Source organism: Aotus nancymaae, unplaced genomic scaffold, assembly GCF_030222135.1.
Source record: "Aotus nancymaae isolate 86718 unplaced genomic scaffold, 86718_ANA_hifiasm-v0.15.2.pri h1tg000057l, whole genome shotgun sequence".
Lineage (NCBI taxonomy): Eukaryota > Metazoa > Chordata > Mammalia > Primates > Aotidae > Aotus > Aotus nancymaae.
In genome coordinates, this window is record NW_026988471.1 from 27,969,283 (window position 1) to 28,111,246 (window position 141,964).

At 48.0% G+C, this 141,964-nt stretch overlaps 3 protein-coding genes across 6 annotated transcripts in view; 2 read left to right on the forward strand and 1 right to left on the reverse strand.

Moving 5' to 3' along the window:
- Nucleotides 1–1,073: 1,073 nt before the first annotated feature.
- Nucleotides 1,074–68,143, forward strand: TOGARAM2 (TOG array regulator of axonemal microtubules 2). The gene is made up of 20 exons (XM_012475469.2): nt 1,074–1,247; nt 15,690–15,816; nt 19,336–19,446; nt 20,385–20,672; nt 21,760–21,971; nt 22,692–22,873; nt 26,544–26,590; nt 29,468–29,634; nt 32,237–32,387; nt 33,182–33,346; nt 36,972–37,119; nt 37,850–37,955; nt 38,878–39,113; nt 41,885–42,043; nt 46,818–46,935; nt 47,353–47,447; nt 49,323–49,515; nt 50,425–50,641; nt 60,358–60,444; nt 67,408–68,143. The coding sequence occupies exons 2-20, from the start codon at nt 15,789–15,791 to the stop codon at nt 67,740–67,742; spliced, it is 3,045 nt and encodes a 1,014-aa protein (XP_012330892.2). The 5' UTR covers nt 1,074–1,247; nt 15,690–15,788; the 3' UTR covers nt 67,743–68,143.
- An 8,979-nt stretch (nt 68,144–77,122) lies between these two features.
- PCARE (photoreceptor cilium actin regulator) lies at nt 77,123–90,525 on the reverse strand. 2 transcript variants are annotated; one of them, XR_001111197.2, is made up of 3 exons: nt 86,561–90,525; nt 79,999–81,126; nt 77,123–77,735 (listed from the first exon to the last, which is right to left on the reverse strand). XR_001111197.2 is itself a non-coding variant. In XM_012475466.2 (2 exons), exons 1-2 carry the CDS (start codon nt 90,232–90,234, stop codon nt 80,925–80,927), a joined length of 3,876 nt encoding a protein of 1,291 aa, XP_012330889.2. In that variant the 5' UTR covers nt 90,235–90,525; the 3' UTR covers nt 77,123–80,924. The 2 variants fall into 2 exon arrangements, 1 of the variants encoding a protein (XP_012330889.2); XM_012475466.2 differs by having other exon boundaries at nt 77,123–81,126.
- Nucleotides 90,526–127,880: 37,355 nt separating this feature from the next.
- The window catches only part of CLIP4 (CAP-Gly domain containing linker protein family member 4), a 76,449-nt gene continuing 62,365 nt past the window's right edge, over nt 127,881–141,964 (forward strand). The window contains exons 1-2 of one of the 3 annotated variants that reach the window (XM_012475472.3): nt 127,881–128,033; nt 134,181–134,328. In XM_012475472.3, the coding sequence (XP_012330895.2) occupies nt 134,196–134,328 (133 nt within the window). In that variant the 5' untranslated portion in view covers nt 127,881–128,033; nt 134,181–134,195. Of the gene's footprint in view, nt 128,034–128,526; nt 128,550–133,161; nt 133,178–134,180; nt 134,329–141,964 lie in introns of those variants that run through there. The other 2 variants (XM_021674437.2, XM_064363963.1) reach the window with 2 other exon arrangements.

The following is a 141,964-nucleotide window of genomic DNA, read 5'->3' on the forward strand; positions in this document are numbered from 1 at the left end:
TTCCTTGCTCCCTACTGGCCATCTCAGAGAAGAGGAGAGAGTCCCAGGAAGGAGCTACCCGTGTGCAAACATTTCAGAGGGCCTCGTGGAGGTGTAGCTAGCCTCCCACCAGCCCTCCCTGCGTGTTCCACACACCTGCCGATTCCTCTATATGGAATATGGGGAGGAGCTGCCTGGGAAAATTCAGTGTCTTTGGGCGAGTGGCTGTTTGCAAGCCTGCATACAAATGGAGTCCTTGGCTCCTGCTCTGTGCCCCCCGGATGGTGAGGGCTAGAAGCGGGTAGCGTGAGAAGTGGGACTGGCTGTCATTCCAGGGAGAGGATGCCAGCCTGGGATTTCTGCCCAAGAGCCTGGGCTCAGTGAGGAAGCACACATGAGCTGCTAGGATCCCATTTTCCAAAAGTGAAGGTGGAGAAATCTGCTTGGGAGGAAGGCCACAGGCTTCCTGCTCTGCAAGGATTTCTGGGGAAGTGATGGAGAGCCTACCAAGTACTAGACAAAACTACAGCTGTTACATGCACCTTTGAAACCCTATCAAGTCAGTACTATTGTTGTACCCATTTTATAGATGAGGAAGCTGAGGTCAAGAAAGGTAAGTTCTGACCAGAGGGCACAGAGCTGGAAGTAGCAGGATCAGGATTCAAACCCAGCTCTGCCTGCTGCCAAGGCCTGGATGCTCCCTCTGCTCTTGTGCCTCAAGAAGAGCTAGTAAACAGAAGCAGATTGAGCCCAGAGGCCATAAGCAAAACCAGGGGTTCCACCGCCAACAACATGCCTGCGCCAAGCCTGCTATGCACTTCCTGGCTGCAGCCACCAGGCAGGGGGGCCCAGTGCGCTCTCTTTCTGTGGTGTCCATGACCCCAGAGGACAGATCGGCCACTTGGGAGTGCCTGTACCTGGATGAGCCACAGAGGCAATGAGACCAAGGGGAAAAGTCTCCTGGCTCTGTCTCTCCCCCACACAGGGAGCTGTGCGCTCCTTCAGAGAGTGGTTGCTATGCAGCCTTGTTTATTCAAGGAGAGCTTTGCTGAGAGCTGGAGCACGCCAGCAGCGGGGCTCACAGCCACCCAGCATCTGCCTGGACAGGAGGCTTCGGCCTAGGACTGCGTGGCTTGGGGGGACCAGGGTGGGCCAGTCCTGGGGCGGCCCCATCCTTGCCTCCCTGGGCCCATGAGCATCAACGTCTCTACAGAGACCAAGGACCCTGGATTCCTCCAGTGACAGGGGTTTGGCCTCTGGACAGAGAGGTGAGAGGTGATAGGTCCACCGAGCTGCCTGTTGTGGGGAGGCGAATGGGAGGGCGGGTCAAGACCCCTGAAGTCCTTAGAGGGAGGGACAAGGACCCGAACTGGAGCAAGCACAAAGGTACAGTGAAAGAAAAGGCATCCTGCCGTGACATGGAGGCTGTGTGACGATGGGGAGGTCCCTGACCCTCTCTGGGCCTTCATGTGGCGGCTCTAAGGGAGGTGGGACTCACTGCTCTCTGAGCACTGGGAGCCAAGGAAGGAGGGGCTGGCCTGGGCTGGCCCTTCCCTGAGTCATGGCCTCTGAGTGCAGAACCCTCACAGGGCAACGGCTCCCTGGGGTGCTGTGGGCGATGGTGCCAGAAGGGGTGGGGGCATGCTGTGGGGACGACACCGTGCTTGGGGGTGCTGGGGTACCCCACGAGAGCACAGGCCTTGGAGGGACTCTGCTCTGGGTTTGAATTCTAACACCCCTCTTTCTGGCTGTGTGGACTTGTGCTCTTTGCCTCTGTCAGCCTCAGGTCTCTTATCTGTGAGGAGGGGTTTAAGAAAAGCCTCTCTTGGTGCCGCATGCGAGCATGGGGACAGTCAGGAGGGCAGCAGCGCGTTAGCCCGTGTGCGGAAGGGAAGTTACTGCCATTGATGCTTTTGTCACGGTGGAGACTGGTGTGTTTCTTTCTGGAGCACATTTCAGTGTCCTGAAACTTAGGTTTACCAGTCACTTCTCCAGGGCAAGGGCCGGTGCTGGCAGAGGACCTCAGAGGCTGCCATGTCCTCAGGAGCGCAGGGAGGGTAGGGATGGGGACCCTGCTCTGTCGGAGCGTCACTGAGGCTGGCCGCAGGGCATCGATCCCTGGCCCCGGGAAGTGGTGTGAGGGGCCCATAATCGCCTCTATCCTGAACCGGGCAGTTCCTCACCCTTCGCAATAATGCCCTGCAGGAGACGGCCCTGCTCCCTTCTAGCCACAGGCTGGCTTGCTTCCAGGACTGGCTCAGTTTCAGCCCATGGAACCAGAGACTAGCAGATTTGAAGAAAGAGGGAACACAGTTGGGGGCAAGGGATGGGGAGAAGTTCACCTGAGCTCTGGAGAGATCTGCTCCGAGGGCAGCACCTCCTCCGCTGACCCCACAGCCCGCTCCGAGGCACCAGACTCTGCTCACCAGCACAGGACGCTGGAAGTTTATTATTGCAGACAGAAGAATGCAGAAAATGCATGCGCAGTGTGAGGGATAATTATAAGGTGAATGCCCACGTAGCTACTGCCCAGGCCAAGAAATAGTCACACTGGCTGCTTCCCAGAACCCACCCCCACGGGCCTGTCCTCATCACAGCTGCCTCCTTTCCCCTTAGGCTTAATCATGCTCCGAATTTTTCCTTGCTTTTCTATCAAGTTTTCCATCTACGTCTGCATTTCTATTTTAATTTAATTTCCCTTCATTTTTTGAGACAGGGTTTCACCCCGTCCCCCAGGTGGGAGTGTAGTGGCGTGATCTCAGCTCACTGCAACCTCTGCCTTCTAGGCTCAAGTGTTCCTCCTACCTCAGCTTCCCAGGTGGCTGGGCCTATAGGTGCACACCACCATGCCCAGCTAACCCTTATTTATTTATTTTTTTTAGACGGAGTCTCGCTCTCTTGCCCAGGCTGGAGTGCAGTGGTGTGATCTTGGCTGACTGCAACCTCTGCCTCCTGGGTTCAAGCAATTCTCTGCCCCAGCCTACCAAGTAGCAGGGATTACAGGTGCCCACCACCACTTCTGTCTAATTTTTGTATTTTTAGTAGAGATGGTGTTTCACCATCTTGGCCAGGCTGATCTTGAACTCCTGACCTCGTGATCTACCTGCCTTGACCTTCCAAAGTATTGGAATTACAGAAGACTACACAGAGTATGACCCTACTTCTATAAAGTTCAAAGGAAGACAAAATTACATTGAGTGTTTAGAAATGCATACATAGGCCAGGCATGGTGGCTCACACCTGTAATTCCAGCACTTTGGGAGGCCAAGGCAGGAGGATCCCCTGAGCCAGGAGTTCAAGACCTGGCTGAGCCTGGCCTGAAGTAGGGTCATACTCTGTGTAGTCTTTTGGGTCTCACTTCTTTCATTAAACATTACACTGTGGCATTGTCCATAGTGTTGAGTGGGGCAGTTGTTTGTTCCATTGCCCTGTAATATCCCATATTGTGGGTGCACCATGATTTATTCCTTCATTCTCCTGTTGGACATTTAGATATTTTCCTGATTTTGGTCATTATCCATGGAGCTGCTCTGGACACTCTTGAACTCCTTTCCTGGATCACCTGTGCAAGATTTTCTCAAGGGTGGGTTCCTGGGAGCGGAATTGCTGAACATTAGGTTTGTGCATCTTTAGCTTTATCAGGTGAAGCCAGACTGCTTTCTCAAGGGGTTGTGCCCATTTGCACCTCACCTGCCAGCTGTCACGAGTGCTCCCATTGCTCTGTGCTCTCACCAGTACTTGGCATTGACACTCATCTCAGTTTTTGCCCATCTTTGTGAGATAGTGGTAGCATTTCATTTGCATTTTCTTGATTACCAGGGGGGTGGGCATCTGCCCCAGATCTTCTTCCTCTCCCCTTTCCTTCCCTGTTGGGTGCCTCCCTTCCTCTGCTTTCTGTGATCTCAACCCCTCATGATGCTCAGGCTTTTGAGCTCCATTTTTCTCTCTGCCTTCCCTACCCCTCCATCTCTCTCCTCCATTCTTCTTCTTGGAGGACCAATCACTCTTCCACATACTTCTTGGTTTTGAATTACAGAGCCAGGCTCCAGAGCCACTGTCTGGAAGTCTGAGTTTCCCATTTTGTGTTTTAAAACCTCTGGTTCTTGGCCCAACTCACATTCCTTCCTGGGTCTTGGATTTTTCTTCAATAAAACAAAGACAGAAAAAAAAAAAAGTCCCTCCACAGAAGGCATTTACGTTTCCCAGGCAAAACCCAGTGTATGCCCTGGAGAGGCACGTGCAACACGCTAGCTCCTGTTCAAGGAAAGTCGACTTTCTCATGGGCTATTGGGAAGGGACAGGGCTTGGGTGTGAAGTCTTCTGAGCTTCTTGCAGGGAGGTCTTTGCCAAGAGTCATTTCCTGGGATGTGACAGACATTCAGAAGCTAGAGTCATGTCAATACATCTTTGCTGAGACTTTGGACAAGATGCTTTCTTGCTTCCTAGTCCCTTCTGACCCTCCAAGTACATGTGTGTATTCACAGTCTATAGTTTGAAGATTCAAGCTCCAGTTACTGGGCAGGAATCCTCAACTGATCAGCCAAACCCTGCAGAAGGCATTCCTGGGGCAGTGGACCAAGCCATTTTTCATTCGAGACTCCAGGACTATGATCAAGTGCTAGGATAACTCTTACGTCAATGGTGGAAATCTCAGGGTGGGCAGAAGACTTCCAAGCCCCAGCCAATGGCTGTGTGATTTCAGGCAGGATTGATGCAGTAGCATCCAACCCCTCCAAAAACCTTAGTCCTTGGAAACACATTGCACTTTCTCTGACCAGGCACAGCCATGGCAAGGTGACCATTTTGGGGAAGTCTTGATGGGAAGCTGGAGAAGGAAGCTTTCCTCCCAGTCCTGTTGAAGGCCTTGCCACCTGGCAGCCAGTGTGATGCCTACAGGGGTATGGACACTGGGATAGGCATTGGCTCCTGATGGCCTTATGTATGTGTTATAGACTGAATGCATGTGACCCCACAAATGCAAATGTTAAAGCCTAAACCCTCATGTGTTGGTATTAGGAGGTGGGGCCTTCGGGAGGTAATTAGATTTCGATGAGGTCATGAGGGTGGTGCTCTCATGATGGGATTAGTGCCCTTAGACGAAGGGACCAGAGAGTTTGCTCTCTCTCGCTGCCATGTGAGGCGTGTGAGGACAAAGGGAAGATAGCCACCTGCCATCCAGGAAGTGAGTCCTCACCAGGAACAGAATTGGCCAGCAAGTTGACTTCCCGGCCTTCAGAACTAAATTTCTGTTTTTGTTTTTGTTTTTGCGATGGAGTTTTGCTCTTATTGCCTAGGCTGGAGTGCAATGACATGATCTTGGTTCACTGAAACCTCTGCCTCCTGAGTTTAAGCGACTCTCCTTCTTCAGCCTCCCGAATAGCTGGGATTACAGGCACGCACCACCATGTCTGGCTAATTTTGTATTTTTAGTAGAGATAGTTTTCTCCATTTTGATCAGGCTGGTCTTGAACTCCTGACCTCAGGTGATCTGCCTGCCTCAGCCTCCCAAAGTGCTGGGATTATAGGCGTGAGCCACTGTGCCCCGCTAAATTTTTGTTGTTGAGGCTACCTATTCCATGGTATTTTGTTCTAGCAGCCTGAGCAGGCTAAGACAGTAAGCCACACGGCCTCTGTGGGCCTCAGATTAACCCCCTATTTACAAGGAAGGAGACTAGCTGACCTCCAAGGTCCCTTCCAGCTTAAAATGTAGCCACAAGAGAAAGGCACAGGAAAGTCTGTTAAATTGCTAGCCCAAGTTCTGATTCATCTCTAATTTATATTTGTACCAACACGATACACAAAGGTGGGGGCAGGTTCAGAAGATTTTGAATTTTGTAAATTTATGTATAAGTTACACATCCTTTACTAGGACTACAGTTCATTTATATGGTTCCTTTTGTGAATTAGAAAAAGATGTCTCTTTCTCAAGACACTTTTCTTCTATTCATCAGAAAGAGACTGTAATGAATGTATAAATATGTACAGTGATTGTCTAAAACAACATTGCCAGGACTTTGGAAAAGATGTAGTGTGAGGCTCATGCCTATAATCCCAGCACTTTGGGAGGCTGAGGTGGGTGGATCATTGAGGTCAGGAGTTCGAGACAAGCCTGGCCAACAAGGTGAAACCCCATTTCTACTAGTAATAAAAATAATAATAATTAGCTGGACATGGCAACACACGCCTGTAGTCCCAGCTACTTGGGAAGCTGAGGCAGGAGAATTGCTTGAACCTGGGAGGCGGTGGTTGTGGTGAGCCAAGATCATGCCACTGCACTGGAGCCTGGCTGACATAGTGAAACTGTGTCTCAAAAAAAAAAAAAAAAAAAAAAGATGTGGTGTGAGAGGTGTCTCCTTAATTAGGATGCCCTTGTGCAGTGCCCAACCTAGACAATTAAACATGGCAACCCTGCTTGTCACCTACCTGTTTTTCAAAAACAGCCTAAATAAAACTTTCTCTCACCCTAGGCTTTCCCATATCGTTTAGACCATTAATTGTCACATCAGAATTTCCTGGGGTTGGGAGGGGCTGTTTCAAATCCTGTGGCCCACCCACCCCAACCCAAGACACCCCACTGAGCTGCTATTACAGATGGATGGCCGCATTTCCTCAGCGGTATTGGGCACAAAAAGTTGGCGAGTGCTGCTTTGAGTTTCTCACCACTTCCTCTGCCCTGTCCTGGGAGGTCATTAGATGCAGGTGTGAACTGCCTCCTGAACAGACTGTTCCGTTAAGAAAGGTTCTTCCCAGCAAGGCGGTGCTTGACCCCTGTTCTGAGTGTCCTGCCCCAGCCTGCCCATTGCTTCCTGCTCACCCTTGACAGCTCAGGAAATGGAAGGACTGCCCACTGCACAAGGTGGCACTTCTGTGTTGCTGTCCGGCCTCAGCCAGGCCTCTGTAGCTTCTTGCTCCAAATACTTTTTTTTTATTTGGAATGAAGTTTCGGTCTTGTTGCCCAGGCTGGAGTGCAATGGCGAGATCTCAGCTCACTGCAACCTCCATCCGCGGGTTCAAGTGATTCTCCTGCCTCAGCCTCCTGAGTAGCTGAGATAACAAGCATGTATCACCATGCCCGGCTAATTTTGTATTTTTAGTAGAGACATTTCTCTATGTTGGTCAGGCTGGTCTTGAACTCCCAGCCTCAGGTGAGCTGCCCGCCTCAGCCTCCCAAAGTGCTGGGATTATAGCCGTGAGCCACTGCGCCGGCTCCAAAGACTTTCAAAATGGGTATTTCCCCTCTTCCTGAACATCTGAACACAGCAAAACAGTTACTAAACAGCCGATACTATTAATAGTCACTGTGGATTAAGCCCTTGGACCCAATCAGTCTATTAAATGTTTCTGATGTTTTGGAATATTCTCAATAACCTTGGAGATAGATATTATTTCTATTTGGAATTTAAATGGAGACGTTAAATGGAGACTCAGAGAACTTTAATCATGTGTCTGAGGTCATACACCTAGTAGGTGATGGAATTGAACCCAAGTCTGTTGACTCCTGAATGCATGCCCTGAAATACTACCTTCTACCACCTCCATGAGCAGAAACCACTAGCCTTGACTCTTCCACTTAGTAGCTCTGTGGCCTCAACCTAGTTACTTAACCTCTCTGAGCCTCAGTCATCTTATCTATAAAATGAGGATGAAAAGATGTACTTTCTTTCTCTGTTTCCAAAACTCAATGACATAATATTTGGAAGCATTGCCTGGGTACGTAGCAAAATGGAACTAAGAAATGTTTATTCCTTCACTGAGTTTCTTCTCAACAAGACTGTCTGGAAGATATGTTTTAGTTTTGAATTCGTTCATTCAGTCACACTGCAGCTACTGTGTTATTGCCATGAGCCTGGAGCTGTTTGTCCCTTTGTCTGTGTTCTGTAGAATCGCTGGCTGGCTGCACCTCATATTGTCTGAGAGCAGAGTGGTTGCAGGAGTATTAGGAATAGTAGAGGAGACGCCGTCTGCAGCAGTGGTGGTAGTCCCGGAGCTGGTGAAGGCGCCCAGCTGTGGTGGGGGGGTTCTCATCTGGGAACGGCCTTCCTGCTGGCCCCCACATGACAGTCACAGCTGGAGTCAGGGGCTTGAGTAGTAGGAGAAGGACCTTGGATGCCCGCACAGGGGGTCTGGTGGGTATGGACATCAGTCTCCCAGTTGGGGGTGAAGTGGCTCTTGGGACCACCAGCTCTAGGAGTGGCCGAGTTGAGGGTTGTTGTGGAATCCAGCCCTGCCCCAAGCTAATAAAGATGGACACGCAGGTGGAGCCATCCAAAGCTCCCCGCAGCTTGTCTGCGGCTCCAGAGAGGGAGGTCTGGGCTCCACTTGGAAGTTCCAGTGTCCTTTCTCTTTTCCTGACCTCTCCCTCTGGAGGACCCTTCGCTCTTCCTCCAGTACCCAAGGACTGGCGCTCCCATCTGGCCCAGCCTGTGCCCTTCTCCCTCGGCTGTGAACGCTGGGCTCCTGCTTCATCAGCTCCCCTCCCTCCCTCATGTCTTCAGCCTTTTCCTTCTGGCTCTTTCTCCTCCTCCTGTGAACATGCTCTAGAATCTCCTACCCTGAAAAATACAGAGAACAAACAAATAAACAGCACAACTTCATCCACCCTCATCGTCCTCCAGCGACTCCCCAGTCCCTGCTTTTCTCATCCCAGTTCTCCAGCGTTGTTTGGACCCACTGTCTCTATTTCACCTTCCACCCATGCCTCAGACCACAGCCATTTTCTGCGACACCCCCACAGTCCCACAGGCCAGACATTGCTCTCACTAAGCTCCTGACGATTCCCTAATGGTCACATCCAATTGGCTGAGCTGACACTTCTAAGCACTCTCTGCTCATCTGGCTCTCCTGGCACCAGCTCCCCTGGCCTCCCTGGCTGTCCTTGCTCAGACTCCTTTAGGCCTCTCCTTCTCTGCCCATCTCTGCTCAGTGCTGCTGTTCCTGGGCTGTTCCTTAGCTTTGGGCACTCCCTTGTGGCCAGGTATTTTTATTTATTTATTTTTTTGAGATGGAGTCTAGGTCTGTTGTCTGGGCTAGAGTGCAGTGGTGTAATCTCTTGGCTCACTGCAGCCTTCGCCTCCCAGGTTCAAGAGGTTCTCCTCCCTCAGCCTCCTGAGTAGCTAGGATTATAGACATGTGGCACCACGCCCAGCTAATTTTTGTATTTTTTGGTAGAGACGGGGTTTCACCATGTTGACCAGGCTGGTCTTGAACTCCTGACCTCAAGTGACTTGCCCACCTCGGCCTCTCAAAGTGCTGGGGTTATAGGCATGAACCACTGCGCTGGGCCTGCTTTTCATATTTTATTGAATGCAATATTGAAGTGAGATAGGCATTATCCTGTTTTGTTTTTTTTTTGATAGGGTCTCACTCTGTTGCCCAGACTGGAGTGCTGTGGCACAATCTCGGCTCACTGCAGCCTCGAACTCCTGTGCTCAAGTGATCCTCCTGCCTTAGCCCCACAAGTAACCTGGACTACAGACACATGCCACCACTCCCGACTAATTTTTGTATTTTTGTAGAGATGAGGTTTTACTATGTTGCCCAGGCTGGTCTCAAACTTAAGCAATCTGTCACCCTTAGTCTCCCAAAGTGCCGAGATTACAGCATGATTTCCATTTTGCAGTTAAAAGAGCTGGGGCTCAGAGAAGTTTAGCAATGTGCCTTCAGTCACACAGCTTGCAGATGCTGGATTTTAATCTTATTCCCCTTCATATCCTAGTACCTATGACGTGTTTGAATGAGTGAGTGAATCTCAGATTCTCAGTGATGGCCCGAACTCTGGAGGTAAGAGCCACATAAGTTGGTCACCTGACAACATCCAGAGTCCTCCCTGGAGGTCTACGGGATGGGCTGCCTCCCGTGGGGGAGCAAAGGTGGGCAGAGGGTGAGATGTGTGTGAGTGGTGGTGAGTGGAGGCCGGGTAGCTGTTCCTTATCCTCAGGGAGATAGCACGGGATACAGGAAGGCATGTTCCGTCCGATCTAAACCTCCACGTAATCAGTGTCAGATAATGGTTAAGTTACTAATTTCGGGTGCCTTGTGCAGAGGCTGGGCTAACATTGCTACGTTTCAGTCCTTTAATTCTGTCAGTGGCTCCCCTTCCTTAGGAAGTTCTTCTAAGGTTCCACTCCAGGGGTCTGTATGAAACTGCAGATCAGAGAATGCTGTTCCTCTCCTTGAACAGTCTTTGGAGTTCCCCTGGGTTGCTGAGCAGGCCCCGACTCTCTGACAGAGCATTCTGGGTCTCTCCCAATGGCCCTCACCCTGCTTACCAGGCCTGGGTCCTCTCTCCAGACCCCAGACTCACAGGCGCATTTCCTCCGTGTCCTTCCTCAGCCTGGAGCGCCTCTCCTACTCCTACCCATTTACACCCCATTTCCTACCCGTTTAGACCCTGCTCCCAGGCCCAGCACGGATGCTGCTTTTCCATGGAGCATCTCCGGGTGCCCTGGCCAGACAGTATGGAGCGTCTCCCTAAGTGGCCGTCTCTGCGGGAGGGTTACTTCATCCTGCCTGGCATGACCGTGACCGCCCACCCTCTCTGCCTGGCATGACGAAAAACATTTGCTTAGGAGTGTGGGCTCATGGGTGAGAGCTGGAGGTCAAAGGCAACATCTAGTTTGAGCCTCTTATTCTATAGGCACATCTGTTTCCTCTGCATGAGAGGCGTCTGTGTCACCTGGGTCTGTCTTATAGGAATGGCGGCCTGGCCTGTCATGACTTTAAAGACAGTGTGGGTGTATGGACATGCGAGTGTGTGTGTGTGTATGTGTGTGTGTGGGGCAGGGGCAGGGGTCTTGCTTTTCCCCAGGGAAGGAGAAGGAAGATTCACACCTGAGATTATAGAGCAATTACCATATGCCGGCAATAGGACTATTATTGCTAACATTACTTCATTTATTCCTAACGAAACCCCTTCTTAGTATGTTTTTTTCCGATTAAGAAACTGAAGCTCAGAGGAATTAAATCAGTTTCCCAAGTTTATGCAAGAGGGTCCGGGGCAGGATTCCAGCCCCGCTGTGTCTGAGCCCACAGCCAGCGTTCTAGGAGTTCTGAGTTGGGCACTTGGGTGCATACTGGCTCGTGGGGTGTGAGACGGGAGGGGGGCCTAGATCTGAGGCCTCTCTTCCGAGAGTGTGTCAGTGGAGACCATGATTTGGTTCCAGAATGAGGGTTTGGAAACACTGCCACCTTTCCCCTCAGCCTGGATCGCCCCTCCTTCCTTTCTCTGTCACCTTTGTGTGTTCCCACCAGCTCTGTCTGAGGAGATGAGAATTCTGGCTGGAGACCTCTCAGAGGTCCCTGAAAGCAGACAGGTGGTATCATGGCAGCAAGAGAAGCTGGGGGAGCGGCAGCCCCGGGGCTGTGGTGGGTGGGATGAGTCTCTCCTCAGCTCCTTGGGAGTAGGGTGGACACGGAGCTGGGCGCTCCCTGTGGACTGTGCGAGGCCCCAGGCGGTTGGGATTTTGTGCTTGGGGCTGACCTTCTTTACTGGGCCAGACTTAGTTAGCTTTTGTTCGCTTTCCACTTGAAACTTGAGTCCCCTCTGTCACCTTTCTTCATTCCTGTGGTGCGGTCACTATGGAACCTCTGTAGCCATAGCGGTAATGGAAGGAGGGGACAACGGTCACTTATCTTGGGCCACTCCATTCCCTGGGCCGGGAAATGGAGGCTGAGAGGGGAGGAGCCAGCCAGGTGGAGCAATTCAGAGCATCAGGAGGTGAGGACAAGATGTCACCAGAATCCACTGGCTCATTTAGCCCTTTGGGTCAGTCAGGCCTGGCTGCTCTAACAGAAGAGGAACGCCTTAGTGTCCAGAGCAGTGCCGGGTGCGATGGGGCCTCGGTGAATTGTGCCTTGGGGATCAGGTGCTCAGTGGTGTCTGTGCTCTGTCCACACTTGTGTTGGACTTCCTGGTTCTGACTTTTATAGTTTGGATATGGATCACTCAGTTCCCACAGGCCCCTGGGCCAAAGTGATTTCCTGGGGTCGTGCCTCTCACTGCACCCACATAAGTCAGGCTGTTTGTCCGTTAGCAGCTTTTGCCCCTCCTCTGGGGCAGGCACCTAGGAGATTATGCATTGTAGACTCTGAGATCTGAAGGGTGGAAGGTGTAGACCCTGAGAGGGTCTCAGAGGGACTCTGCTGGAGGGGATGCCTTGGCAAGCCGTGGACTGGCTCCAGGTTTCCTTGCCATGCTGCTGGTATCCTGGAACCGGGCGAAGCTGGGCTGCCTTGGCCCGTTGACCTCTGACCACTGAAGAGGCTACAGTGGGAGAACCGTCTTGTTCAGAAGGCCCATTGCAGTAGGGGTGGCTGTTGAAACTTAAGCATCCTGTACCCTCAGGCAGCTCAAGTCTTTAACCTCCAAGAGAGTGATCGCTTTGGGGAAACTGAGGCAGCAATGACCACTCTGACAGCCTAGGGTAAGAAATAGGGCCGAGATCTTATTATAAAGTGAATCTGAACTACAGGCCAGTGGTTTTCAATCCTGTTTGAACATCAAAATCAGAAGTTAAGGCCAGGCATGGTGGCTTAACACCTGTAATTCTGGCACTTTGGGAGGCTGAGGTGGGCAGATCACTTGAGGTCAGAAGTTTGAGACCAGCCTGGCCAACATGGTGAAACCCCGTCTCTGCAAAAAACACAAAAATTAGCTGGACATGGTGATACATGCCTGTAATCCCAGCTACTTGGGAGGCTGAGGCAGGAGAATGACTTAAACTTGGGAGACGGAGGTTGCAGTGAGCCAAGATAACATCACTGCACTCCAGCCTGGGCAACAGATTCCGTCAAAAAAAAAAAAAAAAAAAAAAAAAAATCAGAAGTTAAAGAAAAGAAAATCCCCTTGGCCTATTTCCTAGACTTAATTCAGTAGGGGCTGGAGTTGGGGACTGGAAATCTGTAATCTTAATTGATTGCCAGGCTATTCTAATCTGCAGCCAAGGAGAACAAAGGCTTTAGCTAAATACTGCTCTTGTGCATACAATTTTCATAGAAAGTGTATCCTCTGGTTAGGGGTGTGGGGAACAGGTAGGGCTTGCTGCTCTCACAGCCCCCAGATCCCAGGACCCCAGCTTGTTTGCTGTCATTCAGCCATGGAAAGTCTGTTCCAGTCTGGCACATTCCTTCTGGGCGTTGTCTGGAAACCAGTTGCCTGGTCTCTTGAGCCTTTTCCCTAGCTCAGAGGGTGAAGTTTGAGGTGTTGGTACCTGTGGAATAGAATCTTTCCTCACCTTGCCTGGGAGAGGTGCCATGTCTCACAGGGGTTCGTGACCACTTTTCATCACCGTGTGGCCAAATTCTCATCCCGGCAGATGTTAAACAGAGAGCTTTAGAGAGTTCCCCTCTCCCTGGTTGTGAGAAAAATTCTCCTCAGACAGGGAACTCGTGTCTTGAGGTTCTAAGAGTGAGACGAGGCTAGGGCCATGCTGGGCTGGGTGCTGGGCTGGGAGCTGGGCTGTGTGCTGGGCTGTGTGCTGGGCTGTGTGCTGGGCTGGGTGCTGGGGTGGGTGCTGGGGTGGGTGCTGGGGTGGATGCTGGGCTGTGTGCTGGGGTGGGTGCTGGGCTGTGTGCTGGGCTGTGTGCTGGGGTGGGTGCTGGGCTGTGTGCTGGGGTGGGTGCTGGGGTGGATGCTGGGCTGGGTGCTGGGGTGGGTGCTGGGGTGGGTGCTGGGGTGGATGCTGGGCTGTGTGCTGGGGTGGGTGCTGGGGTGGGCACTGGGCTATGTGCTGGGGTGGGCGCTGGGGTGGGTGCTGGGGTGGATGCTGGGCTGGGTGCTGGGCTGTGTGCTGGGGTGGGTGCTGGGGTGGGTGCTGGGCTGGGCGCTGGGCTGTGTGCTGGGCTGGGTGCTGGGGTGGGTGCTGGGCTGGGTGCTGGGGTGGATGCTGGGCTGTGTGCTGGGGTGGGTGCTGGGCTGTGTGCTGGGCTGTGTGCTGGGGTGGGTGCTGGGCTGTGTGCTGGGGTGGATGCTGGGCTGGGTGCTGGGGTGGGTGCTGGGGTGGGTGCTGGGGTGGATGCTGGGCTGTGTGCTGGGGTGGGTGCTGGGCTGTGTGCTGGGCTGTGTGCTGGGGTGGGTGCTGGGCTGTGTGCTGGGGTGGGTGCTGGGGTGGATGCTGGGCTGGGTGCTGGGGTGGGTGCTGGGGTGGGTGCTGGGGTGGATGCTGGGCTGTGTGCTGGGGTGGGTGCTGGGGTGGGCACTGGGCTATGTGCTGGGGTGGGCGCTGGGGTGGGTGCTGGGGTGGATGCTGGGCTGGGTGCTGGGGTGGGTGCTGGGCTGGGTACTGGGCTGTGTGCTGGGCTGTGTGCTGGGGTGGGTGCTGGGCTGGGCACTGGGCTGTGTGCTGGGGTGGGCGCTGGGCTGGGCGCTGGGCTGTGTGCTGGGGTGGGTGCTGGGGTGGGTGCTGGGGTGGATGCTGGGCTGGGTGCTGGGCTGTGTGCTGGGGTGGGTGCTGGGCTGTTTGCTGGGCTGGGTGCTGGGGTGTGTGCTGGGATGGGTGCTGGGCTGTGTGCTGGGGTGGGTGCTGGGCTGTTTGCTGGGCTGGGTGCTGGGGTGTGTGCTGGGATGGGTGCTGGGCTGTGTGCTGGTGTGGGTGCAGGGCTGTTTGCTGGGCTGGGTGCTGGGCTGGGCACTGGGGTGTGTGCTGGGCTGGGTGCTGGGCTGGGCGCTGGGCTGGGTGCTGGGGTGGGCGCTGGGCTGGGTGCTGGGCTGGGCGCTGGGGTGTGTGCTGGGCTGGGCGCTGGGCTGGGCTGCAGCCTGTGTTTGGGTCGAGAGTTGCTAGGAGCTGCTCTGCCTTCTGGGGCCTGGGTGGGATAGTGGCTGGCTGGCTTCCAGGTGGAAGGCAGGTTTCTCAGTTCCTGAGTTGGGATTTGTTGCTCAGAAAAGGGAGTTGGCACAGGTTCCTGCCCTGTCCCCAGATGCTTTGTGGTCGGGAGCTCCTCTCTGGGGTAGAAATTGGGAGCTGTGGGCTTCACCCCTGGTTTTACCACAGATCAGCTCTGGAGGCACCTCCGTTACCTAGCAGGGGAGATGGGTCACCATGATCTCAGCAAAGGATTCATAGAATTGTGTGAAGCCACAGAGTCACAGGGGAAGAAAAGAAAATGAAGTTAGGTCAAAGGCAAGAGCTGAGGGCTGACCCCAGAGGCTGAAGGGAGGGCTGGAGGGATCCAGGTGTGGGCAGCGCAGTGGCTGAGGGGGTCACAGGTGTGACTTGTTCAGTCAGCTGAGAATGAGTGCCAAGGACATCGTGGAGGTCATGGCCATGCATTCTGAGAGACACTGGAGAGCCAGTGTCCTGGAGGCCCCACCAACACCTGCGTGATGAGTGGGCACAGAGGCCAGCATCGCCGTGGGCTTTCAGGGCAGCTGGTAAAGCAAATAGGAACTATGGAGAACAAAGTGTCAGACATTACCTTGAAAAAAATCACCTTTCCCCGCCACCCAGGGATGTCCATGTCCCAGTGACAAGGGACGGCAGGTTGATGGGTTTCGTTGACACTCTACATAATCAACTCTTTCCAAAGCCACGCGGCCTTGCTCTTGGGAACTGAAGCGTCTGTGAATCCAATGTCAGAAAAACGGTATCCTTCTTCGGTTCAGCGGCCGATTTCTTCATGACAATAATGCTTTGGCTCCTGACGGGCTTTCTGGGAAGTAGTTTAAAAGTGTTAATTTGCTTTTACTGACTTCTCCCTTCTCCTCCCACCCTTAGTTCTGGATGGCGCTCTCTAGACCCCCAAGGACTATACTCAGTGCCCAGGAATAGCTGCTGCCTCTGGGCAACCTTGCAGGCACCATCTCCACCCAGGGCATGGGCACCCGTGATGATGCCCCCGAAGGTAAGGGGCACCACGGGAGGCCTGCTGCTGGTGTTTTCCGGGCTAGGGGATCTGCCTCAGACACTCCCAGGGGCCAGAAAAGGGGAGATGCGGGGACGAAGGGCTGCTGGGAGGTGCAGCCAGGTGGCCATGCCTTTCCAGCCCTGGTCAGCTCCCACGTGCTGTGCCCAGCTGGCTGTCTGGGTGGCTCCCTGGCCTAGGGAGGGGCTTGGAATGTTCTAGGACCTTGGCCTGAGCTTTGCCTCCACTCTTTGCATCAGGGTGGCTGTTTCCTTGAGGGGCCAGTTCTGTTCTGTGGTCAAGGGTATGTGGATGAGCAGCGGATGTGGGCTGGGGCTTTGGGGAGGGTGGATAGTGCCATTTCCTTAGCCAGCCGGGTTGGGGAGTGAGAGCAGTGTGTGGCCACTTAGCATCAGGAGATGGGCCTCAAAGCCTGGCTCTGCTTTTGCGAGCTGGCTGGTGAGCCCTGGTTTCCTCTGGAAAGTGAGGGGATTGGTCCAGTCGCAGATGAAATAGGGGCTGGCAAGGTGTGGAGCTGCTTCATCCTTCAGGGCTGGAGCAGGGGCCAGATGGCCATTGGAAGGAAGGCAGAGAAGCATGATGGTCGGAGCAGCCATTCAGGAGACAGCTCATGATGCACACGGCAGAACTCCCGGGGGCTTCGACATATGAATCGGAAAACACCTGCTCACTTTAGTGCTAAACCAGATCCCACCTGAATGTAGATTCCAGTGGGGAAGTGGGAGGTGCTGAAATCTTAGAAAGAAGAATCTCCATATCTAGAAATAGGATAAAGATGTTGTATGAACCTTTAGTGCTGTCAACTCCTTTGCTTTACTGATGTGGGAACCGAGACTCAGAGAAGTTCGCTTATTTCCTCAAGGTCACACAGGTGGCAAAAAGTGGGAACCCAGGCTCCCGAGTCCCAGACTAGGAGTCTTTCAGCCTCGGGTGGATGAGCTGGGTTTCCACCTGCGTGGGGGCTTCTCCAGGTGGTGGGTTAGGGCCCCATGGATGATTGTGAGGTGTGCTCTGGCGGGGCTGAGCCAGGAGGGTGTGGGACCCACGTTTGTTAAGTTCCTGCTTAGCGGCAGGTACAGTACGACAGAGATGAATAAGACACAGTGCCTGCCCCTAGGGAAGCCACAGGGCGGGACCAGAGAGGGGCATGGGGAAGAGAGAGTAACATGGAGGTGTGCGTGGGGCTGTGGGAACATAGGAGAGGGAGGGCTTCTCTCTCTTAAAAAAATTGACACATGATAGTTGTACATATTTTCTGGGTGCACACGTGATGTTTGCATACAGGCATTCAATGCGTAGTGATCAAGTTAAGGTAATTGGGATTCCCATCACCTCAACCACTGGCCATTTCTTTCTGTTGGGAACATTCCAATTCTAGCTATTTTGAATTATACATTATTGTGAGCTGTAGTCACCCTACCACACTATCAAACAATAGATCATATTCCTTCTACCTCACTGGATTTTTGTACCCATTAACCAACCTCTCTTCATCCCGTCCCCTTCTCTTCCCAGCCTCTAGTAACCACCATTCTCTTCTCTGCCTCCGTGAGATCGACTTTTCCCATATATGAGTGAAAACAAGTAGTAATTCTCTGTCTGTGCCTGGCTTACTTCACTTAAGATAATGACCACCAGGCTAGGCGTGGTGGCTCACATCTGTAATCCTAGTGCTTTGGGAGGCAGAGGAGGGCAGATTGCCTGAGCTCAGGAGTTCAAGACCATCCTGGGCAACATGGTACCCTGTCTCTACAAAAATACAAAAAATTAGCCGGGTGTGGTAGTCTATGCCTGTAATCCCAGTTGTGGGGAGCTGAGGCAGGAGACTTGCTTGAACCCAGGAGGTGGAGGTTGCAGTGAGCTGAGATCACTCCACTGTACTCCAGCCTGGATGACAGGGTGAGATTCCATCTCAAAAAAAAAAAAAAAAGATAATGACCTCTAGTTCCATCTATGTTGCTCCAAGTGACAGGATTTTATTCTTTTTTTATGGCCAATAGTGTCCCATTGTGTATATGTGCCACATTTTCTTTCTCCATTCATCTGCTGATGGACACTTAGGTTGATTCCATATCTTGGCTGTTGTGAATAATGCCGCAATAAACACGAGAGTGCAGGTAGCTCTTCAATGTACTGATCTTCTTTCTGTTGGATATTTACCCAGCAGTGACCTCAAACGCACAGGCAACAAAAGCAAAAATAGACAAATGGGATGTCATCAAGCTTAAAAGCTGTACGGCCAAGGGAACAGTCAATAGAGTGAAGAATGCGAGAAAATATTCACAAACTATCCATCTGACAAAGGATTAATAACCAAAATATATAAGGAACTCAAACAACTCAGCAATAAAAAATGGAGAATTTGCTTTAAAAACCGGCAAAAGATGGGAAGGCTTCTCTTTTTTTTTTTGAGACAGTCTTGTTCTGTCAGCTAGACTGGAGTGCAATGGTGCGATCTCAGCTCACTGCAACCTCTGACTCCCGGATTCAAGTGATTCTCCTGCCTCAGCCTCCCAAGTAGCTGGGACTACAGGCACGTGCCACCATGCCCGGCTAATTTTTTGTATTTTTAGTAGAGGTGGGGTTTCACCGTGTTAGCCAGGATGGTCTTGATTTCCTGAGGGAAGGCTTCTTAAAGGAATGCACACCTTAGCTGAGCTTACCCTCCTCTTTCCTGACTCCTGCTTCCTGTATGGTCTCAGCTCAGTGGTCCCTCCCTCTGGAAAGCTTTTTCTGTCCCCATCTCTGACCAGGGCTCCCTGGCCCTACTGTCATTGCTTGTTAATTATTGTCTTCATGGGAAGACGTGAAGTCTTCCCTGCCAGACTTCAAATCTCGCTGAGGACTGAGTCAGCCTTGCCCACTACTGTCTCCCTACACAAAGAGAGCATTCATAAATCCCTGTATTGGGGACAGAGGGTGCCTTTTGTTGAGTTGAGGGGGTTTAGGAGAGAGAAGAGGGAAGAGCACTGTAGGACATGCCGATGAGGTGCCTGGGGACTTCCAAGAGGGAGTTGGCAAGGTAATCAGATGCTCTGCTCTGCAATGGGTGGGATTGGTCAGCGTAGGAGCTATGGGGTTATCTGCAGGGGGTGGCAGTGAGGAAGTAGTCTTGGGGAGAGCAGCTAGTGGACAGAAGCAGGGTTGGGCACTCCAGGGGTCAGTGATGTTGGGTGATGGAAACAGGGAGCCCATGAAGGAGATGAAAAGGCACCGAGGGGGGGTTGGAGCAAAGCCAGGGTGCAAAGAGGGAGGAGGCAGCCAGGCTGAGAGGCTGGAGCAGGTGGGGTTGGAGGGATTTGGTGGCGATCACAGGCACCTTGCCTGGTCTGGTCAAGCTCTGGTGTTGGGCGTGGGGCCCCCACATGCCTTGGTATTTTGGGCAGGGACGCTGTGGGGATGGAGTGCCCAGGGGTATGGCCCGGGTGTTCTTGGTTTGCTCCCAGTCTTGGCCTTGGAGGACTCTTGGGTGGTGCTCTCCTGTGCTTCTGTCTCCAGCCAAGGTCCCGCCCGCTGTGGCTGTGTACTGTGGGAGCATCCCTCGGACCGGTGCTGGGCCCCGGGCGCTCCCGCCTGGAAGCATCAACTCCAGTCTGCCTCATGGAGAAGGTGAGATGGGAAGACCCGGCCTGGTCAGGGCCCCTGGCCACATCCTGGAGTGGGAATGAGTGTGGCAGATGCCGGCTGGGTTCTCAAACTACCAGCAGGTGTCATTTTTCCTGTGACTCCTGCTGAAAATGCCCATTGATTTTAGGCAGGTTCCTTCAACACCATGCTTCAGAGGTTGGAGGTATGTAGAGGGAGACCCGTAGGAATAGGGAGCAGGGCCCTTGCATGCACCTGGACGCTGGGAGTGCACTCAGTACTGAGGGTGGTAATGGGGAGGGGGCCCGTCTCAAGATGCCCACTCAGCGTCTCTGCCACTTGTCCAGCAGCTGCGGCCTGGATCTCCAGAGGGGCTGGGATGTGGCTGAGCTTCTGAGAGCCCGCCTGTCTGAATGCCTTCTCTACCCCTTTCTGCTCCAGGGCTCCCCCAGGGCCCAGGTGAAGAGCACTTCTTCCTGAAGGTCTTCTAGAGTCTCTTCCCTCCTCTAAATGTGCAGAGCGTTTTGTTTCTCTCCGGTCTGGTGTGTCTGCTGGGGGTGGGGGTGGTTTGCTCTGAGACGCCTGGGCTCCTCCTTGCGGGTTGTGCTTGGCATAGCTCCATGCTTGGGGATCTGATGACTTTGTTGGACCCTGGAGATTGGTGGGTGGTGGTCCCTGGGCGGATGACCTATTTATTCATGGCCTCTCATCTGCGCTGCGATAGGACTGCAGGCTGAATCCCCCTTTTGTCCTGAGCACCTCGTGGCATGGGGCTTGTGAAGGTTAGGTGCTTCAGAGACGCTGTCGAATGAATGACCCGCCCTCAGGTGTGACTGAAACACTGACTGAGTCTCACTGGGCAAGTGTCTGCCTGTTTAAAGGAAGCAATGGCAAGGAGCCTGCTGTGCCTGGTGCCACCCTGGGTACTGCGTGCGAGGCCATTCACACCTCTGTCCCCTCAGGTTCCCTCCAGCCTGAGCCCAGCACTCTGCTGAACAATGAGGAACCGTCACAGCTCCTGAGTGGACACGGAGAGCTGGGTGGCCTCAAGCTGGATGCCCCTTCCAAGGGCTGGCAGTCCAGGAATGGTCACCCCAGGAATGTCGGGGCCTTGTCTTTGGGGGCCCAGCCCCTGGTACTCCTCCCTTCTCTGGAGTCAGAGGCCAACAGCGTGGCCAGGGACACCACCCAGATTAAGGACAAGCTTAAGAAAAGGAGGCTCTCAGAGGGCTTGGCAGCATCTTCTCGAGGTAAGCACTGGCCCCTACCCACCCCTGACCCACCCACTTCTGGGTCAGGGGGCCCAGGCCACCAGGGCTGTGAGGGTCAGCAGGCATCCAGGTGGCATGCTGGGATCCACTGGGGGTGGTCAGTGGGAACCTGCCAGGTACCCTCTCTATGGCCTCAGTGACCTCCTTGGAGCACGGCCTCCCTCCCGGGCCCTGCAGTGCTTCCCAACTCGCCTCTTCATTCTTTCCTCGCTCCTTCTACTCTTGCTCCAGAAGGATCCTTTTAAACAAATGTTCTCATTTCCACCAAAACCAGCCAGTGGATTTTGGATGTGTTTGGACTAAGACCCCAAATGTTCCCTCCGGCCCTGGCCTCACCACTGACAGTGTCACTCTCTGCCTTTGGTCTCTGCCGTCCAGAGCTTGGGGCTTCTGGGCTCTTTCCTGCCTGAGGTTTAGAGCTGCTGCTCCTCCCCCATCCCTCCTCCATTTCCCACTCTGAAAATCCCCACCCAGCCTCCCTTCTTGGCTTCAAAGCTCTCCTCAGAGAGCCCTCCTTGACTCTCCAATGTGAATTTGCCCTTAGGATGCTCTCCAATAATGCCCTATCATTTTTTCCTTCAGTGCTTTTCATGGTTTACATTTATATCTTTACTTTTGTGACTATTTAAAACCTGAATCTTCTTTCAGCTGGGGCCAGAGATCCTGGCCTTCTAGAAGTGCTCTCATTGAATCACCCCATTTCACAGAAACGTCCATGGGGGTCAGAGAGACAGTGGCTGGCCCGAGGTCACACGGCTTCTCCCCATGGCCAGGACCTGCTGTGCTCCCTCCTCATCTAGCACTGCCTTTATTACCCTTCCTTCCCATGCTGCCTCTGAATTCTAAACACATAACTTGGATGGGTACTTTCTGGAATGGTACGGACACTCAGAAGCGGCTGCTTGCTCAGTCTACCAGGGGGCCTGGGGCTGGGGGCAGATCCGCCCTCTCTCCTTGCCATCCCAGGCCTTCCCAGTGCAGAAGGCCCTGTTGCTGGGGTCCGAATTCCCCCTCCGTCCCCTGTTCTTCTGGGACTAACTGACTTCCCATCTGCATCTCTGTACAGCCTCTCTGGATCCAGGGGGAGGCCCCCAAGGAGTTCTCCTGCGGAGCACCATCCCCCGAGCCACCTCGCAGAGGCTGCTGAGGTTACCTAGGCCGATGCCTCCCATCCAGAGCATCCCCACCACCCCTGAGGCCAGCAGAGCCAAAGAGAAGGGCCTGGACCCTCTGGGGAGCATTCAGGGTCCTTACGAGTTGCGACCCGGTGCTCAGGAGGTGAGGTGGTTCCACTGCTGTGAGTCTGTCCTCAGCTTCTTGCCCTACCTTGTGCTGCCTTTCTAGCCTCCACCAGCCCCTGACTCCATGCCCTGAGCAGCCCTAGAGGTATCTCGAGGTCTGCACTGAGGATAGGGGCAGCACTGAGAGAGGCTCAAGGCTCTCATTTCATCTTCTCCCACAGCATTGCAAACAGCCATAGCTGGCCTAGGGGGTCTGGGGGACGGTGGCCGAGGCTGCGTGACCTTTATCCTAGAATTGGTGGTCCCTTAGGCCTTCTGTGGTCTAAATGTTCCAGGATTCCTCCTGCTTTCTGGCCCTCTCCATTTTAAGCAAGAGTATGACAAAGAATGCTGGGCTAGGGATTCGGGCCTTGGTGTCTGCTCTGGTCCTCACTGGCTGTGTGACCCTGGGTAAGTCACACGCCTCTTTGGGCCCCAGTTTGCACATCTATGAAAATAGAGGTTTGAAGGTCCTTCTAGCTCTGATGTTCTAGGATTTTTCTGAAATGAGAACAGAAAAACAAATGATAACAGTCCCAAAAGGGCTTGCCAGTCTCCTCACCAGGAGTGGTAAGGAAGGAGTCAGCCTTCTGGGGGTCCCCGGGATGAATGGCTGAAAAGAGAGAGCAGGCACCACACTGTGTGAGGTGCGTGGGAGGTGAGCATTCAGCGTGGGATGTTTCCATAGCCCAGACCCCTGTCTCGCCTCTGCTCCCAGGTGCAGATCTCCGGGCAATACCTGCACTGCAATGATGAGAAGGTGCGGAAGTCCCTGGGAGGTGTCGTGATCCTACCCATCCTGAAGGCCAGGACGACCCCCTCCCATGTGCCTGGCTCCCTTCCCAGCCCATTGCCTCCAGGCCAGGGTGACCTTGCAGGCCGGAGGGCCCCACGCACGCGGTAGGAGCGCTAAGTCAAGCCTTCCTTGCTGACTTCTCTCCCTCTGTCCCCCTAAGATCCACTGGGGCTCCTCATGGCCAACCCCCCGTGCTGGGGCAGGGTTCTTGGGGCACCAGGCAGGGAAAGGGCCGAGTGTTCCACCCATAAGCCACAGACCTAGGGAGGCCACAGCATGGTTGCCAGGGCGTCTCTGCCTCTCAGCTCCAGCACACTGGGTCAATGGCATGACCAACAATATCTCCAGCCTCTGTCTTCTCCCAGTACCTTAGTGGATGCAGTTGCTGGAGTAATGAATAGAACACTAATTATTTTATTTTATGTATATGTTTTTTGAGACAGAGTCTTGCTCTGTTGCCCAGGCTGGAGTGCAGTGGCACAATCTCGGCTCACTGCAACCTCTGCCTCCCAGGTTCAAGCAATTCTTGGCCTCCCAAGTAGCTGGGATTACAGGCATGTGCCACCATGCCCAGCTAATTTTTGTATTCTTAGTAGAGACAGGGTTTCACCATGTTGGGCAGGCTGGTCTCAAACTCCTGATCTCAGGTGATCCACCCACCTCAGCCTCCCAAAGTGCTGGGATTACAGGCATGAGCCACCACACCTAGCCTATTTTTTTTTTTTTTTTGAGACAGAGTCTTACTCTGTTACCCAGGCTGGAGTGCAGTGGCGCGATCTCGGCTCACTTCAACCTCTGCAAGTGATTCTCCTGCCTCAGCCTCCTGAGTAGCTGGGACTACAGGCTCTCACCACCAGGCCCTGCTAATTTTTATATTTTTAGTAGAGATGGGTTTTCTTCATGTTGGCCAGGCTGGTGTCGAACTTCTGACCTCAGGTGATCTGTCCACCTCAGTCTCCCAAAGTGCTGGGATTACAGGTGTGAGCCACTGTGCCCAACCCAGCCTATTTTATTTAAACCTCATTCTGTTCTTTAACTTGGAGCACCACAGGGCAGGGGCCATACGTCAAAAACCTCTGTGGCTTCCATGGGGCCAGGCTTGGTACCTGGCATGGATTAGCTCCATAATAAATATCTGTCCTTTCCTGTCTGGTTGTGACATGGATTTCTCTTTGTTGACTCTGTGGGGTTCTCTAGCCAATGGAGGGGACAGAGGATCTATTACCATTTTACTCATCCACCCGTCCATGTACTCACCTACATAGTAGCTGTTAAGCACCTACTATGTGCCAGGCGCTATGAAGACAAAGACAAATAGGCCACCATCTGTGTGGTCCAGGAGCTCACGAGAGATACGTCCCAGGAAATCATCAAGGTGAAGTCCAAAGAGGTGGGTGCATAGGCTAAGGCCGCCTGTCAGGTGGTGACCCAGGAAAAAGAGATCTGAATCACACCAGTCAGACTTTTCAGAAAAGGGTGAGGGCACACTTGCAAGATGGAGATGGAGGTGGAAGAGGGAGAGACAGGAGGAGGAGCGAGCCCCTGCATTCATGTGGGACAGCCCACGGGGTGGGGGTGAAGGGCCTGTGTGCCAACTGAGAAGAGGGAACTTCATCCTGCTGTGAAGAGGTGGCACCAAAGGCTTTCGGGTGTGAAAGTGGCGTCTGCTCTGACTTAGAAAGGCCACGTTGGCAACCTCGGAATGGCATGGACCATGTAGATGGAGGTGGGGCTGCTGCAGAAATCAGGGGAGAAGGCAAAGGGTGCCTGATTGGGGGAGAGGCAAGGAGTGTGTGGGGTGAGAATGCAGAGGCAGGGGCGGGGCGGGATGACTGGCAGGGCTAAGCCACAGGCTGGATGTGGGCAGAAAATGGAGGAGCTGAGGCCACGCTGGAGTTCCTGGCTTCAGCCACTGAACAGATACCGGTACCCGTCCTGGAGACGGGTTGGGGATGGATGGGGAGAAGAGGCAGGTGCTGGGGACAGTGCTGAGGCCATTGGACATGCTTAGATGTTTGGCCTGGAGCAGGGAGGGGCTCTTGGTGGAAACAGGGGTTTGCTGCCTCTGCCCCGCCCACCTCCTTGAGGCCTGGGGAGGAGCCTGAGTGGTGGCGGGTTTTCTGTGAGGTTTGCAGAGGGCAGGGCTGGGCTGCCACGTCCAGGAAGGCAGAAGCTCTGATGGGCATGGCCTGTTTTGGCCTCAGCCCTTTCTGGTGAGGGGTCTCTAGAGAAGGGGAGGGCAAGAGGCGTCCTTCAGTTTCACAGCTCGAGAGAAGTGAGTCAAGTCCTCTGAGGCCAAATCCCTTGCTCAGAGCTGGGGTCGGGGGTGGGTTGAGGGGGTGGAGGTGGCAGGCTGCAGCTCAGAGCCCCAGGGGCAAAGCCTAGGCATGAGCAGGATGAGGCCGGGCCTGAGAAAGGGGTCGGCATCAGGGTTTTTGGCCTCAGGCAGCCTGGGACCTCCATGAGCTCATAGAAGCCAAGGGCAACCGTGGGGACTTTGACCCTCCGCTTCTCTTCCCCTCCTGCCACCAATCCTATTAGTGCCGTTGGACAGTGGTTGGGCAGTGGTGGGTTACACTGGCAAAGGCCTAGCAGGTGGGCTCCTCAGGTCAGGGGGGCCCTGGGGCATTCACTTACTATCTCCAGCCCATACAAGCCCTCCCTGTGGGTCCAGACCCAAGAGTCTGGGCCTGGCCCCAGAGACAATGCTGAGTCCTGGCTGATCTAGGCCCTGATAAAAGCTCTGCTCCTCCTGGGGACCCAGGGTCCCCTGATTGCCACAATCCCCTAGGATCAGGGTTCCCTTGGATCAAGGCAGGCACTGGGGTGGGCTATTCTCTCACCCCTCCTCTGGCCCTGCCTGGACTGTGATTCTCTCAGGCCAGAGCATGGGATGTTGCGTTCCTGTCCTGTTGCTGTAGCTTGTCACTCTGTCAGCCCCACAGTGGTCCTGATGTCAGCTGAGAAGGGAAAGACATGTGGGATGCTGCATGGCTGGTCTCCATGGGAACCTGAGCTCCTAGAGGTCAGGGAGTGTCATGTCTTATTGACGATTTATTCCCAGTGTCTAGAATGGTGCTTGACACATAGTAGGTTTTCAGAAAATATCTGTTGAATAAGTAAATGGTGCTTCTAACTTAAGAAATTACAAAACCAGTGCCAGGGATGCCACTGTCTTTCCTTCCTGTGGGTGTTTGGGATTGAGCTTCTGGTACAAAGCAGTGGTGACTTCCTGCCACAGCAAAGGGGGTCAAACCCCCAGGCCCTGGGGGATGAAAGATGGGGGAATACGAATTACAATCATGAGGAGGAGGACTATTTTGGGGTCACTAAGCTCTCAAGGGCTTGGGGCAGCTTGGAGAACTTGCGCTCAGTGCTGTCTGAGCTGAGGCCCTTCACCCTTGTCTGCTGCAGCTGCTCTCAGGTCCCACAGGCCAATGCAGCGCAGTGGGAGGGCGGGGGCTTCCTTTAAGACAGCAGCTTCCATGTGGGTGTCGGCCTCCTGGGGAATGAATGAGCTTGCTGGAAACAAGCTCATTGCCAGGAAATAGGGCTGAGCCTGGCCTGGCGGTCAGCCTGCCCTTGTGTTTGTGGAGGGAGCTGTATCTCCTGCAGCTTGAATCCTGGGCCAAAAGCCTCTGCAGGGACAACAGCACCCTCCCCTCTGTCCCCCATTTCGGCCGCTGCCCCATCCTGGAGCCACCCTGGGCTCCCCCAGCAGTGTCTCTGGCTGGCCGTTCCTCATGATGCTTTTCTTTCCCCCATTCTTTTAAGATTGGCTGGGGAGAATGGGCCTCGGGAGAAGACTCCTGCATCTCTGGGTACGTATTTTCCCTGCACGCCTCCCTTTGTTATTTGACTCTCTGCATTCTTGGACTGGGTCCTGGAAACAGAATGGGGCCAGAAGAGATCTGAGAGCTCTGGTGTCTGGGCCCCTCATTTCACAGCAGGAAGCTGAAGTCACCGGAGTCTAACCGGAGGGTGGCAGCGGGCCCTCCCGAGGTGTGGAAGAGAAGCGACATTTATTGGCATGACGTACCCCAGCTTGTGCAGCTCGACGTGGTCCCAATGAGAGAGACAGTGCTGGCCGTGCATGACAGACGAGCTGGCACACGGAGACTCCATGAGCAGGATGTTTTCTCTGGTTGCCAAGCCCCGTCAGGTTGGCAGTCAGGCTCCCATAGCTCCACAGCTGGGGTCCTGACACATCAAGCAGCTGCCCCTTGCGATGTGTTAAGCAAGTAGGGAGAGTATTCCTCACTGAGAGCATGAGAGGGTAAACCAGAGCCCGCAGACCTCAGCCAGCCGGCCCCGGAGCTCTAGCTGTCAGGGAATAGGCCAACACAGGACTGAGGCGAGGAGAGGGGACGGGGCAGAGTAGGAGGCCTTTAAAGAGGGAGGAGGGATCCTTCCTTGATTGAACTCTATGGGGAGGCAGGATGAGTGGATGGAGGCTGAGCCTCTGCTGCAGGGTTGGGGAGCAGAACACCCTGAACCCAGGCCACGGTAGGGAGGAGTTTGGAGGCAGCCACTCTGCTGCCTGGCAGGAGGGGTGGCCTCCCCAGGACCAGCTTCCTGGCAGGTCACTCTGCTAATCAGCTCAGCTGGTGGGACAGTTGGCGAAGTGGGGAGGCTGTTGCCCAAGAGACGCTGGGATCAAGACACAAAGCTGGACCTGGCACAGAAACCTCTGTGGCAGCTGCTTCGTCCCTGCTCCCGGGCCAGGCTGCAGCAGGGTGAACTCAGGCAGTCTGTGGCGAAATGCACTGGCACCCTGAGTGACCTTAAGAGCTAACCCAGAGAATGCTGGTGTGGGGGTTGGGCCAGGAGACCCCAGTCAGTAACCACTTCCTTCCCTGGCTCTCCAGCTTGCTGCTTGAAAACCAGGTCACTAGGGGCCTGTGGCAGGGGCAGGCTGCTCAGACAAGGCTTTCCAGGGCATCCCTTTGGGGTGCAGGTGAAGAAGTGACATGCAAAATAGCTAAGTCCTTAAAGGGCTCTCTGCTCTCCGGCTGGCAGCTGGGGCTGACACTGCCCTCTAGGAGGGATATGCTTAGCACATGGTAGAGGCTCACAGGGTCTTGTCTGAAGCTGGGAAGTTCCCCCTACGTCTGCGGCCTTCCTGCAGTCCTTGCCTTGGCCAGGTGGCACCTACCATCCGTGCCCTCTGCCCTGCCTCTTACCTCTGGGCAGACGAGGCTTCAAAGCCCCTCTTCCCGCTTGGCCCTTGATCCTTTTCCCTGCACCAAGCAGAGGAATCCTTTGCAGAAGACATGGGCTGGGCAGAGGACCGGGGTGACCTGGGAGCGCTGCAGGGGCCCGAGACGTAAGATGCCTTTTCCAGCCACAGGCAGCCTCAGGTGGTGGCCCCATCTCAGCAGACCCCTGACTTTCAGGTTCACCCAAGGATGGTGAGCTCCAAACCCTGTGAGTGGCAGAAAGTGAATGAATGGACCTATTTGGACCCTGCCTTCATAATGAGAAATGTACCTTTAAAATCTACTGATGGGGAAAATATGAATGACAAAGCAATACTGTGGATTTGATGCCACTGAGTAGAAGTGAATGGGTATTTTATCCATCCCAAGAGCATTCAAAGGTTCCTGGCTATATTAGGTTCTCCAGGGGGACAGAACTAGTAGGCTGTATGTCTCTACATAGGGAGTTTATTAGGGAGAATTGGCTCACACGATTGCAAGGTGAAGTCCCACGATAGGCCATCTGCAGGCTGGGGAAGAGAGAGGCTGGTAGTGGCTCAGTTCAAGTTCGAAAGCTTCAAACCAGGGAAGCCAACAGTGCAGGCTTCAGTCTGTGACCAAAGGTTCAAGAGCCCCTGGCAAGCCACTGGTGCAAGTCCCAGAGTCCAAAGGCCCAAGAACCTGGAGCCTGATGTTCAAGGGCAGGAGAAGTAGAAAGAAGCATCCAGCAGGGGAGAAAGCAGGCAGCCAGCAGACCGGCAGTAAGGTGATCCCACCTTCTTCCACCTGCTTTGTTCTAGCTGCGATGATAGCCAGCAGCTGACTGGACGGTACCCACCCACATTGAGGGTGGTTCCTCCTCTCCCAGTCCACTGACTCAAATGTCAGTCTCCTCGGGCAACACCTTCACAGACACACCCAGAAACAATACTTGACCAGCTCTGTAGGCAATCCAGTCCAGATGACATCTACTATTAAGCTTCACACCTGCTCTCAGCTTTCCTGACTGTGAAATGGGACTGGACTAGTGTTAGTTCTCTGGCCCTGGCAACTCTGCCCTTTCATGCTGCGCCGTGATTTCAGGCAAGCCCATGGTCATATGAAAGGGTCAATGGGCCCATTTTGTTTCTTCTTTTCCTGTAGTACATACCTCCCAGGACAGTTACACTTACATTCTCAGGAAATGTCTTGCATCTCCTGGATAACACAGCTGGCCCTGTTTCCTGCCCAACCTCCCCACCTCTGCACCTATCTTGGAATAAAGTGTGCAGTGAATGAATCAATGAATCAATGAATGAATGAAGAGTGACGCTGGTCCGCAGGCAGCCTGCTCTGTGCCTGCAAGTGCTGCCCTGTACAGTAAAACTAACCTGAGTCTTGCTCCATCGAGGAAGAATTGAGGGTGCGGGGCTTAGCAGTAGAGTTAAGCCAGCCACAGGGTCAGCAAACTCAGGAGGGGCCTGGGTGTCTTTAGCTCCACCCCTTTTCTCAACCCCTCAGAGCCAAAACCTTTGGCCTCACCCAGCAGAAACAGGCCTGCCGCTGCTGAGAAACTGGCCCTGCCTTTTTCTCAGTCTGCTCCCACGCTGACAGCCTTCTCCTTCGGCCATGCCAAAGAAGCCCAGCCTCCACTGAAAGAAGAGGACCAGAAGGAGATCAGCAGCAAGGTACGTGGGGAGCAGGAGGAGGAGGAAGTGGGGCTGGAGGGGACCACAGGCTGCCTGAAGGCAAGCAAGGGCCTGAAGTATTCAAGGGTGGGACCAGCTGCAGAGCAGAGCAAGGAGAGCCGGAGGCAGCCACCCAAGGACTAACGGCCAGAACCTGCAGACGGGGGTTGGGGTGAGCACTGAAGAAAGGAAGAGAAAGGATGGGGGTCAGAAGAGGGGTGGGGAACTAGGTGCAGGGAAGACTACAGAGGGTCACTGAGGGTGGGAGGCAGGCAGGAAGAAGGATGGGGAGGTTGCACAGGGCTCAGGAGGAAGCCAGATGTGGGGGAGAGAGCGGAAGGCCTTAGGTGAACCGCGCTGCGTGGTTTGAACTGACACCCAAGATAGCAACTGAGAGGCAGCTGATTCAAGGCTGGTCAGCCAAGGGCTGCGCTCCCCAGGCTGGCGAATACCCCGGACTTCTCAGGTGACCTTGGGAGGTGTGTCTCTTCCCTGGTCGGAATGAATTTAGTGAAGCTTGGGGTCACTGTAGTGAGGAACCTGTGCTCATTCTTTGAAACAGAGAACCTTCCAGGTCCATAAGCATATCCTGAGGGCCTCCTGGGGGCACAGTGTCTACTAGAGACTGGGATTCCATGGTGACTGTGTGAAGTCATCACCACAGCCCTCCCACTCTAGAGAGGGCCACAGAACATGAAACAAAACAATGATTCAGTTTAGCAAAACGAGCTTATCCTCCACCCCACTTGTATGTGCCACCTCCCACCCATGGCCACGTCACAGGCCTTGGCATTCTAAAGTGTGGCCCCCACGATGGTCTCCATTTCATGCATCCCCTTGGTCACCAGCATCTCCTGTCGTTCTGCCCAATCCATCCAATCCTTCAGCTCCAACACTGTTCCCTCTCTGGCATCAACAATATTCTTGAAGCGGGAGCATTGCTGTTAGCATACTAGCTCTCTGTGACCTCTTTCATTTTAAGAAAGCAAAACAAAGCCAAAATAAAATGATTGCTGTGTCTCTTCTCTCCTGAGTCCACTCCCGACAGGCATCAGTGCACAACCCCCACTGAAACTGCCCACATTGGGGTCACCAGTGACCTTCCCAAATGCAGCCACAGTTAGTCCTCTTCTACCTTGACCCCATCACAGCTTTGGACACGACTTGTGTCTCATCCTTGAATTCTCCAGCCAGGGATGGAGGTGAGGGGTGGCTCTTTCTTGGTCCTGCCTATGTGAAAGGCAGCTCCTTCCCAGCCCTTCTTTGCTGCCTCCTCCTCATCTCCCCAACTCTGGATGCTGACACTCCCCCAGCGCTCAGCCCTCTGGCCTCTCGGCTATTTATACTGACCCGCTAGGTCCTCGTTCAGTCCAGGAATTCAGTACTGTAATCTCTATGCGGAGGACTCCACATCTCCCTTGCAGCCTAGACCTTCCCCTGACCTCCAGACTCACATATTTAGCTGCTACTCGATATGTCTGCTTAAATGCCTAATTATACTTCCAGCTGACTGTGTCTAAAACTGAACCCTTGAACACTCTCCTCATAAAACCTCCTCTCTCCCCAGAGACCCACTCAACTCCAGCCTTCCAGTGGCTCAGGCCAACCATCTTGGGCGTCCTTGGCTCCTCTCTTCCTCTCTTGCCCTGCACTTCACATATCAGTGAAGAGAGTGAGCTGCACCTTAGAAGCATGTCCAGAATCTGCCCATCCCACCACCCCCATGGCCGTCCAGGCCTTGCCACCTCTTGCTTGGATGTTCAGCTGCCTCCTAACCACTCTTCCTGCTCCCAGTGTGAGCCAGCTCCAGACCCTTCCCCTGCAGCAGCCTGCATGAGCCTTAGAGAAACAGACATTAGAACATTCTGTGGATGTGGAAGATATTATCATTGGAGAAGGGTGAAGGGAACACAGGAAGTCTTGGTTCTATTTTGACAACTTACGAGTTGTTCTTGCGTCTTAAACTATTTCAAAATAAAAGTTTATAAAAAACAACACGTAGAGACAGCCGCTGCCAGCGGAAGTCAGATCATGTCATTCCTCTGCTCATTCCTCTGCTCAAAACCTTAAACGGCTTCCTGTGTCCTTCAGAGGAGAAGCCCAGTCCCTTTCATGGCCCGCGTGCTATGGATCCTGCCCCCTGCCCCATCTTGTGTCCTGTCACTTCTCTGACTCAGAGAGCTCAGCCAGTGTCCCCTACACTGTCCCCAACCAGCCAAGCACAACCCGGCCTCAGAGCTTCTGCATTCACTCCCTCTGCTTCCAACCCTTCTCTCTTGGAAATCTGTGGGGAAGACCTCCTCCCTTCATTTCTGTCTCCACTTAAGCTTCACCTCCTCGGGGAGTCCCTCAGGGCCTTCGAGGCTAAAAGCCGCTGTCATCTCTGTCTCCTTACTTTTCCTTCAGCACATACTGCCTGATATCAGCAATCGGGCTGTTTATTGTGTCTCCCCCACACCACAAAGCTCTTGGGGTACAGGGAGTTGTCTGTTTTGTTCACTTCCAGGACAGCTGTTGGCACACAGGAGACACATGTTCGATGATTGCATGTTGATGATTGAATGAATGGAGGTTAATAGAGTTTGCCTTGACCTTGTGCCAGATCCAAGTCACCATCTCTAAGTCTGCCCGGGAGAAGATGCGGCTGAAGCAGATGAAGGAGATGGAGCTGCTCCGGAGGCCGGAGGAGCCCAGGACGGAGCGGGAGCTCACTCCCCAGGGCGTGGGCTCCCGGAGAGCCTTCGTGAAGGAAGGTACTGGGTGCCTGGTGCAGGTTTTGCTCAGGCTGGGGGAGCTGAGGCCACTCTCTCATAGCCTGCTGAGGGACCCATTTTCTTTAAAAAAAAATTTTTTTTTTTGAGACAGAGTCTTGCTCTGTCACCAGGTGCCAGCCTGGAGTGCAGTGGCGCGATCTCGGCTCACTGCAACCTCCGCCTCCCAGGTTCAAGCAATTCTCCTGCCTCAGCCTCCCGAGTAGCTGGGACTACAGGCACATGCCACCACGCCCAGCTAATATTTATATTTTTTTAGTAGAGATGGGGTTTCACCATGTTGGCCAGGTTGGTCTCGATCTCTTGACCTCGTGATCTGCCCGCCTTGGCCTTCCAAAGTGCTGGGATTACAGGCATGAGCCACCTTGCCCAACCTTCTTTTTTAAATTTTTAATTCATTACTTATGTATTTATTTAGAGATGGGGCCTCGCTCTGTGGCCCAGGCTAAAGGGCAGTGACGTGCTCACCTCAGCCTCAAACTTTTGGGCTCAAGGGATCCTCCTGCCTCAGCCTCCCAATTAGTGGGAACTATAGATGTGTGCTACTGTGCCTGCCTAATTTCTTATAAATTTTCTGTAGGGATGGGGGTCTCGCTATGTTGCCCGGGCTTGTCTTGAACTCCTGGCTTCAAGCCATCCTCCTACCTTGGCCTCCCAACATGTTGGGGGTACTGGTATGAGCCAGCATGCCCAGACATGGGCCCACTTTCAAAGGAGGGCGTTGAGGCTGGGGGAAACAGGCCCGCTCAGTTCTCGGACTTCCTCTGTGTCCACAGGCCTCCTTCCCCTTCGGGGCAGCGGGACCCTGTCTATGCCCACTAGGCTGAGCAGCCCACGCAGAAACGATGTCGGCATCATCCTGAGGAAGCGGGCCAGCCGGGCCTCCCTGCCCAGCATCCCTGTCAGCAAGCAGGAGCCCCACTTTGCCCGCCATGCCTCAGGTGGGCAGGCCTGACCGGCAGGCGAATGCGTCCCTCTGCCCATGCTGCCTCGGGATGCCCTGAGGCCTGGCAAAGGTGACCTTGGTGGCTTCGCTTCTGCCCCTTGTCCATGTTAGACCAGGAGGCAGCCTGGGGTGGTGGTCGCCTTACCAGAGGGAGAAACAGTGTCGGGGACTCATGATTGTCTATGGGCTGGGCTGGGGGACCCAGGATCTCATACCTGGAGCTGTGACGTGCCCAGCCTGTGTGACATGTCCTGGAGGAGTGACCAGCGCAGCAGGGCCAAAGAAGTGAGGTAACAGCACGTAGGGAAGTAGCTGAGAACACCAGGAAGAGGACGAGAGGGTTGGGGAGGAACTCGGTTTCTTTCCTGTTGCTTTGTAAAATGTCAGGGCTGGGCAGCACTGGCTGCAGATGGGAATCAGAGGGTCCAGAGCTTCTACCAGGGCACCTCGGGCATCGTGCCCAGGACAAGGGGACACTCTGTCCCCATTCTACCAGAGGAGCTTCTGTTTTGCCTCACTCTATTATATACTGGGCATTCATGTGACATTTCATTTGGAAAGATTTTGCTACTGAAAAAAACTTAAAAACAGCTTGGTTCGGAGTTTCTTTACGTGTGGGATGTGATGGTAAATGATCGTAGACTAGAGCACAATTCCATTCTATAAATAACACCAGCTCATCTCCCTTTTCAATTCTCTTTCTGTCCTCAAGTAGAAAGTCTGAATTTGGTGCTAGTCTTTAGCACCTCTCTTCTTATTTTTAATTTTTTATAAAGAGAAGAGGTTTAATTTGTTCATGGTTCCACAGGCTGTACAGAAACCATAGTGGCTTCTGCTTCTGGGAGGCCTCAGGAAACTTACAATGACGGTAGCACCTCTCCTTTTAAACAAGGAGATCCTCTTTCAGGCTCAAAGATATCAGAGGCTGGCTGTAATTTTTTAGCTAGAGTTTTTAACATTGTTTTACTTTCGTTGTAAATATTTATCTTATTCTGTGACAAACAATGTTAGTTTATGGTAGTTAATTTTAAAGTTCCCTTTAAAATTAAATTATTTAGGATTTGAAAGTGGTGTGATATGAAGAAAAATACAATGTAAATAAAAGGATAGGCTATTGAGAGATATGGCAAAAAACCATGAAAGTGGTAATTGAATGATATGATTGATACGAACTATTGTTCTGTCTAACCCAACCCACTTTTTAAAAAAATTTTTTTTTTTTAAGACAGAGTCTCACTCTGTTGCCCAGGCTGGAGTGCAATGGTATGATCTCTGCTCACTGCAACCTCTGCCTCCTGGGTTCAAGCGATTCTCTTGCCTCAGCCTCCTGAGTAGCTGGGACTACAGGTGCATGCTACCACGGCCTGACTAATTTTTGCATTTTTAGTAGAGACAGGGTTTCACCATGTTGGCCAGGCTGGTCTCGAACTCCCAACCTCAAGTGGTTTGCCTACCTTGGCCTCCCAAAGTGCTGGGATTAGACCCAGTGACGCAAAGGCCACCCAAGGTCACTCAAGGTCGTGGTGCCCCATAGCGCCACCATCTAAAGATCACTAGACTGACACTTTGGTTAGTGACGCTTGACCCAGTCTGTTGTCCCTTTTTATTTGAACTGTTTTATGTTTGGTGGGTGAGTGGATGGGTAGAAACAAGATCTTCAAGTAGGTTAGGTTGTTGGAATTAGAAAAAAAAAAGCCGACATTCTCCTCTTACTAGCTCCCTGGAAGCTGCAGTTGAATCCTCCTCATCTTCCTCTCTCCTCACAGTGAATGAAGAATCCCTTAACTTGCTTTATAGTTTGGGTTTTTAGTCTGGCTGGAAATGATAGTATTTCAGGATTGTAAAGCTGCTGGTCCTCCTGATTCTCCTAATAAGTCCTGTGAAGGGCTGGCCTTTCTTGGGAGACTAGATTGGTTTAGGTGAGCTCAGTTCAGGATCTGTTCGATTTCTTCTGTTTTGTGTGTGAAAAGTAGAAATGACTGAACCAGAAGGTGCAAATATGAACAGGACCGGAAAGCTGTCAGCGGTAGGGCAAACCGGGAGGCCACACAAGCCCTCAGGACACTGGAGGCTGGAATCCCCCTGCCAGTGCCTTTTGTGGGTTTGTTTTTACATCCAGTGGATGCTAATGCCCCTGGAGGGTGCAGTAAAGGCAGGGAAGGGGGCAGGGGGGCAGGAGGATGGATTGCTTCCTCCAGAAAACCGAGCCTCTTTTAGAGAGCGTTGCAGACAGCATGTCATTCTCGTCTGTGCTGCCCAGGGAAGTATGGGGAGGTTGGATGTTACCTCCTGACTCTCAGAGAGTGACTGAAAGAATGGATGAAGAGACCATTCCACATGCCAAGGGCAGTGCCGAGAAGGAAGTCCAGGAGTGAGGGCTTTGTGTCTCCGCTTTTTTTTTTGAGACAGAGTCTTACTCTGTCGCCTAGGCTGAAGTGCAGTGGCACGATTTTGGCTTGCTGCAACCTCCACTTCCTGACTCCAAGCGATTCTCCTGCCTCAACCTCCCATGTAGCTGGGATTACAGGCATGCACCACCATGCCCAGCTAATTTTTGTATTTTTAGTAGAGACGGCGTTTCACCATGTTGGGCAGACTGGTCCTGAACTCCTGACCTCGGGTGGTCCACCCGCCTCGGCCTCCCAAAGTGCTGGGATTACAGGCGTGAGCCACCACGCCTGGCTGTGTCTCTGCTTTCCATAAAGGGCTTCCTCTCCACTCAGACTTGCCCGGGACCTTGGGATGTACTGTGGTGAAAATCATCCGGGTGGAGGTGAAGCTCAGGAGAAAACTCACAGGAAGGGAGATGTGGTAGTGAGCACTCTGGACTGGGATGGGGACCATCTTGTCCTGGCTTGCTGACGGAGGAGCTGAGGGGCTGTGGAGGGTTCCTCACACTTTCTGGGCCTCTGAGACCTCAACTGTGTGATCAAGGCATTTGGTTAGACAGAGGCCCTGTGAGATTCCTTCCTGTCCTAGAAGTTTCTAGCATCTGTCCCCAGGGAAGGAGAGCCAGAAAATACGACAGCCTGCTTGTTGTGGGTCCCTGCGTGCATGGCTGCGTCTGGACCATGTGGGTGCCAGTTAGCTACATTGCCTTCCTCCAGCCATCTGCTTTTGGACCACTTCCCTGCTCGTGGGCAACCCCACAAAAGGCTGGATAGCAGCAGGGAAGGGGGAGGCACTGCTCACACGGGCCTCTGGTTGGGAATGAGGTCAGACCACCACCAAAGTGAGTAGGGAGGTCATTCATTGATGGCTCAGGGGGCCCCACCTCACCACAGAGGAGGCAGGTTTGGAGGTGCCCCCCCGACTAGGGGTCTTTGTCCCATGACATCACTTGGCTTATCGCAAGTCTGTTTATAAGAATCTCGTTGGCAAGGGCAGGAAGGGAAAAAGTCAACCAAAGGTAGAGCTAGGAGGTCTTCATGGCTCCCGGGCAGGGAAGCCCAGGCGCTGGCTTCTCAGCCTCACCAGCCACCTCCCCCGGTACACCCTCCCTGTTAGGTGGGCTCAGGGCGGTGGCACAGCCTCCCGTGTGAGCGGTGGCAGGAGCAGCCACTCAGGGCTCTTACCTGTCCTGCTGTGTGAAGCCTGCTGTTTCTTTCTTGTGAATGCAGCTAACTCATTACCTGCGGTGCTCACATTGGGGTCTCCTGAATGGGAAGAGGAGGAGATGGATCTTAGAGGCTTTAAGGAGCTGAGGCCTTTCTCAAACCCGGAGCTGGGGCTGATGGATGCACTCCAGTGCCTCAACAGCAGTGACTGGTGAGGAGATGCCTGCCCCACGTGCTGTGGTCTGGCCAGAAGCGGGGCTGTTGCACTAGCTTCTGCCCCTCAGCTTTCCTCCTCTCCCACTCTGGGGTTCCAGCACCATGGAGGGAAGACTGTGTGTGTGTGCACGTGCATGTGTGCCTGAGCATGTGGTGGTCCTGGCTTTATGTGTGTGCCCTGAGACCTTCCATGCACCTATGCATGGCTCCGTGACGTGCCAAAGCCAGACATGGCAAGGATGCATTTGATTCCACACCATGGGGCCTGAGAAAGGCCGCAGCCCTTTATTTCTCTGATTGAAATTGAATCTGCTCCTCCCACTGTGGGGATGCAGGACCATGGTCATGAGCAAAGTGATGCCTCGGGCTCCAGAACATTTGTGAGACGCCCTCCTTGCCTTCAGTCCTCCCTGTTCAAGTGCCTTCTATTGAAGGTGTTGGCTTTGTGTCAAGGACGCAGGCAGGTCCTGGGGTGGGCTTCCATGCAGCAGTGTCAGAGCTGAGGGCCGGCCAGAGGCCACATAAAACTGGCTTTTACTGAGGGGTTAGGATTTCAGGCCAGGGTGTTACCCCAGGAAACCCTGGTCTGAGGCCATAGAGTGGCACCCTACTGTGCACTGTGAGGGTGGGCCACCATGGTGCGTGATGTGGGGCCCTTTGTCTGCAGAGGGGTGGGGCTCCTCCCTCCCCACCCACCTGCAACAGGGCCTGGCCTTGCTTCTCAGGCAGATGAAGGAGAAGGGCCTGGTGAGCATCCAGCGCCTGGCAGCCTGTCACTCAGAGGTCCTCACCGGGAGGCTGCACGACGTGTGCTTGGCGGTGACTGGGGAGGTGAGGCCCCCCAGCCTGTGTGCTGTGCATCTGGCCCTGCCGCGGCTGCTCGATGCAGTCCCCTAGCAGCTGTAGAGGGGCCGTGGCTCCAGGAACATGGGCATCCCTGCTTATTTCTCAGCCTTCAGCCACCGAGGTAGGAGATAGCCACCCATTTCTCAGATTGGAAAACTGAGGCCTAGGGTTTCCTTATTTGTAATCTTTGGGAACGGAAACAATGAGAATCCCACATGCCCATGTGTCGGCCTGCATGGTCCTCTGTACTGAAATGCCTAACGAGGGCCGGAGTGCTCTGGGCCAGATCCCCAGCTCCAGGGCAGTTGTAGTGCTTCCCAAGGCCTTTTGCTCATGGCTCTGGGGCTTGGTCTAGGCTGGGTCCAGAGAGGCAGGAGGCTGTATTTGGTCTCATGTGGAGGCTGTGTCCCACTCTTGGGAGTGGACTGCCCCAGTGGGGGTGGGTGGGGATGAATACTGAGGATGCTGTTTTGTTGACACGCAGGGGCCTGGGCGGTGTCAGGAGCATCCGCCTTCCTGCACATGGCCTGGGGTCTCTGTTTTCTTTGCAAAGTGAGGCATCCGGAAAAAATACAGTTAGTTTCTCCCAGGTTAATTAGAGCCAAGTCAGCACTACTGTGCTTCTCATGGCACCAACTGTCACGGTAGTGGCAAAGATCAAATCAGTGCTTTGAAGACAGTGTACACATTTCCGATGGCCATGATAATATAGATTAATAACAGATGATAACGAAATGGGACAGTTTTGCTCAGAGCAGCTGCAGGGTTTTCGTTTCCAGCATGGCAAGGCTTAGGTCAGGGGAAGGGTGGGGGTGGAGGAAGAGGGTGGAGCAGGGCCCATTCTCCATGCGTCCCAGAGCCCTTGGCAGGGTCCAGCACCCTGGAGGGCCCCTCTCCTCTCTCCAAGGTCACCAACCTGCGCTCCAAGGTGTCTCGCCTGGCCATCAGCACCTTGGGAGACCTCTTCCAGGCCTTGAAGAAGAATATGGACCAGGAGGCCAAGGAGATCGCCCGCTGCTTGCTGCAGAAGATGGGGAACACCAGCGAGTTCATCCAGAGAGCAGCCGGCCGGTCCCTGGGGGCCATGGTGGAGAACGTGACCCCTGCCCGCTCCCTGGTGGCCCTCACCTCAGCGGGCGTCTAGTACGTGGCTGCCTGTTGTCTGAGGGGTGGGGGAGGTCAGGGAGGGTAAGTCGAGGGGAGAGGCCCTGGGATGTGACAGGAGGAGGGAAGGGTGCAGGGAGGGAGGGAGGCAGGCAAGTGAAGCTGCAGGGGGTCCCTTGGGATGCTAGAGGCCAAGGTCAGAGGTTCAGAGTGAAGAAGGGGCCCACCTCAGACTTCACAGCAGGTGCCTCCCATTTAGCTGGGGGAGGAAGAAGACTCCTGCTTCCCTGTGCCAGGCACCGGGCTTCTCTCCCACCTTTCATCAGCCAGGCTGGGGTAATGCAGGGAGCTCTGGCTGGAAGAGGAGGGTGCTGTTGCATGCCGCGGCTGTGGGAGCACCCCGGGAGACAGGGCTGCAGAGGCAGCCTGAGTGTGGGCCCTGGAGCTCCTCCATCCCCAGGAGCTGTGTTGCTTTCTGATGAAATGTGGGCCAGTGAGAAGAGAAAGGTGCAGAATCAAATACTTCAGCTTGCCCCGCTGGCCCTGCTCCTGCGGGGGGAAGGTGTTGGGCTCCTATTGGAGCCTTTCTGCTGATTTGTTTTCCCCGTCATTAAAAACCCGCACGCACGAAAAGCAAAACCAAAAGCATTTCCCAAGCACCTTCTCCCACAGGCAAAACGCCTCTCCACCCAGAAGTGGACCATTACACTATGCATGAGGTTTCTCAGTAGCCCCGGGGGCCTGTTGGACCAGCCGGGAGACCTTTAGTAATTGCACCATAGCATACTGAGATCCTGCTGGGCGAGATCCTGCCCAGCCACATCGCCTGGGTTCACATCCTGCTTGTCACTTCACTTCTCGGCGTCTCAGCTGACTCATCCGTAAAATGGGAATAATAATGGTGTCCACCTCATGAAGTTGTTATGATAAGTAGTTGAATTGACTCATGAAAGCGCACTCAGAACGGTGCCTACCTGTACCTGACATTCACTGAGTGCCTACTGTGTATATAATTCACTTGGGAGAAATTAATTGTATTTTTCTCTGGATGCCTCCCTTTGGCTCAGCTTCCTCACCTGCAAAATGATGATACTAGTAGCTAACGGGGTGGATGTGAGATAATGGGTAACAGGTGCTGGCATGGAGGGACAGGCAACGGATCACTGTCAACAAGAACCGGGGTTGTGGCTTGTGCAGCCGAGTCCCCTGTGATCTTGCTGAGATGCAGATTCTGGTTCAGATGCCAGTGCTGCTGGTCCAGAGACCATGCTGAGTAGGGAGAGCTCCGATGTCCCCACTGTGTTTCTTCACTGGGGTAGGACTCTAGGGGACAGAAGGGTCAGTGCTGCCTGATGGAGTGGGGACACACAGGCTCTTTGAAAGAGGGGACTGGGTGTAGTGTCACACGCCTGTAATCCCAGCACTTTGGGAGGTTGAGGCGGGCGGATCACAAGGTCAAGAGATCGAGGGCATCCCGGCCAACATAGCGAAAGCCCGTCTCTACTAAAAATACAAAAATTAGCCAGACGTGGTGGCAGGCACCTGTAGTCCCAGCTACTCCAGAGGCTGAGGCAGGAGAATCACTTGAACCTGGGAGGTAGAAGTTGCAGACAGCCAAGATTGTGCCACTGCACTTTAGCCTGGTGACAGAGTAAGACTGCATCTCAAAAATAAATAAATAAATAAATAAATAAATAAAATAAAGAAAGAGGTGCCATTCTGACAGGTTTCTCTGATAGAGCTCGGGTTCTACTTGTTATGGTCATCATCTCACCCAGTAATCCCTCTTCTCCCTCCTGTCTCAGTTCAGTTCAGCAAATGTGCAGTAATTTCCTGCTAAGCGCCAGGGATGTGCCAGGCACCAGTGGGGCAGTGGGGTTGCAACAGAGGGGGAAACCAGGACTCCAACCAGGACACCAGTAGGGCAGGGCCAGGGGCCTGGGGGCAGAGAGGGCAACCAGCCAGCCCTGAGGGGCCTGGAGAGCGCAGCCTAGCTTCCCTGGGACCCTGCAGAGGGACAGGGAGGTGGGGAAAAGCTGTGTCCTTTTCTTTCAGCTCTTGTTCCACCCCTTCCATCAAGCCAAGTCCGTTGAGGGTCTGTACTCCCGGCCTCCACCTTCTCACCTTCCATTTCCCCTCTCCCCATTGAGTGTTGCTCTTGTTTCTATCTCATCCCAGCACTGCTCTCTGTAAGACCATTCGGGCCTTTTTTTTCTGGAGGTATTTAATGATCACTCTTTTCGTTCTTATGGATTCAGCAGTGAAAAAGAAAAATGAAGCCCCCGTTTTGGAGCTTACTTCTTAGTCAAGGGAGACAGATAACCTGGTCCCTGGCTACAGGGAGCTGGCAGCCTAGTGGGAGCCCTAAGGGTGCAACTGTGCTTCCATGGGGGACAAAGACAGCACTACCCGTGGCTGGGACATCTAATTCTGCCTGTGGGACTGGGGAAGGAAGAGGAGGCGTTGGTTAGATAGGGCTTTTCTAGGTGGAAGGAAGATGGAGAAGTGTATTTAGACAGAAGGAAGGATCTGTGCTCAGGAAGTGCCCAGGAATGGTGGCATATGGTGTACTGGAGAATGTCGTGTGGCTTCATGTGGCTTTCCTTCTCTCTCCCGTTGTCGTTGTCACCCTATTAGTAGAAAGTGAATGCTCTTTCCCCAAAGATTTCCCTCAGCTCACATGGGACAGGTATTTTTGGAGCCCCTGGCTGGCATGAAGTATGGGTCTGCACTGGTAGACCCAGGTCTGCAGTCTGGGGACTCCCACACCACCATCCTGAGACTGACTCCTGGCCACGATTTCCTTTCAGCCACCGGAACCCCCTGGTCCGGAAATGCATGGCTGAGCACCTCTGGACCGTGCTGGAGCAGATCGGTGCTGAGAAGCTTCTCTCAGGCACTAGAGACAGCACAGACATGCTGGTGCACAACCTGGTGAGGCTGGCCCAGGACTCCAACCAGGACACCAGGTAGGGTAGGGCCACGGGCCTGGGGGCAGGGAGGGGAACCAGCCGGCCCTGAGGGGCCTGGAGCACGCAGCGCAGCTTCCCTGGGACCCTGCAGAGGGACAGACAGGTGGATGGAAGCTGTGTCTTTTCCTTTCAGCTCTTGTTCCATCCCTTCCATCAGGCCAAGCCCATTCAGGGAGGGGTCCATACTTCCTGTCCTCACCTTCTCGCCTTCCATTTCCCCTCTACCCAGAGAGTGCTGCTCTTGTTTTTACCTCACCCCAGCACTGTTCACCGTGAGACCATTCAGGCCTTTTTTTCTGGAGATGTTTAATGATCACTCTTTTTGTTATTATGGATACAGGAGTGAAAAAGAAAAATGAAGCCCCTGTTGTCTTGGAGCTCACTTCCTGGGGATGTAGTGCCTGTTGTTCCTCCTGTTCTTCCCTGCCGCAAACAGTGTTGCAGGGCACCTCCTCCGACGTGCCCAGGGCAGGACTGTGGGTCAGGCGCACGTGTGTGCTCCAGCAGCCCCGCCCTGCCTGAGGTCCGCATCTGCCTCCTTCCTGCCCAGCCTCTCAGTGCGGCAATGTCTGGATTTCTATTTTTTATCTATCTAATGGGTAAAACATGATAGCTCATCATTGTTTTAGAGTGCCTCTTCCCCCTGCTTATTCATAATGAGTTTGAGTGTTTCTTTACATGCTTGCTAGCCTTTATGATTAAAAAAACAAACAAACCTCTCTGGCTGCTGCGGGACTGATACTGAGAGACAAAGGCAGGGATGCAGGAGGAACAGCAGATGATGGCTGCCCCAGCCCAGGCAAGAGGGGCTGGAGGCTCGGACTGGAGAGCGGGGGTGGCTTTGGGTGTATTTTGAAGGCAGAGCCAACAGGATGCAGGCGGTAAGGGTTTTAAAGACGAATTGAAGATGCTGTTAAAGTGTTACCCCGAACAATGGCGAATAATAGTGCCATTTGCTGAAATGAGGAATATCAGTGGAGAGGCAGAAGGTTTTGCTTACTCCTGCAAGAATAGCCATAATCAAAAAATCAAGAAATAATAGATGTTGGCATGGATGTGGTGAACAGGGAACACTTCTACACTGCCAGTGGGAATGTAAACTAGTACAACCACGATGGAAAACAGAGTGGAGATTCCTTAAAGAACTAGAAGTAGAACTGCCACTGGATCCTGCAAGCCCACTACTGGGTATCTACCCAGAGGAAAAGAAGTCATTATACGAAAAAGATACTTGCACACGCATGTTTATAGCAGCACAATTTGCACTTGCAAAAATGTGGAACCACCCCAAATGCCCATCAATCAATGAGTGGATAAAGAAACTGTGGTATACACACACACACATACACACACACACAATGAATATATACACATAATGGAATATAATGTGTGTGTGTGTATGTGTGTGTGTGTGTGTATATATATATATATATATATATATATATATATATATATATATATATATATATAATGGAATACTACTTGGCCATAAAAAGGAATGAATTGATGGCATTTGCAGCAACCTGGACAAGATTGGAGACTATTACTCTAAGTGAAATAACTCAGGAATGGAAAACCAAACATCATATGTTGTCACTCATAAGTGGGAGTTAAGCTATGAGGTTGCAAAGGCCTAAGAATGGCATAATGGACTTTGGGGACTCAGGGGAAACTCGTGGGAAGGGGGTGAGGGATGAAAGACTGCAAATCGGGTGCAGTGTATACTGCTTGGGTGATGGGTGCACCAAAATCTCACAGATCACCACTAAAGAACTTACTCATGTAACCAACCGCCACCTGTTCCCCAATATCCTATGGATATAAAAAATTAAAACAAAACATTGCCTGGCCAGGTACAGTGGCTCACACCTGTAATCCCAGCACTTTGGGAGGCCAAGGCAGGTGGATCTCTTAAGCCCAGGAGTTTGAGATCAGCCTGGGCAACAAAGCAAAATCCTGTCTCTACAAAAAATACCAGAATATTAGTTGGGCATGGTGGCCTGTGCTTGTGGTCCCAGCTACTTGAGAGGCTGAGGTAAGAAAATCACTTGAGGCCAGGAGGCAGAGGTTACAGTGAGCTGAAATAGGGCCATTGCAACTCCAGCCTGGGCAACAGAGTGAGACCCTGTCTCAACAAAAGCAAAAACAAACAAACAAAAAACACAAATCACATTGCCATTAAACTTGGGGCAAATGCTTTGAAGAGTGAGTTTTAGGGGACTGGAGGAGATGAAACGTCCGTAAACAGCCATTCTTTGTGCAGCATCTACTATGTAGTAAAGTGTCGTGTAACTCTGCCATGCAATGTAAAAAAAAAAGAAGTAAAAGGTTTTGGTTTGTTGGTTTTAAATTGTTGGTGGAGGGATGGAAATCGAGGTCTAAAATCTCTCCAGATCTGATGCTCCTCTCCATTCTGACCTCTCCCTTACACTGGATGATGTTGACCACATTTCCTTTTCCCTCTGTCCTTCCCGGTTTCCATGGCACTGTACTCTGGGAATTCTCCTTGTCCCTCTGTGGCCATTCTGCCCCTGCCTGCCACCTGAGTGTAGGTGGCTGCCAAGGTGTCTTTAGGCCTCCTCTCCCTCTCCTAGCTTTCACTTCTGGTGGCTCCAGCCACCAGCAAAGTTGGGGGCTTTCCAATCTTTCCCTCCAGTCCAGACCCTTCTTTGAGCATCAGTCCCCTATTTCTAAAGCCTCCATGGGACCCACCATCCAATGTCCTACAGCCATTGCCAGTGCTGAGTGTCCCTCAATGAACTCATTGCCTCCTCTCCAAGTCTGTTTCTCTGACTGTGTTCTCTCTATCATTAAAAGTGACCATTATTTACCAAGCCACCCAAGAGGCAAAATGGGGACTCTCATACGTCATTGATTTCAAGACACACATCCTCCCTTGATTTTAATATCTCTAAAATTGGCATGCATCTTTTCCTCTGATGCTTACAAGGAGAGGCATTTCATAGTTGCTGTTGGGTTTCAGTTGGGCTAGGCAGTGATTATGACATAGGTGTTTTTGTTGTTTTTAAGAGTTGGGGTCTTGCTATGTTGCCCAGGTTGGAGTGCAGTGGCTATTCACAGGTGTGATCATTGCACACAGCCTTGAACTCCTGGGCTCATGTAATCCTCCTGACTCAGCTTCCCACGTAGCTGGGACAACAGGCGTGCACCACTGTGCCCAGCTTATGATGTGGTTATACAATCCACACCTTCACACACTTGGTCATTGTCACTGAGTATTAATTTCCGAATTAAGTTTTGCATTGTAGGAACTACACTATGAGCCTTTCTTCGTAAACTTAATTTATTTTCAGAAGTGATTTTTGGATACTCTCTGGAGAATTATTGAGTTTAATCTTTTTAAAGTTTCTTAGAAATATTACACTATTATTTGCAATTGAAATGAATCATTATTGTATGTGAGAAAAGGCATGGCCACATAGCAATGACTATCCATTAGATATCAATGAAGCAAACACTGTGGAAGGAACGGCCAAGGCCCACATTTTTTTGCAAAGCAGTCAATAAGAACTTTACCTGAACTGAGGAAGAAAAATACCGACAAGTAATGCTGTCTTCTGTTTCTGAGATAGCATGTAGAAAGATTGCCTTCACACGTGGTGCAGTGTTGTTGGAGGCTGTGGAAATCACCAGTTTTAATTTTTCTGATTTTCCTTAGTGGAAAATAAAGTAAGGGTGCCTTTTACAATTAATGGAGCCTTTGGTTTGAGTGAAATATGGTTTATGATTTTAGATGCTTCCTGCTTCACTTCCGGCCAGCTATCAAATCCTGTGGTTTCAACCTTCTCAGCAGCTCTTGGATCTGACTGTGCTTTCTCATCCTCACTGTACTGCCTTATTTCAGGCCTGCACCATCTCTTGCTTGGACCCTTATGGTGGCCTCCTAATAAGTCTCCTGGCCCCTAGCCTTGTGTCCACCGAGCCATCCTCCGCACTGCTGCTAGAGACATTTTGACTAATGTACAAATTGAATCATTCTTCAGCTTCCTGTTGCCTGCAAGCCCAGCTCCTTCACATCTCTCTCTAAACAGGGTCCTGTGTTCTCCTCTAGCCTGGTTCCTGTCTCCAACCCCTGCTTACTATTCTGCAACATATCCCCCTGCAGACATGTCAGACTGTGTTATAGTCCTAAATAACCCTTTTCTTCTGATGTATCCCAAATCCCACCCAACTTGTGAACTCTTACTTATCTATTGAGTCCCAACCCAAAGGTCACCTCTTCTATGAAGCCCTCCTTGATTCCCTCACCTGCTACCACTGTTCATCGGCTAGATTGACTATGCCCTCCTATACTGTCCTGCTTTACTCCTTCTCGGACTTCTAAATGTTCCATGTTAGAAAAAAGTTAAGTATATTTAGGTATAGCCATTCAACAGAATATTGTGTAGCCATTAAAAAGGATGTTTATGGAGAGTTTTAAGGGACTTGGGAAGATGATTAGTGAATGATAATGTGAAAAAACTGGATACAACTTGTATATGCATTCTGATATCAACTAGAAAGTAAATGCACAGAAAAAAGACTATAGGAAAATCTGAACGAATTTACTAGTGATTTTCTCTTGGTAATGGGATTATGGGCGATGTTTATTCTTTTATTAATCCATTTTTTAACTGGGTAGGGATTACTTTTATAATTAGAAAAAGTATTAAAAACTCTCTTTAATTAGGAAGATTATGTAAAGCTGTAAAGTAAATTTATTATGCATTTCGGAGGCTGTTTCTTTATCTTGCTCTCTCTCCTGTGGCAGATTTTATGGCCGGAAGATGGTGAATATCTTGATGGCGCACACTAAGTTTGACGCATTTCTGAAGCAGTCCCTCCCATCTCACGACTTGCAGAAGGTCATGGCAGCCATTAAACAGCAGGTGAGTTGTGGGGCATGAGTGGCTCATGGCCTTTTGGGGGTGGGGGTGTCAGTGCTGAACCTGGCAGCCTTCGAGTGGGTCAGGGGAGTGGGGAGTGGATTTCAGAGGTGTTAATTTCATCCACTGCTCCTGACAGGTGGGATAGATGTGATTTCTGTCCTCTGTGCTCACACCTGGTTCTGTCCCCACACTGCCTTTGTTCCTTGAGCCTCCCTGGGCTTCCACGCCTTCATCTGTTAACTGGGGATCTTGATCCCTGCCCCAGCTACTTTCAGGGCTCTGGAAGGCTCAACTGTGACCTCTGAAGCTCTTCTAGATGGAAGGGGATTATTGCTGTTGTTATGTCTGCACTTGAATGTCTGGCAGTTCCCTGGAGGACCACTCCTTCTGGCTCATGCCCTGTTTATATTTTTCAAGGGAACAGAAGATCATGATGAACTTCCCTCCGCCAAAGGCCACAAGGTGTCGAGGAGTCTGGTGGTGTGTGAGAATGGGCTGCCCATCGAGGAGGGGTACGGCTGCTCTTGTCTCTCTGGGCTTCACATCTAAGACTTCAGACAGAGGTGTCCTGCTTGCCCATGGCCAGGGGTGGCTCTGGGGTGAACCTATGGATCTGGGGTACCACTGAGACCTAGTTGGGTCTGCAATGCTAATAGATGAATTTGCAGGATGTGTTCCCCAACCCAAATCTGAACGAGACCAAATCCTGGGCTTGGGAGCATCAGCCAGTAGGAGTTGGTTCCTGCAGTCCCAGCTGAGTGGGTGGGATTCCTTTAGTATCTGTGGTCAGGCTCTCTGTGAGAGCTCAGTGTTTCCCATTCGCTCAGATCAGCAGATCCTTTACCCACCAGAGTGACCAGCCTGGGACTAGTTCAGAGGCCCAGCCTTAAGTAAGGCAGATGAGAAGGCATGGACTGAGAGGCTGGGAGGAGAGGGTGTGGGGGTGCTGGGAGCAGTTAGAAACCAAGCAGGAGTCCGATGGTCACTCCTGTGCTTCAAACTTAAGCCTTTCTGCAATGTCCTGGGCTGATCCCATCTGAACTCCTTAGCAGGGCACCAGGGAAGCCCCCTGCCCACTTCTTCAAAGGTAACTTCCTGCCCCCTCTCCCGCTCTTCCTCTCTCAGCCAGACCAGAGTAGCACCTGGGATAAGCAAAACATGACAGCAGCTCCTGTTCACGGCCCCTCCATGTCCTCTTTCCCTGCTGTGGCTTTGCTTATCCTAGGTGCCATCCACACCTAGAACATGCCTTTTGGTTCTGCAAGATTCAGCTCACCTGTCACCTTCTCCAGGAAGCTCTACCACTCGGTCCCCACGTCCTCAGGGTGGCAGGCTGCCCTGTTCTTTATACCTCTGTCTCCCATTGGTCTGTGTGCTCCTAAAGGCAAAGGCTGTGCTCTCATTTCACACTTCTCAGTGCCCAGCACAGCTCTTGGCTCTCAGTAGACAATGAGTGTGGAATGCAGGAGTGAATCACAGAATGAGGGACAGTGGGCCCCGCTGGATGGGACCTGGGTGTAGGGCATGAGCTCAATGACCCAGGCTTGGAACTGAGGGAGGGAGACAGCAGTTCTGCACGGAGCTGCTCTCATGCTGGCTGGAACAGGACACGGGGCTGTGATGGGCATATGATCCCAGTGTAAGAAAATGGTGCTTTTTACAATTTCCCAAGTCGCTAGGGGATGTGAGCAAAGCCTAGCCAGCCGGGGCTCAGGTACAGGAGCCAGGCAGGAGGTTGGCCATGATGACCTCCAAGGTCTTTCTCCGCTCGTACGTTAAATGTGCACCAGTTGGCCAGGTGTGGTGGCTCATGCCTGTAATCACAGCACTTTGGGAGGCTGAGGTGAGTGGATCATGCGGTCAGAAGTTTGATACCAGCCAGGCCAACAAGCTGAAACCCTGTCTCTACTAAACATACAAAAATTAGCTGGGTGTGGTGGCACATGCCTGTAATCTGAGCTACTTGGGAGGCTGAGGCAGGAGAATCGCTTGAACCCGGGATGTCAAGGTTGAAGTGAGCTGAGATCATGCCATTGCACACTCCAGCCTAGGCAACAAGAGCGAGACTCTGTCTCAAAAAAAAAAAAAAAAATGTGTACCAGTCATTTTTTTATGGTTAGCTACTCCCTCACTCTGACTCCCCCGGTGCTTACGTATCTTCTGAAAAGAGAAAACAATGGTGGGAGGAGAGAACCCTGACCCCTGACCCTGACCCCTTAGGGCCCTGGGCAACAAGCTGTAGGTGGAGGGGAAGCTGGGGGTGGTCTCAGCTGCAGGTGGCACTCTTGTCTCTGCCCCACCTGCCTGTAGAAGGTGGCATGGGACCGGAAGTGGGTTCATTCTTCGGGGCTTTTCCCTGGGGGTCAGACACTCTGCTCCTTACCTAGGCTCAGTTCCAATGGCCCGAGGCTGGTGGGGCTGCGTTCCTCGCTGCGGGGCGGCCGGGAGATGGTGGAGCAGCTGCGGGAGCTGATGCGGCTGCTGGAGGCCAAGGACTTCCGGTCCCGGATGGAAGGCGTGGGGCGGCTCCTGGAGCTCTGCGAGGCCAAGCCGGAGCTCGTGGCTGCTCACCTGGTCCAGGTGAGCACTGCCGGCTTCTCCCTCCCAGCTGTCTCTCCCCTGTGGGTGCAACTTGAATTTGGACAACCCTGAATGGGGCTGGACGTTGTGTCAGACCCCTCAGGGTGTAAGGAGCACTTGCTGTGCAGTTGGCCTTTGTAACGTGGCGACTACCTGGGAGTGGCTGAGTGGGTGAGGGCACCGCCTCCTGCTGGCACCTTGGAAATGCTCAGCGATGTCTCTTGTCTTTCTAGCAGATTTACAGCGAGGCGGGTAGGAGGCAGAGGTGGAGGGCACTGGAGTGAGGCCCTGGGTTGCTTCTGGGGAGCTAGGTACATAATGTTTGGGGCAGAGCGTGCAGCTGGACAGGTGACGGGGCCGTGGCAGCTGAACAGGTGTGTTAGGAGTAGGTACAAGCCCTTCACAGGCTGAACGCTACGGTGGGTGCCTGCTTCTTCGTGGAGTGACGCTGCCGTCAGTCAATTACATAGCTGAACAAAGACACAGGCTCAGAGTCAGCAGACCTGGGTTTCCATCCAAGTTTCTTACTAGCTGTGTGATCTCAGGCAAATCATTGAGCGTCTTGGAGCCCCGGCTGTTGCTGTCGTTTATGGAAAAGTGAGGGTGATAACATGTGTTCCCTGGGTTGTTAAGATCAGTCAGTGAAAAGGAGAGCGCAGAGCAACTAACAAGATGTCCTGGACACTTGTCACGCGATGAGTGCTCAATACCTGCGAGTTCCTCCCCTCGTGCCCACCCTTTTGAGGAGGTGAGCTCTTCGTTTTTGGGAACACTCTGGCATAGGTCAGGGATGCAGGAGGAGTCCCTGCCAAGGGTCCTCAGTTGGGCTAGGGGGAGCGCCAAGCTGCTGCACAGTGGGAGTCCCGCCAGCCTGGGTTCCCATGCGCTCCTGGTTTGTTTCCTCAATAGGTCTTCGATACTTTCACCCCAAGGCTTCAGGATTCCAACAAGAAAGTGAACCAGTGGGCGCTGGAGTCCCTCGCCAAGATGATCCCCCTCCTCAAAGAGAGCTTACACCCCATGCTGCTCTCCATCATCATCGCTGTTGCAGACAACCTCAACTCCAAGAACTCGGGGATTTATGCTGCTGCCGTGGATGTGCTGGATGCAATGGTTGAGAGCCTGGGTGAGTGTCCCACCTGGGCCTGCGTGGCTGTGGTCACCATGCCCACCTTCCTGCTTGGAAATCTGCAAGATGGATATGACCTTGGTTGGTTCCCGGGCCAAATGTTTCACTAGAGGCTGTGTGGGGCAGAGGTGGAGCCCAGGGCCTCTAAAGGTCTTGGCTGGTGGGCTTTCCCATGTCATGTCCACCCGCACCTCTGGATGGTTGGAAGTGGAGGTGACATGGAGATGATCCAGTCCGGCCTGCTCATAGACACATGAGGGAAATGACCCCCCAGGGCCACAAGGCACCATAGTGGGTGAGTCGGGAGTTTTGGGAAGGCTTAAGCTTGGGGCGGGGTTTGTGGTGATGGGCATGGAGGGGAAGTGGAGGGAGGGGATAGAGGATAGAAAGGAAAAAAGGTGGGAGTTATGGAAGAGACATCAGGGAAGGTGAGAGCTTCTTGGTATGACATTTTGCTTCTGGGATGTTACAGGGAATGTTGGTACATCTGCTTGTATTTTCTTATTCCTGTCATGGAAGATGTAAGGTGATGTTTGGTGTACCCAGTACATGGACCAAAGTGCAAATTCCAAACTTTGGGTGTGTGGAGAAAGTAGCACATGAGTAGACTTATGTCCAGCCCAGCAGAAGGACACGCTTTCCTAAACAAGCCTCGCTTCAGTGCGAGGAAGCCGTGGTCTGAAAACTGCCTGTTTGCCTTGTTGCTGTGTGTCCCAATGAGCATAGAGCAACATCTTGCCTTTAGCATCCAAAGACCATCCTTTAGTGGGGCTGGACACACCTACTGACATGCTTGCTGTCCCCTAGCCCGCTTCCTGGCCTGAGCCCAGCTCCCTGGGGCTGGGACAGCTGCCGTGTCCTTGGCTGGAGGCTCCTGGAAAAGTTTCAGTTACAAATCAAAGGCCTGGTCAGGTCCCTCTTTGCCTCTTGAGTTCATAAATATTGTCAGTTTCTGCTCTTCATCTCAGAGGGAATTTATGATTTGCTGAGTTTGTTGCTGTAGAACAAACAATATAAATCGAGCTCTAAATTATGGCTTGTTCTCAAGCGCTGCTCTGGGTAAGTGAGATTGCTGTTGCCAATAACCAAGGCTCTTGGTAAATCACTATGGGCCTTGGATTTATTGGGAAAACCTGTACCAAGCGAAATGGGCTTTAGCTATTTGAAGAGGATAAGCAGCCTTGTCTAGGGAGAGAAATTTTTAACTCTTTCCCCACCAGGTGTTTTAGTTTCCACTTGTTGCCATCAGGCCAGCCTCCTTGAGCTTGCTGGAACTGTGGCACTTCGGGCAACAGAATCTAGTGTCTCACATTGTCACAAGACTCAGGTCCCTCTTATTTGGGGCCCTGCTGTACCCTGCTAGACTGGGCATCCTGGAAAGGAGAGCCTGGGGATGGCCTGCTTTTGTGATCTGAACTCACCTGATGGCAGGATTGTAGCTACCAGGAAGATACCCAAGTCCTTCCTTCTGGGACAGGGCCTCTTTGGATATGGCTGACAATGTACCCTCTGGTTCTTCAGCCAGAGGCTTTGGTGCAACGGGAAGCATCGCTGCCTTCCTCTCTAATCCATAGGTCAGTGCTCAGGCTGGATTGGAGTGCTGTGGGCCTCAAAGGGATGAATGGAGTCCAGTAAATCCCTGGCAAAAGGCTCTGGTGGCGCCCAAAGGGTAAAATATACCATTTTTTTGTTTTTGTTTTTTTGAGATGGAAATTTCGCTCTTGTTGCCCTGGCTGGAGTGCAATGTCACAGTCTCAGCTCACTGCAACCTCCACCTCACGGGTTCAATTGATTCTCCTGCCCCAGCCTCTTGAATAGCTGGGATTACAGGTGCATGCCACCACACCTGGCTAATCTTTTGTATTTTTAGTAGAGATGGGGTTTCACCATGTTGACCAGGCTGGTCTTGAACTCCTGACCTCAGGCGATCCACCCACCTCGGCCTCTCAAAGTGCTGGGATTACAGGTGTGAGCCACCACACCTGGCCAAATATACTGTTTTAGATCCAAGTAATTTTTGAGCAGGTGAGGCATGGGCTATCTGGACCCAGTGGCTTTGCTATAAGCCACACCCTCTCAGCCCAGCTAGCAAAACGAGTTTTGAAAGTGTTCCTAACTTTGAAGTGCCAAGCTGATTTCCACATCCACGTAGGTCAGAACTGGAGGGAATTAGGTCATCCACAAGGAGAACTCATCATTGCCAGGGAGTACCTAGGGTAGACTCTATCTCTGGGAGTGGTTCTTATCTGCCTGTAATGGTCTGAGCCTGGGCTGCAGATGGAAGTAGCTAAATTTCCCCGGTGTCCCTGGGGATTGAGTGGTAGCGGCAGAGAGTGCATCAAGTTGGATGGAAGAGAAGGGGTATGAAGTCCTCCCAGATCACCCAAGCTGAGCCTTGTGGTTCTAGTGGTTTCTTGGAGGACCCTTACCACCAGAGGCCCCCTCCTAGAAGTGGCTTGAATTGGCTATGATCCAGTTTCTCTGATGGGAGGAGTGTTCCCCCAACCCTCCTTTTTCATGCTGCATAAGGGATTCTGGGCTCCAGGCTGGAGATGAACTGTTCAATGCTGTGAAATATTTAAATGTGGAAAGTAACAAAGCAACAGCTCAGCAGATTACTGTTTATTTCCTGCTACCCTGGAGGTCAAGAGGATCAAGCAAGAATAATGCCAAGTTAAGATGTCTTCCGGCATAAAGTCCAGATGGCACAGCCAGGTTGGGAGGATGGCCTTCTTGGGGGACCTGCTAGAACTCACTAATTCTAGAATTCAGTGTTAAAGAAGCCAACATCATCTCTTCTGAGCCCTTGTTTTTCCCAAGGTGGGTGGGGTTGAATGGAGTATTGGTGGAGCAGGTGGGGATTTCTGCCCATGTCCTTTTCTTGGGAAGTAGTAAGGAATGAGACATGTTGGCAGCTTGCTTCTTTACCTCTGTCATCTGTCACTGCCAGCCTTGAGGCCTTTATGGGATTGAGGCTCAAGTGGCATTCTTTCTACTTAGCACTAAGACCTTCTGATTTCAGGGGAATTATTCCAGGATCAAGGAAGTTCCTGAGTAGAACTGGTTGGCTCTGTCTTTGGGCTCTGTTACTGAGTTAGTTACAGAGGAAACGTCACTAATTAAAACATCAGGCTGCTGACAGCTCATCCCCTTCTGGTCAGACCTCAGCATTCAGGCTTCTCAGTGCCAAAAGGAGCTCTCGTAATTTAGTCCAGCCCTTGGTCAGTACTGGAGAGAGCAGAGAGGCTTGGAATGGGGGTGGCTTCGGGTCTACTTTTGCTATTTTGCTCTCTGACTTTAAATTTATTACCTTATATAAATCCTATGAACATTATATTGTTAATGGAATTTAAAAATACATCCATGATGCTTCTCCAGTATACCAACTGCTTAAAAATATCCCCGTCTTCCATTTTTGTATCTCTATATACAAATTTCCCTGGTTAAAAATCATAATGTAAATACAGTTTTGATCTTGCTTCTTTCCTTTAACACTACCCAGTTTCCCATTAGGCAGTCTCTCTAGTTAGTTAAAAAATCTAAAGTTCGCTTCTACCACTGTAAAGAAATCATACTTATTATTGAGAAAATGAAAATACAAAGCATTTGAAAGGGAAAAAAAATCCCTCACTCATAGTCCCAACTTTTAAAAGAAACTGTTATTAACATTTGGCATTTTTTGAGTTTTTTCCTGTGTACATTTGTGTGCATGGGTGTTGTAGGGTAAACACACCTGATAGCAATAATTTAAGCATCCCCTTAGAATGACTGAATGGCAGACACACCTGAACGTGTGTTCTGAGCAAGGGAACCTGGGAACGGCCAACTCGGAGATTTGTTCCTTGTTTATGAGGCACATCTGAGCCCCCGACCTGTCCCTTGGAACATGAACCACACAGGGGGTTGAGGCCCCGAGTTTTGGGGGTAAATGAAGGTTGCCAGGTGAGGGTGAATATGCTGTATAAACTGCATGCTGTTGCAGATGTTTGCGATTTTCCTGCCCAGCCCTCCCACACTGGGCCATGAGGTTCTCCCATTCAGCCCGCAGTCACTAGAGTCTTGCCCCTGTAGGTAAGGCCCTATTAAAACCCCATGTCTTGTTTGTTGGCTTTGGGTCTCTTGAACCAGATACTCTTCCTGTTAATAGGGGCTAATAAGGGCTCAGTGCAACAGTTGTGATGTTATACATTTGAATTTGCATCCTGCTTTTAAAAAATCAGCATACACATTTGCAGAAGATTCTACTCTTGAGTCACTTTTTTTTTCCCGTGAGTTAAGAGTCTGGCTCTGTCACCCAGGCTGGAGTGCAGTGGTGCAGTTGGGGCTCACTTGAACCTCCACCTCCTAGGTTCAAGTGATCCTTCTGCCTCAGCCTCCCAAGTAGCTGGGATTGCAGGTGCGCGCCACCACACCTGGCTAATTTTTGTCTTTTAGTAGAGATGGGGTTCACCATGTTGGTCAGGCTGGTCTCGAACTCCTGACCTCGGGTGAGCTGCCCACCTCAGCTTCCCAAAGTGCTGGGACTACAGGCGTGAGCCACTGTGCCCGGCCTTGAGTCACTTTTAACAGCTCCATCACGTGGCTGCAGCGTAGCTTGCATGTTTCTGTGCAAGTGAATCAGTCTCAGTTTTTTCTTTTTCTTTTTTTTTTTTTGAGATGGAGTTTCACTTTTGTTGCCCAGGCTGGAGTGCAATGGTGCAATCTCGGCTCACTGCAACCTCTGCCTCGTGGGTTCAAGCGATTCTCCTATCTCTGCCTCCCCAGAAGCTGGAATTACAGGCATGTGCCACCACGCCCAGCTACTTTTTTGTATTTTTAGTAGAGACGGGGTTTCACCGTGTTGGCCAGGCTGGTCTCAAACTCCTGACCTCAGGTGATCCACCTGCCTCGGCCTCCCAAAGTGCTGGGATTACAGGTGTGAGCCACCGTGACTGGCCCAGTCTCAGTTTTTTCTTTAGATGGGCATACTTAGTGTTGGCAGCCACAGTGAGTGTGGTATATCATAACTCACCAACTCTTATGGGTATTTGGGGGACCCCAGTCTGACCCAGTCTGGCTCATTTCCTTGCTGCCACTGTCCTTGTTTTCTACACTTTCTTAAAAGCTCTTATCTGGCTTCCCCGTAGCTGGAGGATGATGTGACCTGGTGGCCTCAGGGCTTGGCTGAATGGGACAGGTGCAAGGCCCCTTAGACCTCCACCCCATTGTAGAGAGGGGAGTCTGATCCTGGGAAGGACAGCGTCTCTGGGCTGAGGTTGGTGGCTGTTTTCTCTCCATTGCAAGGCCAGTCTTTGCTTCCTTGTGATGCAGAAAAGGAGCCTAGGAAAGCCCCAGGCTAGGCTAGTGGAGTAGATTTTCAGCTTTTAAAAAGTAGATTTTAGCCTCTTTATTGGTCTCTCTACCGTGAAGGTTGCTGGGCTCTCAGAGAGTTTTGAGGTAATAATAGTAACAATAGTAGCTGATACTTGCATAGTAATTATATGCTCTAGGCACTATCCTCAGCATTGTTTGTTCATTGAACCCTTACAGCAACTTTATGAGAAAGCTATTAGTATCATCCCCATTTTATAGATGGGTAAACTGAGGCAGAGAGCAGCTAAGTGGCTTGTCCAGTGTTCCACAGTAAAACATGAAAGAGCCGGGATTAAAACCCAGGCAGTCTGTATTCAGAGCTCTTATAACTGCTGTGCTTCAGTGTGTCTTATTGAACCTGGAGGTAACCTGAAAGGTGAGCCTTCACTCTAAAAGTGGCCAGAGGAAAGACAGGCCACCTGCCTGGGCATAGTGCTCTGGGGCTCATAGACCAGCTCAGGCACACTGTGTTCTGTCTTGACATTGCCCTGCATGCTACAAGCATTTATTCAACATCTGCCATGTGCTGTGCACCATGGGAGCATGGTCTGGCACAGGTCTCTGCTGGATATGCATTTTGTTTTTTTGAGACAGAGTTTCGCTCTTGTTGCCCAAGCTGGAGTGCAATGGCATGATCTTGGCTCACTGCAACCTCTGCCCCCTAAGTACAAGCGATTCTCCTGTCTCAGCCTCCCATATGGCTTGGATTACAGGCATGCACCACCACACCTGGCTATTATTTTTTTTTTTTTTTGTATTTCGTAGAGGTGGGGTTTCACCATGTTAGTCAGGGTGGTTGCAAACTCCTGACCTCAGGTGATCCTCCTGCCTCGGCCTCCCAAGATGCTGGGATTACAGGTTTGTGCCACCATGCCCGGCCTGGATATGTATTTTTAAGTGTTCCCCAAGTTCACTTCCTTCTGGCTCTGGGGAGGGATGTTTGGGGCCAGAAGTGGGTACCCCCAACTGTGTCTAGATGACAGGTTCACGATAAACCAATTGTCACACCCAGGGTCAGGTTCGAGTTCATGCTGAGGTATGAAGGGAGTCGGTGGATGAGCAGAAAGAACACTTGGGGGGCCGTAGGCAGGTGAAAGATGATTTTATTCAGCAGCAGCTCTCATCAGCAGCTTGCTCTCACACCATCTCCTCGGTCTCAGCTGCTTAGTCTGGCGGCTCCCACACGCAGCTGCACTGGTTCTCCCTTGTCTTCAGGGTCAGCAGCTTAACTCTTTCCCTCTGGGCACAGCCGTTTCCCGGCTCTATGTCTATCTGCCAGATGGTCATTCTCTCTTACAGGGGGCAGTTGCTTCACTCTCTGGGCACACACAAGCCTGTACAGTGTCAGCAGGGCAATTATACCTTTTACAGACAATAGTGGCTTAGGGCCAAGGCATGGCCTTCTCATGTTATGGTTACATGGCTGTGATAACAAGTGGAGTTAAATGCCTGTGCTCTAAACTTGCTGAGTCACTCTGGATGTTTATCTTGGCCTATCCTTGACCAAAGCACAGCCATGTTCCTTACATTAGAGAATGTTCTAGACTGAGTTTTATGGGAGATGACCAAGGAGGAAGAAGTCCTTGTCTTCAAATCTGAGCCCAGGTAAATGATGGGGGTGGGACAAATAGAAACACCTGGAAGCAATAAAACAGGTGCCATTCATATAAAAACCTATTCTTATGTAATTAACAGCTTTACCAATATACCCCAAGACCTTGTCTTGCTAATTGCAATATTCTAGAAGCTGGCATCTCATTCATCTCCCGGGACAAATTATTTTAAAGCCTCTTGCTTTGTGGATGAAGTGTTTGCAAACAGCAGAGATGTACCTGGGTAGATTTTCTCCTCTGTATCCCTCAGGAGGAGAGCAAGGGAAGCAGGGATGAGCTCTGAGCTAAACTTGTGCCTGATGAGAAAAGCAAAGCTTTGAGTTCACCTCTACAGGGGCTGTGTGCTGAGGTCTTGAAGGAACTTGAAAAAGGTCAGACTGGAAAGACTTCCTCGTGCAGAGTTCTAAAAACTCTGTCCCCTGCAAAGAGAAGTCTGCCCTTGAGATGTCAGCTCCTGGGACATGCAAGTTGGGGCTGCTGTGGTAACACCACACAGGCCTCCTGCCCTCCCCTCCCTGACAGGTGCAGGCAAGCCCCAAAGCCACATCTCTGAAAAGTGCATTGTGTTACTTGCCCCACCTTCTACTGAATTAAGCTGTGACTACTATGGTTGCAAAATCCTGGGAGCTCGGCAGTTCCTCTGCAGTCCACAGGGAGAAGGTTCTGATGATGATGTGTAGTTCTCAGCTTAGCCACCTTTCTAGGACAGGGCCACTTTTCTGACCTTGTGTTATCTTTGTGAGACATGCAGCTCTTCAAGTTTAATAGTTGGAGAAACCAGGAGGTGTCAGCTAGAATGGGGAGAAATGAGCGGCTTCTAAATTCAGTAGATATGGGGTCCTGCTGCAGTCGACTTCAGGAATATGAAGGAGCCAGAGCCTCTTTATCCTGGAAAGTCCCCACCCCATTTGCTTGTGATTTCACCATTAGTGGCTCATCTCTGTAATAAACACTTATACTATTTCAGTTCCTTCAAGATACAAATGGAGAGGTGCTCAGTCCCCAGAGCTTTACCTGTGGGCGTGGCTGGGCAGTGGGGGAGCCAGCCGTGCCTAGCGGCTGGGTGTGGCTGGATGGTTGGTGGGGCTGTGATTGGGGGTGGGGGCGGGGATACTGGGACAATTTTTTAAAAAGGGTTTCAAGTCCCTCTTTCTCCAAACCTCCTAAAGGCGTATTGGGGCATAGAGATGATAAATTTAGCCGTCTTTGCAAGTACATTCATGCCGGGTCTGGGGCTCAGACCACCTGGAGTTTACAAGCATGAAGAAAATCAGGCCCAGGCAGTGAGGTCATACATAAACCACTGATGATAATACGTGCTCCTCAACCCACAAACTCCCTCCCCTGACCCTGCCAGGGCTGCCTAGTCTGGCGGCTCCCACACAGAGCCACGCTTCTGCTCTGCATAGAATGACTGTGGGAGGTAGAAAAGTTCCTTTTTACAGTTTCCTTTCTTGTTAAAGAATAAGTCATAAGTGTGCTAATAACTTTGTTAAGCCCTATCCTATGTAGCTGTTAGACATGCCATGTTTACAGGCACGTAGCACATTTTATGTCCTTGTACTTTAACCAAGATATCTGTGCTGGATGAGCTCATAGGCATGTCCCAGCTCTCCATTGCTTTTATCTGTTTAGAAAAGTTTTAAGTTATTAGCCAATCGGGTTTTGGTTTAGATTGTGAGGTCTGGCTCCAGCCAACAGAGATCAGACACAGCAGTAAGTACAACCCCAAGTGCGTAAGGGATAAATCTGTCTGTTTTCCTTTGCTCATTGTACTCTTGTGGCGCAATGGTTAGCGAGGGTACCCTTCCTGCAGTCCACGAAGTAAAAAATTGCATTGCTGAAAGATCCCTTGTCTCAGTGCTAATTTTTCTTTGCAGCACCGACCATCTATTTCCAACAATGACCAAGCATCCTGGGTTCCTGGGACTTGGTACTGACAGTGCTGAAGTGGGGAGAGCCCAGGCCCACCAGGACCAGAGGTCACCCTGGCTTCAGACCTGCAGGCTCTTGGTTACAAGAGCACAGTGCTTCCCATCTTATGTCAGGGTTCACGTCTGAGCCTCTGTCTGCCTGGGTTTTACTTGGCTCCTAGCCCCATGCCTATTACATAGATGATATCAGTATGTGTTCAGTGTGGAAATAAACCACCACTGGCTGTGGGTACATCTTGGTAGTTAGAGCACAAACTCAGGCTTTGAGAAGAGCTATAATTTCTGAATTCTGATCCTAACATTTTACTGACCTCTGTGTAACTCCGTTTCCCCTAACAAGAATATCTGTATATCTATCCATTCATCTCTATTATCTATCTTCTATCTATCCATCTTCTATCATCTTATCTCCATCATCTATTCATCCATCCATCCATGTATCCATCCATCTTCTATCTATCATCTATTTATCAATCATCTATCTATCTATGTATGTACCTATCCATATATCTACTCTGTTTTGCCCCAAAACTATGGCAATTTTGAGAAGCACAGACAATACGAACCAGATCTGTGGGAATAAATGAGGCCTGTTTGGGAGCCAGTTTAACTATTTCAGGCCACTCATTCTTTCCCAAACACGCTACATACATTCACTATAAGTGGCCCCTTTGTGACCTGGAAAAATTAATTCAGCTCCCCCGAAGGCCTCACCCCCATGCAGGCATTGTGGGTATGTGGCCCTGCAAACTCCTTGTGCTGTCATCACTCAGCTCCCAGCGGCATGGCCACTGACATCCCCCTTCTCTTTCAGACAACCTTTGCCTTCTTCCAGCATTTGCTGGGCGGGTGCGTTTCCTGAGTGGCCGTGCAGTGCTGGATGTCACAGATCGCCTGGCAGGTGAGCACCCCCAGCCCTGCCCCACGCAGCCTCCTCGTAGATTTCTGTTCTCTCCTGGCCTGTGGTTGAACCATTCACCCTGTTATCTTAGACCTGAAATAAACCCCATCAATCATTTAAAATTTTGATAATCTGGTTTTCTGTGTGTGTGACAATCTCCACATTGCCAGAAGACAGTCTTTGTTTTTGATCAAAATGAGGTATGTTTGTACAAAAGCAAAAGAGTTTTTAAGAAACTGTTACAGGTTGAATCTCCCTAATTGGAAAATTGGAAATGCTCTAAAATCTGAAACTTTTTGAGCGCTGACATGACATTCAAAGAAAATGCACATTGGGGCATTTCTGATTTCAGATTTTGGGATTAGGGATGCAGAACTGATGAGTATCATGGAAATATTCCAAAATCAGATACATACCTGAAATACTGCTGGTACCAAATACTTTAGATAAGGGACACTCAACCTGGGTGCCTTTCTTCTTCCTTGTAGACATGGATGCTTCTAGCCTAGAGAGTACCTTTGTGTGAGTCAGAAAAAGCCTCCCTTTCCAGATAGACACTGCCTGGTGGGTGCATATGGCTTGGTCAGTTGATAGCACCATCAAGAGAATTAGAAAAGGTTGCAGTGTGCAACTTTGGCGTGTGCAGCCTGGCATGCAGGTGTGGGCTGGGTTTCAACCCCACAGGACCCCTTGGCTGGTGCTGGGACTGTGTTATGTAGAGACGGGGCCTTGGCCTGAATCTGCTCAGTCTTGCTCAAGCTTCAGCTGACGAAAGTTTGCTCCAATCCTGTTTCTGCTTTGAGTCTACAGGAGAAGTCCAAGTGAATTCGTTCCAGGGCTGAAATCTGTTCTTGTGGCCCTTGAGATGGCAATACAGAAAGGACACAGGCTTTGGGGTCCACAGACCCATCTGCCACCACCAGCCCTGACCTTGGGCAGGTTACTTAGTTTGGTTTCATGATCATTTTTGCTTGCACAAAGCCTCCTCCCTTCTCTTGGGAATGTCATATCTAGGGAGGGGGGCAGGGAGACTCTGTTCCCTCAACTTCTGATGGTCCCCCTGAAATGCAGACAGATCATGCAACAGCCCTGCTTCAATCTTCGTGAGGCTCCTGGGCTGTCTTCAGGATGTGTCAAGGCCCCCTGGAGTGGCCCACAGCTGTCACTGCTGCTCAAGGCTGTGCCCCCTTCCTCCCACCCCCAGCTCTATGCACTGGATCATTGAATCCTCATCATCAGCCCACAGGAGGATGTAGATTCCACTTGGTGGAGAAAAGGAGAATGGAGCTCAGAAAAGTGACATGCACGAGGTCTCTTGGTGAGGAATCCAGCACATGTCCTGGGAGGCTGGCTGCAGACCCAAGCCCCCAACCATGTGCTGCGCTGCTTCCCCTGACACTCTGTCTCCTGGGTGCCTGCATGCACCCTCCACGCAGTGGCCGGTCTCTCAACCTCTTGCTCTGCCCACACATGGCTGCCTGCCTGGAAAGCCTTCTCCATTCTTCTTACTCTACCTGGGGGATGCCTGCTTGGCTCTGGCATTACCTTCTCCCCACGTATTTCTCAAGACTACGTCCCACATGGTATCACTGGTCTGTCTGCTGCCCTCCCCTCCTAGCCCAGCTGTGAGCATTCAGAGAGGGGCCCGGCGCATGCTGTATGGCAGAGGACCTTGACAGCTCTTCCCCTGCCCCATCTCTTGCTCCTGGTCTTGCCTCTGCCTGGTTCTGTCCTTGTAGCATTCCTGGAGTGGCCTCTTGCCTTACGGGAAGGCAGGTGCGAGGCCATCCCAGAGCAAATGGGATGAGTGAGGCAGGGCTAGCTGCAGGTGCGCTGGGGCAGAACAGGGTATGTAACTAAGACAGCCCTAGACACCAGACAAGGAACCCTTTGCCATTGCTCAAAATCAGCATTTTCTGCATGAAAGGTTTACCTGTCATTGTCTGGGTAATTTATGGGGCCCAGAGGTAGGCTAGTATCTTCACCATATCCACTTACTGTCATTTTTTTCTTATTTCCAAGAGACCTCAAAAGCAAGAGCTTCTCCATAGCTCTTCTGTTAACTCCGTGTCCACCAGGAACAGAGAAGAAAAATTTTATTGACACAGGCGATGTCTAATAATAGCACAGCTTAATAGGAGTAAATCTTCTGCTAATCACTTCAGCTGCTTCTAAGCTTGAGTTTAATGGGGTTTAGTCCCTCATGCTGGCCCCCAGAAGGGCCTCACCATCTTTGCCAGCTTCAGAGTCAACCCCTGCCACCCAGGTGCCCACCACATCCTCGCACCTGGGGCACATGGCTCTGAAGTAGCCTGAATTCTATTAGCCAAGATGTGAACAGAGAAGGTGGAGTTGGCTGTGGAACTGAGTTCAGGTGGGGACTGCTACTCTTTCTGTGGAGTGAGCTTCCTGGGGGCTGAAGTGTAAAATACATCTGACTCTGGAAGAGAATGCAAGGAGCAGGAGTGGAGAAAATGTAGCAGGTTGGGGAAGGGGGCTCTTGGGTGTGGGGGTGGAGGGTGTGTGCCTGGGCCTGGTTCTTGAGCTAGTTCTCACTTTTCCCTGCTGTATTAGTCTGTTCTCACACTACTGATAAAGACATACCTGAGACTGAGGAATTTATGAAGAAAAAGATGTTTAATGGACAAACAGTTCCACATGGCTGGGGAGGCCTCACCATCATGCCACTCATCTTACATGGTGGCAAGGAAGACAGAATTTGTGCAGGGAAGTTCCTCCTTATAACCTTATAAAACCATCAGGTCTTGTGAGACTTACTATTACGAGAACTGCGCTGGAAAGACCTGCCCCCATGATTCAATTACTTCCCACCAGCTCCCTCCCATGACACGTGGGAATTGTGGGAACTACAATGCAAGATGAGATTTGGGTGGGGACACAGTCAAACCACATACCCCCTGTTAAAAATATTGTGTTAAAATGCACAACATAAAATTTGCCACCTTAACCATTTTTAGGTGCACAGTTCAGTGGGTATTAAGTGTCCATGAAGTTTTACAGTCATCTGCAGAACTCTTCACATCTTGGAAATCAGAAACCATGTCCCCGTTAGGCACTAACTCCCCATTCCTCCCTTCCCCAGACCCTGGCAACCACCATTCTACTTTCTGTCTCCATGATTTTGGCTATCTTGGTATGTCATATAAATGGAAGTATACAGTTTATGTCATTTTGTGTCTGGCTTAATTCACACAGCAGAATATCCTCAAGATTTATCCATTATCCATGTTGAGGCAGGTGTCAGAATTTCCTTATTTTTTTTTTTTTTGAGAAAGAGTCTCAGTTGCCCAGGCTAGAGTGCAGTGACACGATCTTGGCTCACTGCGACCTCTGCCTCCCGGGTCAAGCCATTCTCCTGCTTCAGCCTCCTGAGTAGCTGGGATTACAGGTGCCTGCCACCATGCCTGGCTAATTTTTTTTTTTTTTTGTATTTTTATTAGAAATGAGGTTTCACCATGTTCGCCAGGCTGGTCTTGAACTCCTGACCTCAAGTGATCTACCCACCTTGGCCTCCCAAAGTGCTGGGATTACAGGGGTGAACCACTGCACCTGGCCTCCCCAATTTTTTTTGAGGGGAGAGATTCTCATCCTGTCACCGAGGCTGGAGTGTAATGACAAGATCTCAGCTCACTGCAACCTCTGTCTCCCAGGTTCAAACCATTCTCATGCTTCAGGCTCCCGAGTAGCTGGGATTGCAGGTGCCCACCACAACGCCCAGCTAGTTTTTGTATTTTCAGTAGAGACAGGGTTTTGCCATGTTGGCCAGGCTGGTCTTGAACTCCTGACCTCAAGTGATTCACCCACCTAGGCCTCTCAAAGTGCTTGGATTACAGGCATGAGCCACAGCACCTGGCCAGAATTCCCTTCCTTTTGAAGGCTGAATTACATTCCATTGTATGTACATACCACGTTTTGTTTATCCATTCCTCAATGGACACTGGGCTGCTTCTGCCTTTTGGCAATTGTGAAAAAGGTTGGTATAAACATGGGTATACAAATATCTCTTTGCGTTCTCACCTATTTTTGCAGGTGAGATTCCACAGGGATTCAGGACACCTCTGAGTTATCGTTATTCAGTGTAGGTCAGGGTCATCCATTTTCTTTCTTTCTTTTTTTTTTTGAGACAAAGACTCACTCTGTTGTTCAGGCTGGAGTGTAGTAGTGCCATCTTGGCTCACTGCAATGTCCACCTCCTGGGTTCAAGCAATTCTCCTGCCTCAGTCTCCTGAGTAGCTGGGACTACAGGCACATGCCACCATGCCCGGCTAATTTTTTTGTATTTTTAAGTAGACATGGGGTTTTACTATGTTGGCCAGGCTGGACTTGAACTCCTGACCTTGTGATCTGCTCTCCTTGGCCTCCCAAAGTGCTGAGATTACAGGCACGAGCCACCACACCCAGCAGGTTATTCATTTTCTTTTGGTTCCCTCTCACTGAACCCCTTCTAGTTTCCCCTCATCTCCCACCCTGGGGCTGACAGGGACTGCTTTCCTGTCACCTGTTCTCTTCCTACTCAGTCTGTTTCAAGCACAGGGAACAGAACTCTCAACTCTTTCCAGCCAGTGTACCTCTTCGTTCCACTTTAGAAAGCTCCTCCAAGCCCTTTCCTCCAAGATCCTTTCCTGGGGAATGCTGGGGTGACCCACAGGGTGCAGTCCTGCCCTTCCAGTTATCAGGACCACCTTCGCCTCTGAGGTTCCCTGCAAGAGCCCCGAGGGTGTGGCCTCAAAGACAACATTCCTTGAGAAATGTCACCGAGAGAGTGTCAGGCTGCCCAGAGGTAGCCCAGGGCATCTTCCCTGGTTCCTCATTATTCTAGGCTGGCTTCGAAATCAGAGGGACCCGTGGGGCTCTTGGAGGAAGATATCCTAGAGGATTGGATGATGTGGAGCTGAAGAGGGAAGGACAATTTGCAGTTTCATTAAAAATAAAACATGGCAGCTCACATCTATGATCCTAGCATTTTGGGAGGCCAAGGTAGGCGGATTGCTTGAGGAGTTCAAGACCAGTCTGGGTAACATACTGAGACCCCATCTTTACAAAAAAATTTTTAAAAAATTAACCGAGCATGGTGGCACATGCCTGTGGTCCCCAACTACTGGGGAGGCAGAGGCAGGAGAATTACTTGAGCCCAGGAGGTCGAGACTGTAGTGAACCATGATTGTGCCACTCCACTCCAGCCTGGGTGACTGAGCAAGACCCTGTCCCAATAAATGAATGAATGAATGAATGAATCTCCAGATCAGCCTCTGAAATACGAAATCCCTAGAAATTTGGGGATAGCTGGGGGTAGAAAGAGTGTGGACTTTGGAGTCCAGGCAGATGTGGCCTCGGTCCTCTGCTTTGCGCTTTGACTTGATTTGAGTCTTGCTTTCTTCCTCTGGAAAGTGGACAGACATCCTGCCTTGCGGGTGCTGTGAGCATGAAATGGAGCTATGCTGCGAAGCTCTGAGCCCTGAGCTCAGGCAGTTTCCAGAATTTGGAAACTGTTTTCCACAGAATTCCCGGCTCGCAGAATCTTCCAGTTTCTTTGCCCCCAGAATCAATAAAGCACTTCTATGAGTGTTGTTTGCCTGCCCCAGCAATTATCCTTTGGCAGGATGACAGGCAGAGTGTGTGAGTTGCAAAGCCAGCTTCATTAGTGCTAATGCATTTAGGGTAACGTGGCCACAGTTGAAGGCCTGAACAGCCCCTCTGGGGATCCAGGAGAGCTCTTGATGTGGTTTTGATGCGGCCACAGCTCTGGCATTTACTCTGGTGATGGAGGGCTGGCTGGCAGATTCAGCTGGCTTCTGGGTCCTCTGGGGTTTAAGAGGGTTGGGGGCCTTGGGCAACCAGATTTGAGGGATTCATCAATGGAATGGTCTGTGCAGAGCTTGGTGGTTCACAAGCACGTTCGTGCCTCTGCAGCTGGTCTCGTCCTGAGGTTTGGCATCTGGGTGCCAGGGAGGCTGTGCTAGCCATCTTCCCTGCCAGCTGTCTTGTCTGCCATCATGCTTCATGTGAGAGGGTCTCAATTTCCCTCCCTGTAGTTTTTCTCTGTATTTGTGTGGACTTCCATAGGTGGTGATGTGGATAAATGCAATGCTAATATAGTTACTATTTGTCATCTGCCTGCCTACAGGTAGGGACCTTATGTATATTTATTATCGAATTTCTAACAATCTTGAGAGGTTAGTTAAGCATTTTTTTTTTTTTTTGAGACGAAGTCTCGCTCTGTCACCCAGGCTGGAGTACAGTGGCACGATCTCGGCTCACTGCAACCTCTGCCTCCTGAGTTCAAGCCATTCTCCTGCCTCAGCCTCCTGAGTAGCTGGGATTACAGGCACGCACCACCATGCCCGGCTAATTTTTTGTATTTTTAGTAGAGACGAGGTTTCACCATGTTGGTCAGGCTAGTCTCGAACTTCTGACCTCGTGATCCACCTGTCTTGACCTCCCAAAGTGCTGGGATTACAGGTGTGAGCCACTGTGCCTGGCCTTAGTTCAGCATTTTTTCCCTTACTTTATGGATTTGGAAAAATCTCAGAAAGGTCGGGTGGCTTCTTCAGGCTGACACAGCTGGTGGGGGCAGGATTGTAGCCAGCTGTGCCTGCCTTTTTCCTGTTTCCTGGGCTGGAGGAACCATTATGATTGTCAGAGACTCTGCATACTTCTGCCTTTGCATGCCCCTTTCTCCATAAAAAAAAAATTCAAAAATTATAGTTTTTGAATGGTTGGTATAAGTATAGATATAAACCAGGTTGGATATATTCATATATTTTCTACTAATGTTAAAAGAAGCTAACACATTTTTATGGGCCCCTAAATGTGTCATGATCCTTAGGCACTGCGTCTGCTGGGCTGCTAGCCCTTTTGGGGACAAAGTTGGTGTTCCAAGAGAGGGAAGTGGGAGAGGGCGAGAGTGACTGGCTCAAGTGACTTTCTTTTTCTGCCTGACAGTGCTGGTGGCCTCAGTTTACCCCCAGAAGCCTCAGGCTGTAGAGCGGCATGTACTTCCCATCCTCTGGCACTTCCTGAACACCACCCCCTGGAGCGGCAACCTGCCCGTGCCCAGTGGGAACGTCCGCGCGGTGGTGTGCCGGCTGTCCCGGAGCCTCCAGGAGCACATGGGCTCCCGCCTGCTGGAATTTGCTGCCAGCCAGTCAAAGCATGTCCTCAAGATGCTCCAGGACCTCTTAGATTCAGAATCCTCGGGAGGCAGCCACAAGGCCACCGACAGAGGGGTGGCCCCTGACAGCAAGACTGGCAGCTCACACCCTTTCCAGCTGGATTAAAGATGGATCTGAAATGGGCAATTATTATTATTTTTTATCCTGTTTCATTTTTATGGTGGAATATTCTCCTGGTTACTTTACCCCTTAGAGTTCCAGATGTACATGGTATATTTTGAAGTAGAAATAAAAGAGTTACTTATTTTTCTAAGGCTTTATTATCTTGCACTTTTTTAACTGCAGAGAATTTTTTATTAACTAGGTTTGTGACGAATGAAACGAAATGTGACAGCAGCAAAACCAGTTTTGGACAATGTTGAGACAAAGAAGGAAAAGGGTAGCACGGACCTGTAAGTTGCAGCTTGTTTGAGACGATAGTTCCCCATCTGTGAGCTGCTGAGCAAGCCCTCCCGAAATCCGCAGCTCCTGGGTTGGTCATCGAATCCAGTCCATTTGTTATGGGCCTGACTGGAGGTGAGTGTAACAAATGTGTTCAGGGATGTCGTGCTTCCCCCCTGCAAAAGCTGCAGCGCGTCTGTTGGTCCCGTGGGAGTTGTCTGATGGGATCTGCCCAGCTTATCAAAAGACAAGGGGAATTTGACATTTGCATCACTAAAAGCCTTCTCTAGAAGGTGGCATTCTGGCTAGTCCTGGAGAGGACTAGATGATGCTTTCCCCTTGAAACACCCGAAATGGAGATTCATGTGGAGCATAAAGCGCTATCGGTCCGCAGTTGCTGCCGAGTCTCTGAAATTGCATGGGCTGCAATTGTGGGCTGCATCACCAGGCTGGAGACATGTGTGGGCACAGCACAGGCCAGGACTTGTGCAAGCAGAGAAGGTGTTGGCCCCCCTGGGGGAACAGCCAGTGAAATGAGGTCCTGGCAGTTGGAGAGGGAAGTCTGGGGCTCAGGATCTGGACACACTAGAGGTGGCTCTACCTTGGCTGGGACCAGTGGCAGGTTAGCAACTGTGTGACCAGAAAGAGAGCTCAGGCCACGATCTTAAATGCACGGGCAGGCAGGGCTGGTAGCGCGAAGGCTGAAGGGGCAGCATCCCAGCTGTCACAGGGAGCCCACCCTGCAGCCACATGCTGGGGCAGATCCAGATGACCTTAGCCCTGAGGGCCCAGCCTCCAGCCAGCAAGTTTTCTGGCAGACACCTCCTTCCCCAAACCTTCCCCAGTGGAACCTCTTTCCACTGTCACCTACCCCCTAGGCATAGCATCCGTTCCACATTCCTATTCGGAGCCTCTCCTGGGGAGTCTGGCTCTGGAAAGCCCCCGATCTACTCACTGATGTATTTCCAGACCCCGCCAGGCTGAGGAAACCACTTTCCCATCTTGCCTTGTGGCAGCTGTAGCTAGGCCAGCCCCTCCTTATGCCCTGGGGTGAGGTTGGGCCCTGCAAGTCATCCCGGGCCGTGGGCTTTTCATAGGCGGCTTAAGAGTGACTTTGGGTAATTACAGCCCAGTGAGCTGCTTCTTACCTGATTGTGACCCCAGCAGGGGCTTCCCTGGGACCATCTAGCTCTTTGTTGATTCTTACTGAACCCTGGGACCATCTAGTTCTTTGTTGATTCTTACTGAACCAGGTTAAAGGCCTGAGAGACAGGCAGCCATCCAAAAACGCCCAAGAGGCTGACAGTGTTTTAAAAGTGTTGCACAATGTAATTAATTGTGTTTGCCTGTCATCAGAGCAAATGTTTTTGGTTTGGTGAGGAGACTCGCATTTTCTGTTTTTATCCTAGAATGTATCAGAATATTTCAGGACTTTTTAGATCCCTAGGAGTCCAGGGATGTAGAGTCTGGGAGGGATTCTGAAGGCAGAAGTGAAGCTCAGCAGCACTGTCCTGTCTTCCTGCCTTCCATGCCTGTTCTCACACAGGAAACTTCCCATCCCATGGGTCCCCCTCCCACTCAGGGGTGGAGTCACCGAAAATGACTGAAAACAGGGGGAAAGTGCAGAATTCATCTTTGCACTGTTCTCTTTTCCCTCATTATTTCATGTTTTAATCACACCTGTGGTATGAAGCTGCTGGGACGCCCTGGGTAGCTCCGGGGTACCTTGGGAAATTTCCTTCTCAAAAGATTTCCCCATGTCATTACTTTTAAAACAAAGGGAAGACTGCATGTTGGTGACCTGGCCTTGGGCCTGTTGGGAATACCTGTGGGAATCTAATGGGAAGGCCTGTCATGGGAAATGAAGCTTGTCCTCAGAGCCGGGGCTGGGGCTGAGCCCACACATCCTTTGCTTGGCTCTGTGTGGCCAGGAATGCCAGTTACATGAGATGCCCTTGGGCGTGGGAATGCAGCCTCTAATGATGGAAGATTCTCTCTCGATCTCTCTCTTCATGTAACAAAAATGCAGGTTCAATCACTCATCGCTTTTAGACGCCAATGAATAAATGGGAGGTCTGGAATAAGGAAAGTGACTTTTTATTCCAAAGCTAGTTTAGGGGAAGAAGCTGCCTTGAGGGGTACTGCTTCATTTATGGACCAGAAAATGGGCACTTTTAAAGTGGGAGGGTGTGTGCTGGCACGAATGTCCTGCAGGAGAGGAAGCGGGCAGGTGGGGGAGTCCACATACTTGCTTTGATGACTTATCTACTGGGTGGTTGAGCTGGCATCTTTGTGGGAAAACTTGAGGTTGTAAAGGTGGCTGAAACTCTCCGGGTGAGGGAGAGTTTCGTAGTGGGCACACTTTGGGTTATTAATTAATCGACTTGTCTCTCTAGGCAGTTTCCTGGTGGGTGCAAGTTCTGCTCTGGAGCTTCTAAGCACAGAGTGAGATGAACTTGCCCTGTAGGAGTGTCTGGTGAAGGGGAGTTAGAAGGTTCTAGTTGAATTTCTAAAGAGCTAAGTAGGAAGTGGGGAACAAGGAGAAATAGGGAAAAGAGAAGAGAAATATATATATATATATAAAAGAGTTTTGCTCTGTTGCCCAGGCTGGAGTGAAGTGGCACAATCTCAGCTCACAACCTCCACCTCCCAAGTTCAAGTGATTCTCCTGACTCAGCCTCCTGAGTAGCTAGGACTACAGGCACGTGCCACCATGCCTGGCTAATTTTTGCATTTTTAGTAGAGACAAGGTTTCACTATGTTGGCCAGGCTGGTCTCGAACTCTTGACCTCGTGATCCACCTGCCTCAGCCTCCCAAAGTGTTGGGATTACAGGCTGGAGCCACTGCACCCAGCAGACAAATAATTTTAAGAACTTTTTCTTTCTTAGAAAAATGGGTGTACTCAGTTCAGAGAGAAACTCATAGACTGGAGGCCTGTCTGAGAACTGTAAGTGCCAGGACTTCCTTTTACATCAAGTAGAATTTTTTGAGATTTTAGGAAACTTTTCCTCTAGGTCCATTGTGGCAGGTCAGGTCTCACTAACGCAGGCCTCCATAACAACTGTTTCAATACTGATTGAGTGGTTAAGTTAAACATTAAAAGCTGGCTCGTATAAGAGCCAGTAGCCTTATACGAAGGCTGGAATGTAATAAAAGCCCAAGAATTTTGCCTAGACCTTTCCTGAGCCTTAAAGCATGACAAGATAATGAAGGAATTCTTAGTGGGATCCTTTTAGGATTAAACAAGTTTTATTGGGGGTCTGAAGAAACTCCCCAGGTCTCCGTAAACAAGTTTTATTGGGGTCTGAAGGAACTCCCCAACCCTCCATGATTTAGCAGGAGACAAGATAAGGGTAATCACCCCAGCACCTGGACCCACCTAGATTAACTAAATTTACTGAGGCTCCAGAGGAAGGTCTTCAGAACTTAGATCTTAGTTATAGATTAGAAGAAGTTAATCAAGTATGTCTTTGGACGAAGTCACACTTACACATAGACGTGTAGCTTAGAAGGTATATAAGCTCTGGAAAACTTTGTAATTTTGAGTTGGTCTGGTGATATTTTCCAGGCCTTCTCCCTGTGACCGTTTACAGAAATAAACTCTCTTCCTCTCCAGTTCATCTGCATCTTGTTATTGGGCCACGAGAAATAGCAGCCCGACCCTCAGCTCGGTCTGGGAACAAAATCTCCCATCTTGTTTTCTCCTCTCTTTATTATCTCCTACCTTCTGAGATAATGAGTGTTTCTCCCCTCTCACTGTGCTTCAGAATCATCTGGCAAGACTTAAAAAATACTGAGTTCTACCCCCACCCCCTACCCTACACTGTTTTGATTCAATTGGTCTGAGGTCAGGCCTAGGCAGCTGTATATTTTTCTTCTTTTAACTCCAGGTGATTCTAATGGCTGGGCGAATTTTAAAAACACAATAAAAAATCTGATAAAAAAGGAAACTGCCCATGGCTTAGTCCCTGTGGGCTCCTGGCCTTACCTCACAGCCCTAGAGCCTCTTGGGATTAACGCAGAAACTCAGTCCATGCCCTAGAGTCAGGCCTGTGGCTGCTGGCATGGGGCTTGGGACCCATTTATCAACCTCTCTGATCTTCACTTTCCTTATTAATCTAGTGTGTGGATGACATCAATACCCACTTTCACCTGGCTGTGGTGAAGATGCATGAGAACATTCTTCTTCTTTTTTGAGATGGAGTCTCGCTCTGTTGCCAGGCTGGAGTGCAGTGGTATAATCTTGGCTCACTGCAAACTTCACCTCCCCAGTTCAAGCGACTCTCCTGCCTCAGCCTCCTGAGTAGCTGAGATTACAAGCATGCACCACCACGTCTGGCTAATTTTTGTATTTTTAGTAGAAATGGGGTTTCGCCATGTTGGCCAGGATGGGCTCAATCTCTTGACCTCGTGATCTGCCCACCTCGGCCTCCCAAAGTGCTGGGATTATAGGCATGAGTCACCGTGCCCAGATGAAAACATTCATATAAAGTACTTAGCATAAGGCCATGAAAACTGGGAGCTGTTCTGTTTGGGACCTGTCATTTCTCCGGCTGCCTTCCCTTTTCTCCATGTGCTCTGACAACCACCCCTCCAATACACACAGAGAAGAAAACCCAGAAGCTCTTCTCTCCTTGTGGCTGTTCCCTCTCTTTTACTCCTCTGATCTTTGAGGCTGGAGTGGGGATGATTTACAGGGGAGCAGAGTGCTTTCTTGCCTAAAGCATTTCCCTTTTATTACAACTTAGTTCTGCCATTAGGAAAAGAAAGGGAGAAATGACCATAAATCTTCTGTTCTCCTTGTAATGGAGGGAGGAAGATGGGGCCCAGAAAGGGAAGCCGAGAGAAAGAGCCAACCTTCTCATTCAATGTCTGCCGTGTTCCAGGTCTGCCATTTTTCTGGACATCTTATAAGGAAGATATTATTTCTCCAATTTCCTGTTGAGGAAACTGGGCCTCAGTGATGCTTAATGAACAGCCTCAGTCAGTGCACAGGAATCTCCTGGGAATCTTGGTAAAGTGCGGATTCTGCTTCCGCAGGTTTGGGTGGGGCCTGAGATTCTGTATTGTCCAATTTTCAGGTGATGTCAATCCTGTGAGTCTGGCAGGGGCCACACTTTGCGGGGTCAGGCTCTAAGACAGCAAGAAAGTGGTTGAAACCTGGGTATGTGTCCAGTCCTATTTGACTCCAAAGCCCCTGACTTTCTGTTCCAGAATGCTTTATGGCTCAAAGACATTTACCTTTCCTTGGGTCAGTTTGAGCCCTTTGAGAGGATCCACTGAAATCCCATGGATTTCTGGAGTTAGTCTGGTCCCAGAGTTTTGCCCCCAAAAGCTTCAGGGCAGAGAGGGTCTGCTTGGTCAGCTCTGATCATTAGGATATGCTGTGAACCTCTGGTGGGGTTAGGATTTGTGAACACAAATGAAGACATGAGAAAAGTGTAATCTATTCAGAGCTTGCTATAGCAAGGGAGCCTGCCATGATGACCCGAGTTTTGGCAAAGACTCATATGCAAGCAGAGGAATGCTGAAGCTTCATAGTAGAATATGGAAGGCTTTAGGTATGCCTTGATTGGATGCTGCTGGCCTGGGGACGATGTAGGCACAAGTGTGGACGGCAGCCTGCTTGTTACAATCTCACCCACAGTGCTTGTTAAAGTACAGATCCCTGGGCTGTACTCCAGAGCTACTGAATCAGAGCTTCAGTCACTCACTCTCCAGGTTGAGAACCTCCATCACAATCTCAAAGCTTTCAGTGGTTATTAGGTTCCCAGGCTAGCTCACACCTGGGAGTCTTTACCCTAAACCAGTCTTTACCAAATGTGGTTGATGAAAAGAATTGCTTGTCGGGGAGACAGGGAGAGACAGGAACAAGTGCTCTTTAAAAATGCAGGCTCTTAGTCTCGGCTGTAGATCTGTTTCTAGGGGGAAGGGCTGGAAATCTGTAAATTATCAAGCAGCTGATTCTGAAGATGAGGCAGGCTGGGAAGCAGCGTCCTAACTGCCTGCTCCCAGCCGGGCTCCAGACAGCACCGCAGCAGCACTGTGCGCGAGTGCTCCCTGGTGGGTGCGTGTTTCTGAGTCAGGGACCACTTGGGGGCTTCTCTTTGGTCCTTATCTTTACTGGGGTTTATTCAGGGAGCGTGCCGGTTTCACCATATCCTATCCCCTGGTGTTTCAGTGAAGCCGGCTATAACATTTGAAGGCTTTGCTTTGTTTTAATCACATCTTTATAATTACGTCTCTGCCGGATGACAGCTGTTATTAGCATCACCTTGGGTTCTCCTTGAGAATTTTTACATCCTTAAAGTGATCAGCACCTCTGCAGCTGATGTCAGAAGCTGCTAACTAAACAATCACTTAAAAAAGTCACCAGGTTTTGTAAACATAGCCAATCCTGTCCCCTTCCAAAGGAGGAAAAAAAAAATAGCTAGATAAATAATTTTCATGAAGGCAATTTGTTTCCCAGGGTCTATATTCCTTTCTGTCTCATCCACCGGTTTTTACCGCTGTGAGGCACTGGCAATAAAGAGCTGTCTCCAGAAGGAGGCCGCGTCTGCTCCTGCCAGCTTTCATCTGGAAGCCCACTTCAGGGTTCATGGCAATGAGAAACAAATATTTTTTGGAAAAGACTTTTCTTTTTTTCTTAATGATAGCAGCAGTTGTGTATGTGTGTATGGGTCGAGGGCAGAGGTGGAAAAGGATGGGAGTGGATGAAGTTCGTAGAGAGAATTATTATTTTTAAAAATTATCAGCTGGGCGCGGTGGCTCATGCCTGTAATCCCAGCACTTTGGGAGGCCGAGGCCGGTGAATCACCTGAGGTCAAGAGTTTGTGACTAGCCTGACCAATATGGGGAAACCCCGTCTCTACTAAAAATACAAAAATTAGCAGGGCGTGGTGGTGTGCGCCTGTAGTCCCAGCTACTCGGGAGGCTGAGGAGGAGAATTGCTTGAACCCGGGATGCGGAGGTTGCAGTGAGCTGAGATTGCACCATTCGCCATTGCACTCCAGCCTGGGTGACAGAGCAACACTCTGTCTCAAAAAAAAAAAAAAATAGAAACCTTGTTTTGAGTTTTCATTCAAGCCAGTTTGAGGAATGGCTAGAATTACAGCTGAATTTTGGTTGGAGAAGAAAAATAATTTCCTGGGCTAAGTGTGGCAGCTCACACCTGTAATCCCAGCACTTTGGGAGGCTGGGGTGGGAGGATTGCTTGAGTCTAAGAGTTTGAGACCAGCCTGGGCAACATAGCAAGACCCCATCTCTACAAGAAATAAAAAGTCATAGCTGGGCATAGGTGGTACGTGCCTGTAGTCCCACTTAATCCAGAGACTGAGGTGAGAGGATCACTTGAGCTTAGTAGTTCGAGGCTGCAGTGAGCTACAGTGAGCTATGATCATGTCACTTCACTCCAGCCTGGGCAACAAAGTGAGACTCTATATCTTTAAAAAGAAAAATAATTTCCTATTTGTAAATGTTGGAGAAAATGGAGAATTTCTTCCATAGAAAGGTATGCTGTCTCCTTCCAGTACTGCTTCTCTGGAATAATCTAGATCCTGCTGAAAGCAGTATCAGGAGGAAGACTGGCCAGGGTGGGTAAGAGGCCCGCTCTGCCCTCACTGGCAATGTATCTTTGGAGTGAGATCTTTTTTTCATGTGTAAAAGGTATTGAAAAGACGCTTGCTTTGTCCATCTCATAGAGTCTTTTTTCTCCCAAAGATTTAATGAAACATTGTAGATAATCGCATTTTGAAAATAGAGCGTTACATACAAAGAAAGGTAGAATTATTATTAATGGGAGCCTCGTCCCACACTGTGTGCAAAGCCTGCTGTTTAGGAGTGTTCAGAGTAATTGCAGGCCTTCTGTCCTGACTGACTGACAGCCTCATGACTCAACATGGGAAAGATGGGAGATTCAGAAGCTTAATTTGTTTTTTTCCATGTGGCATATTTGACATATGTACTTGTGATTGCAAGCAAATATTGTCAAGTCTTTTCTCTTCACTTTGAAAGACATGAAAACCTTCAAAGAAGGAAGTCAATTCTTGCAGAGTTTGACAGCTATTTTTAACTGTCTCCAAAGATCAAAGCGCAGCTCAGGAATGAGGGGGAAATGATATTGGCTTCTTTTCTTTATCGGGATCTGCTGGAGGCAGCAGAGATGAACATTAAAGGCGAAAATGGCCAGGATTATGAGTTCCGTTCCCCAAGATGGCTCAAAAAGATGGCTTAGAAAAGACAGGGTTGCCCCTGTCGTGCAGATGGCGGGATAAGTGGGCTGACGTTATTATCACCGCTTTGCAGATGAAGACACAGGCCCAGAGATGCCAGGTCACAGAGCCAGGGAAGAGAGGTGTCAGGACTCAGGCTCTGGTGTTCTAATTCCAATCCTCAGGAGCGCGATACCCTCTGGCTTCCGAGGGTGAGTGCTCCATTTACTATAGTCCTTCTTTCTTTCCCGTCCTGCTCTCTCCCTCCTCTTTTTCTTCTTCCTCCAATTTGGACCAGTCACCTTTATCTATGGGCATTAGCTGAGCCGTGCCAGTGCTATCACTCCAGCCAAAACCGATTGCCGCCTCGTGTGCTAGACTTTAAGGGTGTCTGGAATGACAGCATTCAGAAGCAGGTGACCAGATCAGTGGAATTCTTAGAGCCACCTGATGCAGGCCCCACAGACTATTCTCGAAGTTACTTTCTGAAGTCCGGGAGTGCAATCAAGCCTGCGGCATCCAGGGTCCTCCATAAAATTGAATTAGAGTGCTGAGTGAATTAACTGTTTGCTCCTCTTCTTGTGCGATGCATTTTTAATTACATTTCATAAAAACGTCTGGCTGGATTGATGGAACTTTATTTAAACTTCAGGTCGGCACGGGGAGTAGACGATAGTGCAGTATAACACGTTCTGTTAGCACAGGCTCAGAACATGTGTACTTTATGGCAGTTCCACTGAATCTTTGATGTGGGGCTACTTAAAAATATATTACCTTTGAAAAGATTTCCTTTGAAAGATAGAGTGGGTGCTTTAGCAGCCTGTAAGCCGTCAAGCAGATGATCAATTGACAAACACGTCGGCACTTATAATTCACTGCACCGGCTCCCCTGATATATGCAAAACACAGGTTTATTTCAGAAATAGGATATATTTCTCCAAATCCCTTTCATTCACATTGCACGGTTTATGGGGCAAGTCTTGTCAAGCCTAGGCCCTTCACAAAAAAAGAAGAGTCTCTTTGGTCTGTCTGCCCCGCCTTTCCTATCAACATGGATTATTATTTCAGGCTTTGAACTGGGCATACGACGTGAAGAAGGAAAACAGGTGCTCCTTAGAGTAAACAGCAGCCCAGACCCCAGCCGTGGAGGGAGGTTGTATTTCCTCTTGAAGATTGTATTTATACTTGCAAAAAGCTATCACTGTTCTGCCAGAATATGACGTTTTCTTTTTTTTTTCTCCATGAATCCTTTTGATGGAAGCAGAAAATTGTGTTTTTTTCCCTGGAGTGGAACTGTTTACAGTGTCCCTAAAGTGTTGGGTAAAGGGCTGGGCTCAGTACCTCCCTCTCCACAGCTCAGGGGCCTCCATGGTTGGGAGGATGAAGGTTGCGCTCCTCCAGAGTGGAGCTGGCTGAGGAAGAAGATGGGTGTGATATGCGCCCTTTAGCTTGATCTGCGGTGGGTTCCTCCTTGTGTGTATCCCCGACAGTCCTTGGTTTCTAACTCTATGAAGAAAAAGTGCAGACTCATGGGTCTTCAATGAGTTAGGTCCATTGGCTTAATAAGAATTTTTTTTAAAACCCCAAAACAAAAGGCAGAACGAGAAAAACTGTCCTCCCTTCTCCCTTGGGCAAAGGAAGTGGATTTGGCCTAGCAAGGATACAATTATCGGGTGGCAGGGAGAGGGTGGGCGTGAGCAGCCCATCTGAGACTGTGCAGCTGGGTTTGCCCCCTTCTGCCACCAGCAACGTGTGCTCCAAGGCAGACTCAAGTTTGTGGAAGGCCTGGTCTCTAGGAGGGGCAAAACTGAGCAGATGCCACGAAACTGTTCCGTTGTGGATTTAATTTCTTTTGTACAAAGTCTAACTCACATGTAATTTGAGCTAAGTCTGGTAGTTGGTATGGTAGCCAAAAACACATCTTTGACCCACCTACTCCTATGTTGGCTTGGCACTGCTTCGCCGTTGACCTCATTGACCCCCAGCCCCCAGCACCTTGGCAACCCCTCCCTGTCTTACCTGGAGTCGGGAAGCTGACTTGGAATTCCAGTAGTCTTGGGTCACTGGGCAACACAATGGTGTCACCAGCTCACTGTCCCTGCTGCCTGGGTCTGGTGGCAGCTGGGGGCTCTTATGACATCACATCTGGGGTCCTATGGCAGGAACTTCACCCTGTCCTGGCACATGTTGGCACCAAGCAAATGTGGAGGTCTTCCAGAGGGACAAAGAGGCATCACGGGCATCTCTACAGCTGATGGCAGGAACCCAGGTGCCCTGTACCCCTCATCTGCCACCTGCAGCATGATGGGGGGCACTTCCTGCTGCTTACCAGCCTAGCCTGTCCAGGGGCAACCTCCAGTCTCAGCCTCCTGCCATGCACGCTCATGGAAAGCAGCAGTCATTCATTCTGGACCTTCCTGCGTGATCTCTGTGACACTGACCCCTTCTGTGGTGGAATCCTCTGCCTGGCTCCCTGCTTTCCCTGCTAGCCTGCATGGCCACAGCGGCGGGCACTCAGCCACCTTTTCCACTTTCTACCCAGCCCTGGACTTCTAAGATGAGGCCCTTTACAGAAGGCCTGGGCTGGAGACTCAGCCTTGCTTCCCCTCACTGCTGGTCTGGCTCCACTTCATATCCTGGTTCCAGTAACTAAAATTTTTATGATTCCTGTGGTTACGCCCCCTTATGGTACCCCAGTTTCACCCACTGTATCCCACTCCAGTCTCCTTGCAACTGGGGAACAGCTTGGTTTCCTTGGAGCTCCAGGACTCCTGCCCCTCAATCCTAGTCCAGGCAGGGCCTGGTTTCTGAGCAGTCCCACCTGAAGCCACTTACCTGTGAGCTAGACCTCAAAGTCTGCCCACATTGTGTGTCTCCTGCTTACTCAGCTCAGTGCCCAGCCTACCTAAGGCTCACCCCATGGTAACCCAATGGTTGGCCTGCCCAATCTTTTAGGGAGAATGCCCAGGTCTCTATCGGGCAAGATACCTGAACCTGGTTCATTCTCATGTGCTTATCTCAGCCCCCGCCCTGCCGAGGTGGCTGGACTTCCCAGCATTGCCTGCAGCCCAGGCAGCTCCCAAGTGTCCACCCAGAGGTGGGTGTGGCTTGGCTCTAGCATCAGCCAGCCCGGGCACTGCCTGAGCACTGCTCTGAGATGAGGGTGGCAACAGGAGCCCACGTTAGCAGATAGCTGGGTATGTGCGTTTCCAGCAGAGGGATGGGCTGTGGCCCCTTCTGGTAGTTTAATCTGCTGTTCTTTGAGTGCCTTTGAAGAATAACTGGACAAGTTGAGGTGGGATTCACTTACTCAGAGTCATAGCCTCTCTCTGGGGGAGGTCGCTGTAGTCCCTAGGGACTCAGTTTAACAAGTTTTTGAGCTCACAATCTATTTCAGCAAGAATAGGTTTGAGGTCTATAATTTCCCCAAACTTAAAAAAATCAGCTTTGCAGCAGATCTGGAGGATCGTCCCTTAGCTGTACCCCGGTGGGTAAGAATCCTTGTCTTTTGCCAACCCACTGAGCGGGCATTGAATCACTCAATTACTGCAAAATCTTTTCTAAATAGAACGCATACCACAGCCTCCAGTGGAAACATTCCAAGATCTGCTGCAAATATCTAGCTCATTGGCAGAAGCAGGTTTTTGGCATGAACAACTGTTTTTCACTTTGATTTTGACTCCAGCAGAAGTTCTGCAAGATGACCTGGGAAGAAAGTTGGCCAAGAAGCCTCCGAGGGGGGATTGGCATGTGAATGTATATGCCTTACCTACGCTGTCTTCTGAGCTCCAGCACGCAAGGCATGTGGAGAATGGGGTGCCTGTTTGGGAGGCTTGGTTCACCCTACTCAGTCGAGAAGCACGTAATAGGTAGGGCAGTGAGAACATCTGCAACGCGCTTAGGCCGAGAGTCAGTGTGGCTGGTATTGTGAGCTGTCAGCTTTAAGTTTACGACATTGAAACTCAGCTTGGGAAGGAGGAGAGGACAGAGGGCGGGTGGGGCTGTGTGTTTTAATCCCTGCTCACTCAGCCTTCTCATTTTGGGAGCCATGCACGTCCAAACAAAGCTCTCAGTGGAGACTTCAATGCTGTGCCACCACTTAACCTTACAACAAAGAAGCCTTCCGATCATTTGTGCACCTATGTCTACTTCAGGCAGGTGGAGTGACGCACGACCTATGGGCAATGGAACGTAATAAAAAGAGCAGAGAGGTTCTAGCACCAGACTCATCTGTGCAAAATTTCACTCTATTCTCTTCTTAGCTCTATGACCTTCAGCAAGACACTTGAGAGGGGCCTCCTCTCCACACCTTCGGTTTTCATATGCACAAAACTAGAGAATGCTGTCTGCTTCATTCCCTGTTGTGAGGCTTAAGTGATCTCATGGAACGAACCCAGGTAAAACCCCATCAAGCATGCAACAAATTAAGGCCAGCACTCGAAGGATTAAATATTGTCATTGTGGGGTCTAAAGTTCTGGTAAACCTTTGAACTCCAAGGCAGAGCAGGATCTGGGACTGAAACCGGTGACTGTTGAAAATTCAGCAGACGCGCTGGGCAGTGGACCTTCCAAGCCTTTCCAGGACACCTCAGTAGGAGTTTGGTTTGCCCACCATCTCTGGGTCAGGCTGGACACTTGGCTGTCACACTTGGTCTTCTGGACTGACCGCATGAATGTGGCCCCCTCGTCAGCCTGTCAGGACACCTCCTCCTGTTGGGGCTGTGCCTCTGGCTGTAATTTGTCCTGGACATGGCCGGCGCGGGGCTCCGGTTGCAGCCCGTGGCCCAGCACACAGAACTCTGGGGGAGATGCATGCCTGCCGCTGCCCTGTGATTCAGGGGCACTGGGGCTGCTCCCTGGCTCTGCATCCTTCTTAGGGCTCTCCTCGCTGCTGCTGCTGCCGAGAGAAAGGACAAGGGCAGGTCAGACACTCCTCCTCTGCTGCTCTTTCCTACCCCATCCCCTTCCTCCATTCTCCCTTTCTGTCCCTCCCCAGCTGTCTCCCACAGGCCTGTTCACCCTGGAGGCCAGGCCTCTGACGTCTGTACCAGGCTTGCCGGGCTGGTGCCGCCGTTGCCATGTGTCTGCAGGGGCGGGTGCTGCGGGGTGCTGGGGTGACAGGCTGAGTCCTGTTCTTTCCCCTGAAGCCCTGGATCCTGCTGCTCTGAACAAAGCAGCTCTCTCAGAAGCTCTGGGAGCTGGGCCTTTGTTTTGTTTTTGTTTTTAAAGCACTTTGTTTAATAAGGGCTAAACTTAGCCACTTGAATTAAAGACAACAACAACAACAACAAGGAAAAAACCAGCTTCTCACAGCTGCCACCCTCTCCCTGAATAGAGAAAAATGCAAGCAGCTTGGCCCAGCCCAGGCCCCGAATTTGGCTAGAACAGAGCTTCCCAGCTGCGGAGCGACACAGCTAGGAGGGGCTTTGCATGGGGAGGGGACCCCCACAGGAGCCTCCGTGGGATTTGGCATGCATGGGAATGCAGAATGGAGGGTGACCCCCAGCAGGGAGCAAGCTGCGCCTAGCAGGGGACCAGCCCAGGAAGCCACCCTGGCCGTCTGCTGGCAAGACTGCCTGAGGCTCCCCGGGGGAAATTAGAGGCTATCTGCCTGGGTTCAAGTCCTGACTCTCTGGCTTACTAGATGGGTCCCCTGTGGCATGTTAGTTTATCCCTCTGTGTTAGTTTCCTTCCTTATAAAATGGAAGTAATAGGCCGGGCACGGTGGCTCAAGCCTGTAATCCCAGCACTTTGGGAGGCCGAGGCGGGTGGATCACTAGGTCAAGAGATCGAGACCATCCTGGTCAACATGGTGAAATCCCGTCTCCACTAAAAATACAAAAAATTAGCTGGGCATAGTGGCGCATGCCTGTAATTCCAGCTACTCAGGAGGCTAAGGCAGGAGAATTGCCTGAACCCAGGAGACGGAGGTTGCGGTGAGCCAAGATCGCGCCATTGCACTCCAGCCTGGGTAACGAGCGAAACTCTGTCTCAAAAAAAAAAAAAAAAAAAAAATGGAAGTAATAATAGTGCCCATCTCATCAGGCGCTCATAGGTATCAATACTGGGTGAAGCATGGATGACCTTTGGCGTACTATTATATTCATAGCATAAGTGCTCCATAGGGGGGGTGGCGATACTGTGGTGCCACATTGTTGAATGAATAGGAAGTCAGCTAGGAAAGGGCTCTAGGGACGACACTATTATCCTACAGAGACTATAGAGCCTTGGTCAGAGCTCTCAATCTGTTGCCTCAGGGCCAGAACAGGACCCTGGTTCCCCACATACACAGGCAAGAAGGCCCTTCTCTCTGCCCATGACTGCACATTCTTGCCTGATCTGTGAGCTTTGTTGTGCAGTGTGCTCAGCTCTGTGAGGTTAGACTTATGTGGGATGCCAAACCAGTGGAGAATACGTTTGCATTTGGATCTGAACAAAATTGAGGCGGGTGGTGGGAATCGCGGGTAAGTAAGGTGGTCGCCAAGACCAGCACATTGCTATGATTGTCATACAGGAAGGAACCCAGCTCACTGTGCCATGGAGACAGTCTCCTCATCAGAGTTGGCCTCTGGTCCCATCACAGGTCCCTACAGGTGTTCAGGGCCCAGGGTCCACTGGGCAGTGTCCAGGAGGCTGAGTAAAGGTGGCAGAGTGCACGTGCCTGGGCAGTCTGGTCAGGCAAGGACTGAAAGCATCACATTGAGGGGAGAAAGTCTGGAGCCTTCTCGAATGCACACAGTGCCCCAACATCCTGAGACCTAGAGGCTGGCACCCCCGCTAGGGGATTCAGCACATAAATAACAGTAGAAGCTCAGTAATTGAGCTTCCTGGATAAGCCTCCAAGGCCTGTTCCCAATCCCCAGGGCCCCGAGATCAGGAGATAGAAACATCATCCATTTTTCTACAAAGGAGGCTCCTGCCTAGCATGGGGTGTCTGGAAGGGTAGGCTGGTTCAGTCTGCAGCCTGCCTCTGCTGCAAGACATCGTGGCTGTGCTTGTGTCCCTGCATGTGCATGTCCCTGCCGGGGGAAACAGCCCGTTCTCAGTCTGGCTCTCTGGCACTGGCTTGTTGCATGATCTCGGGGGAAATCATGTGCCCAGTTCCTGGTGCTGTTTCCCCAGATGCAGGATGGCAGAAAAAAATGCTTGCCATCCACAGGGTGGCAAAGGCTTGGTGTGTTTACAGCAGGTGCGTTTCTGCTCCCAGATGCCAGCTTTATGCCTGGAGGCAGGGTTGCTGGGGAATGAGCACTTTCCCATCATACGCTTACAGTGTGAAAAGGCTTAGAGCTGTGTGGTGTTGTAAGAGGCAGGGGAATGGTTGTGAGTTATTATATAAACTTCCACACGACCTTGGGGAGCCTCCTGTTTATGAACTTTCCTCTCTCTCCCTTTCTTTCTTTTTTTTTTTTTTTTTGTCTGAGATGGAGTCTCGTTCTCTCACTCAGGCTGGAGTGCAACAGTACAATCTTGGCTCACTGTGACCGCCACCTCCCAGGTTCAAGTGATTCTTGTGCCTCAGCCTCCTGAGTAGCTGGGACTATAGGCGTGTGCCACCATGCCCGGCTAATTTTTGTATTTTTAGTAGAGATGGGGTTTCACCATATTGGCCAGGCTCCTCTTGAACTCCTGACCTCAGGTGATCAACCCACCTTGGCCTCCCAAAGTGCTGGGATTACAGGTGTGAGCCACTGTGCCTGGCTGTCCTTAGTCTTTCAAGCCACTGTCTCCTCCCCATTGCCTCTGCCCCAATTATTGAGATTCAGGACGTAAAACAACCTTTGGGCTGCCCTATTCTGAGGAGAAGCCTGGGAGAAGGGCATTATTTTCTTCTTGAACAATTTTATGTTACTTTATTATTGCTCCTGCTGTTTTAAAATGTTAGTGTTTTTAATTAATGTCATTTTATTGTGCCTGTTCTCTCAAGCTCTTCTCCTGAAGGGCACAGTTTTTGAAATCTAATAACTGAATAAGTGGCTGGAGTGAGGAATAATGCATTAACATTTATAGAGCTTCTTAGATGAAAACCACTGTACTGTAGGAAGCTCATTTTAGATTTAAGAAAAGAGCAATGTTACATTAAGATTCTTGCAAAAATAATCAATATTTCATTTCTTTCAAGTGGCTGGGGAAGTTTATCTAACTGTAATAGTGCACAACTTTCCCGAGATAATATCTTTATTTAAAATTGACTGCTGAGGACTTTGTAAAAAATCACCATTTGTGCCTGGACAGATCGTGAGGTCTGCAACACATATCACTGGCAGAAATTTAACTCTGATTTACACAGTCGTAGGCTATACACAGATAGCAAGGACGGATGGCAGCTGAGCTTTGTCTGATCTGATAGTAAGACGCATTGGTAAGAGTTCTCCTCTAATAGACCTCAGGTATTTTTTTGTTTCTACGTCACAGTTTGAGAAAAGGTACATTTCTCCATGTATTCTGTAGGATAACCACTAGAGCATCCGAGTTCTTGCAGTGCCCGTGAGATGGCTGCATGTCTGGGACTGTCGGCACGGCTGGGCCGATGGCGTGCACATCTGTTCCCTGATGAGAAAGGCACACTTGGAACTCAGCCTGCCCCTCGGAGAGGTAGCAGCTCCATCCCTGGATTCTGGTGCTCAGCACTCGTGAAGACTCTTGTTCTCACTCTACAAACTTTTGAAGTTAGAGGAGAAGTGGGGCCAGGTCCTCGGGGATACAGGAAGCCACACATTAATATTCCATGCCTCCAGGACTAGCCGTTCTCAAAGTGTGGTCTGGGGACCCTTGGTTATTCTCGATACACTAATAGGTCAAAACTATTTATTTGACCCATGAGGTCAAAACTATTTTCATCATAATACTAAGATGTCACTTTTCCTTCTCACTCATTCTCTTGTGAATGTAGGGTGGAGATCCCGGAGTCTACTACGTGAGGTGTGAGATCCCAACAGATTGACTATGGAAGCAGAGCTGAGAATCCAGTTATCTCTTCATGTTAAGCCAGATGCTAAAGAGATTTGAAAAATGTAAGACAGTGCTACTCTTTTCCCTCAATTTTTTGTTGAGGAAAACACTCATTTGTAAAGACACATGCATGCGGATGTTCACTGCAGCACTGTTCACAATAGGAAAGACATGGAACCAACCCAAATGCCCCATCAATGACAGATTGGATAAAGAAAATGTAATACATATACACGATGGAGTACTATGCAGCCACAACAAAGAACAAGATCATGACTTTTGCAGGAACATGGATGGAGTTAAAGGCCATTAATTATCCCTAGCAGGGGCCTGCTTGAGGGTGGAGGGTGGGAGGAGGAAGAGGAGCAGAAAAATAATGACTATTGGGTCATGATCACCTGGGTGATGAAATAATCTGTACAATAAACCCTGTGACACAAGTTTACCCATATAACAAACCTATATAAGTACCCATGAACCTAACATAAAAGCTTTAAAAAAAAGTAGACAAAAGAAAATATACACTTTTTGTAAGAGTATATTATTTGTGTTAACATGTAATGTTTCTTTAAAAAATAATAAATATTTTACATATTTCTCAGTTTTAACTTCCAATACAGTAAACACTGCTAGGTACAGCCTCCACACACAAAGGCTCTTTTGGGCTCTTAATAATTTTAAAGGGTTTAAAGGTGTGCTGGGACCAAATCGTTTGAGAACCTTCCAACTAGCTGCTGGTTTCCTGCAGTGAGACAGAAACAGGGAGCCCGTGGGCCAGCCCCAGGGGCAGGTCTTTTCATCTCAGTTTACCCCACTGTAACACATGAGGTATGTTGGGCTGAACTAACTTGAATGTTTTGAACTTTATTATTTTATTTTTTGATATATTTCTTTTTTTTTTTTTACTTTTAAGTTCTGGGATACAAGTGCAGAATGTGCGGGTTTGTTACATAGGTATACATGTTTCATGGTGGTTTGCTGCACCTATCAACCCATCATCTAGGTTTGAAGCCCCGCACGCATTAGCTATTTGTCCTAAGGCTCTCTCTCCCCTCGCCCCCAACCCCCGGCAGGACCGGGTGTGTGCCCTTCCTGTGTCCAGGTGTTCTCATTTGAATTTTACTGTTTAACACAGCAGTGCCTCTTTTCAATTAAAATCTTTCTCAGGAACCTGGAATGTGTAACAGTTTAGAGTACAGTAAACTCAAGCTTGGAGAGTCGGGGAGCTGGAACTGGCCCCCTACACCTCTTTTTCCCAACTGCCTCTTCTCTTGGAGCGCAGTCTGAAAACTACTGACCCAGAAGATCCTGAGGCCCGTTCGCTCCGTTCCTCTCTATTCCAAGCCGCTGAAGGGTGGTGAGCTCAGGACACTCCTTACCTGCTTTGGCTGAGCTGGGATTCACAGGAGGTGCTGGTGGGGTCGGGAGGCTGCAGGCGGGCACCCGGCTGGCGGTCAGAAGCTGTCCTCCTGAGGAAAGGCAGAGGGTTGAGGGCACACAGAGCTGCTCTCCGCTGTGAGTCTGCTCTCAGCCAAGGCCCTGAGCTGCTCCTCCAGCACCCTGCTGGGTTCCCAAGAGGGCCCCCAGCCTCTGGCGGGGTCAGTGGGTGGACTGTTGAGAGTGGTGATTTAGCTTCAAACAGAGTGGAGGTGGCCGGGCAGAATATGGAATGTGTGTTCCCAGACACTTTGGCTATGACTGCTTGGCTGTCTTCAGAGTCTCCTGTTTCCTTGTGCCCCTGAGATGGGGACATTGGGGGTGATGGGGAGGGAACTGAGGAAGGGGGGCTTGCATCTGGGCGCTGGGTTGGAGGGCTGGAGACCCTGCACTGAGCGGGTGGGCTCTCCGGGGGAGGGCTGGGCAGCTTGGGCTGGCACGGTGGGGACGTTCGCCGCTTTGTAGTTGGTGGGCTTAGCACCCTGGGGCTCACCAGTGGGCTGGGAGCTCCAGGGCTGAGTGGTGGGCTGGGGGGTGTCTGCATAGCAGAGGGGCCTGGCTGGGCAGGTCTGTAAGAGGAGGGCAGGCTCCGGTGCCTCTTCTCTGCTTGGGGCACCCAGTGTGTCCTCGTGGGAGAGGCCTTTCTGCCCACGGCAGGTCTTCTCTCTCGGCTCTGCCTCAGTCTGGCCAGGCTGGACTCTGAGGTCCTGTTCTGTCCAGATGGAGGGCTGGAGTGGTGCCAGGCAATTGCCTTCCGGGGCTGCCTGTAGAGGCTGACAGCCTTCTCTGTCTGACTCGAAGTCCCACCCTTCACCTCTGGGCTGTGGCTGGTGACTGGTGTGTGGCTCAGGTCCAGGGCTGGCTTCCTGGGCTGGTGGCTGCTCTTGCCACTCCCTGGCTCTGTGCTGCGAGGCTTGGTGGGGCTGGCGGTGCTCTTGCTGGGCAGCAAGTCCGGGGGGCTCACAGAGGCCCTCAGCTTTGGGGAAGCCCATGTTCTCCTGGTGGGGCCAGGCTCTCCCGGCCCTGGTTCCTGGGTTTCCTCGGGAGAGCTCTCTGTGGACTTGGTGCTTTCTTGGGATTCCAGAGAGGTAAATGATTTGTCCATCAGGACTTCCAGGGGCGGTGGAGGGAGGTGCTCAGGGTTCCCCTCCGCTTCACAGCTGAGCTCCTCACTCTTGGCTGCTTCTGCTTTAGGCAGAGGGGGAAAGATGGGTGCTAAGGGCTTCCAGCCTATGCCCATTTTGAGAGATTCTCTGCCTGAGGCTGGAGAAATTTGGGGCTTTGGATACAAAGGGGCAAGCCCCCTGGACATGGGAAATCTGGGGGGCATGATGCTATTCCTTAGGTAGGGACTTTCCTCAGAGTCCTTGGAGTCCCCCAGCGTCCTCGGACTCTCCGTGAGACTGAAAGTTTCAATGAGCTTCTTGACAGATGTTCTGGTGGGACAGGCCCTGACATTCCAGTCCTTGGCCCCAGCAGCCTCACTGACCTCTCCTGATAGGGTGGCATCTGGAAGCTTCTCAGCTTTGCCCTGTTTGTCCTCAGGATGGAGATTGCATTTCTGCAAGATGCTCTTGTCCTGACTAGGCAAAATGCTGAAGTTCTTGGTGAGGGATGCCTTGAGCCTGCTGGTGGTGTTGCTTGGACCGACCCTGCAGGTGCCATTGGGCCACCCGGCTGCTGCTCTGGGCTGCGGAATCTGCTCCTGGCTCTGCCCCTGCCCTTTAGTGCCCAGGGCATAAAATGCCTCCAGCTTCTGACTGAGGTCCCTCTGGACCCTTCGCAGCTCCTGAAGGGTGGGGTCCTCCACTTGGCTCTGGAGACACGACTCTGACTGGGACCTCCTCTGCCTCTCGGGGGCCCTCCTGCTGCCACTGACCGTGCTAGGTCTTGGGGGGACCGCTGTTCTCCCCTCCTCCTCTTCTGACCAGTCCTGGTGCCCAGAGGGCGCAGGGACAAACTTGATCCTTTCGCTGATAGCTTTCTTCATCTTCAGAATCATTTCCTGGGCCTGGGGGCTCCTAAGCCTCCTGGAGTGGGACTGAAATGGGCTTTCCCGGTCAGCAGGTGAAGATCGCGGCCTCGAATCTGGAGCTTTTACCTGCCATGCACACACACTCATGCTGCTCATTTCTTCTTCCTCTTCCTCTGAGCTGCTGTCCTCGCTGTCACTAAGAGATGGAGCATCCATCAGTCTGGAGGTTTTGGAAAGATGTGCTTCCACAGGGACCCCAATCCCAAATGAATCACTTGGGGTGCTTGTCCCCAGCTCCAAAGGCAGGGAGGTGATATTTTCTGGGCTTGTGCTGGAGAGGCAGGGGCTCTTTGCTTCGTCCTGTGCTTGTGGCTGAACCTTTGCCATAGGAACCCCTGAGAACAGGCAGTCCTGGGGTCGGTCTGAACCCATACAGAATGAACTTTGTTGCCAGGCGTGTCCTGACTGCCTGGCCTCTGTGTGGGGCAAAGTCACTGACTTCCATTCTTCAGGATCTGGTGCAAGGTCCCAGCTGGTTTGCTTGCCCAGCTTGTCCACCGACTGCACGGACTCATTGTCAGCACCAATGCCACTGTCCTCTGAGCATAAGGGGAGACCCTGCACTCCAGGGTTGCCACAGCCACTCGCCAGGCTCTCTAGCTGCCCCAGAGCCCTCAGGACGCGTTCATCCACATTCTTTTTTGTGCTCAGCTTATTTTCCAAGTGGGTTGCGGTGGAGTGGAGGTAGCTGCTGGAGCCCTCCAGGAAGCTGCTGGTGAGCGAGGCCACCGTGCCATTGAGCACCTGCAGCTTGCTGACTGTGTACTGCAGCAGCTGTTGCAGGAGGTCTGGCTGCTCCTGGGGCTCCCTTTTCTTCAAAGGCCAAGCCAGATCCTCCCTAACTTCCTGCAGGAGCACTTCTCCATCCTTGGAGATCTCCCCCAACAGCTGGCTGATCTCCTCAAAGCACAGCAGCAGGAAGCTGACCATGGGCTGCAGCAGCTCCCGGGTCTGGGTGGCCTGATGGATGATGTGCAGAATTGCTTCGTATTTGGAGAGGTTGGAGTGTAGATAGGCATAAGCGTGCTGGTGGGCCTTTACCAGCGGCTCCGGGAAGTCCACTTTGCCTTCAGACCCATGAGCAGGGTGGATGGTTTGGCGGCAGTGGCTCTGTGTGCTTGATGTGTGGCATTTTGGTGTCCTTTTCCATTTGGAAGCATCTTGGGTACCACTTTTCTCACTCTCATCTCCAGAAAGTTCTGCCCCTTGAGATCCATGGGAACCTTGTGTCTTGAACGGAATGTCTTTAGCCATGTGGCTTTGTGATTTGTTGGGCTGGGATGAAGAGGTTTTGGTTCCTGGGATTAGTCCTTCCATATCTTTCCTTTTGCCTGAAGCAGGATCTCTCATGAGCTGACAAAGACCTTTAGCTGTGGTCTGGTTCCTCCTGGAACTTGGCTGCTCCTCTGCCAGGCCCTCCCCAGCATCATAGCAGGTGGAGTTTTTAACCAGCAGAGGGATAGAACCTCTTTCACTGCCACCCGGACATCCTGGCCGAATGGCTTTGGGTTTTTTCAAGAACTGAATGCCACTCTTTGCAACGCTGTTTACAATGTCACTGTGTGAAGGTGTACAACCCATGATTTCAGCTTGTAGTCATCTTCCACCCACAGCCTTCACAATTTTCCAAGAATCATCTTTGAAATAGACACAAAAGGCAATCTTACTAGTCCTTCCGGGTAATTTTCAGGCCAGAATCCTTTGAAGTCCATGGTACAATATCCTAAACTTGGAACTAGCTTTCTGTATTTTCTTGGCCCAAACGTGAAGAGGGAGTGGTACCTGTCATCCTGTTGTTGTTCTAAGTTTGGAATCCTCTGCTGTTAGTGAGCAGCGGGACAATTCTGAAGGCCCCCAGTCTGGTGGATTACGGGCCTGTGTTTTGCTCCCATCCTGACAGATGTGGATGGCAAGTGGAGCTTAAGCCTATTAGGTTAATCATACCCTAGCCAGTCAGCACTCACAGTGTGTTCTAATATAGAACTTCTCAGCATTTACTATCTTGGGAAGCGGATTATTTTTGCACGTGCTCATGCTTTTAATTCTGTTCAGACGCCTGCCATATGAACCTAGAGAAATGAGCCATAATTGCAAAAGGCTCTGGAAGAGATGCATTTGTGGGAGAGAAGAGAGGGCTCGCTGATTACAGTCCCTGGAAGAGAAGTGACCTTCACGGTTTAATAAGGGCAAACCAGCCAAGTGTGCTTCAATCTGCTGTTATCAAGAAGACCCCAAAACATGCAATAGACAATAATTGAAGCAATGCATTGTTGTTTGTGTGGCTTATAAAAACCCCAGGGCTCTAGTGATAGGGAAGCATCTCTAAATAAGATAGTGAGTGAAGAAGGCAGGGTTACTTTCCTTTGCATTAGAAAATTGAGTTAGGTAGCAGGAAAGCCATCACCCCAATTTGGATGGGGACGGCAGGAAAAGTCACTGCTATGTAAAGCTCAAGGCTGGTCGCTATGCTCAGGAAGACAGTGCTTTCATGGGAAGAGGCTTTTTATGCAACCTTCTTCCTAGGAAAACAAGCTAAAATTGGGCAGTGGAGAGCCATTTCGTTATTAAGAGGGGAACTCTAGGGGAAGCCCATCTCTCTGCTCAAGCTGAGCATGGGGATCCTGTCTGTGGCTAAGGGTAGCAGCTGCCCATTTAAAAACTCCTTTTCAACTTTATTTGCTGTCAGTAAAGTCTAGAACAAGGGCTTGGCCTAGAGAGACTGGAGTTTGAATCCTGACTCTTTCTCCTGTTAGTTGGGGGAACTTCTGAAAGTTTTTTTTTTTTAACTTCCCTGAGGCAGAGCTCATCTTTGAAATGAGGATCATGGCACTTGCTTCACAGAGCTATTGTGGAGATTAAGTCAATTGAGTGCCTGACCCAGTGCTTGACCCACGGTAGCTACTCAAAAACATGCAGTTTCAGCCAGGTGCAGTGACTCATGCTTGTAAATCTCAGCACTTTGGAAAGTTGAGGCAGGCTGATCATTTGAGCTCAGGAGTTCGAGACCAGCCTGGGCAACATGGTGAGACTCTGTCTCTACTAAAAATACAAAAATCAGCCAGGGATATTGGCACACACCTGTAATCCCAGCTACTCAGGAGGCTGAGATGGGAGAATCACCTGAGCCCAGGAAGTTGAGGCTGCAGTGAGCAGTAATAGTGCCACTGCAAGCCAGCCTGGACTTTGGAAGTGAGACCCTGTCTTAAAAAAAAAAAAAGGAGTTTCTTACTCCTTTCCTTCTGGAAGCTAGGGCGCTTATTAATAATGAAAGTCATAAGAATTTCATTGGTTTGCGTTGCTTTATTCCTGAGTGGTCTGGAAATAATTGCCTATGATGTGCTTAGAGCCCTCTTAATCTGGTGCTCTTTTTGCACCCCCCACCACCTCCACCCTGTGCTCAGTCCACCGCTGCCTCAGGATTTCTCTAAGGCCTCTTTGTATAATCTCTCTGCTCTCAAACACAATGATTCCCATTGTCTGCAGGAGGAAGAGGGGCTTTTATTTAACCATTTCCTATTTTGGGGCATCTAGGCTGTTGCCAATTTTGAAATTTTCCAAATAGGAAAACATTGCATTGAGCATCTCTGAGCGTCCAACTTCTTTCTGAAGTTGCTGAGATTGGAGTTGCTATTCTGGCTTTCCGGTCTTCCTTTCTTCCTCCTTAACTCCATTACAACCAATGAAAGCATCACTGTGGGTATTAGGATGTCTCGGAAACAGGCAGGACTTAGAGCTGACTCCTGTGAAGGCTGCAGACTGGCCACTGGGGCTGTGTGCAGCCTGCTGCCTATCATAGCCTGATGCCCCAGAGTGCATCATTAATAAACTTCCCTGATCTGTTTATTTGAAGCAGAACTCAGGGGAAACACAAAGCCGAATCAGTGCCTGCAGGCAAGCTGCGTTAGGCGTCAAGACATTGCTTCATTTGTCACAGCGCTGGGCTGGCCCAGTAAACAAGGGTGCCACGTGGGAAGGCTTCCTTTCCCCTTTGGGTCATCTGTTTTAACAGAGTGAAAATCTCATCTGGAGGATGCTTTATGTAAATTCTTCTCCTCTCAGAATTTGGGCCCCTGCTTGACTCATCTTTGTGAAAAACTTTGATCTAAGTGGCTAAAATTATTTCCAAACCAATGATCAAAATCAAAGTGTTTGCCTGGAGGATTTGCTGTCAGATAGCTCTGTACCTTGCACATGAGTTTCCTTGACTATTCCAAATAATTTAGAAAGCTCTTCATTCATTGTCATTTATTTTTCATTAAGACCAACTTTTGTTTTTCTTTCTTTTTAAACTGGAGTTGCTTTAATTAAAAAAAAGAATTATTTTGAGTGGGCATATAAAAAGAGTACAACTATTTTTTGGAAAACTGATATTTAAAAATATTCTCTGTGACCCATCAGTTCCACTCCTAAGAATTTACCCAAGAATATTGAACGTAAAGGTCTGCAAAGAGACTGATGTAAGAAAATTTATAGTTCTACTCATAATAACCTCAAATTGGAAGCAACTCAAATGTTTATCAATAGGGAAATAGATAAATTTGTACAATGGAATACTACCTAGCAATGAAAGGAACAAACTAATGAACCATGTAACAACAGGATAGATTTTAAAATCATTATGATGAGTGAAAGAAACTAGATGTTAAAGAGTACAGGTTGAAACATTCTATTTATATGGAGTTGGGGAACAGGCAAGTAATCCATAGTTGTATTAAATAGTTAGAAAAGTGGAGATTGGTGGGGCGCAGTGGCTGATACCTGTAATCCCATCACTTTGGGAGGCCGAGGTGGGTGAACCACAAGGTCAGGAGTTCGAGACCAGCCTGGCCAACATGGTGAAACCCTGTCTCTACTAAAAATACAAAAAAATTAGCAGAGTGTGGTGGTGCTTGCCTGTAATACCAGCTACTCAGCAGGCTGAGGCTGGAGAATCACTTGAACCTGGGAACCTGGGAGGTGGAGATTGCAGTGAGTTGAGATCATGCCATTGCACTTCAGCCTAGGTGACAAGAACAAGACTCTGTCTCAAAAAAAAAAAAGAAAAAAAAAAGAAAAGTGGTGATCCCTGGGACGAGCTATCAGCTGGTTGTGGACATGAAGGAATTTCTTGGAAATGTTTCACATCTTAATGTAGGTGGTAGTTATATGGGTATATACTATATAGGCAAAAATTCCTTGAGTTGCACAATGAAGTTGTACACTTTATGTATGTTGCACTTGCACACACACACACAGACACACACCCCTCTCTAACTAAAATGCAGTATTGTATGCTTTGTTTTGTGCATAAGAGGGTCCTAGCTCTGAAGCTGTTGGTCTTGGAAAAGGGTCCCTCTATTAATTGTCTGTTTTTATATAACAAACTACTCCAAAAATTAACAGCTTAAGATAACAAACATTATCTCACAGTTTGTGTGGGTCAGGAATTTGGGGGCAACTCAAAAGGATCTCTCATGAGTTTGCAGTCAAAATGTCAGCCAGGATTGCAGTCATCTGAAGGCTTGACTGGGGTTGGATGATTCTCTTCAAGATAGTTCATCTACATGGCTGTGATCTCTCACTCACATGAAGGCCTCAGTTCCCTGTCTGTTTGTGGGGGGCCTCAGTTACATGTCATATCAACCCCTCTGTGGTGCTGCTTGATTGTTTTTACAACAGAGCAGCTGGCTTCCCCCAGAGCAAGTCCTAATCTCAAAAGTCACCTTCACTTCTTCCGTATTCCATTCTTTAGAAGCCAGTCACTATGTAGAGTCTACATTCAAGGAAAGAAAAATTAGGCCCACCTTCAAAAGGTCACTTGAAGTAAAAAAAGATCAGGTCATATCATAGCTCAAACCATGGCATCTAAAATATCACTATGTATGCTAAACATTAGTTTGTAAGGTACTTGTCTTTCCCCTTTAGCATGTTAAATAAATTCCATGCCGTTTTGTTTGATGTGGCCCTGAACTAATTGATCAGCAAAAGATGATTCTAGTGTGACATCCATTTTGAGCCAAGATTGAAAGTCGCTGAAACAATCTGAGAAATGTTTTACCTCTCAAATTCTATCAGCTTCACCAATGGGCTCTCCTGTACCTCAAAAGCTAAGAAAAATTTTCCACTAGTCGAGGTCTACCTAGGACATACCTAGTCCTCCATATCTGAAGGGATGCTTTTTGCAACACAGTTCCCTGGTCTAGACGTGAGATGAGCAGGTAACCGAGAGATAAGCCGGCAACTATTGTGGCGAGCTGGCAGGGAAAGGTCATGTTTGTGTTCCAAGCACTTCATTAGGCACTCACTTTACATTTGTCTTTTCAGAAGCTGGCCTTCCTTACTTTGCTTTGGAGGATCATTAACCATCATTAAAAAAAATCAGTCTGGCTACTGTTATATACCTTAGAGCAATCCCTCCGGAGTTGCTCGTGTGATACATAATTCTATCAGAAACCAACATGTGACAGCCAGGTGTCTGCCCTAAGTAGCTTCTGATTTGGTGATCATAGTAGAAACACGTGCCTGTTTCTCTTGAATCTTAGTGTGCACAGCTTATGGTCTGAATCAGTCATCACGCAGGCATGTTGTGCCTTTGGAGGTTGACTGCTTAACCCTTTAAGGTGCCTCTAAGGATTCTCCAAAGCAAATTTTATGTACACTAGTTAATGTGTCTGTAGAATCAAAGTATCCTAAATGTACCACAAGCTTGAAAAACATTTATCAAGTCTTTTTGTATGATAATAAGAGAAAGTGTTTTATTGAAATAGATTCAATTCTTACATATAAATTAGGGTTTTTTTAAAAGGGTAGGCTAACTTCTGTAACTAACAATCCCCAACTTTCAGTGACTTAGCACAGTAAGAGTTATTACTATTCACACAATGCCAGTGTAGATATTGGGACATTCTCTTAAACAGCCCTCCTCCACATGGTGACTCAGGGATTTAAGCCCTTCCATCCTGCAACATCGACATCTTCAATACATGACTTTTAGGGAAGAAACGGAAGAGAGTATGGGGAAGGTAGGCCAGATCCTTGACCGTCTTTGCCCAGAGTTGACACCCATCCTTTCTGCTCACATTCTGATGGCCAGGACTTATCACATGGCCCCACTTAGATGCAAAAAGGGATGGGGAATGTAGTCAAGAAGAAAGCTGTTTACCAGCAACATTTCTATACCATGGAAGAAGAGTCCCAATTTGGGGGGACACATAGTCTCCTCTACCATACCCATGTTTCCAGATGAGGAAACGGAGGCTGAAAAAGTTTGCATAATTTTCTCAAGTCATATAACTGGCATGTAGCTGATCTGGGATTTGAACTCTGGTCTCCCTGATTCCTAAGTCTGTGTTATTCCTACTACATTTTAAAAACAAAATATCTATATTTCAAACTTTACTTGTGCTTGGAAGTTCAATCATATTGAACTTTTCAGATTCTGAAAATCTTACCAGACTCTGGCCTTGACAGGAGGAAGGTTACAAGAGTCTATAGTGGCTGGGTGCAGTGGCACACACCTGTAATCCCAACACTTTGGAAGGCTGAGGCAGGTGGATCATGAGGTAACGAGATTGAGACCATCTTGGCAAAGATGGTGACACCCTACCTCTACTAAAAATACAAAAATTAGCTGGGCATAGTAGCGTACTCCTGTAGTCCCAGCTACTTGGGAGGCTGAGGCAGGAGAATCGTTTGAACCTGGGAGGCAGAGGTTGCAGTGAGCCAAGATTATGCCACTGCACTCCAGCCTGGGTGACAGAGTGAGACTCCATCTCGAAAAAAAAAGAAAAAAAAAGTGTATGGCAGCCAACTTCAGATTTGCTTTACAGCCCAAAGAAGTCCTCCAGGTTGTCTTCCAAACCTTCTTTGTCCTTGACAAGTCACTTTGGATTGACGGCTTTGCTGGATGGTCATTGTTTTTTAATTTTGTTCCTGGATGGGGACTTTCAGATACCCTCAGCTCTGAGTTGTAGATCCCAGAAGGAGTCCCATGTTCAGCCACCTCTGACCTCAGCCCAGTCTCCTGGCCTCTGGCCCTCAACCAGCCCACTTCCCAGCAAAGTTCTGGGATTACAGGCATAAGCCACCATGCCTTGCCACCATGCCAGAGAGGTGGTGTGGCTGGGGCCAGGGAATTAGACTTGTAAAGTGGCTTCCTATTAACTACTGATTAAAGTCTCTATTATAAGAAAACAATTTCTATTCTGAGATATATTTTAAAGCAAGAAATGTTGATTTTTGCAAAAATGTTTACGTTTCATTAAAATATTTGAATTTTACAAGCATTATAATTTTTAGTTTTGCTTATTCCAGTCTTTTCTTCTACTTGTGTATGTAGAACATAGTTGCTAATCATAATGTACATATCATTATATTATTCTTGTTCATTTAACACATCGCAAACATTTTCCATGTTAAATTGTTTCACAGTACTTAAGAAAAAGAGCATGTCGTGTATAATCAAGGCAACAATCTCTCACTTTAGCAAAAAGATTAACAGCAAAGCATTTATAGGTGTAAATTGAAGTGCAGTATGTGAATTTGCTAACTTCTCTTCCCCATGCAGATATTTCTCAGGGAGAAGTCATTCACAGAATTTCATAGGGACCACAGGCTTGTGCCACTATGCCTGGCTAATTTTTATTTTTATTTTTTGAAGAAATGGGGTCTTTCCATGTTGTCCAGGCTGGTCTCAAACTCCTGGGCTCATGTAATCCTCCTGCTTGAATCTCCCAAAGTGCTGGAATTACAGGAATATGCCACTGCACCAGGCCCTCCACTTTCATCTGTTTCATATTTTGGGCTTTCCTGTAAAATATCTTCCAAGAGATTTAGCAGGAATCTATTGGGGCCTACTCTGGGCTTTCACAATCCCTGTGGCTGTTAATAGATGATGCCCAAGGTCCCTTCTGCCACTAACATTCATGTAGTTAAAAATGTAGTTCTGCAATAGTTTGGCCTTTCAGAGCAGCAGTGTAAAAGTGTAGTGTCCTAAGGTCTGACTGCCGTCTCTACCTTGCTAGTGATTATTAGAGGAACCCAAATCTCAAACCCTGTAACAAACGTAGAATTATTTTTTTCTCCCACTTATTGGTACAGATTTATTGATCTGGTTTCAAATAAAATAATATAGATGCTAATTATGGAAACAATCCCTTTGTGCTCTTCCAATTTTCTTAATGCATCTTAATGCAGTTTTTCATCATAATATTTTTAAAATTTAAAAACATGTTTACTATCTTTCCTCAATGTAAAGATCATTCATGCACATCAGAAGGTCAGAACATTTTTTAAAAAGTAAAACGTGAATAATCTCATTGACTCAGAGTTGTTGATGATGTTGATGTTCACATTTATTGAAGGTGCCAGGCTGTGTTGTAAACACTTTATATGTCTTATTTAATTACACTACATGTAGCCCATTGCTGCATGATGAGCAGGCTGTGAAATCAAATACCCACAAATGGAATTTAGCATTATTAGACAAGATCCCACACTAAGAGGAAAGGAAAGGTTAAATTCAGCTGAGTTTTCCTGGGAGCTGGTTGCTGAGGTGGTTGTAAGGAAGACTCTGGCCTGAAAAGCTCAAGTCCACAAATTGAATGGGGGCCCTTTCTTTCTTCATTCCTGCCTTTTCTTCTGCTCCCCAAGCCTGTGAAACACCCTCAGATCTTTGGCTTTGTCCCCTAGGTATGAGTCTTTCTACCTGTAACAGAGAATTGTCCCTGTCCTCTGAAACTCAGCTCTGGTGTGAAGACAAGATAGCTCAGGGAAAGAAACACTAGGCTGAGTCAGAACACAGCACACAAGGAAGGAATTAATTGAGAATTCTTCCCAAACTGTAAGATCACTGCTCAGCCATGTTATCAGAAGAACCTTCGGGAAAACTGTGTCAACGTCCTTATGAACTGTGGGATGGTTTGCTAATTCCCTGTAGGGAAATAAGAGCAGATTTGAATTTCTTGACTTTTGACTGGTTGTTTATTTGTGTATTTACTTTCACATGTATGTACTGTCATGGGATCCCTAGGGTGTCACTTTGCCAGCTGAAAACCTCTGTGGCTAGCAGTGCCTCTGCTTGGGTTTTGCCCATGCCTGCTGGGTTCCTTCTGTCCACTCAGCCTGACAGGCTGCACGTGGCTCCTCCTTCCAGCCCCGATCCCACACCTGCAAGGGTGTGTGAGCGAGTGAGTGTGGGGTCCGGCCCCGGCGCACAGTTAGGTGTGCTGGCTGTGGAGGGGCAGGCAGCAGATGCCAGCACAGATGAGGCTGCAGCTGGACCAGATGTACTGCAAGCAGTTTCTGCTGTGGGCACCAGCATGTGTACAAGGGGAATGCAATAGCACCAGAAAGCTTGGGGACTCCAGGAACCACAGAGCCCCAAAGAGGGAGTTATCCCATGTCCCAGCCATGGCTCAGGGATCCCTGAGGTCTGGGCCCCAGAAGGGCTGTGGCTCTTCTCTCCTTCTCATCACCCACAATGTGGCAAATGGGGGACATGTTTCAGGCCTGTTTGTGTTACAGGTCTGTCAGTCCCACCATTCAACGGGTCCTGAGTTCTTGTCCCATGTCCAGGAAGAATGAGGTGCATGGGCAACTGGAGAGTGAGCAAGATGGAGAGGGGCTTCATTGAGTGACAGAACAGCTCTAAGGAGACCCAAAGTGGGTAGCTCCTTTCCACAGGCAGGTGGTCCTGATGAGTGGAAGAGCTCTCAGTGGAGAGGAGACCCATAGTGGGCAGCCCCTTTTCACAGGTAGGTCATCCTGACAAGTATGCAGGTGTGGCTGAATCCACGGTTTTTATGGGCTCAGAAGGGAGGAACGGCATGCTGATTGGTCCATGGGTGGCCATGGGCACACCTGGAAAAAGCACCATAAGTTCTCACTCTGGGTCACGGACTTCACCTGGAACTGGCAGGCTCGCCCCCAGGCTTCAGGCTTTCCCCGGTTTGAAGGTGGGGCTTCACTGGGGACCCACCCCTTCCCTCCTAGGAACCTGTCTGCCTCCTGCCACCATCAGCATGCTCTCCATGGCGCCCAGGCTGTTCACACCAAAGGGCACCTGCAGGACTGCGCCGAGCCTCCCTCAGCCCTCCTGGCTTCCCTTCCTGAGCTCGATGGTGCTCGGAGGTTCAGAGGGGCCGAGACAGTGGGGGATGTCTGGCATGCCAGTGCTGCCTGCAGCGTGTACCCACCTAGCCGGGCCCTGACAGCACCCAGGCTCGCCTTCAACTTTGCTCTGAAATTGGAGAGGGCGCCGGGAGTGGGGAGAGGTCAGGGAGTGGGAGCAGGCACCGGGCCTGCGGGGGCAGGGGGCTTCCCATGCCCCTGAGAGGGCGGGGATACCTAGGTCTGGAGCTGTGTCCATGCGGCTGCAGCTGGACTGGGGAGTGAGGGATTCTTGCCCAGCCGACTCCGTATGGGGCGGGAGTCCCGCCTATCCCCGCCCTCTGTGGAGCAGATAGCCCCAGCTTCACCTTTCCTGCTGCAGCTGGCGTTCCCACAGCGGCTGCTCCAAATGAGTCACGGCCACCATCAGTACCCTGAGCTTTGGAAAGATAATGGCTGTCAGTGGCACCAACTTCTCAAAATAGACTCTTCACTCTAGTTATTGTTTATGAATTTGTGCGTGTGCGTTTGCGTGTGTGGCCAATTTGGGGAAAGACATTGGGTGATATGAATTCAGGGTGGAACATAAGTCAGAATTGAGTTTCACAATTTCCCAGGGTTATGCAACAAGAGGGAGACTGGCTCAGAGTCTTTGAAATATTGTAGACAGCTCAAATATTGTGTACATTTTTCTCAGAAAAAGTTACAGTATTTAAACACTGTATTTCAATTATTATTTAATTGTATTGTAACTTAGTCCAGCCCGGGCGCGGTGGCTCATGCCTGGAATCCCAGCACTTTGGAGGACCGAGGCCGGTGGATCACGAGGTCTGGAGAGTGAGACCATCCTGGCCAACATGGGAAATCACATCTCTACGAAAAATACAAAAATTAGCTGGGTGTGGTGGCGCACGCCTGTGGTCCCAGCTATTCCAGAGGCTGAGCACGGAGAATTGCTTGAACTTGGGAGGCGGAGGTTGCGGTGAGCCGAGCTCATGCCACCGCACTCCAGCCTGGTGACAGAGCAAGACTGTCTCAAAAGAACAAAAACAAAACAGTAAAACCTAGTCCAAAATTGCTTTTGGATTGAAGAGCAGATAGCAGATTCAGTTCCCCTTTATACTGATCCATAAGGATGGTTTGTCTGTGCTGAGTGGGGGAATGGGACATCAACCATTACTTACAACCCTACTTATAACTTTATAACCTTAGTGCTGGGAAATTTCACTCCTGCTTGCTCATCACTTAAAAAAAAATCCCATTTATACATTTAGAACTACTATGACAAAAATAGGCCCCCTCCCCTAAAAAAAACCCCCCTATTTATAATAATATTTAAAGGAGATAAATTACCCAACACTGGCTCTGAAGAATAGTCCAGGGAGGTGATGTGATTAAAAGACTTTGGCCTTGTGAAAGGAGCATATCTTTGGACCAGATTAATTTCCTTTTGGCATTTATGCAGAACAGGCGTTGATCTATGTAGATTCTAATTTACAACAATGTCAACGTTTAAAATAGACTACCTACTAATAAAGACACCAAAAGCAAACATGCCTCTAACCTGGTGTACATCAAATAACCCTTCCTTTGTTTGTTTATTATTTTGACATTAAATGCGAATAAATAGAAAAAGGGGACCAATATTAGGAACGCATTTAAACTATGTTTAATAATAATTGTATGAGCAGCTCACATCATTAGCTTTTTTATTAGCTTTTTTATTTTTCAGGTAGAACTGACACGTCTTTAAAATACACAATTTGATGAGTTTATACACACATGTGCATCCATGAACTGTTGCAGGACTTTTCCTTAGTTCAGCTAAAGACGGGGTTCTTTGTCCTATGGCCACAAAAATTTAGGTTTGCAGACCATTGAGTAAGACAGGGTTTTATTGGGTAAAAAGGGAGAAAAGCGGGCAACAGAGACTCTCACTAGGCCAGAGTTCCTGCCGGAGTCCTTCCTGCCCACCGTTGGAATCCCAGGTTCCACACAGGAAGAGAGGGGCCAGCTCCTCCCACTGCAAAGGGCGCCAACTTCCGGAGGCTCCACCTCAGTGGGCAGGCTAGTTGGAATTTTTCCAGGGACCCCCCACCCACCTGGCTATGTCAAAACCATTTCACCACAATCAAGATAATAAACATATCCATCAGCCTCAAAAGTTTCCCCATGGCCCTTTGTAATTCCTCCCTATATACCTCTTCTCATCCCATCTAGGCAATTGTTGATTTTCTTTCTGTCACTGTGGACTAGTTGGCATTGCTTGGGATTTTAAAATTTATTATTTTATTTTTTGTAGAGAAAGAGTCTCACTTTGTCACCAAGGCTGGCTTGCAGTGCTGCTATCACAACTCACTGCAGTGTTGACTGACTGGGCTCAAGTGACCCTCCCACCTCAGAGCTTCCTGAGTAGCTGGGACCACAGGCATGCGTCACCATGCCTGGCTAATTTTTAAATTTTTTTGTAGAGGCAGAGTCTTACTATGTTGTTCAGGCTGGTCTCAAACTCCTGGCCTCTAGTGATCGTCCCACCTTGGTCTCCCAAAGTGTTGAGAATACAGGCATACAAGCATGAGCCACTGTGCTCAGCCTGGAATTTCATACAGATTTATTTTTTTTTTGGTTTAGTTTCTTTTTCTTGGCATAGTTATACTGAGGGTCATTCACGTTGCTGTATGCATCATTAGTTCATACCTTTTCATTGCTGACCAGGATTCCCACATGATTAGCTATTTTTTTTGAGACAGGGCCTCACTCTCTCACCCAGACTGGATTGCAGTGGTCCATTCTCCGCTCACCACAACCTCTGCCTCCCCTGCTCAAGCAATTCTCCTGCTTCAGCCTCCCAAGTAGCTGGGATTACAGGTGTGCACAGCTACTGCTCAGTTAATTTTTGTATTTTTAGTAGAGACAGGATCTCACCTTGTTGGCCAGGCTGGTCTCAAACTCCTGACCTCAGCCTCCCAAAGTGCTGGGATTACAGGTGTGAGTCACTACCCCCGGCCCCACATGATTAACTTTTGATAGCTTTATCTCTGAACCAGGAAACAGTGGACACATTTCAAGATGGGTAACTGTAAATTATGGCCTCTCTTAAGGATTTCTGGAGCTGGTTTTAATGTTTCAAAGAATCTCAAAATGGGCTGAGAGCAGAGGGTCAAGTGTGTAATCCCAGCACTTTGTGTGGCTGAGGTGGGAGATTGCCTGAGCCCAGGAATTCGAGACCAGCCTGGGAAACATGGCAAAACCCTATCTCTACAAAAATTTTAAAAATTAGCTGAATGTGGTGGTGCACACCTGTGGTCCCAGGTACTTAAAAGGCTGACGTGGAAGGATCACATGAGGCTGGGAGGTTGAGGCTGCAGTGAGCCATGATTGCACCACTGCACTCCAGCCTGGGTGACAAAGTGAGACTCTGTCTCAAAAAAAAAAAAAATAGGTGTGATTGTTAAATAAAAAGAAGAATTTTCTCACAATCTACATTAGTTTACTAGGGATGCCATAACAAAGTACCACAAACTGGGTAGCTTATGCAACAGAAATTCATTTCTTCCCAGTTCTGGAAGCTGGAAGTCCAAGATCAAGGTATCAGCAGGAATAATTTCTTCTGGGGGCTTTTTTTTTTTTTTTGACATGGAGTTTCGTTCTTGTTGCCTAGGCTGAAGTGCAATGGTATGATCTTGGCTCACTGCAAACTCCACCTCCTGGGTTCAAGCGATTCTTCTGTCTCAGCCTCTCAAGTATCTGGGATTACAGTGCATGCCACCACACCCAGCCAATTTTTGTATTTTTAGTAGAGACGAGGTTTCATCATATTGGTCAGGCTGGTCTTGAACTCCTGACTTCAGGCTATCGACTTGCTTTGGCCTCCCAAAGTGCTGGGATTACAGGCATGAGCCACCACGCCCAGCCCTTTTTCTTTTTTTTTTTTTTGCTGGGGGGTGGGGTGGGGGACAGAGTCTCACTCAGTCACCCAGGCTGGAGGGCAGTGGCTTGATCTCGGCTCACTGCAACCTCCACCTCCTGGGTTCAAGCAACTCTTCAGCCTCAGCCTCCTGACTAGCTGGGATTACAGGCACCTGACACCACACCAGGCTAATTTTTTGTATTTTTAGTAGAGATGAGTTTTCACCATATCGGCCAGGCTGGTCTCTAACTCCTGACCTCAAGTGATCTGTCCCCCTCGATCTCCCAAAGTGCCTTGATTATAAGCATGAGTCACCATGCCCGGCCTAATGTCATCTTGATATGGCAAAGGAGAACTAGACACAAGAGGACTAGAGACTGCTGTTCATAGGTCTAAGTGGCACAGGAGGGCACCCACAGTGTCCCAAAGCCTGCCTTGTTGAATGCGATTTAGCAGAGAAAGAGAGAGCCGCTGGGAACCCAGGATTAGGTGAGAACTGGGTCAGGACTGAGCTGCACTCTCAACAGAGGGAAGAAATGGGAGCCCCTTTGTATTTTGTGGACCACCCAGGTTCTCTTTCAAGGAAGCGCCTGCCCTCTGTGATGCACAGAGGCAAACAGGACCCATTATGATCAAGAAGTAGACTTTTTGGATAAGCCCTTGAGAGCTTAAATTCAATTCCAGAGTGGAGGGAGAGAGGGGGAAAAAACGGGAGAGAAAGAGAATTTTAAACTGAATTGTGACTGTATTATTAACTAGAATTGACTAAGAAATGACTGAACTTGAATGAATTTATCTGAAAGTGACTAGATTAAATTTTCTTTGCTTTGAGGCAGAATGGAGGCTCAAGGCAGAAATTACACTCAATTATAAGAGAATAGAGAAAATTACATTTTTGCACACTCAAGTCAGTCACTGTGAAATTTGTACTGGCTCCAATAATTACAGGTGGCCAGGTGTCAGTAAAATCTCAAGAATAGACCAAGGAGTCATTATGTGCTGCTCTTCCAAGTTATTACCTGATCCGTGGCTGTGCCTCAAAAGGTCAACACAATGTCTTCTCATCAGAAATCATGATGAAGCCCATTCACATTTCTGTTCACAATGTTCTCTTGCTATCAGAAAGCAGAACCAAGCCTTGTGAAGTAGAAAAGTACATTTTTTCAGAGCTCTGGGAAAGTCTAGGGCTAGATTATAAACCTGTGACCAAAAGGCGGAAAGTAAGAAATTGCAGGTGGTGCTGGGTATCTTCTGCCTGGCCCTGCAGACCACTGTCCACACCTCCCCACACTTCTTTTGGGAGGCAGACTCCTGTTCATGGCATCCCTGGGGCTCCTGCCCTTGAGAGGCATTGACCTCCTCAGAAGAGATAATTAGACAGATAATGCATAAGGTAGAAAAAGAGACCAAGGCAAGGTTTAGGGCAGGAGTGAAAGTTTATTAAAAAGCTTTAGAGCAGGAATGAAAAGAAAGTAAAGTATTCTGGGAAGAGGGCCAAGCGAGCATCTTGGAGGACAGTGTCGCCTTTGACCTTGGACTTAGGGTTTTATATGTTGGCATACTTCCAGCATCTTGCTTCCCTTTTCCCTTGATCCTTGGGGAGAGCTGCCCGTATGTGTGGTGTCTCGCTAGCACATGGGAAGCGGGCAGCATGTGCAGTGTGTTTATCGGAGTTGTACGCATGCTGACCTGAGGCATTCTTCCCTCTACCTGTGGGATGTCCCTGGAAGGTCTTATATCAGTTAAACGCTGCCCTTTTGCCTCTTAGTGTACTTGCTTGAGCTCACTTTCTCAAGATCTTATCAGGAAGGAGCTAATCACAAGTTTCAGGTTTTTTCTATCTATAGGGAGACCTCCTTTCCCTGGTGCTGGCTGTGACCAATTATTATTTTAGACAGACAGTTAATAACCACCTGACCATCACCTGATAGTTGCCTGACATTCTCGGTCAGGTAGAGGCCTCTCCTTCCCTGCTTATGCCTGACCAGCTACCTGCTGCAACAAGTGGGGATATTGATTCCTCTGTCCTCCCTGTCAGTCCCCACAGGTTGGCTGCAGCCCTCTCCAGAAGACCACAGCACTTATGCAACCCCATTCCATACAGTCACCTTCTCTGGGCTCCAAAAAGCTCTCTCCTTGCTTTTTAGGCTAGGGTAGTAACTTACTTTTAGTACTTCCCCAAAGTACTGCCTTTTTCTGAGGGTTTCCGTAAACTTTGCCCATACCCTTGAAAATCATGCCTTTATTAAACACTTTCCAATGAACTGTTGCATCTCCTATGGTGTTCTTGGCTGATGCTTTGGGGATGGTTATATGCTATATAGCAAAGCTCCATGCTATCTGCATGAACATAGGGAGTGGACCATATGAACATGCGTACTCCAAACAGCATGTTTTCTTCGCACAATTGAGTCAAGAGCCCTGAGTGGGCCGGGCGTGGTGGCTCAAGTCTGTAATCCCAGCACTTTGGGAGGCCAAGGCGGGCAGATCATGAGGTCAAGAGATCGAGACCATCCTGGCCAACATGGTGAAACCCTGTCTCTACTAAAAATACAAAAAAAAAAAAAAAAAAAAAAAAAAATTAGCTGGGCATGGTGGTGTGCGCCGGTAGTCCCAGCTACCCGGGAGGCTGAGGCAGGAGAATTGCTTGAACCCAGGTGGCGGAGATTGCAGTGAGCCGAGATCGCGCCACTGCACTCCAGCCTGGAGCCTGGAGACAGAGCAAGACTCTGTCTCAAAAAAAAAAAAAAGAGCCCTGAGTCAGCGAGACTATCGATTTCTCAGGTGACATGCTTGCTTCCCGTAATACAGGTTCCAGAGTCTTTTGTGTATGATTCTGGTTGAACTCCAAGATCTTTCAGCTCTTTAGGATCTTCAGTACAAATAGTAATTATTGCAATAGATGTGAAAAAAAATGATAGCTTATAGAAAATTCTGGGTGCTAAGGGGTTGGCTATTCCTTTTAAAGCCAGGAGTGAACATGCCTAGGTTAAGGATTTCTATTAGGAAGACAATGGCTGAGAATTCACGTGCATATTGAAAGAGGGCAGGGAGGAGTCACTCGACATAGGCAGCTTCTATTCTGTCAGCGGTGGTATTTCAATAGAGACTGCAATCGCCCCGGCTCCTAGCCAATGGTTTCTTGTTTGAAGAAAGTCCCAGAGGCTCCAAGGCTCCCCGCACCTCGTTATGCTCCACAGGGTGATACCTCCTCAAGTTCTTCAGTGTTCTTTATGGCAATAACACAATACTTTTTAGTTTTAAACAGAAAGATTATCCTGTCAGGAGTTTGAGACCAGCCTGGCCAACATGGTGAAAACCCATCTATACTAACAATACAAAAAATTAGCCAGGCATGGTGGCACACTCCTGTAGTCCCAGCTACTTGGGAGGCTGAGGCAGGAGAATCACTTAAACAAGGGGCAGAGATTGCAGTGAGCTGAGATCATGCCACTGCATTCCAGCCTGGGTGACAGGGTGAGACTCCATCTCAAAAGAAAGATAAACAGACATACGACCCTGATAACTGGATTTTTTTTTTTTTTTTGGGAGCACCTTCCTCCTAGAAATTTCTCAGTTATGGTTTGGCCAAAAAGGCTTGCAATTTATTAAGAGCTAGAGTCATGTACCATGTTTTGTGTGTCGAACTCACTTTTTTAGTATGGAGACCAGAAAAATGCCACCACAGAGTACTTTCAGCTAAAATGAATGAAGTTAGATTTTGTCTTTCCAAAGACTTGCCACAAGCCAAGAAGTTCTGGGCCTGGCATTGGACATCAGTTCTTTCCTTGTGTGTGAAGTGATGGCTGATCTGTCTGCAGAAGAGAAAATCAACACAGACCAGCAATATTTACTGCCCTACTCTGTTCCTTAGAGCATGTTAGAGAGCACGATTTCAAAACACACTGGGGCCACAGGTCTCTCAATAGTCAAAGAAACCCCTGCAGCCTTGTCTTGGGTGCTGTGGCAATTTGGGCAAAGATGGGAAGTGTTTTGCCCTCCTAAGCTGAGCCTCTGGTAGTGACCACTCCCAGCACCCAAAGATGCTTGGTGACCTCTTATGGGCTACTTGCTCCCTCCTCTGTTCTTACCATTCCAGATTCCATGATAAGAGATTAAAGTTTGTGTCTCATAGACTCCACGACATCAGTGAAGCTTGTGTCTTATAGATGCAATACCCAATTCTGGAAATAGCCTCTTCTTGACACACTTCAAGAAGTTGGACTAAACTTCAGAGAAACTGATATGGAAGGAGCCCCAGATGGGGATGCAGGGTGGCCCAGGTCCTTAACGACTCGACAGTGACTTTGAGAGAGTCTTTTCAAACTTCCTGTGCTACTTTGCTGTGAAGTACAAGTCGAGGCCTCATTAATGTTTCTCCTGCTTCTGCCATTGCTGTTGGCAGCCTACGAGGTAGGTGAAGAGTCATAATTAATAGCATCTGGTCCTTTAATTTTGGACTCTGTAGCACCTCCACAATGCCATTATTGTGTATGTGCTGCCTGTGGGGTCGCTGGCTGGTGCTCTCAAAGGAGGACTCCACCTGAGGGAGGCCTGCCGGAGCCTGCCACCACCACCAGGCTTTCTGTAATTGGATCTGCATAGGGGCCTCAGGGAGTGTAGGATGAAAACATCTATTTCCACATACTCCCAACCCACACGCTGAATAATCTGTACTCTTGCTGAGAAAGACCCATGAAGGACTGAAAATTCTTTTTCTGGGTGACACTGAGAAGACAGTCACATGATTTAGGTAAGTCTCACTAGAAAACCTCTTGTCTACACAGCCCTCTGAGGAAACATTTCTATTAAGGTAGAGGTGAGTATCCTGAACACAGTGTAGCATTATTTGAGACAGATGAGTATGAGTTTCAGTAACTGAATATCTATTGAGAGGCAACTTTGACATATTTTACAGGAATGCAAACTTTTGTACATAATCGCATGATCAGAAAGTTAGTTCAGTGCTCCAAACCTAAAAGGAATATTAAAAATGCTTCATGGCCAGGCACAGTGGCTCATGCCTATAACCCTTAGCACTTTGGGAGCCCCAGGCATGTGAATCACAAGGTGAGGAGTTCAAGACCAGCCTAGCCAAGATGGTGAAACCCCATCTCTACTAAAAATACAAAAATTAGCTGGGCGTGGTGGTGGGTGCCTGTAATCCCAGCTACTTGGGAGGCTCAGGCAGAAAATTGCTTGAACCTGGGAGGCAGGGGTTGCAGTGAGCTGAGATCACGCCATTACACTCCAGCCTGGGCGACAGAGTGAGACTCTGTCTCAAAAAAAAAAAATAAATAAAATAAATAAAAAGCTTCACAATTGATTTTTTTTCCTTTTTCCTTCTTACAATCAATGAATAGATATAGCTACATTATTATGAACTAAAGCCCATAGTTTACATTCGGATTTACTTTTTGTATTTTACATTAATTGGGTTTTGACAAATGCATAATGTCATGTGTCCACACTTACACTATCATCAGAATAGTTTCACTGCCCTTAAAAGTCTCTTGTAGGGGCCAGGCGTGGTGGCTCACACCTGTAATTCCAGCACTTTGGGAGGCCGAGGTGGGCGGATCACCTGAGGTCAGAAGTTCGAGACTAGCCTGGCCAACATGGTGAAACCCCGATTTAAAAAAAAAAAAGTCTCTTGTGCTCCACCTGGTCTTCCTTCCCACCCTATTTCCCAGCCCTGACAACCACTGATGATGTCACGGTCTCCATAGTTTCACTCAGCTTTTTCAGACTGGCTTCTTTACTTAACAATATGCACTTAAGTTTTCTCCCTGTTTGTTTGTGGCCTAATAGCTCATTACTTTTTGTCACTGAATAATATTCCCCTAGTTTAGAGTATAGAGGTTCTATGGTTTGTTTATCCATTTACCTATTGAAGAATGTCTTGGTTGTTAACAATTTTGGCAATTATGAATAAAGTTGCCACTAACATTCATGTACAGGTTCTCGTATGGACACAAATTTTCAGATCACTTGGGTAAATGCCTAGAAGCATGATTGTTAGATCATAGTAAGACTATGCTTATCTTTGTAGTTGGAAAGTGGCCTCACCATTTTGCACTCCCACCAGCAGTGAATGAGAGTTTCTGTTGCTCCATATCCTCACCAGGTGTTGGTGTTTAGGATTTTAGCCATTCTGATACATGTGTAGTGGTATCTCATGGTTGTTTTGATCTGCAATTCCCTAATGACATATGATGTTAGCCTCTTTTCATATGCTTATTTACTATCTGTATATCTTCTTTGGTGAGGTGTCTATTCAGAGCTTTTGCCCATTAAAAAAAACTGAATTTTCTTTTTGTTAAATTTTAAGACTTCCTTGTATATTTTGGATAACAGTCTTTACCAGTATGTGTTTTGAAAGATTTTCTCCTAGTCTGTGGCTTGTCTTTTCACCGTCTTAACAGGATCTTTCACAGAAGAGAATTTTAAAAATACAATGAAGTTCATTTTGTCAATTTTTTCTTTTATGAATTATGCCTTTGGTGTTGTATCTAAAAAGTCATTGGCAAACCCAAGGTCACTTAGATTTTCTCCTGTGTTATCTTCTAGATGTTTTATAGTTTTGAATTTTACATTTATGTCTGTGATCCATTTTGAGTTAATTTTTGTGAAAGGTGTAAGATCTGTGTCTGGATTCATTTATTTGTATGTGGTTGTCCAGTTGTTCTAGGACCGTTTATTCAAAAGATTATCCTTTTTTTCCATTGGACTGTCTTTGCTCCTGTGTCAGTGATCAGTGGACTATATTTGAGTGAGTGTATTTCTGGGCTCTGTAGTAGATTCCATTGATTTATTTGTGTATTCTTCTGCCAATGCCACAGTCTTGGTGACTGTAGCTTTGTAGTATATCTTTAAGCCTGTAGTGTCAATCCTCGAACTTTGTTCTTTAAGATTGTGTTAGCTGTTTTGGGTCTTTTGACTTTCCATGGAAACTTCAGAATCATTTTGTCAATGTCTACAAAATAATGTGCTGGAACTTTGATTGAGGTTGTACTGAATCTACAGATCATGCTAGGAAGAACTGTCATCTTAACATTATTGAGTCTTCCTATCCACAAACATGAAATATCTCTCCATTTATTTAGATTGTATTTGATTTACTTTACCAGAATTTTATAGCTTTCCTTATATACATCTTATACATATTTTGTTAGATTTATACATAACTCTTTCTCTTCTCTTTTTGATGCTAATGCAAATGTTATTGTGTTTTAAATTTCAAATTCCCATTGTTAACTGTTGGTATATAGGAAAGCAATTGACTTAAATTTTTATTTTATTTTATTTTAAATTTTAATCTATTTATTTGTTTTGAGACTAGGTTATGAGACTGGCTAACTTTTGTATTTTTTATAGAGACAAGGTTTTGCCATGTGGCTCAGTCTGGTCTCAAACTCCTGGGCTCAAGTGATCCACTCACCTTGGCCTTCCAAAATTCTGGGATTACAGGCATAAGCCACCATGCCGGACCACAATTGACATTTGTATATCAGTCTACCTTTTAAATCTCCTCTTTGCTTTTTTTTTTTGGTCATTTATTTCTTCTGTCTCCTGAAAAAGAAAATACTCAGGGTTTGGAGAAAAATATTAACTATTTTTAAAATTAATAGACTTTATTTTTAAGTTTATAGAAAATAGAGCTGACAGTATGGAGAATCCCTATGAGCCCCCCAACACTTTCCCTTACTGATAATATCTTCTGTTACTGTGATACATTTGTTGCAAATTTAAAATTTAAGTTTAATGCAGCGAGTAGGTATTGAGTGCTTTTAGACATGCACAAGGAATGTTCCCTGCCCCGCATAAAGCTCATAATCTCACTGAGAAGGCAGGAAATAAATGCTTTCATATGAGCCACTAATACAAAATAGTCCACAATTTGGTTTTAAGGTGTGCTTTCCTCAGCAAAGAGGAGAAATCAGTGTAGAAGTAGTTAGGGAGCTACTGATGGAGTAGGTGAGAGGTAGGAAGGCTCTGGAAGTGAGGCAGGAATGGGATAGGCGCAGGTAGATCACAGGCAAAGTTCAAGCAGAAGGAAAGGCATGTGCAAGGTTACAGAGGCAGGAATGTTAGAGGGAGGGGCTTGATCACATATCACATTGGGCAGAGGTGGAAAGTGACTTTGAAGACACAGAGTCTTTGTATTAGTCAAACAGGACAGGGTCATTGTATTAGGGTTCTTTAGAGGGACAGAACTAATAGGATAGATGTATAAATGAAGGGGAGTTTATTAGGAGAATTGACTCATACGATCACAAGAGAATATCTGCAAGCTAAGGAGCAATGAGGCCAGTCTGAGTCCCGAAACCTCAAAAGTAGGGAAGCTGGCTGGGCGCAGTGGTTCACACCTGTAATTACAGCACTTTGGGAGGCCGAGGCGGGTAGATCACCTGAGGTCAGGAGTTTGAGACCAGCCTGGCCAACATGGTAAAACCCCATCTCTACTAAAAATACAAAAATTAGCCATGCGTGGTGGTGTGCGCCTATAATCCCAGCTACTTGTGAGGCTGAGGCAGGAGAATCACTAAAATACTGGAGGCAGAGGTCGCAGTGAGCTGAGATCACACCACTGCACTCCAGCCTGGGTGACAGAGTGAGACTCCATCTCAAAAAAAAAAAAAAAGTAGGGAAGCCGATAGTACAGCCTTCAGTCTGTAGCTGAAGGCCCAAGAGCCCCTGGCACATCACTGCTGTAAGTCCGAGTCCAAAAGCTGAAGAACCTGGAGTCTAATGTTCAAGGGCAGGAAGCATCCAGCATGGGAGAAAGATGGAGCCCAGAAAACTCAACAAGTCTAGCCTTTCCATGTTCTTCTGCCTGCTTTTATTCTGGCCGAGCTGGCAGCCGATTAGATGGTGCCCACCGGGATTGAGGGTGGGTCTGCCTCTCCCAGCCCACTGGCTCAAATGTTAATTTCCTTTGACAACACCCTTACAGACACACCCAGGAACAATACTTTGCATCTTTCAATCCGGTCAAGTTGACACTCAGTATTAACCATCACAGGCTGCATGTTGCTGCGAGGAATCAGAACTTGATAAGGGGCTTAGAGTTGAGTTTCTGAGCAGATCTTTAGGATCTGGTTCTTCCAGGACCGTTGGTTTTTGGCTTCGCATATATCTCAAGGCAGATACTCTGCACCATTTGCTTCTTTGAATCAAAGTTAAAGGCTCATGCCAAGGAGAAGCACTGTGCTGCTGGGGGAAAGCTACCAGATGGGGCCGTGGCTTTTCCATTTGCCACAAGGGTAGAATTTTGTGTGTGCACATGAGGAAGAAAGCAAACAGCTTAGGAGGTCAAAAATAGCAACATGGACCCTCTAGGGAGATTGCCCTGAGTTCTCCAGGCCCCTTTCCTGCGTTGAACTCACTCTCCTTGAAGGCCTTTTGTCATTTCTGGTGGTCAGGAAAACCCTGTGGATTCTCTAAGAAGGGAGGAGAGCGATGAGGAAACCGAACAAACCCTATTGCTTTAATCTCTTCTCACTACTAGGGGAAGAGCAAGGAGAGTATCAAATGCCCTCTTTTTCTTTCTTAGTTAACTTATCTCAACAGGCCTCTTTAGATTTGCATGGAATTGCTTATTCAGGTCATCAATGAGACTGCAGGGACACAAGAAAGTTTTGTTAGTAAAAGGACGTACACGTGATTTTGGTCACACCTGCCCCACAGACATCACCTCCTTCATAATCTCTCTCTGCATCTGCCCCTTCTTGTTGTTTTTTCGCCCCCACTCCTGCTGCCCCTTGAGTTCAGGCCGCCCACCTGACTGCAAGAGCGCAAGAGCAGCCGCAAACTCCCTGGCTCCCGTCCCTCTCACAGTCACCGCGTTCAAAACATCAGAGGCAGCTTCGATCAATGCTTTTCCCACACAAAGTGTCTCATTCCTTCTCTGAAGCACCACTTCCTTTTTTTTAAAATTGATGTGGAGTCTTGCTCTGTCACCCAGGCTGGAGTGCAGTGGCTCACTGCAACCTCTGCCTCCCCGGTTCAAGAGATTCTCTTGCCTCAGCCTCCTGAGTAGCTGGGATTACAGGTGCCCACCACCACGCCTGGCTAATTTTTATATTTTTAGTAGAGACAGGGTTTCGTTATGTTGGCCAGTCTGCTCATGAACTCCTAACCTCAAGTGATCTGCCTGCCTCGGCCTCCCAAAGCGTTGGGATTACAGGCGTGAGCCACAGTGTCCAGCGCACCACTTCCTGTTGATTCCCACCTTGCCCCGGGACCTCAGCACCTTACCTAAAACTCCCCCATATATTCTGCATCAAGTCTGAACTCTTGAGCCTGGATTTCAAGGTGTTCCCTCTCAAAAGCTGCCAGACTGTCCCATGCCTTAGTTCACGGTTGCTCTTTTTATCCCTGAGCTGGCATTTTTTCCTCCTTCTCCCTCCAAAGAACCATTTAAGTTCTACCTTCTGTATGCAGGGTTGCCACTTTGAGCATATAAAGTATCAGATAATTTGTTACATTTTAATTTCAGATAGATGAAAAATGTTTAAAAATATGGGGCATATACTAAAAATTACTTATTTATATAAAGTATAAACTTAATTGGAAAACCTATATTTTACCTGTCAACCCTATGTCTACAAAGCCTGTTCTTAATGACCCAATTTTCTTTGATCTCCTTTTTTTAGTTCCCAAAACACCCAATTTAGTCTTTAATTCAGTATTTCATTCTATGCTATCTTATGCTTATTAATTATATATACAATCTTAACACTTATCGAGCAATTAATATCAGGCACTGTGCTAAATTCTTTTCATACCATAACTTATATTCTTACAAGATTCATGACAAAGTAGGTACCACTATAATACCCATTTTATAAATGAGAGAGCTGAGTCTTTGAGAGGTTATTTTATTTATTTAAGGTTCCAAAGCTGATTAAGAACTTGAATTTTCATCTGTCTGCAGGGTGACCAGCTTGTTTCAGCTTTTGTGGCACTATTCTATTTTTTTGTTTTTTTGTTTTTTGTTTTTTAAACGGAGTTTTGCTCTTGTTGCCCAGGCTGTAGTGCAATGGTGCAATCTCGGCTCACTGCAACCTCCACCTCCCGAGTTCAAGCAATTCTCTTGCCTCTGCCTCCTGAGTATCTGGGATTACAGGTACCTGCCACCATGTCCAGCTATTTTTTTTTTTTTTTGTATTTTTAGTAGAGACGGGTTTCACTATGTTGGTCAGGCTGGTCTCAAACTTCTGACCTCAGGTGATCCGCCCTCCTCAGCCTCCCAAAGTGCTGGGATTACAGGCATGAGCCGCTGTGCCCGGCCAGTACTACTCTGTTTTTAAACTGAGTCCCACATCCCAGGAACCCCCTCAGTCCGGGCAAGCCCTAAATATCTGACTTTAACACTGGGATTCTATCTTCTCATTTTCGTGTGTTTGAATTGTGTTCTCTCAGCTAGACTATGGACTCCCTAAGGAAAGAGACACATCTTGTGGTATTTACTCATACTAAGAATTACTTAGTAAGTGCTTGACAAGTCAGGAGTAAGAAGTTCCCTCATAGACCAAATCTCTTCTCTAGGTCTTCTTTGTTTGTTTCTGTTTGTTTCTGTTTTTGTTTTCAGACAGGGTCTCACCCAGCCTGGAGTGCAGTGGTGAGCTCTTGGCTCACAGCAACCTCCACCTCCTAGGCTCAAGTGATCCTCCAGCCTCAACCTCCTGAGTAGCTGGGACTGCATACACATGCCGCCATGCCCAGCTAATTTTTTTATTTTTTGTAGAGACAGGGTTTTGCTATGTTGCCCAGGCTGGTCTGGATCCCCTGTGCTCAAGTGACTGCCTGCCTTGGCCACTTAAAGTGCTGGGATTACAGGCGTGAGCCACCGCGCCCAGTCTCCGGGGTCTCTTGGGATTGTAGGAGTTGAGGATTGTGTGGAGCAGCATGCTTGAGAGTGGCCAATCTCAGATGCAGCTGAGACCTGAGTGTGACTGGAGGCCTTTGCAATAGAGGCACACAGTTTTCATGATGCCACTAGATCCTGCTTGCAAAGATGCTAGGTAATTGCTAAGAGCAACAATGCCTCTAAATTGCTGAAAATGCAGCTCCCTGGTAGGTAGGTGTGTGGTGTATCACTTGGCAAGCAGAGCCTTGAGAGGCATCCTGCTGTGAGGTCTGAGTTAGGGTATGGGTGAGGCTGGAGAAATAGAAGCCAGGGTGCTGGGAGGAGTGGGGTGCTAGTGAGCAGCAAGCTAATCGGCACCTTGCTGGATGGGACAGCACCCCGGGAAGCTGTGTAGCTGCTGTTTCTTTGCGGGGACTCTGCTTTCATCCAATGGTCACATATCCAAAACATGACATATTATTACATGATTGTATAATAACCAAGTGTTTAAAATGATGATCTGTAGGTGTTATTGTTAGGCTGGAATGTGTTTAATGAGGTGTGATAGGAAAGGCAGAAATGACAGATTTCCATTCCAAAAGGGTGTGTGGCTAACTTGTCTCAACTTCATTTTAAGTGCAGGTTGGTATTGAGGACACATTAAATCTAAGAACTAAGCTGTATGTGGAGACATCGTTTGTAAAAAAATTTGCCATTTTAAAGAACTCTAAGTTAAATTGGTAAAAGAATCTCAATTCAATGTTCAGGTTTTTTCTTTAAGAGAATGTAACAGACATGGGGCACAAAGGTTAGGCAGGGGTTTTCATTCTGAACCATGCTGACAGACTCCTCCATCTTTCTCTCTTTAGAAGCCATGCTGACTTTTCCTTGTCCCCAGAGGACAGCCTCTCCAGCTCAGTGTGACATTCAAGGCCATTCCTAGCCTAGCCTGGCTCCAAGCTTTCCAGCTCATCTCCTGCCAGCATCTTACCATGGGTCTGCTCCAGCTAGACTGCTAGGGACTAAATGTTCGTGTACCCACAAATCGTGTTGAAACCTAGTCCCCACTGTGAGGGGTTTTTGGAGATGGAGCCTTTGGAATTAAGTGTCTTTATAAAAGAGACCTCAGAGAGCTCCTTTCTCCTTCCCTCATCTGAGGCTACACTGAGAAATGGCTGTCCATGAACCAGGAAGAGGGCCCTTGCCAGCCACTGAATCTGCCAGTGCCTTGATCTTAGGCTTCCCAGAGTCTAGAACCATGAGAAATAAATCTCTGTTGTTTAGAAGCCACTCGGTCTATGGTATTCCATGACAGCAGCCTGGATGGACTGACACAGACAGACTCTTCAATTACCATCATCTAAATACACACAACTTTTCTGCCTCTTCAGACTTTTCTCTTGCAAGGTATCGCAGTTTAGCATTTAATCTTTGGATCTAGACTGCATGGGCTGAAATCTTGGTTCTTCTATTTACTATGTGATCTTGAATAAGTTACCTAACTGCTCTATGACCTGATTTCTCCAACTTGAAAAAGTAAAACTAAAATGATATTTATCTTATAGCAGTCAAAGAATGAAAGTACTTAGAACAATGCACATTATATAGTAAGTACTCAGTAAATGCTAGCTCCTCATTTCCATAACTAGATCTCATTACCCTCTTCACTTAGCTCAAAAAATGTCTTTTCCTTGAAGACTTTCCTGACCACCCCATTCTGCAATGTGCTTCTCGTCTTGAGAAATCCCAAGTCCCAGCACCGTTCTTTGGTGGGTGGTTGGTTTCTGTTCTCATGCTTGTGTCTTATGATCACAGCTATTCATTGAGCACTCACTTTGAGTCAGGCTTGTATCACACTTGGGAGGCAGGTATTCTTTTTTTTTTAAAGTTTTTATTTATTTATTTTTTATTTATTGTACTCTAGATTCTGGGGTACATGTGTAGATCATGCACGATCGTTGCATAGGTACATTCATGGCAAGGTGGTTTGTTGCCACCATTCCCCCATCACCTATACTTGACATTTCTCCCCACGTTATCCCTCCCCCACCCTCCCTCCCACTATCCCTCCCATAGCTCCCCAACAGACCCCAGTGTGTGATGCTCCCCTCTTTGTGTCCAAGTGTTCTCGTTGTTGAACACCACCTATGAGTGAGAACATGTGGTGTTTTTCTGTTCTTGTGTCAGTTTGCTGAGAATGATGCTTTTCAGTTTCATCCATGTCCCTGCAAAAGACACGCACTCATCCTTTTTTATGGCTGCATAGTATACCATGGTGTATATGTGCCACATTTTCTTTGTCCAGTCTATCATTGATGGGCCTTTGGGTTGGTTCCAGGTCTTTGCTATTGTAAACAGTGCTGCGATGAACATGCGTGTGCATGTGTCTTTATAATAGAACGATTTATAGTCCTTTGGGTATATACCCAGTAATGGGATGGCTGGGTCAAATGGAATTTCTATTTCTATATCCTCGGGGAATCGCCACACTGTCTTCCACAATGACCAAACTAATTTACACTCCCACCAATGGTGTAAAAGTGTTTCTATTTCTCCACATCCTCTCCAGCATCTGTTGTCTCCAGATTTTTTAATGATCGCCATTTTAACTGGCATGAGATGGTATCTCAATGTAGTTTTGATTTGCATTTCTCTAATGACCAGTGATGATGAGTATTTTTTCATATGTTTGTTGGCCTCATACATGTCTTCTTTTGTAAAGTGTCTGTTCATATCCTTCGCCCAGTTTTGAATGGGCTTGTTTGTTTTTTTCTTGTAAATTTGTTTTAGTTCTTTGTAGATTCTGGATATTAGCCCTTTGTCAGATGGGTAGATTGCAAAAATTTTTTCCCATTCTGTTTGTTGCCAGTTCACTCTAATGATTGTTTCTTTTGCTGTGCAGAAGCTCTGGAGTTTAATTAGATCCCATTTGTCTATTTTGGCTTTTGTTGCCAGTGCTTTTGGTGTTTTAGTCATGAAGTCCTTGCCTATGCCTATGTCCTGAATGGTTTTGCCTAGGTTTTCTTCTAGGGTTTTTATGGTGTTAGGTCTTATGTTTAAGTCTTTAATCCATCTGGAGTTAATTTTAGTGTAAGGTGTCAGGAAGGGGTCCAGTTTCTGCTTTCTGCACATTGTTAGCCAATTTTCCCAACACCATTTATTAAGCAGGGGATCCTTTCAGGTTTGTCAAAGATCAGATGGTTGTAGATGTGTGGTGTTGCTCCAGAGGCCTCTGTTCTGTTCCATTGGTCTATGTCTCTGTTTTGATACCAGTACCATGCTGTTTTGTTTACTGTTGCATTGTAGTATAGCTTGAGGTCCTTAGACTCCCGCACAATAATAGTGGGAGACTTTAACACTCCACTGTCAACATTAGACAGATCAATGAGACAGAAAATCAGCAAGGGTATACAGGACTTGAACACAGAACTAGAACAAGTGGATCTAATAGACATCTACAGAACTCTCCACCCCGCAGCCACAGAATATACATTATTCTCAGCACCACATCACACTTACTCTAAAATTGACCACAAAATTGGAAGTAAATCACTCCCCAGCAAATGCAAAAACAAAACAAGACAAAACAAAACAAAACAAAAAAAGAAACGGAAATCATAACAATCTCTCAGACCACAGTGCAATGAAATTAGATCTCAGGATTAAGAAACTAACTCAAAACTGCACAACTTCATGGAAACTGAACAACTGGCTCCTGAATGTTGACTGGATAAACAATGAAATGAAGGCAGAAATAAAGATGTTCTTCGAAACCAGTGAGAACGAGGGCAGGTATTCTTTATCTCACTTCACAGAGAAACCGACTGAGGCTCAGGGAGGTCAAGTGACTTGCTAGGGTTGCAGAGAGGTGATTCTGGGATTCCAATTCAGGTTACCCACGCTTGCAACCATGACACTCTATATTACTAGGAAACAAGGAGAGAATATTGCACTTGATTCCAGCTTCCATACTACTGTTCAAGTAGAAGGCACTCAACGTGTTCCTGATGATTGACTGGGTCAGTATGCAAACTGTTGGCCTTTCTAAGTGCCATCCAGTGCCTTCTGATTGTGATGATATTGATGATGATAAAGATATTGCATGATATATTTTGATGGGCCTTAAAAAGTTAGATGGTGGCTTATTCTTGTGTTGAATTCCATGTGAATTAAAAAAGCAGTTCTCATTTATTTTTTACCTTAACTGTCCCCTGCTGTTTTAAATATGGTTAGATGAGGAATGTCAGAAACAACCTTATTATGAATGCTGCTTTTGTCACAAAGGAGACTTTCTCATGACTCGGTACCAGCTAATTAGTCTGTCTGTGGCTTTCTCTGGCAAGGTGAGTCATTTGATCCATTGTTGACAAGGTGCAAGCTGCTTTCTGCCTACTCTGTGGCAGCTCCAGTGGGTCTGACATTTTCTCAACCCCTAATCAAGATGTTATTAAAGCTTCTGATGGTTTACAGCCAACTGGGATGAGAGTGAATTGGTTTCATAAACAGCTGCTGGAAAGACAACTCATTGGTACTTTAGTGATATGTAAACGCCTCAGATTTTCCGGTGTGTGCATGTGATACAAAGGCAGCTTCTGTGATTTCTAAATTCCTGGGTCATGATAGTCTATCTTTACTGAGACTGACATTTTTTGTTTTCCCAAGATGGAGTCTTGCTCTGTCACCCAGGCTGGAGTGCAGTGGCATGATCTTGGCTCATTGCAACCTCCACCTCCTGGGTTCAAGCAATTCTCCTGCCTCAGCCTCCTGAGTAGCTGGCATTACATGCATGGGCCACCATGCCTGGCTAATTTTTGTATTTTTTAGTAGAGACGAGGTTTCACCATATTGGCCAGGCTGGTCTCGAACTCCTGACCTTGTCATCTACCTGCCTTAGCCTCCCTAAGTGCTGGAATTACAGGTGTGAGCCACCACGTCCAGCTGAGACTGAAAATTTTTTTAGAGATGGGGTCTCACTATGCTGTCCAGGCTGGAGTGCAGTGGCTATTGACAAGCACAATCAAAGCTCACTGCATCCTCTATCTCCTGGGCTCAAACAGTCCTCCTGCCTCAGCCCCCCGAGTAGCTGAGACTACAAGCACACGCTGCTGCACCTAACTCTGAGACTGAAATCTTGAAAAGACCTGGCCCATTTAATCAACACACACTTATTGAGCTAGAACCATGTGCCAGATATTATTCTAGGTACCCAGGATATAGCAGTGACAGAAACAGAATACAATTCCTGCACTCTTGGAGTTTCTTTTTTTAAAAAAGTTTTCTATTATGGAAAAATTTCAAATTCCTGTAAAAAAAGAAAGAATAATATACAGTAATCACCCACCCCCTTATCCACAGGAGATAAGGTATTAAGATTCCCAGTGGATGCCTGAACCAAACCCTATATATATTATGTTTTTTCCTAAACTTGCATATCTCTGATAAAGTTTAATTTGTAAATTAGTCACAGTAAGAGATTGATAATAGCAACTAACGATGAAATATAACAGTTATACCAGCGTCACTACTTTTGTGCTTTGTGGGCATCATTAAGCAAAACGGGTTACTTGAACACAAGCACTGTGATGGCTTGACAGTGAGTCTGATCACCAGGCTGGCTACTAAGTGACTAATGGGTAAGGAGCATGTACAGCGTGGAGGCCCTGGACAAAAGGATGATTCATAACGCAGGCGGGAGGGAGCAGGATGTCATGAGATTTCATCATGCTGCTCAGAATGGTGTGCAATTTAAAACTTATGAACTGTTTACTTCTGAAATTTTCCACTTAATATTTTCAGACCATGGTTGATGGCAGGTAACTAAAACCACAGAAAGTGAAACTGTCAATAAGAGAAGACTACCATACCCACCATTGAACAATTATCAATATTTTATCATTTTAATAATTATCAATATTTTATCAATATTATACATATTTAACAATCATCAATATTTTATGATCATTTTTATAAATTATCAATCATTTGAATAATTTTAATCATTTGAATAATTATCAATATTTAATAATTATCAATATTTTATCATTCTTTTTACATCTATCCCGCCACCACACACTTATTTTTAATGGAGCACTTTAAAGCAAATCCCAGACCTCAAACATTTTTCACACATACTTCAGTATGGATGTCTAACAGATAAGAAGTTTTAATAGAAACACGATCATCATGTCATGAGCATATACCTCCCAAAATTAACACAATTGTAAAATGTAATTTAATATCCAGTCCAGGTTACATTTCCCCCAATTGTCTCAGGAATATTTTTACATTTGTTTGTCTGATTCCAGATCCAAGGAAAATCTGGACGTTGCAGGTTGTGGCTGGAGCTCTGATGTCTCTTCTGGTCTATAACCATTCCCCTCAGCTATTTTTTGGTTGTCAGAACTGGGTTATTTGTTCTGCAGAAATTCCCACATTTTGGTGTTGGATGATTGCATCCTCATGGTGTTTTTTAAAATGATTTTTATTATGCCTTACATTTTCCATAAAATAATGGTTATTTCTAGAGGCATGGTCAGAGTCAGTTTCAGTGGCATGTGCTGGGAGATCGTTGGACTGACATCCTCATGGAAACTGACTTTTGCTATTTTTGTGTGCCAAAGATGCTTCTGGAGGTGTCTTATTGACCAAATATTTGGGGGGTGGCTGGTTGGCTGGTATCCAAAACTTAGTTCTTGTGCCACAGTGGCAATTTTCATCCTGATGCCCGGTGACATTCCTTTCATTCCATCTTCCTTAATGTAGGCTTTAAGAAGACTTAATTTTTTAAAAAAAATTAAAAATTAATACATAATAATTGTATATGTTTATGAGGTACACAGTGATGTTGCAATACATATAATGTATAGTGATCAGATCACAGTCATTAGCATGTCCCTCATCTCAAACATTTGTTTCGTGTTAAGAACATTCACTATCCTCCTTGTAGCTATTTGAAACCATATAATATTGTTAAATATCATTATCCTACAGCGTTAGAGAGCAGTAGAACATATGCCTCCAATCTAGCTGTCATTATAAAGAAGACTTTGCATCATGTGGTGTCTGATTGTGGCAGCAACTGGAGAGCCTGGGGAGCAGTGCCCCTGTAGGAACATGCTAAGTTTGGAAAATTCCTCTGCTAGTGTCTTTTTGGAACTTGGGCTAAGAAAAAGGAAACTAAATTTATAGAGTAGGGCCAGGTGTGATGGCTCATGACTGTAATCCAGCACTTTAGGAGGCCGAGGTGGGCGGATCACTTGAGGTCAGGAGTTCAAGAGAAACCCCATCTCTACTAAAAATACAAAAATTAGCCAGTCATGGTAGTGTGCAGCTGTAATCCTAGCTACTCGGGAGGCTGAGGCAAGGAGGCTCTTGCTTGAACTGAGGAGGCAGAGGTTGCAGTGAGCTGAGATTCTGCCACTGCATTCCAGCCTGGGTGACAGAGCAAGACTCTGTCTCAAAAAAAAAAAAAAAAAAAAAAAAAAGAATAAACATAGGATAGCATGAAACTAAACTAGATCAATTGAATTAAAATATCTGAGGGGTTTTTTAGGGTTTACGAAAGCTATCCAGGTGATTCTAATGTACAACTAGGCACGAGAAGCCCCATTCAGATAATAAGGCTCATGCGGCTCAGTGGAGTCCTCTTCAGTTGTGATCTACTTCAGCAGGTGGTCCCATCTGCAACCTTAACAAAAGAGATGGATCGGAGGAGGGTAAGCCCAGGTAGAAGCAGTAGGAGGTCCCTGGGGTCTCCAGGGGCTACTGATGTGTAAGGATTTCTATGGTGTGTGAATTTACTCAATAAATGATATCATAAACTTTTTAAAGAATGAAGACAGGGACATTGGTTTGGAGAATCCAGAAATATGATAGGAAGAAGGAACGACTCCAGTGAGCAAAAAGAAGAACAGAGTTGCCATTTACTGACCTAGGGAAGGTTATGGGGAAGGGTTCCATTTTGAACATGTTCTATTCGTGATGTGTATTGTGCGCTGTAGAATGGATGTTGAGTAGGCCATGAGTTGGACATATATCTGGGCTGGAGATAGAAATCTGGGAATCATGAAAACAGAGATGATATTGGTTTATTTATTTATTATTATTGTTTCAAATGGAGTCTCACTGTGTACCCTAGGCTGTAGTGCAGTGGCATGATCTCGGCTCACTGCAATCTCCACCTTCCAGGTTCAAGCAATTCTCCTGTGTCAGCCTCCCAAGTAGCTGGAACCATAGGCACACACCACCATGCCCAGTTAATTTTTGTATTTTTAGTAGAGACGGGTTTTCACCATGTTGGCCAGGCTTGTCTTGAACTCCTGACCTCTGGTGATCCATCTGCCTTGGGCATTCAAAGTGCTGGGATTACAGGTGTGAGCCACCACACCCAGCCAATATTTAAAGCCATAGACTGGATAAGGTCACCTAGTGTATGAGAAATTGACTTCCTGGAAGCCGCATAAAGAAGGTGCTTATAGAACCATTATAAGGGTTTCTCTGAAGCATATCCAGAAGGGTGATTGCTGAGTCATAAAGCATATTGATAATTTCTTTTTTCACAAAACACTGCCAGGTTGATCTGCAGAATATATTTACCAGTTTAAATTTCCATCAGCAGTGCATGTGGATTCCTATTTCCCCACATCTTTGCCAATATTTGGGATGATCTTTCTGATTTTTGCTGTGCTGATGGGTAAAGCAGTGGTGTGTTGAAAACAGCTCATGAGAGCTGATAAAGCACATTTCTTTCCAACTTCTTGTTTGGTGACCTCAAGCTACACTGGTAGCTGGAAACTGGCAGTGGCCAGAGTATTTGCACCATGGAAATTGGCAAACACTACAGATTAGGACTTTTCCTTCCCTGGGGAGCTGGTTTTAAAACATAGAGCAGCATATCGGTGGCTATGGGGTGTGTCACACTGTTTATATTCCCTGTCGATGATTACAAGTGGGGTTGAGCATCTCTTTAACGCCTGCTTGCCATTCTGGCTTTTCCTTCTGTGAATTGCCTATTCTTATACTTTTCTCATTTTTATATTGGCTTTTAAAAATATTTTATATTGACTTATTTTTGATTTGCAAAAAGTCCTCTTGAATTTCAGATATTAATCCCTAGTTGCTTTTGAACATACAACATGTCTTCTTCCAATTTGTCAGCCATCTGTTAATCTTTTCTATGGCATTAACAGAACCCTTAATTGTGATGCAGTCAAGTCCTACAATTTTTTTGCTTCAAGGTTTGTGCTTTTGCAATCTTGTTTAATGAAGTAAATTCCTAACCCACATTCTAGAGATAGTCTCCTGCATTTTCTTTTATATCATATGTAGGTCTTCCATTTATCTGGAACTCACCTTTGTATATGGTGGAACATGGGACTCCCAACTTTATTTTTTCTTGATAAAGGAAAGCCAGTTTCCCCAATGCTGTCTTCTAAATAATTTACATTTTTCTCATTGATCTGTAGTACCATTTTTGTGTAAATGGAGGTCCTATTTATACACAGGTCTGCTCCCGAGTTCTTTCCATTCCCTATTTGCTCTATGTATTCCTACACCAGTTCCATAATATTTTTATTACAATGTGGTAATGACATAATATTTGGCATGGCAGGTCTCCTCTGGTTTTTCCAAAATGGACTTAACTGTTTAAAATTTTATTTCTCCTTATATAAGTTTCTTGAGTTCCCTAAAAGTTTAGTTTCTGCTGGAATTTTGGTTGTGATAACATTTATTTTAGAGACTAAATGGCTATTTTTACATTGTAAAGTACCCTATCCATGCTGTATCTCTTTACTTATTCAATCTTTTTATGTCCTTAAGTAGAGTTTTAAAATTGTCTCCATAAAGTTCTTGCAAGTTGTTAGGTTAATTCCTGGATATTATGCTTTAGAGTTTGTTAAACTTTATTGTTATTGTGAATGGTTTCTTATCGTCCGTTTCGTTTCCCAGTTGCTTACTGCTAATGTAGACAAAACTATTGATTTTTAGAAACCGATCTCGTACTTGGCAACCTAGACGAGCTAACATTACTTCTAGTACTTTGTTGATTCTGTTGGGCTTCTGACGCTGATGATCGTATCTGTAAACACCGCAGACAGAAAGATTTTAGGGGCTCTGCCCAGTGCTCTGATCTTCTGCATTCAAGCACTTCTGCTAGTTGAACTCCAATCCGCTGCCCCAGTTCTGACAGTTGGGTGTCTCTCACAGTCCTAAGGGCCTCGGCCCCCTATATACTCACAGTGTGGAATCTGATCATATTGTGCCCCATGTCTAGTCCATGATAAAGCAGTGACCTTGTCTTCTTTTGCTATTTCCTCTAACCCTTTTATCATGGTCAGGGACCTGAGAGCTACTGACAGATCTTCCTGCTGCTGACTGTCTGAACTTCTGAATGCTGCTCTATGCAGGCACTCTGGGTCTTTAATGCCCGCAAAGACAGCCTGTGTAGGTTAGCAAAGTGGAGAATTAACATAGGCCTTCAGATCAGACAGACTTAGGTTTGAATCTTATTTCTGCCCCAGGCTATACAGAGTAAGTCATGCAGCCTCCCAGAGTCTGTTTCTTCATTTGTAAAGTGAATGAATACAAGTAAGATCCCCATAGGTCAAGTGCCTTACAGTGGTCAGTGAGTAATGCCCCTTCTCCACACTGTGATGCTGACCGCTAAAGCCGATCACCTCCTGACACTGTGGGTTATTGCTACACTTTTCAGGAACTATGTGCCTCCAGGTAGAATTGAATCTCAGCAGCTACAGTTGGTTCACATCCCTGTGTGCCTTCCCACCCCAATGAATAGATCAAGTTCCAAGTTCTGGCCGTATATCATTGTCCAGTCTCACTCTTGTTAACTGGGCAATAGCTGGTGCTAAAGCTTGTATGTCATGTGGTATCTAGGAAGCATGACTCCAACGAATACTTGCATTCTGGATGATGGTGTAAAGCAGTAACGTCAGATTTTTGAAGAAAGGCAACTAAGTGAGTGGGAGACTTTGGTGACTTGGTATCCTGGGAATTTGCCTGTGTATCATACAGTGTTTGGGTGTAGCAGATAAAGCCAGTGGCCTGGCTGGTTCTAACAGAGATCTTTATTATGGCTAAGAACAACTCAGCTAGCCATGCCTTGTCACCTACTAATAGTGGTATTTCAGAGGGATAATTTAAATCAGCAATAAAAGTGAACTGTGCACCTTTGGAAACTTCACCAATAGCTCCTCTGTTACACACAGATCTTTACGACTTTCTGTGGTTCAGTGACAATCAGCCTCATTTTTAGGTGCTTGAAGCTAACCAAGGGCAGATTGACTTCCTTCTTTTAACCAGCTAAAGAGATGGGTGGGTCAGACAAGAAGAGGGTGTGATGAAAGCAGGGAAAGGGAGGTGGAATCTTCAGAGGGAGGAGGAAGTATCCGTGTTACATTATCTCTGAGAGCACATGCAGATGCTGAGCCTGCAGAGACAGAGAATCTGGCAGCTGACCAGGGAAGGGGAGGTCATGTATTTAAATATTGTGGATTTTAGTCGACGGTGTGCTCCACCCAATTCAACAATGTGATGTGACTACTACTGGCAACTATTTTGATGTGTTGAATTTTGTTAACACAAGTATAGGTCCTAAGAAGAGGTGGCAGTCTCTTTCCTCTCCGCCCTTGATCGGCCACCCATTCATTCCTGATTATCACATTTAGGAGAGCTCTGGACGAGCTGGGACCCACCCAAGAGAATCCCCCAACATGCTGGTGAGTGGGATTGTGACCATGTCATATCAGGAGTAGCCTAAGGGACAGGTAATGTGTGTCTTGGATGAACTGGAGTCATACTTGAGTCCCTAGGACAGAAACAAAATCCAATGAGGGGGAGATGCAAGGAGCTGGATTTTAGCTCCTAAGGTAGAAGGAAATTTTCCGAAAGACTGATCAAAGATTAAACGGCTGCCTTAAAAGGTAATGTGTTCCTTGTTACTGGAAGTGTTCAACCGTTGCTTGGTGGGAAGACACTGTGAGGACGATTCAGGCAATTGGAAAGGGGACTTTTCTCAGTTTCTAGAATCACTGATTCTCACAGGAAACGATGCTCTGGCGCGCGGTGAGCCAGACGTTCATTCGACACCTGTTCCTGCCAGGCACTGTGGTGCGGAACACAGACGCCTCTGTGAAGCAGTCGCTGTAGGCCTCAGAGGCAGCTGACACGATGAAAGACTGTTGACTCCATGTTTCAAACCTCGGTCCTGGTCTTACTGGGTCTCCTCATTAAGGGGACTCACTATGTGTCCAGTAAGGCTTTCTTGCCACCAGATGACAGAGAGCCAGGCTGTCAGCGTTCAGGACTTTAGATGCACAGTTTCACCCTGTGGGGTCCTTGGGAGACGGAGGCAGGAGGGAAGGTGGGTGAGGAGGCAGCAAAGCAGCAGGAGCCATTAACTAATTGCTGAAACGTGGGTGTAGTATGGATCAGGCGTTTTACAGCAAGCCCTGCCAGCTGGTGGATCTACTCTCGGCTTGGCTTGGCCGGACTCTGGGGAGCCCAAGACTGGTAAGACGCGGTCCCTGGCTTAAGCAAGGTGGGAGTGCCGCGGGCTGGAGACGTGAGACGGCGAGGCTGAGGGCTGTAACAGCGATGGGCTGCACGGCGTGGTGGGGCCGTCTGGCCTCGCGGCGGGGGAGGTAGCACCGCGACACCCCGCAGACGCTGCTAGCCGGGGTCGCGGCCCCGCGTGCGCCCGATCTTCCGCTTGTCGGGGGGTGCGGGCGTGAGACCAGCCAGCGCAGGCGCGCGCTCCCTCCGCGGTCCCCACCGAGTCCCCGGCGCGTGCGCGGGGCCGAGCCGAGGCCTGCACTGCGCGCGCGCCCTCACCCCGCGTGGGGCCCGGCTCGAGCGCGCGCGGCGCGGAGGCGGCCGCGGGAGGGGCCCGGCTAGGTCCGGAGCGGCGCGGCGGGAGGCTCCGTGGGCGGCCACGGGAGACAGCGCCGCGGGGAGCGCGCCTCTCGGCCTTTCCTCCGTGCCCCCGCGTCCCCAGCCGGCCGCTCCGAGAGGACCCGGAGGAGGCAGGTGGGCCGGGGGCGCGCGAGGTCCCCAGGGCCGCGGGCTGGCCGGCGGCGGGGTCGGGGCCGGGGTGGGCGGCTCTGGGGGCCCGCAGGGGAGGTAGGCGGCCCCGGGAGGACCGTGCAGAGGCGCTGGGGGCCGTGGAAGCCCCGCGGCCACCTCCGTGGGCGCCGGTGTCGCCGGCCGCGAGAAGGCCTTCTCGGGGCGAAGCGGCCCTCCGGGCGGGAATGGGGGCTCCTCGTGGCGGTCGCCGACGGACGGCTCAACTTTAGGTTGAGGGGCGCGGGGTGTGCGGAGCTGTTCTCTGGCCCACGACCGCCGCGGCCTCCCTGGGAGCCCCCGCACGCGCCGTGGCTTTCCAGCGCGGCCTCTTCCCATTTCTCATTTGTCCCCCCTTGCGCATTAAATTGTCGAGAAACCTTTGGTCAGTGGGTATTCAGAGCTAAACCAAATGGCTGTTCTTGCAGTCCTTGGCCACCTGAAATCCCTTAATTCTGAACCATCCGCCCTGGGAGGGGAAGGTGGAAGGAGCGCTGGAGCTGAGCCTGCATCCTTACGGATTCCATTCACGGTTTATGATGGTAGCGCTTTGAATGAGCTGTCAGGCTGTTGTCGTCATCCAGACGCTGGTTTTCAGCTCTGTTCGGAGACAGTGTTTTGATATGTATCGGAGGATGTTGTTTCTATGGGACAGTAACTTGCTGTGTGTTCCGAGATCATAGACTGTGTTCACATTGTAGCACCATCATCGTCTAAAACGGCGCCTTTGAAAGATGTCACTAAACACCTTCCTCCTTAGGAACATCCGCCAGCACTTAAATCGTACTTCACTTTCACTTTGACGTTTGTTGTTTGTGAATCTTTTGCACAATTTAAAGTGAGTCTTAATAGCAGAGGATCGGGTGGTGCGGAGCATGGAGCAGCTAGGGAGGAAAGCAGAGCCTTGAACCGGCTAGAGTCTAGTTGGTCTGCGTTTTTATGTTGCAGAACCATCCTCCTTCCAACTTATTTTGCTAACGTGCATATGATGCATTTTTTAAGTGCTTTCATTTGATACGGACTATCTGGACTGTAAGATTGAGTCTTGCCATGCATGGAAGGTGTTTACTTCTGTTTTGTAGAAGATTTACCCCATGGTATATTATTTGTAGGATTCATTTCACACATCTTGTGTTGACCCGATACAGTCCCACCAGCAAGGCCTTTTTAAAAAGGGATTTGTGTTGTCTTTTATTGCTTATGACAACTCCCATTTTGACGCATGTGTTTGAAACGAGTGATCTTTAGATTATAAAATCAACTTCACTCTTTCTCCCTGTTCAGATCTACAAACTGGTTACTTTTAGGCTTACTGCTCCCTTGTTAATTATTTATAATGAACTGTGGAGCTATAGGCTTGTTTTAGTGTGTTGACCTTTATTTGTGTCTTGTCTCAGGCGTCTGTATATTGTTTTCTCATCTGGAGAGTGAACTGCACTGTTTTCCTTCAGTGCTGTTTAGTAGAGTTTTCAGACACCAGGAACGTGTTCTTTTGCATTCCCCAATAAGGCAACACTAGCCACTTACAGCTTTTGAGCACTCGAATGGGGCTAGAGCAGTAGAAAAACTGAAATTTTAATATATTTTTTCTTTTCTTTTCATTTTCCGTTTTTTTTTTTTTTTTAATTTGGAGTTTCACTCTGTTGCCCAGGCTGGAATGCAGTGGCCTGATCTTGGCTTACTACAACCTGTGCCTCACAGGTTCAAGTGATTCTCCTGCCTCAGCCTCTCGAGCAGCTGGGATTACAGGCACCTGCCACCACACCCTCTTAATTTTTGCTGTGCGGTTTCACCGTGTTGGTCAGGCTGGTCTCCAACTCCTGACATGAAGTGATCTGCCCATCTCAGCCTCCTAAAGTGTTGGGATTGCAGGTGTGAGCCACTGTACCCGGCCAGTTTTTAATTTAGTTTAAATAGTCACATGTGTCTAGCAGCTACCTGGTCAGACACCACAGCTTAAATTATTAGTTCCCAGGAAGCCTTCATTGATCCTCTTGAATCCATGCTCTAATAGGACCCAGCTCTCCTCGGTTGTAACACTTACTATTTTCAGCTGGTAGGAGTCAACACTAGGCTGTAATCTACTTGAGGACAAGGGCATATCTGGTTTCTTTACTTTTGCACAGCTTAGAACTTAGTAAGAAAAACGGAATAAATATTTGTTGAATGCATAAATGAGCTTTTTCTGGGCAGGTATTTCAACTTTGAATTCTCTCTAGGGCCAACTAAGTGTCCAATACTGTAAATACCTGTTTAGTGATTGTACAGATGTACCTCCAGACGTAGGTAGCAAATAAAAGGATCATTAGAGTTATGCTTTAAATACGTGGTAAGGTTGTTGGAATCTCAGGAAAATGATGACTCATAACAAAGTATTATAGGTAGTTGAATGAAAAGGCCTCATCATTCCAGCTAATGTAGACACAGCTTGGGTCTCCTATTAGTTGAACAACTCAAGGATGCTCTTGAACCATATCTCAAATCTGAAGTCTCCTGGCCTCAATGAGGCTCTTTTATGGGGTCCAGAGAGTCCTGAACCAGCCTGAAGGTGCTAGTGGACATCTCCATTGATCACTGCTCTGTGTTAAGGCATGGACCAAGGAGTCTTGAAAAAAAAAACGCATGATATTTGAGCCATGTTATACAAGATGCTTTTGCTAAGAGCTATCTTGGAGTGATGATGAGTAGGATGGAATTCCTATAGAAATCAAAGTTTGATTCTAGCTATTGTAAGTATTGGAGGCACCTGTTCTGTAGACAGTTATTGGGGCCAACATTTTTTTGTTTTGTCTTGATACAAAGTTTTGGTCGTCTTGCCCAGGCTGGAGAGCAGTGGTGCCATCTTGGCTCACTGCAACCTCTGCCTCCTGAGTTCAAGCGATTCTCCTGCCTCAGCCTACTGAGTAACTGGGATTACAGGCGCCTGCCACCATGCCCAGCTAATTTTTTGTATTTTTAGTAGAGACAGGGTTTTGCCATGTTGGTCAGCCTGGTCTCAAACTCCTGACCTCGGTGATCCATCTGCCTTGGCTTCCCAAAGTGCTGGGGTTACAGGTGTGAGCCACCTTGCCCACAGGGCCAACTTTTTACCTTAAGCTTACTTTATAATTAGTTATCACCAGTTTACCGTAGTCGGAGTTGTAATGAAAGTGTGTACTCAATCCAAATCAGTATAACTTAGACATTTGACTAAGGAGTCCAGGTGTCATAGGCCTTCAGATCCAGGAATTGCTTTTAGGAAATGAATCTGAGACTATATGGAAGTTTATAGGGATATATAGTTTTCTTTGGTAGGACAAAAGGTAGAATGTTAGGTTTTTCATGAAGATAAGGAAATGTGGGAAAAAATGCAACAAAGACAAAATACAAAGAATGTTCACTGCATTGGTCAGGTAATATTGTAGCTTCTCTGGACTTGAAGTACCTAACATGTAAAAGAATGAAACTGGTTACATCTGATTGCATAAATCCTTTTTCCACTTTGAATCTAAGCTTTGAATATTAGATATGTGTAACACTAGCTCCTGTGGTAACCAATAGTTGTGTAAAATACAGTTCAAATCTTTGAGGATCTCAACAGTTTACAAGGAAATGAAAGGTGCTCTGGGGATCACTTAAAATAAATTTTTTTTTGAGTAAGAAACTCCACCCTTTGAAAGGGACGTCATTTGGTGACTCCTCTTAACTGACTCAGGCAGATATCCACTGAATCATTTAGCTGAACAATTAAGGGTATAAAAACATAGGTCTGAGTCCCAAACCCTGGTTATAATCAGATTCATTTTCCTAAAACAGCTTTAACCATGCTACTCTTTTTCAAAAAATCAGTAGTTTCCCAGTGCTCATGAAAGTAAGTGGTTTGGTCTTTGATCAGGTATTTACTCCTCAAGATAGCCCTAAAAAGCCTTTACAGCCTCACCTCTGACTGTTTTCCTAGCCACATCTCAAGTTCCAGCCAGTGTGTTTCTTTAGTGGGATCCCCTTTTACATTATACCTATTCATCATTCAAGACTCGTCTCAGATGATACCTTCTTCACTGTTTATGATTCTTAGAAGCTCCCACTGCAAATGTTCCTGGTACTTACGTGATGGAACAGATCCCATTCTGCCTCATAATCTTAGTTATTAGTGGTATTTTATTCACGTTAATAGATTGTAAGCTACCTAACAAGCATGGACCATCTGTTAACTCATTTTTGTATTTGCTAAAACATCTAGAATAATGCCTTATATGTAGTGATTCCTTAATAAATACTGTTTGGAATTGGTAGTATTTGAGGAAGATCACTGCTGTATAACACTAATTCCGTGACCTTTCCTATTTATGTGGCAAGGTTAATGTCAAAATGATTCAAAGTATTTAGTGCTAAGTAATTTTAGCATCCAGGAAAATTTGAATACCTTAAAATAGTAACAACTGGATTAGGTTACCTAACATATAACATCTGTGTCCATATAAGCATACAATTTTTGAGGAAAAGAAAGCCTCCTACTTTTTACCAATTCCTGCCTGTATTAAGAAAACATGACTCAAGTTGGGAAGACAACAGTGGGCTCAATGAAATGACTGTTTTCTTGCAGTGGGGCGCTGATGGTAAGAATAATTAAGTTAGATATAGGATTGGTTAACTAAGTAGAACAGAGCACATGTTAGTAATATCTAGTATGTTACCTACTGTCAGATTAAGCTATCTGTTACCTATTTTTATTCAGTGCTTTCTGCTGAAATAAAGTCAATTTAGTTTTATCATAATTTTTTGCTTACATTTAAAAACAGGGATTCGTGATGCTTCAGATTGTAAAGATCTGATACAAAAGAAACTGGGGAAGGCTTTTAGCTTCGCAAGTTTGGTTTTATTAGCAGTTTCTCTGCTTTCTACATTATTTCTGAGATGTAGGCAAGGGTGTAGCACAAAGTCTAATTTAGAGCAAATTTATTCTAAGCACTCATGTTTTCTGGGAAAAAGAGGTAATATAAGCCACATGCTTTAAAAGGCATGGCTTCCATCTTTGGCTAGGACAGAACTCACAGACCCTTGGACCTTGTTAAGTCAAACAATCTTAGTAAACTCTTAGATTTGTAGGAATGACATGATTAATTTTCAGTAAAGTTTTCTGGGATAGAAAATAATGGAAACATTTTAAGGTAGATTATTTTCATGTGATGAGCACATGACATGAGTTATTGGATGACAAATGATGTAACTCGTGCCAGCATTATGGGAAATTAAAGATCCATCTACCAGGGTTAATATGCCCTTGTTTGTTACATGAGTAAGAGGCTGTCATCCATTTAGATTAGCTCAGCATTTAAAAAGTGTTTTCACCTATTATAGTTTACTCCTCTTGAGCTTTGTCTAGAAAGATTACTTGTGCTGCCGACTGTATAAGAGGCAGTGTGAAGCAACGTATGCCTTTTAATAACAGTTTGCCAACAGGAATTTTTCCCTTTCATAAAAGATTCTTGAAGGTTGAAGCTGAAAATGTCAGCAAATTTGATGTCAAAGGACTTTTAGGCTTTTTGCAATTGAGGGCAGTCATTCTAAGTTGCATACAAATAAAGCAGAAACACTCTTTTTTTGTCTTTCTTATTATAGGTGGCTTTCTAGAAGATGACCATAGAGGACCTTCCAGATTTTCCATTAGAAGGAAATCCTTTGTTTGGAAGATACCCATTTATATTTTCTGCTTCTGACACCCCAGTTATCTTTTCCATTTCTGCAGCACCAATGCCTTCAGACTGTGGTATGTGAAGTAGCTGTGCTTATTTCCTGTGAACTGGTAACTTGACTACTCTGCTATGCCTTTTTTTGCACTCATAGTTTTTCTTAAAACCATTTTTATGGTTTTCATAAAATTGCTAAAGTCTTCCTTTTTCAAAAATACAATTGCTTATTGCTTTTTCTGCTTCTTAAGCTAAATGCTTTATTTCTGCTGTCAGCATTTATATTATGTTAAAATGTTCATTTTAAGCACCATGATGGATTTAGAGGGCTTTATTTTTAGAATGCAATGGTGCTTAGACATCTAGCGTTCTTCTGCTATTGATGTACTTATTTTGGTTAAATATACTGACTTGCTAAAAAAGTCATGTACTTAGGCAAAGAGGGTAAGAGACCCTTCCCTGGAATGTGGAATGCGATTGGTTAATGTTTAAATTGGTTCATTTGCATCTTCTCTGTAAAATGTTAATTTAGAAGCATTCCACTTTTCATCTATTTAGGCTTATTTCTCCAGAACCATAATAAAAGGGAACCAGGAGATAAATTTGATAGAATTGTTAAATTTCCAATTTAGAGTTTTTCAAGTAAAATGTTGGTTCACCATTTCGAATTGTCATTGGAGGTAGAGATAATACAATTTAAAAATATTAGTAGATATAAAGTTATTGGATTGAGAATTTGTCTTTTTAGTCATATTCATTGTAGTATAGTAATTCCTCATCTCTAAGTATCTTTTTTTTTTTTTAATATTCAGATTCTATAGCAGCTTACCTAGACCAGTCATCAGAAGTACTATAGAAAACCTGTACCTTGATCTTGGGAGTTATTTCCAGGTTTTGCAGTAATTGACTGGGTTTATTTTCAGATATAGCAAAATCAGTTACGCAGGGGAAACCTTGAACCTTGTACATTGTACCTTACGTATGACACTTGTCTCACTCTGTCTTGACTTTTCATTATCTTCTTTCCTGTATTATAGCACTTTGGGATGGATAGCAATCATTTTTTTAAATCTCAAAAGGCTAATATAGTCATTTGTTATTAGTTGCTCAGTGTTTGTTGAATAAATACATTAAATGAAAGGTGATAATGGTTATTGACCTCTTGGTATAACTGAAATTAAACATTGAAACCCCATCTCTACTAAAAATACAAAAATTAAGTTGGTCCGAGTGTTGTGGGTTATTGTTAAGCTGATTTAACAAAAATTAGCCAGGCATGGTGGTGCATGCCTATAATCTCAGCTACTCAGGAGACTGAGGCAGCAGAGTCGCTTGAACCAGGAGGCTGTGGTTGCTGTGAGCCGAGATTGCACCACTACACTCCAGCCTGGGCCAGAGAGTGAAATTTTGTCTTAAAAAAAAAAACAAAAAAAAACCCAGAAAAAAAGCACATTGTAATCTTAGAATTATAGGTTTGTAGACTCCTATGAACCTTTCCCTACTCACCTCCTGGTGTAGAAATCGTATTTTCAGGATTCTGTCAGATAACCATTTAACCTCTTGCATGTCTTCAATAGTGGGAAACTAACAAAGTAGTCAATTTTATTGTTAAAAAGCTTTACTTGTAATAAATTGTTTTTGTATATTAATTCAAAATTGGTCTCCCTGAAACTTTGGCCAACTGATTCTAGTTTGATACATGGCACAAATTCCTTTATAGGATAGCCTTCAAGTATTTGCAGGTAGTTTGAACATTTTAACTTAGTCTAAACTTCCTTAAGCTACACACTTCTGGTCCCTTCACCAGTTTCTCATTGTCAGGATTTCTAGACTCTTTTCATCCTAGTTGCTTTCTTGGTACACTGATCAGTGTCCCCTTAAAATGTAGCATACACAACTGTTTTTACTGAGCGAGTATTTATTGAGTGCTAGGGACTGTCCTGGATGCTGGGGATATCAGTGACCAAGACTAATCTTCTCTTAGGGAAGACAGTAAACCAACAAATGAATAGACAAAACAAACATAGGTTATAGTGAATTCTGTGGAAGAAAGAAACAGGGTGCTGTGATAGAGAATAAGGGGGGCAGGGTGGCCGCATTATAGGGGTAGTCAGAGAATCAGAAAAGGCTGGCTGTGAGAAGAGCCTGGGAAGAAGTGTTCTAGGATGAAACACAGAAAACCAAAGGTACACTGTTGGGGGAAGACCTTGGCATTTCCTAAGAATTAATGGAAGCTCTTTGTGGCTGAGAAGCAGTGATTGAGTGGCAGAGTGGGAGGAGATGGAATTGGAGAGTAAGGCACTGACCAGGTCATGGGGAGGGGGTCACGTAGGCTGCCATAAGGAATTTGCCTGTGATACCAACAAATGAGCTTAAAACCAAGAAACAGAAACCAGAGTTGAGGCGTGTGACTCAGTGTTGACTCTCAATGTGGTTATCCTGTAAAAGTATATACTGTTCTTGCATAACAATTTTTGAAATCTTTTGCTTTGAAATGCCTTCACAGTCAGTTCATGCAGAACACATTGCATACATTATAAATACCACAATACCTTATTATATATTTTGCTTGAAAAGTGAATTATCTGTTAAATAATAAGTTAAAAATTTTTTACCAAAAAGTTATTCTTTCTAGTGCTCTTCATTCCTTTGTGTAGGTCCAGATTTCCATCTGATACCATTCCCTTCTGCCTGAAGCACTTCCTTTAATGTTTCTTACCATGCTGGTCTGCCAGTGATGAATCCTTTCAGCTGTTTTATGTCTGAAAACATCTTAGTTCACTTTCTTTTTTAAAAAATGTGTTTGCTGGGTTTAGAATTATAGGTTGGTAGTTTTCTTTCAGTACTTTAAAGATCTTGCTCTCCCATTTGCATTGTTTCTGCTGTCATTTTTGTTTCTCTAGATACAAAGTGTCTTTATTGGCTGCTTTAAAGAGTTTTTCTTTATTTCGAGCAATTTTACTATTATGTGCTTAGGTATTATTTTCTGTATGTTCTTGTGCTTGGGGTTGGTTGAACTGCTTGGATCTGTGGGTTTCAGTTTTCATTAAGTTTGGGAAATTGTTATTTAAAATATATATATATATTTTTTGGCTGGATGCAGTGGCTCATGCCTGTAATCCCAGCACTTTGGGAGGTTGAGGTGGGTGGATCATGAGGTCAGGAGATTGAGACCATCCTGGCCAACATGGTGAAACCTTGTCTCTACTGAAAATACAAAAAAAAATTTAGCTGGACATGGTGGCATGTACCTGTAGTCCCAGCTATTCAGGAGGCTGAGGCAGAAGAATCACTTGAACCTGGGAGGTGGAGGTTATAGTGAGCCCAGATTGTGCCACTGCACTCCAGCCTAGGTGACAGAGTTGAGACTCTGTCTCAAAAAAAAAATTTTTTTTTTCTGCTTCTCCCCTTTTCAGATATTGTAATTGCATGCATATTATAGACTGCTTGAAGTTGTCCCACAACTCACTGATTTTTTTTATATTTAAACGTTTTTTTCTTTTGATTTTGGATAGTTTCTATTACTGCATTTTCAAGTTCATTAATCTTTCCTTCTGCAGTGTCTAGTTAATTAGCTGTTGATTTTATCCAGTGTACTTTTCATTTCAGATGGAGTTTTCATCTCTAAAGTTTGCTACGGCTCTTTTTTATGCCCAGGACTCTTCCTTACCTTTGACCATTTGTAATAGAGTTACAATGACTTATTTTAATGTTCTTCTCTATTAATTATAGTATCCATGTCAACTCTAGGTCTGTTTTATTATTCCCCTGATTATGGGTCATATTTTTCTCTTTCTTTGCATGCCTGATAATCTTTAATTAGATGCCAGACATTGTGAATTTTACCTTGTTGGATGCTGGATATTTTTGTATTCCTGTTAAGTATTCTTGAACTTCATTCCAGAATGCAGTTTAGTTACTTGGAAATAGTTGGACCCTTTGAGGTCTTGCTCTTCTGATTTGTTAGGTTGGTCTAGAGCCATGCTTGGCCTGGGGCTAATTATTCCCTACTACTGAGAATTCTACTCTGGGGTTCCCCAGCCCCCTGACTACAGACTGGTACAAGTCCCCCTACCCTGGTCCCTGGTGCCACAAAGGTTGGGGACTGTTGTTGTACTCAATGCTGTGTGAATTATGAGGATTCTTTCTCAGTCTTCCGGGTGAGAACAGGCACTAATCTCTGTAATCCTTATGGATGCTTTTTTTCCCCTTACCTCAAGTATTTCCTCACAAACATATGCTGAATAGTTGGGAAGACCCTCTGCAGGCCCTTGGTGTTCTCTTGCAGTGCATGCATCCATGTCTGCTGTATTCTGCCCTGTGACCTCTGGGAGTCTACTGGGCTTTCTCTTGGTCCCCCGGCCCCACCCCTGAACTATGCTCCTGGAGGCTCTCTCAAGGCAGTTACCTGGGGCACGTGTAGAACTTTTCTTGTTTGTATTCCATTCCTCAGGGGTCACTGGCTTTCACTGTCTTAACATCCAGAGTCTTGAAAACCATTGTTCCTTCCCTCTGGTGTTTTGGTTGTTTCAGATGGAAGGGCAAATTTGGCCTCCATTATTCCATCTTGACTTAAAGCAGACATCACCTCCACTTTCTCCCCTCACCCCAGTTTCTTTTGATTAAAAACTATTTTTTAGGCTGGCACAGTGGCTCACACCTGTAATTCCAGCGCTTTGGGAGGCTGAGGTGGGTGGATCACCTGAGGTTAGGAGTTCAAGACCAGCCTGACCAACATGGTGAATCCCTATATCTACTAAAAATATAAAAATTAGCCTGATATGATAGGGCATGCCTGTAATCCCAGCTACTTGGGAGGCTGAGACAGAAGAATCGCTTGAACCTGTGAGGTGTACATTGTAGTGAGCCGAGATCAATGAGATTGGCCACTGAATTCCATCCTGGGTGACAGAGTGAGTCTCTGTCCCCCCAAAAAATAAAAAAATAAAAACTATTTTTTTAGATCTCAAAAACTTGCAACAATATAAAAAATGTTTTCCTGTATGAAGTTGAAAATTGAAATGTCATTAGATATGTTACTATATTGTATCATCTCTTAGAGGTCATTCTGGGCTATTCTGGCTTTAATCCTGACTCAGTAACTTTCCAGTTGTGTGATTTTGGACAAATTGCTTATTTTCTCTATCCCTTTGTTTCTTCTATAAAATGAGAATAACAAAAGTGCCTATCTCATATGGTAGTTATGAGGATTAAATAAATTAATATACACAAAGTTCATAGAATAGTCCCTGGTATCTACAAGGCAGTTAATAAGTCCAACTTGTTATTATTTAAATGAGCCATCTGGAGAGCAGCACATTACGAAGATTTCCAGATGTGCTCTCAGAGCATCTTGAGATACTGAGATGAGGATGGCAGTTTCTAGCTGATGGACTTTCCTGGTTGCACTTTGAATGTCTTGGTTGATGTCATCAGATGTTTCGGTGAATTCTCTGAATGGCCCCCACAAAAACAGGCACAAAGTTTCCTTACATGAGCCATGGTGGTGATTTGTCTAAAGTTTACATAAAGTCATCTAGTAGGGCTTGGGGAAAAGGACAGTTTTTTTTTTTTTCTTTTTTTGAGATGGAATCTCGCTCGGTCACCCAGGCTGGAGTACAGTGGCGTGATCTCAGCTCACTGCAACCTCTGCCTCCTGGGTTCAAGCAATTCTTCTGCCTCAGCCTCCCGAGTAGCTGGGATTACAGGCATGCACCACCATGCCCGGCTAATTTTTTTGTATTTTTAGTAGGGATGGGGTTTCACCATATTGGCCAGGCTGATCTCGAACTCCTGACCTTGTGAACTGCCTGCCTCAGCCTCCCAAAGTGCTGGGATTACAGGCGTGAGCCACCACACCCAGCCAAGGATAGTTTTAAGAAATTGGAATCATTAGTTTGGAGATATTGTAACCAGATATTGGAGGAAACGAGGAATTCAGGATCTACTCCAGTTTACAGGTGGATAACACCCCAAAGACAATCAACAGGACTAGAATCCAATAATGGGTATACTTAGAGTTTTCTATAGAAAAACAGTTTTTCTCTCTGCAGTTCCCCATGTCTAGCAAAGATAATCACAGGCTGATTTGTTTGCAAAATAAGTTTAGTCTCATTAAGCTGGCCTGATTAGATACGTAAGTGAAACAAGAATGGTAAATATGTGCTCATTCTCAAGTATGCCATTCCAGTCAGGGGTTTGATAATATCTTAGGGGTTTTATTGGTTCTGTAAAGTTAACCTGAGTTCCTTAAAACTGGTAGGTAATAAGGAATCTGAAATTAGACTTTTAAAAGTCTTTTCAGTTTAAGAAGCCAAGCAGAGGACTTGCCCAATTGTGTCCTGTTACATGGAAAACAAATTCTTATTGAACTTATGTAAATACTTATATTGCCATGAAAATAAAGAATACTCAGTTTCTGAATTATGGAGGGGTTGGGATAGGGAAAAAAGGGGATGTGTTTCATTTTTGTTTACAAAAGTATACTTCACCAAATTACTTTAAGTTGTAGGTCTTAAGGGAAAAGAGAAAAGGAATTCTTTAAATCTGGAAAACAAACATTAAAGAACCTGCAATATTTCAAAGACATAAAAATTGTAATCACCCTCATCAGTTCATTCAGTCCCCTGTAATTCTTGATTTTGGGTTAACAGCCTCATGAATCCATTGGTTTTCCATTAGAGTTCTGGAAATTCTTACCCAGTCCAATGCTGTTGTCTTAAAGTTACCAGAAACCTGTACTTGTCAGAGTCTTTTCCATAGATCTTCCTGCAATTTTGTATCATATATGCTTGCAAAAGCTTTCAGGAAAATATCAGAGTAAGAAATTACTGTTTGTAGATGACAAAAGATTTAAAATGCCCATAGTTACAGATTTGATGAGAGTTCATTATAATGGAATTGACAAGGAAATTTAGTTACTTATTTTATAACATATGAAGATAACTGGAATCATGACTGATAAAATTATACCAGAACATATCCAATTTCTAGGAATTTCATACAGTTTCTAGAACACTTAATGATGTATTAATACAAAAATAACATAGGAAGGTTAAGCAGCACCTTTGCCAATGCTTCTCACGCAGTGTAACATATCGAATAAGCCTAGTTTCACATTTATTTGACAGTGCTTCCCATGCAAAGATGTGTAATTAGTTTAATGTCTGGTTTTTTTTTTTTTTTTAAATAAGGAAATAGAACAAGATTTTCTATTTCTATTCAAGGGCCTCTGAAAAATCAGAGTTAGTCTAAGGTCAGAAAAGATGTCATTCAGAATTTGATTTTTGGGAAGTTTATATTAAAAAGCCCAAAAGATTCAAAATACTTGAATAAATAGGATTACATGTATTTAGTTATCCATTTAACCAAAGTGACAAGGATTTCAAAGGGAAATACAGAAAGCCATGTAGTTGTTAAAAAAAATAATAAAACCAAAAACCCAAGTTGACTCTTTGAGAGAGAAGTTTAAATAATCAAAGACAACGTGAAGCACAGGAAATTATCCTTACAAAACACAGAATCCTTGTTTTCTAGGCAGACCATTCAAAAGTGAAAAACTTTTCACAATCTTCCATCAAGAACAGGCCCATACTCCAAGAAAGTTTAGTCATTTTAACAGGAGCTCAAATGCTAGTTATGCATTATTTTGATATGAATGATAATAGATTCATTCAATTTTAGCCAGCTTGATCACACGAGATTCTCTCTCTCCCT

Excerpts from the sequence above, each read along its gene's own strand:
- TOGARAM2 (XM_012475469.2), top strand. The coding sequence starts at position 15,789 with ATGGGCACCCGTGATGATGCCCCCGAAG. Across the intron at positions 15,817-19,335 it reads CCGTGATGATGCCCCCGAAG|CCAAGGTCCCGCCCGCTGTG; the intron begins GTAAGGGGCACC and ends TTCTGTCTCCAG. Across the intron at positions 20,673-21,759 it reads CTTGGCAGCATCTTCTCGAG|CCTCTCTGGATCCAGGGGGA; the intron begins GTAAGCACTGGC and ends ATCTCTGTACAG.
- PCARE (XM_012475466.2), bottom strand. The coding sequence starts at position 90,234 with ATGGGTTGTACACCTTCACACAGTGACATTGTAAACAGCGTTGCAAAG. Across the intron at positions 81,127-86,560 it reads TCCCAGCTCAGCCAAAGCAG|CAGCAGCAGCGAGGAGAGCC; the intron begins GTAAGGAGTGTC and ends TTCTCTCGGCAG.